The sequence below is a fragment of the Delphinapterus leucas genome, chromosome 2 (genome assembly GCF_059928025.1).
Source record: "Delphinapterus leucas isolate spDelLeu-1000000601 "Yukka" chromosome 2, BTC_Dleu_Yukka2, whole genome shotgun sequence".
NCBI classification, from domain to species: domain Eukaryota; kingdom Metazoa; phylum Chordata; class Mammalia; order Artiodactyla; family Monodontidae; genus Delphinapterus; species Delphinapterus leucas.
In genome coordinates, this window is record NC_143130.1 from 44,834,140 (window position 1) to 44,962,087 (window position 127,948).

At 46.1% G+C, this 127,948-nt stretch overlaps 1 protein-coding gene and 2 non-coding genes across 9 annotated transcripts; 2 read left to right on the forward strand and 1 right to left on the reverse strand.

Moving 5' to 3' along the window:
* The first annotated feature begins 8,436 nt into the window (after positions 1-8,436).
* On the forward strand, positions 8,437-8,543 carry LOC115803945 (U6 spliceosomal RNA). Its single transcript, XR_004024752.1, has one exon. It is a non-coding gene; the product is annotated as a U6 spliceosomal RNA (small nuclear RNA).
* A 17,352-nt stretch (positions 8,544-25,895) lies between these two features.
* LOC115803951 (U6 spliceosomal RNA) lies at positions 25,896-26,000 on the reverse strand. Its single transcript, XR_004024755.1, has one exon. It is a non-coding gene; the product is annotated as a U6 spliceosomal RNA (small nuclear RNA).
* A 26,241-nt stretch (positions 26,001-52,241) lies between these two features.
* KLHL25 (kelch like family member 25) lies at positions 52,242-120,963 on the forward strand. Of its 7 annotated transcripts, none has more exons than XR_016392014.1 (4): positions 52,242-52,403; positions 85,036-86,669; positions 90,849-106,390; positions 106,591-120,963. XR_016392014.1 is itself a non-coding variant. In XM_089906840.1 (4 exons), the coding sequence occupies exon 4, from the start codon at positions 90,860-90,862 to the stop codon at positions 92,627-92,629; it is 1,770 nt and encodes a 589-aa protein (XP_089762966.1). In that variant the 5' UTR covers positions 52,242-52,403; positions 85,036-85,119; positions 85,213-86,669; positions 90,849-90,859; the 3' UTR covers positions 92,630-120,963. The 7 variants fall into 7 exon arrangements, 5 of the variants coding, with proteins under 5 accessions (XP_089762966.1, XP_089762965.1, XP_089762968.1 ...); XR_016392016.1 differs by having other exon boundaries at positions 90,849-97,902; positions 98,885-120,962; XM_089906840.1 differs by having other exon boundaries at positions 85,036-85,119; positions 85,213-86,669; positions 90,849-120,963.
* The last annotated feature ends 6,985 nt before the right edge of the window (positions 120,964-127,948 follow it).

A 127,948-nucleotide genomic window follows, 5' to 3' on the forward strand; every position in this document is an offset into this window, starting at 1 on the left:
TCTCCTCGTTTAAAACATCTGAATGAATTCCACTTCCTGTCTGGACCCTACTGATGCATCCAGGAGGAGGGATACCTCTTTCACTTTGACTAGAGAGAAAGAAGCAAGAATGAGTGGAGATGCAGATGTGTCTTGGGTAGAGATGAAGTGGGCAGGAAGTCGGGGGAAATCACACTGTTGGCTTGCGTTTTCTTTATGCAGAAAGATGGAAGATTAAATGCTAAAATGGAATCAAGGCAGTGAAGCTTTGAAGCAGGTGGCAAAAGAAGTGGAAGGACGACCGTTCATTTTTAGAGGCACAACTCTGCACCTTTGGGTGATTCTCTTGGTCGACTGAGCAGCTGAGTCAGATCACACGCATCTTCAGGGATGTGCACTGTTCTGCTTAAGAAACCCCAACTACAGATAACAATCAAAATGATGTTCAGGACAGCATGAGTTCATAGACTGAATAGGGTTCATTGTATTTGTCACAAAGGGGTTAACAGTGCTGGGCACATCAGTGAAGATCAAATGCACAAATACTGCACAGTAAGGGCCCTACCAACTCATATCTTATCTTGGAACATTTCATGGCTTGAATTGCCAGATGAGAGGGTTCATGACTCATAATTCATCAAGGGCCATGTCCACTGACTTGTGTAATCAAAAAACGTACAAACTCCCACTTTAACCCTTTGAGACAGCATGGTGTGGTGGAAAAAGCAAGGAGTCTGGATAACTTGATAACTTACTAGGTGAATTTTGGCAAATCACTTAAACTCCCTGCCTTTCCATTTGCTCATCCATAAAATGAGGATAATGCCACCTTAACACTCTGAGCTTAAGAAGCTGGCCCTGAACTCAAAAAAAGAGAACTATTTTTTTAAACATAATGAGAGAAGTTTATTTCATTTAATAGTCTAATTTGTACCATTTGCCACATACTTCATTTACATAATGAAAATTTGCCCTGTGTTCATTTGATATATTCTAATAAATAAGAAATTTGCCTAGGTAGACAGTAGGTTTGGGCGATTATTGTGATAACATGTGAGTTTCCTACCTACTACTGGAGCCTCCAAAAGGGAGCTATACTTGAAGTCTGGGTTAACATGGCAATAATGGTAGAGTCTACACAATCCTGAAGAGTGTGTGTGGAAAAGGAATAATTGAGGTAACCTGGTCATTCTTTGGCCACCATGGTATCAATTATGCACATTTGGAAATAGTCCATAGATCATATTATAGCTACTGCAAATGACTTTGAATAAGACTCAGAAAGGTCATGGAAGAGACAAGTACCTCTCAGACACCAGTGCCATGGATGATAAAGAATCAAACACAAGGCATCTGTGGAGTCACTTTACAGGGAAAGCATCTTTAAGAGAAGAGATCCAAGGCTGAACAGCTGAGCTGACATTCTGAGGTTATCCTGCACCCACCACGGGCAAATTCCAAAGCTTTTTGCAAAAAAAAAAATATTAGACACTCAGACTCTCCTTTTGTTTCCCACCTTTTAAAACTCCCCAGTACTAGACAGATTGACCCCCAGGTGGGAGATTATCTTTGAACTTCTACTTTGCCCTGCTATCACTTTCCTACATTATCACAGTGACTGAGGAGTTTGCATCTGGTGGGGGTAGGAAGGGCATAGATGGAGAAAGAGAAACTTGGAGAAAAAGAAGACAGAATATGATGCTCAAGTGTCAGAATAAAATTGTTCTTTACAGTTACTCCAAGGAGCTGGTCCTATGAATTTCCAGTAACCTTAACAATTAGTTTCCATGGCCTCAATCACACTGAGCTGTTTTATTACTAAAACAACCAAAGCACTTTTCGAAGTCACAATGATGATGATATTAAAGGCACAGAAAGATAAGGAAATGGGTGGGATTTGGGGCAGAAAAGTCCCACTCTGGAAGAAAGAGGCAGTTATCAACCATCCCTAACCTTCGCAGGCTTACCATAACTAGAAGTTACAAGACATCAGGTCTGCATATGGAGATATCTGGAATGTCACATTTTATAACCCAATGTGCCCCTTCAGTAGAACATATATTATTTAATATTGTGTGTCAACGTGACTGATTCCTTATGAATAATTAGTATTCTTCGCAGGTGCTGGGGAAAAAAAAAAACCCTGAAAAGTCTAGAGCTGGAAATTTGAGGTTCAGGCCAGTTTAAGCTCCCTTTGTTCCTAAATCAATGATAAGTAAATTATCAAATATTCTCAGGGACTGAAACAGGCAGACTGGACAATATGAGAGATTTATTTCAAATCCAGTTTCTATGTCCACTCATCTCTTAGGCAAAATGCTGCCTGAATCAACTCATGACTTGCAAACTTTCCAATTACACATCTCTCCCACATTTGCTTGGAGGTCATGACCCAGTGAGTTGTTTGAATATCAGCCCAGCAACCTGCACTGCTGAGTTTTTATTTTGTTCTAGTCTTTTGACTTTTATTGAAATTTTCCAGATACATTTGAAAAGAATGTGTATTCTGCTCTTGTTGAATGTGGTGTCTTTACATATCAGTTAGGTCAAGGCAATTAATAGCGTTCAAATCTTCTGTATCATTACTGATATTTTTGTCTAGTTGTTCTATCAGTTACCGAGAAAAGAGTGTTAAAAATCTTCAACTGTCGCTGTGGATTTGCCTAGTTCTCCCTTCAATTTTACTGGTTTGTGTTCCATACATTTGGATGCTTTGTCATTAGGCACATACACATACAGAATGGGTATGTTTTCCTGATGAATTGGTCCTTTAATCATTATGAAATGATCATTGTTATCTTTTGTGATACTCCTTGCCTTGACATCTATTTTGGCTCATGTTATTATAGGCACTCCAGCTTTCTTATACTTACTACTGTTTTCATAAGGTATTGTTTTCCATTCTTCTACTTTCAGCCTGTTTCTTTAAATTAAAAGTGTGAGAAAAGATACATGCACCCTTATGTTCATAGCAGCACTCTTTACAATACCCAAGACATGGAAACAACCTAAATGTTCATCAACAGATGAACAGATAATGAAGATATGGTCTATATATACAATGGAATACTACTCAACCATAAAGAAGAATGAAATAACGCCATTTGCAGCAACATGGATGGACCTAGAGATTATCATACTAAGTGAAGTAAGTCAAAAGGAGAAAGACAAATGTCATATGATATCGCTTATATGTGGAATCTAAAATATGACACAGTTGAACTTATCTATGAAACAGAAACAGACTCACAGATATAGAGAACAGACTTGTGGTAGCCAAGGGGGAGAGGGGTCAGGGAGGGATAGACTGGGAGTTTGGGATTAGCAGATGCAAACTATTATATATAGAATGGATAAACAACAAGGCCTGACTGTATGGCATAGGGAACTATATTTAATATCCTGTAATAAACCATTTAAAAAGTGTCTCTCATAAACAACATAAAGAGGAATTCAGGTTTTCTCTGCTATCCAAAAGTAGGGCATTTCTATGAAACCCTTTGTAAGCTGAAATGGCAAAAAGTAAAGAAGCAATTACCTCAGGACACATCTTGCTAATGGATGCACAAGATAAATTAAGATAAAACACAGATGCTCACAGACACAGTTCAAAGCTGTGGCAGCTTGATGCTGAGGTGCTGAGTGTAGCTTCCAGGGAAGGAGCTTGGCAGTGCCCCTCTCACTGCTCAGGGTGCATGCTGCCTCTATAACTTCTCACTGCAGAACAAATGCTGAACACTATTATCACTTTTTGCCTTTTTTTCATAAAAGCAAAAATCCTCTTCAGCTTTCTTTCAGTTAGCAGAAACATGTACTAATACAGGGCTTTCATAAAAGCAAAGTGGGGTAAAGTGAACTTTCCAAAAGTGGGAATACCTATATTGCTTTTCCATCAATCTGACAATCTCTGCCTTTTAATTGGTCAGCTTTGTCCACTTATATTTAATACAAATATTGATATGTTGGGTTTAAGGCTACCATTTTATTATTTGTTTTCTACTTGTCCCATCTCTTTTTTGATCTTCTATTCCTCCTTTCCTACTGTCTTTTGGGTTAATCAATTATTTTTTAGTATTCCATTTTAATTCCCCTATTGGGTTTTAAAAACCACATTTTTAGTGGTTTCACATAAAATGTGGGAACTTGCAACATTATGGTTCCATTAACCACTTCCAGTTCTTTGTACCACTATTGTCATATATTACATGTATATATATTTTAAACCCCACTGACTAGAGGATTTTTTGTTAAAGAAATTAACATTTCCTGACTAATAGAGTGGCCAAGTTACTCAATCATAGGCCTGGATTTCTGGCAAAATCATTTCACAGATGACAAGAACAACAGTTATATTTAGTTTTCACCTTTCTAATGACCCATTTAAGCATCCACCTGATCGTACTGGAATTCCAACATCCCTTTTTGAGGCTCACCCCCATTCTCCCCTTCCCCCGGCTTAAACTGCCCAAGGACTTAAGGGTTTACTTGATCCAAAGGGATATTCTACTTCTAATACCAGGGAGAGAGAGAGAGGGGAGGAGAAAGAGGTGATTGTGGAGGAGGAATAAGAGGACGTGGAGGAGGAATAAGAGGACAAGGAGAAGAGGAAAGGAAAGGAGAGAATGCAGAGTCTGACTGGTCCACTGGCACAATGTCTTCTGGACTGACACTTGCTGTCCCTGTTGGACACTGACCCAGTGCACATTTGCAAGGCACACTTGCCTGTTTCCAGCTAAGGGTCTTGCTAGTCCAGATCTGTCCAAGCAAGAGTGGGGTTCCATGGTGGGAAAATAAATTGATTCAGCCACTATGGAGAACAGTATGGAGGTTCCTTATAAAACTAAAAATAGAACTACCATATGACCCAGAAATCCCACTACTAGGCATATACCCAGAGAAAACCATAATTCAAAAAGACACATGCACCCTAATGTTCATTGCAGCACTATTTACAATAGCCAGGACATGGAAGCATTGACAGACGAATGGATAAAGAAGATGTGGTACATATATACAATGGAATGTTACTCAGCCATAAAAAGGAACAAAATTGGGTCATTTGTAGTGACGTGGTTGGATCTAGAGACTGTCATACAGAGTGAAGTAAGTCAGAAAGAGAAAAGCAAATATCGTATATTAACACATATATGTGGAACCTAGGAAAATGGTACAGATGAACCAGTTTGCAGGGCAGAAATAGAGACACAGATGTAGAGGACAAACATATGGACACCAAGGGGGGAAAGTGGCGGGGGTGGTGGTGGTGGGATGAATTGGGAGATTGGAGTTGACATATATACACTAATATGTATAAAATGTATAGCTTATAAGAACATGCTGAATGAAAAATAAATAAAATTAAATTTAAAAGAGTGGGGTTCCACACTTGAACTTCAAGGTCATACTGTCCTAGTTCACACTCACAAGCTCTACCACTGCTCCCCCAAAGCACAAGGACACACTGGGGAGGTTGGGTCACAGTCACCATCAGTTCAGGGACAGCCTGAACCTGGTCACAAATGCCGAGGGCCTGGGGCAGGACTAGGCACTGTGTCTCCTCCCCTCATTGTGAGCTCCCACTCTGACACCCTTGGTGTCCTTCCTTTCACAGGCCTTGGTCGGGACCCCCTGTTAGACTCTCCTCCTCAATTTCCCTGTCCTTGAACTCCAGAGAGGGCTGTAATGTCAGTCCTTCTTTTTCGGCAAGGCTTCCAGGCTTCTAAGGCAAGTTGGTGCATTCCCCAACTCCTGCCCCTGCCCCAGCTGCATCCCCCACAGACCTGTGCTTGGAGGGGGAGGCAGCCCGGGGGTGGGGGTCAGACGAGCCTCCTGTCCCTTCTTCCCCCCAGGAAGTGAGTACCACTGTCCCTGCCCTTGCATATCTATAGGAATTATGCCCGTGGCTCTTCCCTGATCAGACGAACCCATCTTGAGGTGACTTTTTCTATCTGCCTAGACATTGAAGATGCTGGCACAGCTTCTAAATCCAAGCTCACCTGGTACCTCAATACACAAACATCTACTTCTCCCTTCCTTGGTGATGAGCACATTGGAGCTGGATTGATATTTGAATCCCCAGTGGCTAGAACAATGCTTGGTGCAGAGGAAATGCTCCACAAATGTGAAAGAAAGAAAGAAAGAGAGAGAGAGAGAGAGAGAGAGAGGGAGAGAGAGAGAGAGAGAGAGAGAGAGAGAGAGAGAGAGAGAGAGAGAGAGAGGAAGGCAGGAAGGAAGGAAGGCAGGAAGGAAGGAATGCTGAGTTAAATCCAGGCTGGGGTGATGAGAGAAACAGTCTGTAGGGAACAGAGGAAATGCCTGCACATCTCTTGCTTCCCTGAATGCTCCTCACAAAGGGGTAAAATCTTATTGAGTCCGATCCCAAGGCATTGACTGAGTCGTGCGTGCTAGTGCACAGGGTGACGTGTGTCCACACGTTGTGCACATCCCTGTGGCCTCCTCTTCTGCCCTTCCTTCCAACAGGCTATAGGTGGAGGGGGTGGGGGCCAGCATTTCCCCAGGGTGGCCAGAATCCCCTGCAGGCTATCCCTAGTGGAAAGAAAAGACCCTGGTACAGGAAGCTCTGCCCACCAGGTCTCCTCTCTCAGAAGATGCTGCTGAAACATCCTTAGGGCTCTAGTGCCTCTCATGGCCAAATCAGATCTGGATATGTCATCCTCTCCTCCAACCATTGTGAGCTGTAGTTATTGTGGTTAATCTGATGAAATAACTGTGACTTTCCTTCAAGTGATCTCAGCCTCTGAGCCCTGAGAACTGGAGCTGAGCTTTGAGAAGCAGGAAGAGAAGGGAAATGGCATTCATCCATCCTGGAGCGGCACTGACCGCCTTGCCTGCCGCAGGGCTAGGGCTGAGTGAGAGGTGCTGACACGCACAGATTGAGAGGAAGAGTCTCAGCCTATAAAATGGACCCAAACCTGAGGCTCAAAAAAGTTAAGTAATTTACCCAAGATCACACAGCCAGAAAGCGTTCTTCCTCAGTGTTACCAAGGCTTGGCGTATCCTACTCCAATTTTCCTTATTTGACCTGGGATCTACTTGAGACTGTATGTGGAAAATCTGATTTTCTAAGATGAGAGACAGTGCTCGCCAATACACTATATCCAGGTGGTTCAGACAGTGAGCTAATTCAGCCAGCCCCGTATTCCCTTACTAAAACCCACTCTGAGACAATAATAAAAAGATGAATAGTCCAGTTAAAAACTGGGCAAGGGCTTCCCTGGTGGCGCAGTGGTTGAGAGTCCGCCTGCCAATGCTAGGCGACACGGGTTCGTGCCCTGATCTGGGAAGATCCCACATGCCGCAGAGCGGCTGGGCCCGTGAGCCATGGCCGCTGAGCCTGTGCGTCCAGAGCCTGTGCTCCGCAACGGGGGAGGCCACAACAGTGAGAAGCCCGCGTACCGCAAAAAAAAAAAAAAAACTGGGCAAAGCACCTGAAAAGATATTTCTCCAATGAAGATATGCAAATGGCCATTAAGCACATGAAAAGATGCTCAACATCATTAGCCATCAGGGAAATGCAAATGAAAGCCACACAAGATACCACTTCACAGCCACTGGGAGGGCTGTCATTAAAAGTCAGATAGCAGGGAATTCCCTGGTGGCCTAGTGGTTAGGATTCTGCACTTTCACTGCCATGGCCTGGATTCAGTCCCTGGTTGAGGAACTGAGATCCTGCCAGCAGCACGGCACAGCCAAAAAAAAACCAACCAAATAAGCAAACAAACAAAGCCCCAAAAAAGTCAGATAGTAACAAATGTTTGTGAGGATGTGGAGAAATTGGAACCCTGAGACACCACTGGTGAGAACATACAATGGTGAAGCCGCTTTGGCAAACCATCTGGACGTTCCTCAGATGATTAAACATAGATTTATCGTATGATCCAACAATTTCACTCCTAGGTATGTACCCAAGAGAAATGAAAACATATGTCCATACAAAAACTTGGGCATGAATGTTCATAGCAACATTATTCATAACAGCCAGAAAAGTGGAAACACACAAAATGCCCACTAACCAATGAATGAATAGATAAGATGGGATATACCCATACAGTAGAATATTATTCAGCCATGAAAAGGAATGAAGTACGGATACAAGCTACACATGAACTTGAAATCCTTATGCTATGTGAAGGATGCCAGTCACAAAGGACCACGTGGTGTGTGACCCCATTTACGTGCAATGTCCAGAGCAGGCAACTCTGTAGAGACAGAAAGCAGGTTAGTGGTTGCCAGGGACCAGGGGGAGGGAAGACTGGGCTAAGGGGTACAAAGTTTATTTTTGGAGTGATGAAATGCTAAAATTCTAAAATCCACTATGATAGTGTTTGTACAACTCTGTGTATATACCAAAAGCCATTGAATTGTACCCTTGGAGTGAGTAAGCTGTATGGTGTGTGACTTATATCTCAATAAGCCTTTTTTAAAAAACCCATACTTGTGTTCGCTTCAGCCACACATATACTAACATTGGAACTATACAAGGAACATCATCACGGCCCCTGCGCAAGAGTGACACGCGCATCTATGACACATTCCATATTTTGTCTATTGTCGAAGCCAAAAAAAAAATAAAATACTGAAAACGTCTCGGTAGGCTTTGCCTGAGGAAAGAATCCACCAACACAGCTCAATTTTAAATGTTTATTTTTTGGTTTTATTTCATTCCATTCAAATGTGTCATTTAAAGTCAAAACTAAACATCGTTTTTAAAAGTTGGTATGAGCTTTTGAAAGACACGGTTTGATTCCCAGCTCTGCCTGTGGCTAAACCGTGTGATGTTGGGCAAGTCAATTCCGCTCTGGGTCTGGGTCTCCTCACTGCAAAACGGGAGCAATGGCACCTATGCTACCTTGTAATGGGGTTCAGGCTGCGTCTTCACCAGGGACATCCTGGGCGGAGGTGAGTGGGACCCACGGCTACATCTGCTCAGAGGGGGGTCTCTGCTACTAATTGTCACAAGGGCACCCTTGGAGCTAATGCCAGCCTCCAATGTTACAAAGCCTAGAAATATTATTTCTAAAATGCTAAGCAAAGTGAGGGTACATGGTAAGTGGTCAGCTAATGGCAAAGGATGACTTCAGCTGCAAATAACTGAAAATACTCTCACAAAACTACAAGTCCTGAAGGACAGTGGGGGCCAGGAGGTCCAGTCAGGCCTCCTGCTCGGGTCTACCCCTCCCTGGGCTAGCTCTTTCTTCAGACCAGAAGCAAGATGGCAGCAGTGCTTGTAGGCCTGACATCCTAATGTCCCAAGATCTCATATCTTAGAGACTTAGCAACTAAGTGAGCTGAGCAGAATTCTACACTCATCCACTTAATGAATATATTCCTTCAGCGCTGACTCATTCTGGGCCCACTTCTAGGTACTGGAGATCCTTACATTCCTCAGAGAATCAGATAATGAGCAAACAAATGTAAAAACAAGGTAATTCCTAATTGTGAAACGTGTTAAGAAAGAAATACAATATGGTGATAATAAAGCATCCCTGGGGGAGGTAACTTCAGACAGGGTGGTCTGGGAATGCATCTCCAAGCAGACTGGACTGCTTTGGTGAGGGAGGGAGGAGACAGACAGTGCAGGGCCCTGGATGGCCGTGTGCATGAGAAGTTCTGCTTTTATTCCAAGTAAAATGTGAAGCCATCAAAGTTAGGGAGGGGAGGACATCTGCTGTGAAAGACACATATTGAATCACAGCTCCATCAAATTACTCACCCATCTTGACCCTCAGTTTCCATGCCTGTAAAATGGGATTAAAATTCCTACCTCATTGTATATTTGAAAGTTGCTACCAGAATAGATCTCAAAAGTTCTCATCACAAGAAAAAAAAAAAGTTGTCACTACGTGTGGTAATGGATGTTAACTAGACTTAGGGTGGTGATTATTCCACAATATATACAAATACACAAATGCCAAAGCATTATGTTGTGCACCTGGAACTAAAATAATGTTATATGTCAATTATATCTCAGTTTAATGAATAAATAACTCATTCACAGGGCTATAAGAACAAAACAACAAAACAAGAAAATAGAAATGTACTGCGCAGGAAAATAAATACTAGCAACCTCTTCCATGTGTTTCTTTAAAAACTGAGGGCTGAGATGTTTAGAGGGAAGTGTCTGCAACCTACTTTGAAATGCATCAGAAAAATAAGCTGTTTTGATGGGTGGAGAGAGAGGGTGGGTGATGGGTAGGTATGTAATGAAACAAGTAGAATAAAATGTTAATGGACGAATCTGGGTGATAGATATATGTCTGTTCACTGTAAAATTCTTTGAACTTTTAGGTATCTTTAAAACTTTTCGTAACAAAATTTTGAGGAATGGGGGAGAGGTACCACTTGTATTTTAAGGAATTTGCAAATGCTTCTCCCCTCCCTCTCCAGCTTCACATGCTCTCCTTTCTTGTCTGATGGCGTTAGCAAGTCACCTTGCAGTCCTGCCGAGTAATTCGGTCCAAAGCGGGACATGTGTCCACTGTGCGGTAACAGTGACCAGGCGTCAGGAACGAAGTTTTGCAGTGAAGCCCCGGCGGGGCGGAGCCTTGGCCGCTTGAGAACATGCGGGGCTGTCGCCGCCAGAGGGCGGGCTCGTGGCGTCCTGAGCTCGAAAGGCGGCGTGGACAGCGCGGCAGGAAGACAGGTTCTGTAATCACCTGCAGAAAACAGCCCTTCAGACAGGACAGTCTGAGAGTCAGCGCTTACATTCTGGCCCCGCAGATTCTGATGAAGAAGAGAAGGAGGGAGGGAAGAAAGTAACGCGCGTTGAGCAAGTGTCAGACAGTGCTCCGTGCCTTCCATCATTTATTTCATGTTTTAGTTATGAATCAGTCTGAAAATAGAGCAGGAGTTGAAGTGCAAAGGATCTACATTTCACTCCTGGTAGAGACTGCCCAGGGAATTCTTGGTTTTCCGAGGGGAGAGCAGCTTTTCGGGGGACAACTTTCCTCCCTACCCCACCCCTCTCCAGCAAAGGGACTCAGAGTAGCTGTGTCCCCTGGGCTGAGATAGCACCTCGTGGTGGCTTCCGGCGACCTCACCCAGCATCTTCAAGGAGACTGCCCACCCCACGCAGAAAGGGGGTGGGGAGTGTTAACCTTGAACCCTTCCTCAGCTCAAACCATCCACAGCTCCCTCTAATGGAAGCACTTTCTGAGACTATCTGGTACCCTAGCCACCGGAGATGTAGGCATAAATTATCAATCCCTCGGTATTTTTCAATCGTAATCATTCAAAGCCACTCTGTACAAACCAGTAGTTTCCTCAGATTTTCTTTTTTGCATAGTCACAGCCTAAACGTCTCAAATATTATCTTCAGAAGCCTCTACCCCACGTCCCCACCCAACAGACTAACCCAGAGCCTCTGGGCGTGTAGCCCAGCAGGGAGCCCCAGCCCTAAATGTTCCTTGGGGCTCCTTAAATGTCAGCCACCTTATCCTCCCCTAGAAGGGAAGCAGAGTTATGCCAGAAAAGTTACCTCCTGACTTTAGACTTGCCAGATTGGGAGAAGGGGAGATCTGAATCCCACGGGAATTCGGTTAGAAAGGCTGGTATGTCCCAGATTTTGATTAATGCTTCTTTGGTGTTTAAATACTTTTATTCACAATAATACGTGTTAGGCCTAAGAAATAAGATGAGCATGAAGACAATTAAATTCGTCCATGAACCCATCCTGAGATAAACACTCCTACATTTTGGTGTGTACTGCACTGAACTTTTTATTTCTGTGCATCAATTAAAACATGCCATTTTTCTTTGAATGATATAAGATACACTATTTGTAACTTGTTTTTATTATTTAATAATGATCACAAGTACCTTTCAATGGTTAAAGGATAATTTTTTAAAGATGAAATTATGACTCTCCTACAGATATAAAATGAACACATGTTAAAATTTTTATTTAATTCATTATTAACGAGGGGACAATTAAGAGGTTATAACAAAGGAGTCAAGATAGCAGAGACATTTATAGATGAGGAATACTGAAATGGATTTACAAATGAACACAAAAGTGGCTTCTTCCACTGGGGAGGAGCTAGACAAATGAACCTCCACCAGACAGAATTTAGTTGCTTGTCTATAAAGAATTATCTGCATTGCTATAAGTTGTGGAGATACAAAATAGCCCAAAGGCCATGAAAGGTGAAGAACCCCATAGAATCAGAATCACCTAACCCAGGTGGCTGTGCTCCACACAAGGCCTAGTTTTCACCTGAGGTACACATAAACAATACACTGCATAAACAAATATACGTCCATGCTCTCTTTTTAATGGTCACATATTTTTATTATGTTGATGTTTCTATAATTTATTTAGCAAACTGTTATTGGACTTCTAATTCTTCATTAGTATAAACAATGCTGGGGTAGTTCCCTCACTACAAACATCTTTGAACATTATCTGATTCATTCCTTCAGATAAATTCCTAGAAATGAAAGTGTGGAAGGATGTGCAGATTTCCAAGGTGTCTGATGCCTGTTGACAAATGGCCTTTATAAGCTTCTTTCTAACCCACTTTGAATCCTCCCTCAAGTCCAAACTCTCTCAAGTCTGATTAAAGATTCAGAGATTTTATGCCCCACTGACGTAAAACAAATAGACTGCCAGTAATTTCTCCAGCAAAAATGGGTTTATTTAGGATCATCAAAGAATTGCAGTTCAGGGTCTGCAACCATGGTGAGCCACATGCAAGTCCCCAGCAAAAACAGAGAGGAGAACTCTTTTATAGAGGGAAAAGGAAGTGGGAGGGCTGTAAACAGAGTCTGTGGCTTTTCATTTACTAAGTTGTGACTGTCTCTCATTGGCTGTGCTCCTGCAGGCAAGAAGAGTGAGTTCTTTCTTCTTCGCAGAGCCTGAGAGCTCCCTGCTCTGCTCTCCTGACTCTATTTTAATTGAGGTTTCTGTTTATTAATTTTTAACAGCTCCTTTGGCAAGAAATGATTTCTTGCACAGAAATTTCATTCCACTTCTTGGTAAAATTATTTGCTAATGAAGGAAAAGACTACAGAGTGTGAAGTCAATGGAGAATTCAAACAAATGTGCAGATAAGTCAACCTAAGCCATTATTTCTGCAAATTCCCTCTTTCATAGTCTGCTCCTAATAACAACCTCCCCTCCCCATCTCCAACACCACACAGAACTTCCCCCCCACAGCACCCTCTCCTCAGAAGCAGAGAGAAAAGAGTCCCTCAGACCACTGGTGTCTTGAGACCTAAGTTTTCCCACCCCTACTTCTTCCCAGTTAGAGTGATTTCCCAGCACTTCTGAGAAGAGATCTAGGGGGTCTTATTCAATCCTACCAAGCCTGTTATAAAATTAGTCTGATAACACCCATCAGGCAAGGTCACTGGGAGAATTCGACAATTTGAAATTTACCCGAGCCTTGTTCTTCCAACAAACAAAGATGGTGAAGAAACCCCCCCAAACCCACGTGTTCCAAAGTCCGCCTATCCTTTTGCATTCTGGGAAACAGCTTACCACAAAGGACCACCTTCCCCATGTGACTTAGATAAGACTTGCGGTCCACTCTCTCCCATGACTCCCATGACTCTCCTTATGACTCCTCATAAGACTCACAGACACCCCCCTAATTACCTGTGATGAGGCCAGACACAGTCCCTCCAACCTCCTGTTCTTTGTCTCAGAAGTGATTGCCCAAACTATTGGTCCCCCTGAAACTAGCTAGACACAGAGGTAAACATTTCCTCTCTGGTTGACTGACACTCCCCCTGATCACAAAACAACACCGACTGTACAATTACCCCATGGATAAATTGTCTGCCCCTTCCTAGACAAGTTTAAGGGACTTTTCTACTCTCTTTGGATCTGGGGTACTCTACCTATTGCAATGGCTTGAACAAAATCAATTTCCTTATTGGTTTGTTTTTTGTTTGGTTTTGGGGAGGAGGGTGGGAGTGATGGGGGACCTTTAACACACTTCTCTTAACTCAGAGTGCAATTCTCCTCTCTCCCTCTCTCCCCCCTCCCCTCTCTCTCTCTCTCCCCCGACTTTCTCCCCACCCCCCCACCCCAAGGCTAGCAGCTGGGAGTAGTTCCTAGTAACTCCCAGTCATAGCTGAGGTGCATCTGTTCCGAGCCAGGATCCCACCCCAAGACGTCTCTGCCTATTTCCTTTCTTTAAGGGGTGGCTCCCACTCCCACAAGCTTCTGCCCACCCTCTGAAGGAACAAGGGACTGTATAGGCTCTATCTAGCTCACCTGCTGTAAACTGCCTACCCTAGGAGGTGGGAAGGGTGGGTGGAGCATTGGTACGGAGTGCTCCTAGAGGAGGGTGGGTCAGCTTGGGGAAAGCGTGCACCTGAGGGTCACGAAGAGGCCAGAGGAGCCCCTGGGCATGGCCATGTTCATTCACCTCAGACGCTGCCTGCCCGCCCACACCTGAGGCCAGCTCTCTGGGAGGGGTCTAATCCTGGAGACTGGTTGGAAGAGCAGATAGGATTGAGGAGACGGGACACGGGAAGAACACGTGCTCCAGAGGGAACATTTCATTCACCCGTTAATTCAACAAACTTGAATTAACACAATTGAGTTTCAAGAATATGTATGGAATGGGTGAGCGAATGAATGACAAAGTATAGTAAGTCCCCTACATACGAACGAGTTCCGTTCCAAGAGCATGTTTGTAAGTCCAATTTGTTCGTAAATCCAACACAGTTAGCCTAGGTACCCAACTAACAAGATTGGCTCTATAGTACTGTACTGTAACAGGTTTATAATACTTTTCGCACAAATAACACATAAAAAATAAACACACAAAAAATAAACACTTTTATTCTTACAGTACAGTACCTTGAAAAGTACAGCAGTACGGTACAACAGCTGTCATAGAGGGGCTGGCATCGAGTGAACAGGCAAGCAGAGTTACTGACTGAAGGAGGGAGAGGTGGTGGGAGATGGTAGAGCTGAAGGGTCATCAACAATAGGAGACAGAGGGCAAGCTGCAATGTCACTCGTGCCTGACGTTGATGGAACGCACGTTCGCATCTTTGAAAGTTCGCAGCTTGAAGGTTCATATGTAGGGGGACTTCCTGGACTAGACACAGGGAAAAGACTTACTGTACTGACACGGATAAGACAAATAGAATCCCTGCATGCTCAGAACTCACCTAGACAGGAAGATGATTCAAGTGCAAAACACCTATGATACAGCTGTGTATAAGAGGTGCCATAAAATTCTATGGAAATGAAAAAAGAGAGAGAAAAATCATTTGTTGCAAGGTTTCAGTGCCCTCCTAGCCCATAGGAGTCTTGGTGCACATTGGAAGAAGTCCACCTTGACAGGCCCAGAACCCTGGGTCTGTGATAGGGAAGAACCTTTGTACTCTATTACAGGGATGTTGCCTACAAGCTTGAATTATACATAATAGCCCATCTCTGGGAACCACTGCCTCCCAGGTAATGCATGTTAAGCTAAAATACCTTTGTTTGACTCCCAGGAAACCTCCTGACCAGGCCCACCTGTGATTGGCTGTAGGTGGGAAGAAATTAACACAAACTCTCCTTCTCATCCGGAGTCTCATTGGAACCAGGACTTTTCCCCTCCTCCCCTTTTAGTATAAAAGAAGCCTGAATTCTAACTTAGGGAAGATGGCTTTTTGGGACACTAGTGTGACATCTTCTCAGTCAGTCAGCTTTCCAAATAAAGTCGCCATTCCTTGCCCCAGAAACTCATCTCTCAATTTATCGGCCTGCCGTGCAGCAAGCCACACAGGAGGATGGACTGCGTAACAGCCCCGGGGTTTGGCAAACAAGGAGCAAGCTGGCTTTTAACACCATCCTTCTCATCCTCTCAGCTGGGCATCCTGGTGCAGGACTCAGCCTGCTTCCCTGTGGGTGGCTTCATGGAGGAGAAGCCCTTGAGTCTGCTGGAAGGACAGATAGGACACTGGTAGGTGGAGACGGGGGAGGTGGGGTGGAAGGGGGCTGTTGAGAACAGAGGGAAGGGAGCACAGGCTCCGGAGGCGCAGCCTCAGAGGCCATGGCTCACGGGCCCAGCCGCTCCGTGGCATGTGGGATCCTCCCGGACCGGGGCGAACTCATGTTCCCTGCATCGGCAGGCGGACTCTCAACCACTGCGCCACCAGGGAAGCCTAAATGTCTGTTCTTTAAGCCACCTGGTCTAAGGTATTTCGTTAGAGCAGCCTGAGCAGGAGTCAACCTCAGGCTCCAGACTTCCTCACTGGGTCCCAAAGGACTCAGCGTCTTGGAGCCTGACTTCTCATGCATAAAACAGAGAGCAGCAGCTCGAGTGACTCGTGCATGTGACATGGGCGTGTAGTAAGCATGCAGATGTGGACCGAGTGTAATCTCTAAAATGAGGTGCATGCACCTGGGGTGCAGAGGGGAACAGATGCGTGGGGGGTGAGGGGGAAGAAAAGATAAGAGCTTCTTTTTCTATTTATTCTACATCTTCTCTTTACATTTCTATTTTTACATATGGTTTTCATGGACATAGCACAGAAATACATAAATGTTTCTAATTTATGAAGAAACATCATCCTTGTACATTTCTACTTTGTGCATGGTTTTAATGCATGTTATATATAAATGCAGTGCTGTGTGTATGTGACACATGAATAAACAGATTTGCATCTTGGAGAGGTACATGATTCTTAGATGTACTGATAGGAATGTGCAATTAAAAAAAACTCTGGAGACCTGTGCAGACCATAACAATGTGTCCCCTAAGATTTCTTTGTATCCACTGATCAGCCATGGGAGGGAGTGTGATTATAGCTAGATGCCATCAGGAGGTTGGAGGTTAATGGGAGAATGGCAGAGCACCTGTGCCCACCTAGCCCTCTGGACAAGACCTTTGAGGTGGGAGCCCCAAGTATCCCCATGAAAGTCATTGTGAGATTCTGCCAATGAACGAGGACCTTCCAGGCAGTGGATGAGCCCCAATGGCACAGACATTGGCACAAACATCACTCTTCAGGTGGTCCACTTTCATGATTAACAATAACGTGGTTATAACCATAACATGATTAATAATTCACAGCAGGAAAGCTGCAAGGAGTGGGCAAGTGGAAACCAGAATAGGAAAGGAAAAAGGGGTGGACACTGGCGGCGCCCCTGACAGCCTGGGCACCAGTGAAGCTCCCTTTGAGTCTCCCCAAAATGACCGGAGGCACTTGGATGGGGCGGGGCGAAGAGAGCAGACAACTTTCTTGTTTGGGGAGATAAGCGGCCTGAGGCCTCTGTCATTTGGGCATCAGCGTAAATGTGGCCCCATTTCACAATCACGGACAGGTGGACAGATGAGTCCCCATGGCCCATGAGTTCTGTATTTCTCCAAATCTCTGCTGTCTGGGGCCGGGGAGCTCAATGCCTGGAATCCACATGATGAGGCAGTCCAGGGAGCCCCAGAGCAGACCATGAGGATGGAGGAAGTGGGTTTGCCTTCACTCTCTAAGTAGTTTTTATCCATGAAGGGAGAGCATGATAAACAGAATACAAACCTGTGGGTCTGAGAGCGGGCAATGCTGTGTTGTGTCCAGAAAAAAAATGCCCAGACTTTGGTTTCATCCAGACTCGGTTGAAATCCCTAGCTGTGTGACCTAGACAAGTCACTTAACGTCTCTGAGCCTGGGTTGTTTCATCTGTAAGACAGAAGTATTCTCTCCCTCAGGGCAAACAAGGGGAGGAGAGGTCTATGTATCCAATCCACCCTGACCTCCAACATCCCCACAACCTTCCTCCGGGGAATGACATTCTTTTTTAAAAAAATCAATTAATTAATTAATTAAATTTTGCTTGCGTTGGGTCTTCGTTGCTGCACACGGGCTTTCTCTAGCTGCGGTGAGCGGGGGCTACTCTTCGTTGCGGTGCACGGGCTTCTCATTGTGGTGGCTTCTCCTGTTGTGGAGCACGGGCTCTAGGTGCGGGCTTCAGTAGTTGCGGCTCGCGGGCTCTAGAGCGCAGGCTTAGTAGTTGTGGCACGCGGGCTTAGTTGCTCTGTGGCATGTGGGATCTTCCAAGACCAGGGCTCAAACCTGTGTCCCCTGCATTGGCAGGTGGATTTCCAACCACTGCGCCACCAGGGAAGTCCCTGGGGAATGACATTCTGAGTGCAGAGTCTTCAAAGCTCCAGGAAAACCCCTGAGTAGCATCACGAGCAGTAACCTCAATGCCATGATTTCTTCTCCCGCAAACTGTGTCCAGTGGGATGAAGCTGGGGAGGTGGGGAGCCACTGCTACAAAGTCCCTTCTTTTAGCATGATCGCATTTTGCACCAGCCAGGGACATCTGCCCGTCCTCCTGAGAGCCAGCTGGAGGTTCTGCTCCCATTTACCGGCTCTGAGCACACTGGCCCCTTCCTCTCTCCTCCTGCCCCACCTGCCACTCCCTCTGGCTTCCTTGCCACAACCAGGGTCTACTTTTCCTGAAAGATTTGGTTTCCTCTCCTCAGCCAGGCAACATGTCCAAGGTGAGAGGGTAGGGGGTAGAGAAGAACCCAGGACAGTGGAGCAATCAAGGGTCTCACGCCCACTTTCCAGAGCATCTGCACAGAGACTCTGAATGTGCATGAGACACTTTCCTGGAGGGTGTCTCTCTTATAGGGGTCACGAGTCCTGGAACCCAGAAGTCCTTTTGCATTTCATAGAAAAGGAAAATGAGGTTGCATCCAATTCGGCGTGGATTAATTGAGCATCTACTTCATGCCAGACATCTTCTAGGCATTGAAGATATACTATGTCTTAATGTGCTAAGGCTGTCACAGAAAAAATACCACAGACTGGGTGGCTGAAGCAACAGACATTCATTTCTCACAGTTCTGGAGGCTACAAATCCAAGATCAAGGCATTGGCAGTTTGATTTCCTCTGAGTTCTCCCTCCTTGGCTTGCAGACGGCCTCCTTCTTGTTGCTTCTTCACATAGTCACCCCTGTGCACAATCGTCCCTGGTGTCTCTTCCAGGACACCAGTCCTATTGGATTGGGGTCCACCCTAATAGCTTCATTTTAACTTAATCACCTCTTTAAAAACCTCATCTTCAAATACGGTCACATTCTGAGATGCTGGGGGTTAAAGCTTCAACATATGAATTTGGGGGGGATACAATTCAGCCCATAACACTGCCTAAGTAAGAAAAATTCCCTACTGTTTCTGGGAGTTCAAAGAGGTTATATGACCCCTATAATCCAAGGTAGTTTTCAAATATCTTGTAGGCAGCCTATCTTGCTGTGTATAAAAGATAAAGGCTCTGGTGTCTCTGGTTGCAGAAGCAAGAGCAGTAACCACACCGCACCCCAGGACCTCCAGGGAGTTTTCAAACCCTGAGCAGGGCTAACTGTAAGATCTTGAAAAGTAATAACAGCTAGTGTTTATTAAGCACTTACCATGGGCCAGATGCTCTTCTAAAAACATGAGCACATTAACTCTGGCAGCAAACCCTTGAGATAGGAACTATCATCCCATTTTACAGATGAGCTGACTCCGGAGCCAGGACTTGTGCTGAGCTGTCCCGTGAGCTCCTTGGAGCCTGTGAAGTACAAGGTTTAGTATTCTTGACTCCAGCACCGTCAAATCTAATGATGGTGATGATAATGCAGAAATTCTTATCCCTCAGCTTCCTGCAGGGAATGGCTGCGTTCTCTTAACCCTTTTCTATTTCATTTTGCCTGTCCTATTGTACGTGCTCTTTGTGTAAGACATCTCTAATGTTTTGGGAAGGAAATGAGGTGTTCATTATGAAGGAATACCGCTTGCCTCTGCAGACCCCCTTTATTCAGCCATTCACAGGAAAGTGAGAAGGGAGAGAGACAGAATAAGAGAATGTTTGCTAAAGACATGACCTAGGCACTCAATAAATATTAGAGCACGCTGTGGGGCTTTTCACACTGTCAGTCCTGCCTGTGCTTCTGTCCCACCACATAGTACATGACATCAGGCAAACTACATAAATTTTCTGAGCTTTGGATTCCTTGTCTGTAAAGCAGCAGATCCCACGGGGGTGGGGGGCGGGGGGTTGCCCACATTAAACGAAACAATAATGCCTTGCCCAGAACCTGGAACGTGGTAGGAACCCAGCAGGCATTGGTCCCCTTCTGTACCCTGAGTATCTGGATGGACCATCAACAGAGGGCGCTGCCTGGTCTAATGTGGTTTGGGCTGCCTCAGCCTAGTGGGTAGGAGCTGAGGACTTTGAAGGGTAGTCAGATTACCGCGCCTGTGGGCGGCGTGCTGGGGGCGGAACACATCCCTCTGAAGGCACAATTAAGCATCATTTGCATTTCTTATAGAGAACAGATGCTCATTTCCATCAAGAAATGTTCCCATACGGCCTTGGCCTCGTTGCAATTTCCATCAAGGGCTGGTCTTGAAATTTGCAATTAAAGGTGTCCCTTGGCCATGCCAGAAAAGGAACTGAGTTTCCATCTGGCCCAGAGGTTCTTTGTTTCGCTTCAAACATAAGGGAAGCCAGCCTTCTTAGGCCCAAAGACCCCACCAGCTCTCCCTAGAGTTCCCACGTGGGGGAAGGGATGGGGTCAGCACAGGCTCACGTCTGTACACATGTGGAATCTCCACGTGGGGGAGCCCCTGGGATCCTGCCCCATTGCCCACACCACCCCCAGAGCTGGCTGTAAAATGGAGAATTGGATCCCTAGATCATGACACCTCTTCAAATTAAACATGCAAAGGGGACTCTCCTCTGTGAGCTGCCCAGGTCCTCACTGATTCATGCAGCTTCCTCAGGCCCAGCTGTTCAGGGCACAGAGGGGATTTCAAGCAGCCTCCACGCCCCCCGTGACCAGCTTTCACCTCTTGGCTGGCTCAACTCTTCCTCAACTGGAACTCCAATTCACTGTTCCTTTTCCCCGTCCGTCCTTGCCTCACTCCTTAAATCTGATGCATGCTTTCATCTTCCTGACCACGCCTGGCTTCCTCCCGGCCATGACTTCCCTCCCCGTCCCAGTACTGCATCCCCCATCCACAGGTAACTGCAACCCAGACTCCGCCCACTTCCCAACATCCCCTAGTGCTTTCCTGCTTCCCGAGAGAACCGTTCCCCGCTTGTCTGCCATCCCAGCCAGCTAACTCTGCTGCTCTGGCGAGAGAGCTCAGCCTTGGTGGTGCCATGTTTTCCCAGAAACAAACATCGGCGGGCGCCGTTTACCTCCTTGCCCCTCTGTCCTCCCAGTGCAATGCCTCCTGCTAACTCTTGTGCCCCCAGGCTATCCTCTCCTTCGGCGACCACTCAGCCTGTCCTCCCAAGTAGCGATCCAGGTCTCCCTTGACCTTCCTCTTCCATCACGTGATTGTCTCTCATGTCCCGTTCCCTCAGGACTCGCGTGGACTCTGAATTCATTCAGTGGCAGTGTGAACTGGGTATACCTCTCATCCTGTCTGAACCTCAGGCTCCTTAAATATAAACTGGTGGGGCGGGGCTGAGGGCAGTACGGCCATATCGTTGGCAGTTAGGATGATTCCATGAGATCAATAGAAAAGTCTCTTTCTCTTTTCCTGAGTGGCAGGAAATCTCTAGGATGGAGTGTGAGGCAGGAAGGGGTCATCTCTCCTTTACATCTTTATAACTGTCCCAGGAGTCCCCAGCAGATGTTCTCTCAAGTCTTTTTGGCCCAAAATATGCCATATGCCCGTATCTACACACATCACCAACAAAGGGTTTGGAAACCCATGATTGACTTGGACCTATCAGGATTTTCCCCTTGGGCTGGGGCTCAGATGAACACCCCTTGAAGCCCAAAGCTGAGTGAAGGAGGACAGATGCGTGTTCTGAATCCAAAGGGGAGGGGGCTGGGCGAGAAATGCATGTCGAGTGGGCAGCCAGCAGTATCAACTACACCTGGCGAGCTTATGGTCCCCAAATACCGTGTGGCCGCAGGGCTCTTTCCACCAGATTTTTTAGATCACACCTAAACACCCATCCATGTGTCATAGGCAAAGTTTGGCAGGAAGTGCCATGATGTAGCATCCCACCAGTGTTCTGATCTGTGCTTCTGGTGTCAGTAGCATAAAGGATGAAAAACAGCTCAGTCAGCTTTCCTGATGGTTGTATAACTTTGGAAGTGGCTTTGTGAAAGACGGTTTTAGGAGACCTATGAAAGAAGAGGCACACTTTCCTGCTGTAAGTCCATGGACCAGGACCCAGACAATGCACCCCCCAACCTCCTGAAGGACTCAACAGCTGCTTTCCTTGGCCAGATCCTCTCAGATGCCCTCCGTGTAGGCCCCTCAGCAGAAAATCCCATTCATTGCCTTTTTAAAAAATTATTTATGTATTTATTTATTTATTTTTGGCTGCGTTGGGTCTTTGTTGCTGCACGCGGGCTTCCTCTAGTTGCGGCAAGCGGGGGATACTCTTTGCTGTGGTGCAAGGGCTTCTCACTGCAGTGGCTTCTCTTGTTGCGGAGCATGGGCTCTAGGGCACACGGGCTCAGTAGCTGTGGCTCACAGGCTCTAGAGCGCAGGCTCAGTAGTTGTGGCACATGGGCTTAGCTGCTCCGCGGCATGTGGGATCCTCCTGGACCAGGGCTACGAACCTATGTCTCCTGTATTGGCAGGCAGATTCTTAACCACTGCGCCACCAGGGGAGCCCCACTCACTGCCTTTTCAGCTGGGCAAAAGGGCCTGAAAGGATGATTCCAATCAGGTCAGTTGGTTTAACGCCATAAAATCAGGTGGTAAGCAGCTGTTACATGCAAAGGTCCACCAAACCTCTCTGTTCTTTGTGGTCAGTCTCCATCTAAATGAGGCTCTAAATGAGTCACCACAATGATACCTCAGGCCTTGTTATGTCAATTTGTGGGAAGCCATTAAGTCCCGGCAACAGGAAGAGAATCTCCTTTGGACCCAGTCCTTACAGGGGGAGCCTCAGCCCAGTTTTCCTGTGATCTGCAGGGCTGGGTCAAGGGCCTCTGGACTGGGGTGGGGGAAGTCACTTGGCGGAGGGGCAAGCCAGGGGTGGGAAACTTGTCCCTGCTGGCGACTCCTGGGACAGTTCTCCATGGCCTTATAAAGAGACCTAAGGGAGAGATGGCCACTTCCTGCCTCAGAACTTTGTACCTGAATATGATGCCTGGACCTGCTTCAGCCACCCTGTGACCACATAGGGACTCCAGCCCAGGAATGGTTCAGACACATGGAGAGGTGCAAAGCCAAGAGACTCACAGAGAAGCAGAACGGGAGCCCGGTGTCACCCTGGGTTTGTCCTGCCTATGACCCTCCTATTATGCTGGTTGAGTTGAGGTTGGGCGTGCAGGCATCTGCGTGATACACTATGTGTGCTTGGTCAAGTTGATTAATATGGCGCCCACTCCCACTAGGGCCCATAGAAAAAGATCTTATTACTTTATTTATAGTGGCAGCTAACAGAATTGTAACAATGGGGGTCTGTATTATTTTATGCATATTAAAAATTATTTTGGTTGCATGTAACAGTCACCCAAATTGAACAAGGTTTAAACACAAATGAGAATTTATTGTCAGAATATGGGCCTGTCTGACAACACCCAAAGTGTGGAGTGTGGTTTTGATCTCGTGATCACATTGGAATCAAGGTTCCAGATGCCCTCAGGCCACCCACTCTGTACTGGGTTGAGTAGTGTCCCCAAAAGCTCATGTCTACCTGGAACCTCAGAATGTGATCTTATTTGGAAATAGGATCTTTGAGATGTGATTAATTAAAATTAAGGTGAGGTCACACTGGGTTAGGGTGAGCCTTAATCCAATAACTGGTGTCCTTATAAGACATGGAGAACAGACACAGAAAGAAGACGTTGTGAAGACGCACAGTGGAGAATCCTATGTGAAGACAGAGATTGAAATACTGGAATGATGTGTCTACAAGCCAAAACACACCAAGGATTGCCAACAGAAGCTAGAAGAGAGGAAGGGAAGGATCCTCTTCTAGAAACTTTGGATGAAGTATGGCCCTGTCAACATCTCAATTTTGGACTTCTAAACTCCAACTGTGAAAAAATAAATTTCAATTGTTTTAAGCTCCACAGTTTGTAGTAATTTGTTACAGCAGCCCTTGGAGACAAATATACCCTCTACTCTTCTTGCTTACGTTGGCTTCTCTTTTCCCTCTGGCCACTACGGATCAACCCCTCTACCCCTTAATCCACCAAGCTGCCAATAGCTTGCAGATTGGACACTTGTCAATCAAGCCTCAAAAAAGAGAGTCAGGGGCTTCCCATGAAAACAACGAGAGAGAGAGAGTGCATCAGTCCTTTCTGTCTCTTCAGTGAAATTCTCTGGGAAAGAACTCAAACTGGCCCAGCTTAACTTGGGAGATAAATCTAGACCAATCCACTGTGGCCACAGGGAAAGTGACATCGCACCAGGATGGCAGCTCCCAAAGTAGCCATGAGAAAGAGGGATAAAGGAGAATTTCTAGAGTATCAAGTGTCCACTGCAGATACCCTTAAATCATTATTCCAGAAATACTGGCTTCTCTGGACCATGTTCATCTGTCCTTTAGTATTTTCATGCATATCTGTCAATGAAAAATGGGGTAAAAATGTAGAAAAAACACTGAATCTTAAAAAGCCAGAAATCTAGGCTGACCAATGGAAAACTTTGGCAATGTGCAATGTCAAAGAGAAGATGGACCCCAGTGTTCCTGGAAGGAATAATGGCACATCTTATAAAGTAAATAATTTGATGGTCCTTACCCCATGCTGTCTGCCTGGAATGATGAATTGATGGCATTCAGCCCCGTGGAAAAGGGATCTCGAGAAGTGGCCAAATAAAACTGTGCTTGCTTCAATCTTTGTCTCTGCAGATTTTTCTCTTCTCTGTTGCAGTGTGGAAACCGGGGCAGTCACAAAAAGACAAATACCGTATGATGCCACTTACAGGAGGTAACCAGAGAGTTAAATTCACAGAGACAGAATGTAGAATGCTGGTTGCCGGGGGCTGGGAGGAAGGGAGAAATGGGCATTTATTGTTTAATGGATATAGAGCTTCAGTTTTGCAAGATAAAAAGAGTCTTGAAGACAGTTTGCACAACAGTGTGAATGCACTAAACACTACTGAACTGTACACTTAAAAGTGATTGAAATGGAAACTTTCATGTCACATGTATTTTACTACAATTTAAAATAATAAATAAGTCTCCACTGAGAGCATCATTCAATTCCTGCCCCAACTAGACTACTGAGGAGTGGTTAAGAGCATATACTTTGAAATGAGATAGACCTGGGTTCACCTCTGAGTTTCCCATAAACCTGAGCATGGATGTGGGCAAGGTAGATGCTCAATCTTCAAAGATGTTTTTTAAACCAAAGTATACATTTTATCTTTCAAGTGACTAAATCATATTGAGTACCAGGTTCCCAACCTTTCTTTGAGCCTCCATCCACAAATTTAGAGAGATCAGGATGTTTTAACAGCCAACTGATTCCCCAGCCTAAGCTGGAGTTGGTAACCTGTCCTGGCCAATGAATATTGGGCAGCGTGCACTTTCTCTGCTCTGCGTGTATGGTCCAGACAGCCTTGCAACTCTGGCTTCAGAAATGAAGAGCAACATAGCCCCACTGCCATTAAACTTGTCAAGTTTATCCTCCAAAAAGGTACTTTGTGTATCTAACACTGACACCTAACGAAGACCCTGGTTGGTCATTTGGATACATCTAGCCCAACTCTGCAATGTGATCAGTGATGTCCTCACCAGGCTATTGGGTTCACATCAGGGAAGAGTTGGAATTCATCCCTCGGGATGTTCAACAAGGAAGGGCCTCAGTCATCATTTAACCTTCCTCCTTGTTTTTAACAGTGGGGAAACTGACAACCAGAGACAGTTAAGGGACTTGTTTAATAGGAACTAAAGGTAGAAATGGGGATCAAACCCATACCTTTGGAGACTAAGTACAGACAAATTTCCACCACAACAGGCTGCTTCACAAAAATATATGTGCCTCATGAGTTTCCAAGTCATCTGTGCTCAGGAACCTAGCCAATTTTCTCTGTACTTCTCCAGTTTTAATGTATGCACTGTCAAAGTGAGCATGTATAAAAATGTACGTTGTTAACTATGATAATGAAATCCTGGACTCCTCTGTACATTCCACTATAATAGCATATATCACAACATTTTATAATTATCTCTTTGTGGCCTGTCTCCCGTTCCTCCCCCACCAGACTGTAAATTCCCTAACAACAAGGACTGTCTTGTTCCCAGTACCTAGCACAGAAGCTGATACAACTATGACCCTGGATAGACAGTAGTTAGATCGTTGATTGTGCAAATGAAGCGTGCATTGTCCATAATGACAAATGTTCATTTCATATCTTAGTCTTAGAAGAAGCAAGTTGTCTGAGAAAATGTATGGCATATGCAGGGGCCCAAGCAAATTGTCAGAAGTGTAAAAGAATTCTGCAGATGCCTTGTGGTTTTTTGTTTGGGGGGTTGTTTTACTGCTTTATAGTAAAATTCAAACCTCCTATGTATGTCAGGTAACAGGATGGCTGAATCAAACATTTCGGCAGGTCCCAAATTTTAAGCACACAATCTGCTTCTATTTTCAGAATTAACTCAGTTGTTCATTAATCCTTTATGTGTTGAGAACCCGGGTGGCCCAGCCAATGATACACCCATCTGGCAACCAAAAGCAATTTCAAAATAAGTCAAATCCTTCACTAGTGTTTCTCAGAAACCATAAAGTACAGCTTAATGTACGGTCCAGAGAAGCCCTTATTAGAAAATCCTCTCTTTTCCTAACCCTATCCCTCATATCCTACAAATGTTTCAGCATCACCCTCTACACATTTTTGGTGCACTTCTGGAACACAGTGGTGAAATAATACCACAACTGCATCTCCTTTCCATCCTCAAGCCAATAAGATGGTCCTAAATTAATTTAGAAGACACAAACACTCAATAGAAAAGAGATTAAGAGGTGGGCCACAAAGAGACAAGAGATTTCAGCAAAGTCCTGCAAGATGGTGAGCGCACTGAGACACCAGAGTAACTACTGGCTGAGCAGAAGTCCCAACCAAGAGCAATCTAGACAGCATTACACTCTGAGAGGATCTCAGCCTGTCTTGCAGACACTTAGAGAGGCTCAGGATTCAGAAATGCTTGGTGCAAGTGAAATGTTAGGCTGAAATAGAATATTATCAAGGATGTACGTAGAGAGCCAGTGGACTCACTGCCACTATTCCCTGACCACCCCGCCTCACACACACCCATGTGGAAACACAGACGCCTGGAAGCAATACGTATTCCCTCCATGCAAACAATCAGACAACTTCTCCTTAAAGAAATGGAATGTTCCAGGGGGAAAAAACTCTGTGTTCTGGTATTTAAGGGCCCAGGATAATGGACAACAGCTCTCTTGATCATCTTCCTCGAGAAGCCTCACCTAGGAAATGCAAAAGGGTATAATCCTTATGAAGGGGAATTTAGCAACACCAAGCAAAATGACACATGCATTTGTTCTCTGACCAGCAAGTCCACTTCCATGAATCTATCCAAACAATATGAAGAAGACACATGCACAAGGATGTTCACTGCAACTGTATTGTAATAGCAAAAGACTGGACCCAAATATCCTCCATAGGAACGGGGTTGAATAAACATTGGTACATCTAAACAATGGGGAGCTTTACAACCATAAAGAGAAACGAGGAAACTGCCTATAAACTGCTATGAGGGACTTCCCTGGTGGAGCAGTGTTTAAGAATCCACCTGCCAATGCGGGGGGACATGGGTTTATGCCCTGGTCCGGAAAGATGCCACATGCCGCAAAGCAACTAAGCACGTGTGCCACAACTACTGAGCCTGTGTGCCACAACTACTGAAGCCAGGTGCCTATAGTCCGTGTTCCACAACAAGAGAAGCCACTGCAATGAGAAGCCCGCACACCACAACGAAGAGCAGCCCCCTGCTCGCTGCAACTAGAGAAAGCCTGCACGCAGCAACGAAGACCCAACACAGCCAAAAATAAATAAATGAATTAATTAGTTAAAAAAAAACTGCTATGAGTTTATCTCCATGATACATTGCCAACAGGAGGAAAAAGCAAAGTACAGAAAAATGTTTAGAGTATGTTACCTTTTGTGTAAGAAGGGAGGAAATATGAATAATTTTCTTTTTATGTGATATCTTTTTCTGGTTTTGGTGTCAGGGTGATGGGTGGCTTTGTAGAATGAATTTGGGAGTGTTTCTCCCTCTACAATTTTTTGGAAGAGCTTGAGAAGGATCGGTGTTAGCTTTTCTCTAAATGTTTGATAGAATTTTCCTGTGAAGCCATCTGGTCCTGGACTTTTGTTTGTTGGAAGATTTAAAATTACAGTTTCAATTTCATTACTTGTGATAGGTCTGTTTATATTTTCTAATTCTTCCTGGTTCAGTCTTGGACAATTGTACCTTTCCAATAATTTGTCCATTCCTTTGTGGTTGTCCATTTTATTGGTATATAGTTGTTTGTAGTAGTCTCTTATAATCGTTAGTATTTCTGCGGTGTCAGTTGTGATTTCTCCTTTTTCATTTCTAATTTTATCGATTTGCATCCTCTCCCTTCTTTTCTTGATAAGTATGACTAAAGGTTTATCAATTTTGTTTATCTTCTCAAAGAACCACCTTTTAGTTTTATTGATCTTTGCTATTGTTTTCTTTGTTTCTACTTCATTTACTTCTGCTCTGATTTATGATTTCTTTCCTTCTATTGACTTTGGGTTTTCTTTGTTCTTCTTTCCCTAGTTGTTTTAAGTGTAGGGTTAGATTGTTTATTTGAGATTTTTCTTGTTTCTTGAGGTGAGATTGAATTGCTATAAACTTCCCTCTTAGAACTGCTTTTGCTGTGTCCCATAGGTTTTGGGTCGTTGTGTTTTCACTGTCATTTGTTTCTATGTATTTTTTATATATCTTGTTTGATTTCTTCAGTGATATCTTGGTTATTTAGTAGCACACAGTTTAGCCTCCATGTATTTGTGTTTTTCACAGTTTTTTTCCTGTAATTGATTTCCAATCACATAGCATTGTGGTCAGAAAAGATGTTTGATATAATGTCACTTTTCTTAAATTTTCCGAGACTTGATTTGTGACCCAAGATGTGATCTATCCTAGAGAATGTTCCACGTGCACTTGAGAAGAAAGTGTATTCTGACACTTTAGGGTGGAATGTTCTATAAATATCAATTAGATGCATCTAGTCTATTGTGCCATTTAAAGCTTGTGTTTCCTTATTTATTTTCTGTTTGGATGATCTGCCCATTGGTGTAAGTGGGTGTTAAAGTCCCCTACTATTATTGTGTTACTGTCGATTTCTCCTTTCATGGTTGTTATCATTTACCTTACGTATTGAGGTGCTCCTATGTTGGGTGCAAAAACATTTATAATTGTTATATCTTCCTCTTGGATTGATCCTTTGATCATTATGTAGTGTCCCTCCTTATCTCTTGTAGCAGTCTTTATTTTAAAGTCTATTTTACCTGATACGTGTATTGCTATTCCAGATTTCTTTTGATTTCCACTTGCATGGAATATCTTTTTCCATCCCCTCACTTTCAGTCTGTATGTGTCCCTAGGTCTGAAGTGGGTCTCTTGTAGACAGCTTATATATGGGTCTTCTTTTTGTATCCATTCAGCCAGTCTGTGTCTTTTGGTTGGGTCATTTAATCCATTTACATTCAAGGTTATTATCAATATGTATGTTCCTATTACCATTTTCTTGTTTTGGGTTTGTTTTATGTCTTTTTCTTCTCTTGTATTTCCTGCTTAGAGAAGTATCTTTAGCATTTGTTGTAAAGCTGGTTTGCTGGTGCTGAATTCTCTTAGCTTTTGCTTGTCTGAAAAGCTTTTGACGTCTCCATCAAATCTGCATGAAATCCTTGCTGGGTAGAGTAATCTTGGTTGTAGGTTTTTCTCTCTCATCACTTTAAGTATATCCTGCCACTCCCTTCTGGCTTGTAGAGTTTCTGCTCAGAAATCAGCTGTTAACCTTATGGGAGTTCCCTTGTATGTTGTCATTTTTCCCTTGCTGCTTTCAGTAATTTTTCTTTGTGTTTAATTTTTGCTAATTTGATTACTATGTGTCTTGGCGTGTTTCTCTTTGGGTTTATCCTGCCTGGGACTCTCTATGCTTCCCTGACTTGGATGGCTATTTCCTTCCCCATGTTAGGGAAGTTTTCAACTATAATCTCTTCAAATATTTTCTCGGGTCCTTTCTCTCTCTCTTCTCCTTCTGGTACACTTAGAATGCGAATGTTGTTGCATTTAATGTTGTCCAAGAGGTATCATAGGCTGTCCTCATTTCTTTTCATTCTTTTTTCTTTATTCTGCTCCACGGCAGTGAATTCCACCAATCTGTCTTCCATGTCACTTATCTGGTCTTCTGCCTCAGTTATTCTGCTATTGATTTCTTCTAGTGTATTTTTCATTTCAGTTATTATATTGTTCATCTCTCTTTGTTCTTTAATTCTTCTAGATCTTTGTCAACCATTTCTTGCATCTTCTCGATCTTTGCCTCCATTCTTTTTCCAAGGTCCTGGATCATCTTCACTATCATTATTCTGAATTCTTTTTCTGGAAGGTTGCCTATCTCCACTTCATTTAGTTGTTTTTCTGGGGTTTTATCTTGTTCCTTCATCTGGTACATAGCCCTCTGCCTTTTCATCTTGTCTATCTTTCTGTGAATGTGATTTTTCACAAGAAATGTTTAACAAAGATCTAGAAGGACTAAAGAACAAAAATATAGAGATGAACAACACAATAACTGAAATGAAATATACAATAGAAGGAATCAATAACAGAATAACTGAGGCAGAAGAACAGACAAGTGACCTGGAGAATAAAATAGTGGAAATAACTACTGCAGAGCAGAATAAAGAAAAAAGAATGAAAAGAATTGAAGACAATCTCAGAGACCTCTGGGACAACTATAAATGCACCATTTGAATTATAGGAGTCCCAGAAGAAGAGAAAAAGAAAGGGTCTGAGAAAATATTTGAAGAGATTATACTTGAAAACTTCTCTAACATGGGAAAGGAAATAGTCCCAATTCCAGGAAGCACAGAGAGTCCTATAGAGGATAAACCCTAGGAAAAACACATCAAGACACATATTAATCAAACTAACAAAAATTAAATTCAAAGAAAAAATATTAAAAACAGCAAGGGAAAAACAAAAAATAATATACAAAGGAATCCCCATAAGGTTATCAGCTGATTTTTCAGCGGAAACTCTGCAAGTGTTTCCAAGACCCATATATATGGTGTTTAAAAGAGACCCACTTCAGACCTAGGGACACATAAAGACTGAAAGTGAGGGGATGGAGAAAGATATTCCATGCAAATGGAAATCAAAAGAAAGCTGGAGTAGCAGTACTCATACCAGATAAATTAGACTTTAAACAATATTACAAGAGACAAGGAAGGACACTACATAATGATCAAGGGATCAATCCAAGAAGAAGATATAACAATTATAAATATGTATGCATCCAACAGAGGAGCACCTCAATACACAAGGCAACTGCTAACAGCTATAAAAGAGGAAATTGACAGTAACACAATAATAGCGGGGGATGTTAACACCTCACTTACACCAATGGACAGATCACCCAGACAGAATATTAATAAGGAAACACAAGCTTTAAATAACACAATAGACCTGATAGATTTAATTGATATTTATAGGACATTCCATCCAAAAACAGCAGATTACACTTTCTTCTCAAATGCACATGGAACATTCTCCAGGATAGATCACATCTTGGGTCACAAATCAAGCCTCAGTAAATTGAGGAAATTGAAATCATATCACGCATCATTGCTGAACACAATGTTATGAGATTAGAAATCAATTACAGGGAAAAAAACACAAAAACATAAACACATGGAGGCTAAATGATACATTACTAAATAACCAAGAGATCACTGAAGAAATCAAAGAGGAAATCAAAAAATACCTAGAGACAAATGATAATGAAAACACGACAGTCCAAAACCTATGGGATGCAGCAAAAGCAGTTCTAAGAGGTAGGTTTATAACAATATAAGCCTACCTTAAGAAACAAGAAAAATCTCAAATAAACAATCTAACCTTACACCTAAAGGAACTAGAGAAAGAAGAACAAACAGAATCCAAGGTTAATAGAAGGAAAGAAATCATAAAGATCAGAGCAGAAATAAATGAAATAGAAACAAAGAAATCAATAGCAAAGATCAATAAAACTAAAAGCTGGTTCTTTGAGAAGATAAACAAAATTGATAAACCATTAGCCAGACTCATCAAAAAAAAAAGGGAGAGGACTCAAATCAATAAAATTAGAAATGAAAAAGGAGAAGTTACAACAGATACTGCAGAAATACAAAGCATCCTAAGAGACTACTACAAGGAACTCTGTGCCAATAAAATGGACAACTGGGAAGAAATCGACAAATTCTTAGAAAGGTATAACCTTCCAAGACTGAATCAGGAAGAAATAGAAAATATAAACAGACCAATCACAAGTAATGAGATTGAAACTGTGATTAAAACTCTTCCAACAAACAAAAGTCCAGGACCAGATGGATTCACAGGTGAATTCTATCAAACATTTAGAGAAGAGCTAACACCCATCCTTCTCAAACTCTTCCAAAAAATTGCAGAGGAAGGAACATTCCCAAACTCATGCTATGAGGCCACCATCACCCTGATACCAAAACCAGACAAAGATACTACAAAAGAAGAAAATTACAGACCAATATCTCTGATGAATATAGATGCAAAAATCCTCAACAAAATACTAGCAAACTGAATCCAACAACACATTAAAAGGATCATACACCAGGATCAAGTGGGATTTATCCCAGGGATGCAAGGATTCTTCAATATATGCTAATCAATCAATGTGACACACTGTATTAACAAATTGAAGAATAAAAAACATATGATCATCTCAATAGATGCAGAAAAAGCTTTTGACAAAATTCAACACCCATTTATGATAACAAACTCTCCAGAAAGTGGGCAAAGAGGGAACGTACTTCAACATAATAAAGGCCATATACGACAAACCCACAGCAAACATCATCCATTAAGGATGATGTTTGCTGTGGGTTAGAAATCTCTTGCATATCTATACATGAATGATGAAAAATCTGAAAGAGAAATTAAGGAAATACTCCCATTTACCATTGCAACAAAAAGAATAAAATACCTAGGAATAAACCTACCTAGAGAGACAAAAGACCTGTATGCAGAAAACTATAAGACACTGATGAAAGAAATTAAAGATGATACAAAGAGCTGGAGAGATATACCATGTTCTTGGATTGGAAGAATCAATATTGTGAGAATGACTATACTACCCAAAGCAATCTACAGATTCAATGCAATCCCTATCAAATTACCAGTGGCATTTTTTACAGAACTAGAACAAAAAATCTTAAAATTTGTATGGAGACACAAATGACCCCAAATAGCCAAAGCTGTCTTGAGAAAGAAAAACAGAGCTGGAGGAATCAGGCTCCCTGACTTCAGACTATACTACAAAGCTACAGTAATCAAGACAGTACAGTACTGGCACAAAAACAGAAATGTAGATCAATGGAATAGGATAGAAAGCCCAGAGATAAACCCACACACATGTGGTCACCTTATCTTTGATAATTAAGGAGTCAAGAATATACCATGGAGAAAAGACAGCCTCTTCAATAAGTGGTGCTGGGCAAACTGGACAGCTACATGTAAAAGAATGAAATTAGAACACTCCCTAACACCACACAAAAAATAAGCTCAAAGTGGATTAAAGACCTAAATGTAAGGCCAGACACCGTAAAACTCTTAGAGGAAAACATAGGAAGAACACTCCATGACATAAATCACAGCAAGATCCTTTTTGACCCACCTCCTAGAGAAATGGAAATAAAAACAAAATAAACAAATGGGACCTAAAACAAACAAACAAAAAAACATTTCTTGTATTTTCTCAATCCGTGCCTCCATTCTATTTCCGAGACTCTGGATCATCTTTACTATCATTACTCTGAATTCTTTTTCAGGTAGATTGCCTATTTCCTTTTCATTTATTTGGTCTTGTAGGTTTTTACCTTGCTCCTTCATCTGCAACATATTTTTTTGCCATCTCTTTTTTTTTTTTTTTTTTTATGAGTGGGATTTTGTTTCTGTCTTACTGGTTGTTTGCCCTGAGACTTCCAACACTGGAGTTTGTAGGTTGTTGGGTCTTTGTGCTGAGATGAGGACCTCCAGGAGACCTCACTCCGATGAATATTCCCTGGGGTCTGAGGTTCTCTGTTAGTCCAGTGGTTTGGACTTGGAGCTCCCACGGCAGGAGCTTTGGCCCGATCCTGGGCTCGTGAACCAAGATCCTGCAAGCGGTATGGGGCAGCGGTTCACTTTGGGGGTCCTACCGTCTCCTTGGGCGTCAGAGTTCTCCACCAGCCGCTGGCAGTCCCCTTGTTTTTGGGGAGATGCTAACTCCGCGTCTTCCCACACCACCATCTTCAATCAACTACACTTTGATTTTTCAAAAATAAATAAAATAAAATGGAAAGTTGCCACCATCAAAAATAAATAAATTAAATAAATAAAAAATAAACACCTACACTAAACAGTACACCTAAATGTGAAGTATCAAATGCTTTTCCCATGAAGTCAGAAAGGAAACAAGGTTGCTATGAGCACCATTTCTACCTACAATGTGCCTGATTCCGAGGCAGTTCAATAAAGCATGAAAAGGAGATAAGAACTATAAGGATTGGACAGGAAGAAATAAAGCTGTTATCATTTACAGAGAATATGGTTGTGTACTTTGAAAATTCAAAAGAATCTATAGATGAATTATTAGCATTAATAAGTGAATTTATAAGGGACCATGGAGGAAAAAAGAGTCTGTTTAAAAATCAATTTTATTTCCACATGGGAGCAACAAACCAATAGAAAATGAAAATTTTAAACAAATGTCATTTACAACAACACCAAAAAACACCAAACGTTGCTTGGCTCTGGAGCCCATGGATGAGCAGCTCAAGGCTGATTACTTAAAAGCAACAAAACAGAACAAAACAAAAATACTCAATGCCCAATGGGCTGTGGAGCTGTTAATTTCCATTTCTGTTTCATTTCATTCATGCTGTAAATTTCCCTCCAGCCTAGCCCAGGTGCTGTCTAAAGTAGTATCCCTCCCTGGGAGGTGTGATTGAAAAGGTGCTAAGACCTGTTCTGTAAACTGAAAGATAAATATGAGTGATAGAATTAATGCCACCAGACCACTCTGAAGGCCTCCTGGGAAAAGCCAAAGATGCTCCCTGGGTGGGATTGGACACTGGAAGTGCACCTGGAGGCTAGAATCTGAAAGAAGAGGTGAGAAGCTTTACAAATTGAGTGGTGGAGCTTCTGACCCTCCTTTCTTTCCACTCAGACTTGGTATTGGGAGAATCTGCTCTACAGCTGTGTCAATCAAAACGGAGAAGGGCTTTTCTCACCCACAGCAAAAGAAAACTATTTTTTTTTTGAGGAATTTGGGTGAAGTTTTCCCTGGGGTTGGTTGCAAGCTATTTGAGTGCCATCACCCACTTTCCCCCCCAAATCCCTTGCCTCTCACCCTCCACTCGTTTTGCCAACAGTCCCATTTTGTTTGTTTGCCTAAGGTAAGTCTTCTAAGTTTGGTGTTGCCACCATTGGTCCCACATTTTTGTCACATTCTGCCAGGACATTCTCTGGGAATTCAGGAGCCTGTGCTGGCACATTAGAGCTCCTGGTCATTTTATCTACAAGGCACGTTGGTTTCCTTAACCAAGGTTGATGACCTTTAAAGGACCTACTGACATGTTAGAAGCCAGGGGAAATGCATGGGCTCTAAAATAGAAAAAGGCAACTCAAACATCAATGTGAATATGTGTTTAAATGTCTATAAGATGGAACCTAGGCATCAATCTCAACTCCCCTCAGCCCTTTCTGGGCTTTATATGAATTACATTTTGTTGGCTCATGGATAGATTTTAATGTGCTTTGCGGGGAGGTGGTGTCTCTAAAATTAGGAGTGCCCAGTGGCCTTCTGAAGTCTTATACTATGGTCTTCCAAGGTGGACTTGCAGGGAACTTCACAAGTTGAAGATTAAATGAGATCACAGAAAATAAACTACTTTGAAAGTAGATTTTTTAGGTTCTTTGAGGATCTCTTCTGTCATTCTTTTATCCTCTCCTTTTCCAATATCAGAGAATGAGTCACGATTCCCCAGAGCCACTTCCATCCCCAACTCCTACTCCTGTTTCCTCCGCTAATCCAATCCCACTCTAAATCTGCCACTGGAGCCTAGACAAAATCCAAGTAAGGGAAATTTTCTCTGTCATTTCTTGTGCCCCATAGAAACTTGATTTTTCTAAGGCTCACAAACGTTATTATGCCACCCTTGCCAAAAGTATTAACAATTGATTTAGGAAGATTTGGGAACCAGGATTAATAGGGGCAAATTTGGGGACAAGTGCGTCTCCTCAGTGCCCTTAGCCCATTGTCATCTGTCCTACTGGAACCCTTCCCTTTACCCCTAAAATGTTCCCGGCATACTTAGCTCCCAATTTTCTCCATGATTGAAGAAAAAGTGTGTTTCTTTCTCTCTTCCTCCCTATCTTTTGACTTTTGCTTTTCAGCAAAAGCAGTATATTCTCTCATTATTGTTAGTTCATGGGCACGGGATGATAATGATAATTATGATACTAGTAATTACTGTCCTAACTTTCTCACTGCTCTGATTGTGCAGCCTCATGTAGTAGAGTTGTTTTTCAGGGATGCAAGACCGCACTTTGTATCTGAGATTTCTCCAGCAGCCACTTGGAATTTAGAATCCATATTTTCAAACTCTAGCATTTATTAGAGGACATGTGATTAATCCAAGTTTTGCTCATGATTAAAAAAATTTCCCTGGGGTATTAGAAGACCTTGAGTCTAAAGCAATGGGTGTTCTTTGAGGAAGTAGTATTTCTCCACACTTCACATCACCTGTGGAGTTGTGGAAGTATGGACAAAAACAGGAATTTTCTTCCCTACCCACCAAACCTGCTCTTCTTCCTCTGCTCCATTTCTGAGTCTGAAATTGCTCATCAATTCACCCTCTGAACCTTGCAGTCACTTTCAATATCTCTTCTACCTTCATGGCTCAAGCCAATGTCAGGTACCGCTCCAGTGAACTACCTCTCCCCGGCAACCACTGCTGTGAATCCTCACCCTGTGATTGGTCCCCCCACCTGAAGCCCTATCCATACAAGTCCTTACCAGACACTCCAAAAGATGATGCTTCCCAAGCCGAAGTTCCTGTCATTAAGAGCCAGAAATAGTTCCTTATCTGATCGACTGTCGGGTTAAGGAAATTTTCTTCTATTAGCAACTTTTAAAAATCAGATAGCACTGGGAACTATGTTCAATATCTTGTAATATCCTATAAAAGAATCTGAAAATGTATACATATATATACATGTATATATGTATAGGTAATATATGTGTATATACATATATAAAAGTATATATACTGAAAGCATATATACTGCATCACTTTGCTGTATACCTGAAACTAACACAATATTGTAAATGAACTATACCTCAATTACATAAATAAAGAAATAATTTTTTTAAAAAATCAACAATAAGCATTAAGTTTACTAAAATTTTTTAGTAGCTCTTAACTTAGCATGTGGAATTCTTATTGGATCTACTGATATGCCATATCATATTAATATATTTTCTATTTTTATGCCATTTTCACCCTCCTGAGATAAACCCTACTTCATTGTCATAGCAGATAATTGTTTTAAATTGAATTCAGTTTGTTAGGAATTTTCACAGCTATGATTCTCAATAATTAGAGCATTACAATAGTAGTGATTTTCAAACAGTGAGTTGTATGGCCCTTAGTTTCCACGGAGGCCCCAAATGTATTTGAGGGTGAGGAATTGGGGTGGGGGGAAGAGGGGAAAGCAAGTAGGTGAGTACAAGCTCTCCTCTCCTCCTCAACCAGAGATGCTTCGTGGTTTTTTGTTTTTTTTTTTTTTTTTGCGGTACGCGGGCCTCTCACTGTTGTGGCCTCTCCCGTTGCGGAGCGCAGGCTCCGGACGCGCAGGCTCAGCGGCCATGGCTCACGGGCCCAGCCGCTCCGCGGCATGTGGGATCTTTCCGGACGGGGGCACGAAGCCGCGTCCCCTGCATCGGCAGGCGGACTCTCAACCACTGCGCCACCAGGGAAGCCCAACGCTTCGTTTTTAAAATCTTTTTTATACACTAGGGTTCCATGTGTGGTTTTAGAGTTGACATTATTTGAGTGAAATGAATTGGGTGGTTTTCAATCTGTTCATATTTGCTGAGACACTTTAAATAGCATGGGAAATTATCTGTTCTGTAAAATCATATGAAATCAGATCTTTTTAACAGGCAGAAGAGTGAAAGGGTCAGTAACTTTTTGAAAACCCTTTAAATTGAAATTTCTGTTGAGGTGATTGTAGATTCATATGCAGTTGTAAGAGATAGTCCAGAGAGGTTCTCTGTGCACTTTGGCCAATTCACCCCAGGTAACATTTTCAAAATGATAGTATAATACCAGAACCAAGATATTGTCATTGATGTAATCCACCGTCTTATTCAGGTTTCCTGAGTTTTACTTGTACTCTGTGTATGTATATGTGTGTGTGTGTGTGTGTCTGTGCGTGCTCTATACAATTTAATCACCTGTGTGTGTTCGTGTATCCAGCAGCACAATCAGGCTACCCAGCAGTCCCAACACCACAAAGATCCCTCACGTTGCCCTTTTTTTTTTTTGCGGTACGCGGGCCTCTCACTGTTTTGGCCCCTCCCGTTGCAGAGCACAGGCTCCGGACGCGCAGGCTCAGCGGCCGTGGCTCACGAGCCCAGCCGCTCCAAGGCATGCGGGATCTTCCCGGACCGGGGCACGAACCCGTGTCCCCTGCATCAGCAGGCGGACTCTCAACCACTGCGCCACCAGAGAAGCCCAACATTGCCCTTTTATAATCAAACCCACGACCCTCCTGATACCCCTTCCCTCTCCCCTTTTCTAATCCCTGGAAATCTCTAATATGTCCTCCATTTCTTTTTTTTTTTTTTCACTTAAAAAATGTTACATGAATGGAACCATACAGTGTGTAACCTTTCGGGATTGGCTTTTCTCACTTAGCATAATTTCCTGGCTATTCATTCAAGTCATTGTGTGTAGCAACAGCTGGTTCCTTTTTCATTTCTGGTAGTATTCTATGGTATGGATGTTCCACAGTTTGTTTAACCATCCATCCGTTGAAGGATATCTGAGTTTTTTTCCAGTTTTTGACTATTATAAATAAAGCTGCTATGAACATTTGCATACAGGTTTTTGTAAGAATGTAAGTTCTCGTTTCTCTGGGATAAATGCTCAATTGATGGGCTGTATGGTAAGTGCGTATTCAATTTTGTAAGAAACTGCCGAACTGTTACCCAGGGTGATGGTACCATTTTATGTTCCCTCCAGCAAATGTAGGAGTGACCCAGTTTCTTTGTTTCCCTGCCAGCATTTGGTGTTGTCACTATTTTTTATTTTGGTCGTTATGATAGATAGGTAATAAGAGGTCATGTGGTTTTTATTTTCCTTTGAGATATAATTGACATACAATAATATATTAGTTTCAGGTGTTCATTGTGGTTTTAATTTGCATTTCCCTGATGACTGATGATGTTGAACACCTTTTCATATGCTTATTTGTCATCTTATACCCTCTTCAATGAAATGTCTATTCATGTCTTTTACCCATTTTCTAATTAGATTGTTTGTTGTTTTTACTGTTGAGTTTTGAGTTCTTTATACATTCTAGAAATTTGTCCTTTGTTGGATATGGTTTGCAAGTGTTTTCTCCCAGTATGTAATGTTTCCTCTTCACATGAACTTTCTCAGAACAAAAGTTTTAATTTCAATTAAGTCCAATTTAGCAATTTTTCCTTTTATGGATCATGCTTTTTGTGTCAAGTCTAAGAATTCTATGTCTAGTTCTAAATCCTAAAGATTTTTGCCTATTTTTTCCTAAAATTTTATAGCTTTATGTTCACATTTAAAGTCTATGATCCGTTTTGAGTTAATTTTTGTATAAAGTGTGAGATTTAGGTCGAAAGAGGTTCTTTTTGGATGTCCAACAGTTTTAGCACCATCTGTTAAAAAGGCTGTCCTTCCTCCATTGAGTGGCTTTTGTACCTTTGTCAAAAAACAGTTGAGCATATTTGTGTGGGTCTATTTCTGGGTTCCCTATGATCTTAAGTGTATCCCCCTGCCATTAACACACAGTCTTGAATACTGTAGCCACATAATGTCTTGAAATCAGGTAAACTGATTTTTCCCACTTTGTTCTTCTTTTAAAAAATCATTTTGGCTATCTTTGGCTTTCCATATAAATTTTAGAAAAGGCTTGTCTTTGTCTACAAAAAACCTTGTGAGATATTGATAAGTGTTGTGTTAAACCTATCAATCAGTTTGGGGAGAGTTGGCATCTTTACTATATAGAGTCTTCCAATCAATAACAGCACAGTATGTCTCCCCATTTATGTAATTCTTCTTTGATGTTTTTCATCAGCATTTTGCAACTGTCAGCATTCAGATCCTGTACATGTTTGGTTAAGTGTATAAGCGAAGTATTTCATTTTCATTAGAGTGACTGTGAATGATATCATGTTCCATTCCATTTTGCATGTTCATTGTTATTATATAGAAATGCAATTGATTATTATGAATGATCTCTTATCCTCGGAAAACATCCTTATTAGTTCTCAGAGGGTTTGTAATGGGGGAGGGGGGGTGGAATTTTCTATGCAGACAATCATGACATCTACAAATAAAGGTAGTTTTATTTCTTCCTTCCTAATCTGTATGACTTTTATCTATTTTTTCTTAGATTTGTGGAGTGGCTACCACAAACTCAGTACCATGCTGAGTAAGAGTGGTGAAAGTGGACATCCATGCTTAGTTTCTGATTTTAGAGGGAAAGCAGCCAGTCTTTCACGATTAAGTTTAAAGTTAGCTGTAGGATTTTCATAGATGCTGTTTATCAAGTTGTAGTACTTCCCCTCTATCCTGAACTTGCTGAAAGTTTTGATCACAGATGGGTGTTGGATTTTGTCAAATGCTTTTTATGTCAATTGCTATAATCACATGATTTTTGTTTTTTAGCTTGTTGATATAGTGGATTTCATTGATTGATTTTGAATGTTGAACCAGCCTTGCATACCTGGAATGAATCCCATTTGGTCCTGGTACATAATTCTTTTTACATTTTGCTAAATTCTACTTGCTAGTGTTTTGTTGAAGAGTTTTGTGTCTGAGTTCATGAGAGATACTGGTCTATAGTTTTCATTTTTGGTACTGTTTTTGGTATCAGCATAATACTAACTTCATAAAACAAATAGGGAAGTGCTTCCTTCTTGTCTGTTTTCTGAAGAAATTATGTAGAATTGGTATTAATTCGTCTTTAAATGTTTGGTCGAATTCTCCAGTGAATCTATCTGAGGCTGGAGATTTCTTTTTCAGGAGTTTTGAAATTTCTAATTCCGCTACTGTAGTGGCTACTCTAGTGGCTACAAGACTAGTCAAATTGTCTATTTCATCTTGGTTGAGTAGTTTGTGGTTTTTTTGAGGAAATGGTCCATTTCTTCTAAGTTGTCAAATTTATCACTGTAAAGTTGTTCATAGTATAACCTTATTATCCTCATAGTAAAAGATCTACAGTGTCCCTTGTTTTTAAAAAAAGAGAAAGAAAGAGTTTGCTACTCTATTGTATGTTACAAAAGAATTATAGATTGTGGAATGCAGTTTAAAGATGACATATGCCAACAAGCACCTTGTATTATATGGCACTGCCATAATTCAAAATTGTTTTTATCTTGGAATTGTTTGGTATTAAAAATTAAAACTTCTGCTCACAGGCACACCAAGGTGTGTACCCTGTAAGCATGGTATCAGTGATTTTTTTTAAAGTTATTATTATTATGGAGCCTCAAACAAGAATTATAACTTCTGTGATTATCATTTCTTTCCTTTAATTATTTCTGTAACACTCCACACTGAGTTTTGGAAACTCATCCCTTATTTTTTTAACAAAAAGGGGGGAAAAAGTTTGATACTCTGTTGAATGTTAAAAGATTGACAGAACCTGTAGTGATGTCCCCTATTTCATTCTTATTATTGGTAATTTATGTCTTCTCTCTTTCTGCTTCATCAGTCTTCCTACAGGCTTATCAATTTTATTGATTTTTTTTCCCCCAAGAACCAGATTTTTGTTTCATTGATTTCCTCTATTGTTTCCTATTTTCCATTTCATTGATTTCTGCTTTTGTCTTTATTCCTTCCTTCCTTCTTCTTGCTTTGGGTTTATTTTGCTTTTCTTTTTCTAATCTCCTGAGGTAGCAACTCAGGTTTTTAACTTGAGACTTTTCCTCATTTCTAATATAAGCATTCAGCACTATCAATGTCCCTCTCAGCACCACTTTTGCGTCATCCCGACATATTTTGATACGTTGTACTTTTTGTTTTCATTCAGTTCTATAACAAGTAATTGTCAGAAGTGTACTTTATTCATTGTCCATGATTCACTCTTATGCAAATGATGCCATGAAGAACTTCAGTTTACAAACAGTTCTCAGCCATGTCCGGTGTAAAAAAGAAAAAACAAACAAACAGAAAGTAGAAATGCTCTCAAAGTCAAGTGTGCATCTGGAAACAATTCGAAGATACTGTGATAACCTTGGAGGAAAGTCAGTAAGAAGTTATGTGGGAAGAAGTGGGTGTAGTAGATGCTGTCAGTCCAGCCATGTGTGCATTTCCTGAAGATCTGCTCTGCTCCTGTGAGGGAGAAAATATGGGGCATTTACTAACTGGTGCACATCAAATCAATCCTCTTTTCATTATGCCAAAAAGCTTCTTACCAAGACCTTGGATTCTCTGCTTACAACACTTTTACAGGGAATTGGACTTCTGTGGCGTTTAACATTGAAAAGATGTCTTAAAAGATGTCTTATGGAAATCGATTGTGTGTGGGTGTGTGTGTGGGGGTGTGTGTGTGTATTCTATTTTCTTTGAGACTTCTTTTTTGACCCATTGTTTTTTGGAACTGAGTTGTTTAATTCCTACATGTTTAGAAATTTTCTAATTGTCTTTCTGTTATTGATTCCTCGTTTGATTCCATTATGGTCAGAGAACATTGTATGATTTCATTTTATTTATCTATTTTTTAATTGATTTCATTTTTTAAAAAATTTGTTGAGGTTTATTTTATGGCCTAAGAGATAATCTATCTTGGTGAATGTTTCATGGGCACTTGAAAAATAATTTATATTTTGTTGTTGGGTGTGATGTTTTATAAATATGAATTAGAGCTTGATGATTGATTATCCTGTTCAGTTCTCCTATATCTCTGATTTTAGAGGCTGACCAGAACTCTAGTAGTTCTATAAGTTGCTGAGAGGGGAGTGCTGAAGTCCCCAACTATAACTGTGCATTTGTCTGTTTCTCCTTTCAGCTCTATCAGTTTTTACTTCACCTATCTTGAGGGTCTGTTGTTTGGTCTATACACATTTAAAGTCATTCTATCTTTCTGGTGGATTGATCCTTTTTAATAACTTTTTAAACTCCTTTTATTGTCATTGAGCCCTTCATGGTTCCTACACCTCTTCGAGGTAGTTTTAATAACCTATATTTTCCCAGAAAATCTTCAATGGCATTGAAGTTCTCAAAATATTTTGTTATCCCAAAGCATATTGTGTGTGTCTATGCATACAAGGTATTTTTATATTTACATAATATAAACAACTATGTGCAAACACTATATATACTTTATAGCATTGCTTTGGAAGATTTTATAATATACATAAACGTGATTGTACCCTATGTATCCATTTGCAAATTGCTTTCCTCACTCAACATCATCTTCTCCAGATGTATACATGTTGACACATAAAGAGACCTCATTGCTTTTAACTGCTGTGCAGTAGACTTTTGTGTGAATACACATTAACAGTTTATCCACTCCCATGCCTGGTTTTTCCTGTCTTGAGTTTTCATTATTCTGTGGGCCTGGGTAGGCTCTGTAGGCGAACAGTTGGCAGGACAGCTAAGCGAGAGTTAGTCACTCTCTTCCCTACCTTCTGGTCTTTTCTCCTCTCCCCACACCACCCATCTCCCTTCTCCCTGTCCTCCCCACTAAACGCCATACTCCTCCCGGGGCTCCTCTTCTTTTCTGAAATCTGTCTCTGCAGTTTTTCCATGCCAGCTCTTTATTTATACCTTGGGAAGCTTTCTCTACCCATGTTGAATTTTCCTCACCCCAGGGACTATGATTTATTCACCTCTGTGCCCCATCTCCCTCCAGATCTACTCAGCTCCCAGCATTGTTCTAGAATGTGCTGGGCATTCAATCAACATTTTTTAAAATCAGCATGTCAATGAACAAAGCCTGTAGCCTTTAAACAACTTATAGAGACCACTCCCACTTGGCTAGGCATGGACTCATCTGAGCATGGAATAAAATCCCACAGGGCACACTGTCTATTTTCCTGGAGAAGCTGTTCAGGAGCCAGGCTCAGGAATCCTCCAGTCCTGCCCTGGTCATGGCCCCCACTGCTTTCAGGGATACTCGGGTGAGGGCCTGAGGGATGAAGGCCCCTGCCCACAAAACCCGAAGGGATCAGACCCCTAATTGGGACAGATTTTCAGGGGTGGCAAGCGAGAAGTACAGGGCTCCTGCCCCTCTAACTGGGGAGTCACCAGAGACGACCTGTAAAGTTATGGAATTCCCAAATAATAATTACAATTAATTGAACACTTAGGGTAAGTAACCCAGGGACATCCCTTGGCACTTGACATACACCTGGTCGTACTTGCAGCTGCTAATATTTTAGGGTTTATTAGGTCCAAGGCTCTGGGCTAAGTGCTCCTCACAGATTTTTTTTCTTAATTTCACCTTTTCAAGAACCCTATGTAGTAGGAACTAGTAGTAGCAGCAGTAGTAGTAGTAGCAGTAGTAGTAGCAGCAGTAGCAGTACCAGTAGTAGCAGCAGCAGTAGTAGCAGTAGTAGTAGCAGTACCAGTAGTAGCGGTAGCAGTAGCAGTATCCCCACTTTACTGATAAAGAAACTGGGGCTCAGATGAGGCAAAATATCCCGCTCATGATTACACAGTAAGTGGCAGAGCCAGGATACAAACCCAGGTGGTTGTGCTGTCTCCAAATGCCCTTTTTTCTTCCCTCTGTCCCTCCCTCCCTTCTTTTCTTCCTCCCTTTCTGTTAAACATGATTTTTTATTATACAAAGAAAACCTGAATATATTTTTCTAAAATTCCAGACTATATACCTAGAGTACAAATCTTTATTATCCTCCATCTTCTCCCATCCTAATCTGTGCATAGAAATACAGGGCTTTTATTTCACTTTGAAGCTTCTGACTGGTTTTGTTTTTGTTTTTTGGCTGTGTTGGGTCTTCGTTGCTGCACTCTGGCTTTCTCTAGTTGCGGCATTAGGGGCTACTCTTTGTTGTGGTGCACGGGGTTCTCACTGTGGTGGCTTCTCCTGTGGCGGAGTACGGGCTCTAGGTGCACGGGCTTCAGTAGTTGCAGCACATGGGCTCAGTAGTTGCGGCATGCAGGTCCTAGTGCGCACAGGCTTTAGTAGTTGTGGTGCACGGGCTTCGTTGCTCCGCGGCTTGTGGGGTCTTCCTGGACCAGGGATGGAACCCGTGTCCCCTGCATTGGCAGGTGGATTCTTAACCACTGCACCACCAGGGAAGTCCCCTCTGACTGTTTTTTTTTTTTTTTTTGAGCTATATAAGTAACTGCCTTTATTATGCTTGTCATCATCATCATTAGGTCCTGAAAATTCAGAAGTAAATAACACACAGTCCTTGCTTTCAGGGAGCTGATAGACAAGTAGTATGGAAACACACGATAAACCATTAAGCCAATCAACATGCAGAACAATAATTAAAAGTTTTAATAAATGTAGTGGAAGAAACAACCAGAGGACTGGGGGAGATGATGTAGGAATAAGGATGATACAGGGACCTTAACCAGGGATTAGATGGTGGAGAAGAGCTTTTTGAGGAGATGCTAAAACCTTGTGGTGGATTTGAACTGTGTCTACTTAGGTTTCTATTTTCCAGAATTTTCTTCCTTGCTTAGTTCTTGTTAGGGTGAGCCATAGAGACATTTTGCATAAGATTTGGAAAACAGAAGTAAAGCAGCTGCCTTTTTTTTTTCTTTTTTTTTTTTAACTCTAGGAAGTTTGGTGCAGGGCTCTGGGACTGTCGCAACTCAAATGTGAAGTCACCGATCTGCCGGCTCTCATGCTGATGCGGGGCAGCAGCCCAGCCTGCAGCTCCTGCAGCATCTGCTCCAGCGTGAAGCAGCTCTTCCTTCAGCTGCTCCAGGTGCTGGGCTGGTGACTACAGCCTAGTGATGAAGGGTGCTAGCTTTTCCTATACCACTTGCCTTGTGGAAGTTGGTCCGGAGACAGTGAGAGACAGGTGTGGATTCCTTTTCACCCCATGGGGTCTGACTGGTTTTTAAATGATTTTTTTTTCTTTTTGGGGGGTAAGCGATAGATTCCCACAGCTCAGAAATCAAACTCTAACTATCCAGCACTCTCTCCATCTCTGCCCTGCATCATCCCTATCTCCGTCCTCACCCACAGGGGACCACTGGGCTCATTTTCCCCATGTCCTCCCAGGGCATCTTCATTTACATCCACGCATGGACAAGTGTCCTTTCTGATTTCTCCCAATTCGGGCCCCAAAGATTCTGAACACTCTCCACACTGTTTTGCATCTTCAACAGTTGTTTATGAACCATTGTTCCATACTGTGTTTTGTCTCTGGTTTGTGGGAAGCAAGGGAGTAGGGCAGGCCCTGGCAACATTTCTCAAAGGAGGCATTTGTTCTGTGATGTTCTCTTAGCTTCCTTCCTGTAGCTCATTCCCACCCCTCTTGGTCCAGCTCCGCCACTGCTGGGCCCTGGATGTCTGAACGTCCTCCCTGACAGCTCTGCACATGCCCGACCAAAGCCATTACCCTCTTTGTCCTTCCCACACCGCCAGGATGCACTGCTTGGTATGGAAGCATGAGTGTCCCCCTGTATTGAGTAAAGAGCTAATGGTGGCGTTTCTGGCAGTGTGGGGAGAGTGCCTTTGGGGAAGGGGCTTCGTGGGTGCTGCCCAATGGAGCTCGGCAAGTGGCTGCAGCATCTTGGGGTAGAAGGAACAGCAAATCCGGAAAGCTTCTTCCTCATGCAGCGCCCAGCCCACACTGCCACCAGGTGAGGGCAGGACACCGTCCGCCTCCCACAGCTTCTGTCGCTGCCCGCCACAGCCCTGCCCTTCTCCTTTGTGCACCCATAGCTGAAGTGATGACTCACCAGTGACCTTGATCCCAGCTGCTCCCTCAGAAGGACAGTCATCGCCTCCCAGCCTCTCCCTTGGGAACCAAAGCTGACAAAGCCATCTCCTGCCACAGCCTTGCCCTGGGCGGGCCCCACCTGACCCGCCATTTCGGGGGAGCTTGACCAAAAATGGAAGATTTGATTGAATTTATCCAACACTGAGATCAGAAACTACTGACTTCATGGTGGCTAATACTGCCCCTAAAACTACCTGCAATTCATTCTGAATTGATTGAATACATATGTATGGAGAGTCTCCTATGAGCCAGGCACTGTTCTACGTCTGGAAATGGAGCAGTGAATACAAACCCTTGTTCTCGTGGAACTTACATCCTGGGAGAGCAGGCAGCCAATCAGATCCTCCCACACCAAATAAAGTGTGTGTGTGTGTGTGTGTGTGTGTGTTTGTACTGCCAATATTTGTGTATTTGTACTGTCAACCAGGAATACCTATAGATGAACAAGTTGGGTTTATTACTTGTTGCAACAAAGGAGCCCACACACCATAGGGGAACCGAGGGCACCTCAGCACAAGGGTGTTAGGAAGAAGGTAGAACAGGATTTGGACTTTGGCTGGGTGGTGTGGGACAGGGCCTAAGAAAGTGGGGCTTTGACCTGGATTGGGTGCTGCCAGAAAGCAATGATGAGTCTATGATAGGGTATCTTAGTAAATCTCACGTAAAAGGAGGGAGACCAGATGGAGGTCAAAGCTGTATTTAATGAAGAAACAGCAGTCACTCCTATTACCCAGGAGACACAGATTTGGGTATTTTGTGGCTTGGACAATTCTCATGTTTTGCTGTGTTCAGACGTGATAACGGAATGATCTTGTTTTTGTCTTGACACGTCGTGGTCACAGAGGGACCTTGTCTGATGGTGACATCCTACTAAATTGTTTCCATTCAACGGGCGAAGAGCAAAGCCTAGCTGTGCGGGCAGGGCCAGCTCCCAGATGTCAAGGCTGCTTCTCTGTCAAGCTCTCTCTCACTCTGTATATAATATATACGTAACTTCAGGTGGAAGTAAGTGCTTTGGAGATAGAGAGGGCTAGGAGTTGCCAGCGTGGGGAACGTGGTTACTTTGAAGCAGGTGGTCAGCGAGGCCTTAGGGAAGGTAGCATCTGAGCAGAAACTTGAGGAAGCCAGGAGAGAACCACGTGGACATCCGGGGAAGAGCTTCCTGGCTAGAGTCAGCAAAGGCCTCCGCAGTGGGAGTGGGTTTGGCTTGTTTGAAGGGGGCTTCTCTTGTTGCGGAGCACGGGCTCTAGGTGCGCAGGCTCAGTAGTTGTGGCACACGGGCTTAGTTGCTCTATGGTATGTGGGAACTTCCTGGGCCAGGGCTCGAACCTGTGTCTCCTGCATTGGCAGGCAGATTTTTAACCACTGTGCCACCAGGGAAGCCCGCATGCAGCAACAAAGACCCAACACAGACAAAAGTAAATAAAGAAAATAAATAAATTTATAAAGAAAAATAGGGGGTCAGTGGGCCTGGAGCAGAGTGAGTGAGGGGCAGGGCAGTGGAAGATAAAGTGTGAGGGGTGGTCCAGGCCAGATGGGGTCAAGCCTGTTGGCCAATGTGAAGAATTTGGCCTTCATTCTGAGTGAGATGGGAGCCATTGGAGGATTTTGCAGGGACAATGGACACAGTCAGGTTATATTATAAAAAGTCCCCTCTGGCTGCTTTTGAGACTGGACTCTAGGCAGCAGAGATGGGAAATGCTTCAGGAGGCTGCTGAGATGGCCCAGGGGAGGAGAGATGATGGTGGTTTGGACCAGCTTGGTGGTGGCAGATACAGTGGTATGAAGTGCTCGGACTGGACATGGATTGGAGGTAGGGTAAAACAGAATGGTGCCAAGATTTTTTATTTTAGCAAAAGATTGAGTTGTCCTTTCCTGAGATAGGGAAGCCCACTGAAGGAGCAGGATGTCTTTTGCAAAGTAGTGCAGCGGGAGCTCAATGGAGGCGTGCTAAGGTGAGGAGGTGTCCCTAGACATCCAAGCCGAGGTGTCGAGTAAGCAGATGCACCTGTGGGCCTGAAGTTCCTGGAGAATTTTGGTGGGAGTACAGATATGGGAGCTGTCTTATGTTTATCTGAGCATAAGGCATGGGCCTGGATGAAATCACCTAGATCTGAGTGTACAGAGGGAAGAGGTTTTTTTTATCTGCACTCACTTCCCAGGCACTCCAATATTTGGAAATCTGGGAAGTGAGCAGAAATCAACAGAGGAGACTGGAAAGGAACATCCAGAGAGGTAGAAGAACCAAGAATTCAATCATCTATTAACAAATATGTATTGAATTCTGAACATCACCTCAGAATTTCTAAGACCTTAGATTCTGAACTACTGAAATACGGGACAGATGGCAATGCCAGGAGGGGAAAAAAAGGTGTGGGCCAAGACTGTTCGTTGACACCAGGAATTTCTTCCCTCTTTCTTGATAAAAGAAACCTGACTCTGTTTGGAGAGGCAATGTACTCATATAAACATCTACATAAGATATAAATGGAAGTATCATGTGGGACTTTTGCAGCTTGCTTCAATGGAGCTAACACGGTTGGGAGGCACACATCTGCTCTTCTACTCTTATTCCTTCCTGCTGTATGAAAGATAGATGTTATAGTTGGAGCTCCAGCAGCCATCTTGAATCATGAGGCATCAGCAAAAGGAAACCAAGCATTAAGGATGGCAGAATGGAAGTACAGGAGTCCATGCTCTTTAAAACTGTGGAGCTGCCAACTAGTCATAGATTACTTAACTTTAGATTTATTTTTCATGAGCAAGAAACAAACTTCTGTCTTTTTAAAATTCACAGTTATTTTAGGTCCTCTGTCATAATGTTGCAAAATCTGATTCTAACTGATCTGAGATTTATTCATAGGTTTTCAAAACTGTGTGCACAACTTGTGTGAGGAACCAAGTTGCCTACACAGCTTGTCATGGTCTGTGCCCTCCCAGGACTCCCTGTGTGGTGGGGAGGGCTAACAGGTACATGGGTCATTACAGCATTGGCTGGTAGGGGCTATGATGGTGGCTGTGCTCCAGGGTCTACAGCGAGAACTGAGACAGATGGCAACGCAAGCTCCGTCCTCTCCATTCCTTTCAAATCATATCTAAATTCAATGACTCAACAAGTGTTCTTGGTCTGATTTTGTTCCCTTGCCTACATTTAATTTTAATTTATTCCAGTACCTAATTTAAGCTTGGAGTTGAGGAGGGGAAAAAATGATAATGTGGACCAGATTTTAGATGGTTGGCACTTATAATTTCACAGAGAGTCTCAATGGAATAATAAGCAATGGTTATGAACTTGCTAAGAATCAATTTGGTATGTGGAGCTTCATCCAACTAACAATTATATAAATACTCAAGCTCTAGAAAATTGGCAGGAGGCTAAAATTACAAATGTGATCTATGTCATTTCTTTAATGGACCAATTATTTTGATGCCTCCTTTTCCCCTTGGAAGGCACCTTAGCAGCACACTTGGCTAGCTTCTTACCTCTGGCCAAGACTGCTCTTGACTAACAGAAACATTGTGTCTTACCCATCTCCAGATCTAGGCCAAATGGAGACACAAATCTATATTGAGCACTTATTAGGTACCAGGCCCATTACATGCGTGCTCTTATCTAATCTTTACAATAACCCTGCAAAATAGGTTCTAGCATCTTCCTTTCACCAGTAAGAATCCAACACCCAGAGAGCCTGAGCACTCTGCCTCCAGTCCTAAACAGCTCTTGAGGGTAGAGCTGGGATTCAAACCCTTTCCTCTGTACCATGCTGTTTCTCCCCAAAATGCCTAGTGTCTTCCCTGTCATCTTACAGACTTTTAAGCCTGGAATCTCTTCTGTCCAATCTAAACAGCTTCCTACCCATGGGCTCTCCTTTCCAGTTTCCACCAGTCAAAATCCTACACCTCATCCAAATCTTTTGGGCAGTCGAATCACCTCCCCAATAAACTTCCTTGCACCTCCCATCAGTGTGAACTGTGCTTCCTGGGAATTCTCCCCACCCCATGCTTGGCTCTTACAACACTTATCATTTTCTGTACTTTACCAGGGCTTTTTGCATCCTTTTTGTATCCTACCTGAATTATCCATTTTCAGCGGGAGGGAGGAAAGAAAGGACATTTGTTGCACACTTACTTTGTCATAGGAGTTTGTCTCCTTTAATCCCTCAGATAATTCGATGAGGACTTTTTACCTGCCACGTTACAGATGAAGTTAGATATACAGCAACCTGAAGTGGTGGAATGAGATGCAAACTCAGAAAGCAAGAAGGAGAAATTATAGATAATTTTCCCCACTCTGAGACTAGCCCATCGCTCAGGCATCCAGCAAATATTTGTGGAGTGAATTAATGAATGGATGAATGAATGAATGAATATTTGAAGGTCGGCTTACAAAGGAACTTAGTGAGAAATGACACTGGTAGGAGAGCTAAATACATATTCCAAGCACAGATGGGGTTCAGTGGCTGAAGAAAATCCCAAACACTGAAACGAGCTCAAAATAAAAAGAAACGGTTTCCTTAACACTTTCACAACTAGGTGAAAGGTGTGTCTCCGCAGACCAGGTACAGAAGACGCATTTGCAATCTACAGAGCTCCCTCCTTCGGAAAGCTCTGGAACACAGTCGGGTTTTGTTCGCAAACTTCGGCCGCGGGGGCGGGCAGGGGCCTGCCCCTTTAAGAATCTGGTCGAAGTCCTTTTTCTCTCCCTGCCCCCCCCCCAGTCGCGGTGCTGGGGAAGCCCAGCGCCCACCCCTTTCTCCTCTTGCTGGCTTAACTACGGGTTCGGATGCCCATCCGTCACAGAGGCGCCGCCTCTGATTGGCTTCAGGCCGGGAGGCGGGGCGGGAAGGCCGGAGAAACTAGTTTGTTGGCGGCGCCCCGGCTGTACCTCAGTAGCAACGCGCTCAGCGGCTTTTGCGAGCTGGGGGAGGGGAGCAGCGGCGGCGAGGGCTGCGGAGCCTCGCGCGGGCGGCTAGGGGCCTCTGAGCGCGGCGGGTGGCGACGCCCCGAGTGGTGAGTACCCGGGCTGGGCTGGGGGCGCCGTCCTCGGGCCGGTTTAGCCGCGCGCCCGGCCGCCGGCTTTGGCACTTGTCACCACCCCTCACCCCGCGCCGGGATCGGGAGCGCCGGGTCCTGCGCGCCCCGCCGTGGGAGCCCCCGGCAGAGTGAGCCTCGCGGGACCGCGTGCCCCGCGAGCAGCACAGCGGGGTCGAGTGTCTGGAACCGCCTCGGCCACCTCGGGGTCTCGGAGGGCTGGAGTCGGGGACAATGGTGGGGAGTGGAGGTCTGTAGAGAGCCGTCTCCTCCCCAACCCCGTTCCTCCCTCCTCGCGAGTGCCGGGGGACCCGGCGAGGATATTTGCTGAAAGCTCTTGAGCGAGAGAATGAATTGTTTTGCAAATGGATGTTGCGCGCGGGAGCTGCAACTCTTTCCCCTGGGAGTGCTTGATTCATTGAGTCCGCAGACTCTCTTTTTAAAAAATTACTATCGATCCTGGAAAGTGGAGGCTGCCTGTCTTTGAGGATGTGAGCAGTCCGGCTTTGCGCCGCGGGCCGGGCGAAGTCCCCGCGCACTTGACGCCGAGGGCCAGATGGCTGCCTGCCTCGTGCAGAGCGAGGGCCGAGGGTTTTAACCAAGGGAAAGGTCGTCCACGCGAGCCCGGCCCGGAGTCTCCTGTGGCCCGGCCGTTTACGTCCCACCTGACAGGGCCCCTCGTCTCTGTTTAGAGAGCTGTGGAGCAGCAGAGGAATGGTCACCCGTCCTAAGCCCTGCCCACCTGCCCCCCAGGGTGGCCGCCACCCTAGCAGGTCCAGAGCAAGCCTTCTCTGGCCCTGGCTGTCCTGTTCACCCCATCTTGCCCTGGCTCCGGGACCCCGCAGCACTTGGGCACGCCCCCTACTCCTTTTTTCCCTCGTGGTTGCTTGAGAAGCTTTCTGGTTGGGACTCTGTGCCCCCAGGGGCACCAGACATTTTTGTGCTGGTGCTTCAAAGAGCCCAAAGTTCATTTCCACTGTCTTTGAGCAGAGAAATCTTTATAGAGATCTTAACAAAGGGGGTGGGGTGGGGGCCGACCCAGGTCCCCCGCAGGTTTAACGCAGCCACTCTTGGTCCTGCTGGGTTGCTTTGGGCAGGGGGAAGGCTCCCTGAGCTTTGGCCCTCCCTGGTGAGTCAGGGCAGAGAAGGCTAGGTGTCTGGGCCTTTTGGTTTCACTCTGGTTCTGGCGGCGTGACTGAGGGAGGGAAGTTGCCAGGGGGAGAGGAGGCAGGAACCCCACAGTCTGATCACAGGCCAGACTCTGGTGACTCTGACTTGGTTCAGGCCCTTTGGGACCCTGGGCCTCAGTCTGCCCATTCACAGGTGGGACCGATGCTCTTTGAGCCCAGGTGTGCTGTTAGTATTGCTAAGGGGGTGTTGGTGAAGGCTTGCATTTGGGGACTGGGGAGGAGTAGGACCCAAGGTCCACCCCACCGGGGGCAGGTTTGGTGTCCTTCTAACACGGGGTCCTTGAGTCCCCAAGCCGTGCCTTTGGAGGATGACGGAATCAGTCTTCTGTGCCCGGCAGCTATCTCCGTCTTGAGCCATTCCCTTTGTCAGGAAGTGACTCCATGCAGGTTACTCAAAGGAAGGTAGAGAGAAATGGTAGAGATCTTCCTCCCGGGGCTTAGGCTGCAGCCGGATTTGTGTATGTGGTGCAGAGAGAGGAGCCGCGGGCGACTGGCACACTCCACCTCAGAGGCGGCTTCTGCAGCCTGATGCCCCTTAATAACATCTTAAACCTGTGGGCGCTCAGTGTGGGAGAGGAGAGCAGGAAGAAAGAGGACGATTACCCGGGCCTTGGACTTCCTGGTCTGCAGCGAAAGCAGGCTTGGTTCTTCCCATCTATTACCGTGATGCACGGTTGGGGGGGGGGGTGGTCAAAGGGAGTGGTGGTTTGTTCATTCATTCATTAACCGATTAATTGATTCATGGTTTGAGGGGGCTTGATTGGGACCCTGCCTTCGGGGAGCTCCTGGACCAGGTGTGCTGGCATGCGTGTGGCTTAGAGGCCCTGACACATCGAGGTGTGCACAGTACCCCAGTAACAAAGGCAGCAAGGGGAGCTGAGGGGACACAGGAGGTGCGCGGGTGGTGAAGGCTTCCTGGAGAGATGATGCCTTGATTAAGTAAAGATGAGAAAGGCATGTGGTGGGCTACCACCTCCCCCCACCCACTCACACTTCTCCCAGAGGCCACTTCATTGCCAGCCTCCAGGCAGGTGCAGGTTGAGGGCAGAGAGCATGCAGGTGGGAGTTGATGGAAAGGTTCACCTGGGACTGTGGTGGTCTGGCCCAGGAGTCCCCCAGGAGGATGGGTGGCTTCTGGATACAGCCGATCTGCTCAGGGGATCATGGGAGACCCCACCCCACCAGCCCCAAACACCAGCCCATTGCCTGAGCCCTTAGTGCCACGGTACCAGCCCTCAGTGTGGGTGTGGCCTGAAAACGGAGGGCACAAGAAGACAGAGTGGCCAGACACAAATGAATTGGCTGATTGAGATGCTCCTTTTCATCTGATGTGGTAAATTTCATAATTGAATTGCCTTAGGCAACCAGGGCTATTGAAGCATTTTCCCAGCCAGAAAACACTTAGTTGGGACAGCTAGGGGCGGGGGTGGGGAGAGTGTATGCATCCACAGCTTTTACTCACAGCATCCCAGCAGGCCTTTTCCCTTAGGAATCTGGGTCTGTCCCCAGGTGATGGAAGTCAGCCCAGCGTCCCCTGTAGGTTCCACCCCCTTTCCTAGACCATCTGGCCCCTGAGCAGCACTGCTCCCACCCCAATCTAATATGTAGCTAAAGCTGATACCTGTCACCTTCAGGCACTCACCTTGCCAGACTTACTCCAGTTCCCTTAGCTGTTAGGAGCATGGAGGGGGGATTGTGGGATGGAGGGCAGAGAGAGGGCTCAGGGATGGGAGGGTTCCCTGTTATTAAGTCTCTTCAGCACCAGGTTGGGGGATGGGGGGAGGAGCATGGGCTCTTTGTACTGGACTCGGGTTCAGATGTTGCTTATGTGTCTGTGGTCAGCCCTCTCCTGGGGTCCCAGCCACCTGCACCCACCCTGCCCCCTCCCTCTGGTGCCAGTAGACGCTGTTCTTTCTTACTGCTAAACCTTTCCTTCCCAGCCCTGTCAGTGACCTTTTGGATGAAAAATGGTAGGCGTGTGTGGCTCACTAACCTGTTTTTAAAAGTGCCAGCTCTGTGGACTCAGAAATCCAGCTTAGTTGAGAAATTTCACTGTATTTTCTGCAAATACATAAAAATCTCCCAAGCCATTCCCTCCCCCAACGATGGTCTCCTGCACCTCTGGGACAGAGTTTAGATGAGGCTCTCTGGGCCCCACCTTGTTTCAGCGTCACTGAGGCCCAAGGCCAGCTGCACCTCTTCACCAGCTATCCCACAGATGGAACCTTCACACCTGGACCGTGTCAGCAGAAAGAGCACTTAAGTGGGGGTCTGGGAGTCCTGCTCTGCCCCTACCTGGCTGTACGACTTCCTGTAGGTCCCCTTACCTCCATGGGCCTCGATTTGCTCTTCTGTAAAATGGGTGGATGTTCTTCGGTACAATGCTTCTACTAAATGTCTTGCTGTAAAATCTCAAAAGGTCTTGTGTCCTCTGGTATTAAGTAGTTTTATAAGGCTTGAGTTACTTGCATAGCTCTCTTGGGCAGGAAGAGGGAGAGGTGGCCGGTAGAGTGCAGAGGGGCTGAATTAGAAGGCAGGAATCTGGCGTCCTAGGTCCAGCTCCGCCTCTGATGGGTGCTGTTGGCCTTTGGGCAGGTCACCTTCCGTCTCTGGGCCCTCATTTTTCCACCTGTAGAATGAAAGTGGTGTAGTAGGCAGGCGCCCCATTTCCTTTCCTTTCTTGGTGAGTGGAAACTGAGTCAGACTTTCCCAGTAACTCCCCAGTAACTCCCAGTAACTCCCCTGCCTCTGTCCACTGCCTTGGAGTTTAGGGCCCAGGTGTGAAGGGCAGCAGGTGTGGGAGCACTTAAATTGACACCCCCCCACCCAGCCCGGAACAGATGGGGTGAGACCTCGCCTGCGGAGTGTCCCCTGGGCATAGAGCCTAGGGCCACCTCTGAAAGGAGAGATGGACAGAGACTTCCTAGGGGGCAAGAGGGATCTTGAGGGAGCCCAGGGGGACAGAGGAGGACGCCAGGCTCCCTGCCTTCTGCACGCAGCATTTTGCCAAGGAGGCGCCTGCAAGACCAGTCTGATGGCTCCTCCTGCGAGGAGGCGGTAGGCGGGGGCTGAGCAGGGCCGTGGGAGAACTGTGTCGGCGGCTGCCGAAGGGAGGACCCCTTTGTCGCTCCCCACCCACCTCTGTCTGCCAGGAAGTCACCTTGGACTGTCAGCGGCCCTCCCGTCAGAGTAGGTAGTGGGGATAGGATGGAAACTCAGACTCAGACTTGCTTATTTTCTGCCTGCTCCTGTTGGGCCCCCAGGGAGAGGCTGAGCACAGATCAATCTAGGCTGAAAGGAATTAATTTCCTAATTAAGATAAGAAAGGCTTGGCTCATTCAAACCCCAGGATGAGCTGCCTGCCAGATTTGCAGTTGGCCAGGTCAGATCTGTCTGGTCAGGAGTGAGGGCCAAGAGACGGAGGAGCTCTTTTTCTAGAAAGCCATGGCGATTGCATCCTGCATCCAGAGTTCAAGTTCTGCTGCATCCCAGCTGGGCTTGCGAGACCCTGGGCAGCAAGTCCCTTAACCCGTGAGCACCTGTATTATTTGCGGCTTTGGAAATCCGAGGGAGCGAGACGTACAGCTCCATTCAGGCAACAGACATTTATTCAGCATCTTCTGAATGGCTCACCCTGGACAAGAAACTGGGAAGGGAAAGTCAGGTTCAAAGAGGGTCTGTACTTGCAAGCTCGGCCTCTGGCCTGGGAGACAGACAAGTAGTCAGGTGGTTATGGGTCAGCGCTAGGCTGTGAGTGGCGTGGCCAGAGCCATTGGACACGTGAGGAAATGGACTGTCGTTTGTGTCTCAATTCCTAATGTGGCCAACGAATGTTTTTTGCCATCTGTTTTTCTGCCAGGATCTGCGATGCAGCAGAGAACAAGGCAAGGTCCCCACCATCCTGGGGCCCCCTTTCAACTGGGGGAGGCAGACCACAGATGGATAAAATAAATAGAGCTGCGGTTGGGCTGCAGAAAGCGGACGGGGAGGTGTGAGGAAAAGGATCAAGGTGGGGCATCTGCTTAGACGAGGGGGCTCTGGGCTGGTGACATTTGAGCCGAGACCTCCAAGACGGCAAGAGGCAGCTGTGGGAAGTTCTGAGGAAGGGGGTGCCCAGCAAGTGCACAGGCTGGGAGCATTGTGGGCTGGGGAGGGGGTTGAGATGAGACCCAGAGATAGGCTGCAGCCATTCCATCCTGGAATCTTCTGATGCGTAGGGAGCCTAAGGAAAACGTGTTCCTTTTAAGTTGTTTTATTGTCTTTAATTTCAATCATACATCAGTAGGTTCCCTTTATAAACAAACAATATAAGAAGAAATGGAGCATGGTATGAAAGTGGCCCCATCCTTGGTATCTGTCAGCAGTTTGGGGCATACTGTTCTCATCCCCCTTTTCATATACAGATTTTGTGCTTATGTAATTTGGATCACACTCAGTACTCTACAGTGTCTATCACTTACTGTGTGGTGAATCTCTTTCTCTTTTCACAGCAGTGTAGTATTCCATGGTGTGGCCAGACCACCACCTTTCAGCTCACAGTCTCCTAACAGAAGACGTTTTAGTTGTGTCTGATTTTTCTTCCCCCCTATACAATCCATGAAGTCATGCACATCCTTGATCATACGTCTTTCTGGTCTTTAAATTTTCAATGTCAAAACCAAGTGCCGTTTGCAAAGACTAATAAGCCAGTTTTCTCTCCCATTGACGGTGTCTGGGAGCCCACTTCCCCACGTCCTCACCACGCTTCTTATTATCCACATTTTCCCTTTTAGCTACTGTGATGGGGGAAAAGGATCTCATTATTCCTTAAAAAAAAAAAAAAAGTGATCCAGTTTATTCAGGCTTTCTCTTTTTATTGTAATCCATCGTTGTTTTTCCCAGAGGATCAAGGTTTAGCGAGTGCTGCCTCTCGCTGGTCTGACCGCGGCTGGGGACTCAGCGAAGCCTTTGCCCTGTGTGTTCATCTGTGAAATGAGGTCCTTTTAATCCCCGCCCTGCCCCCTGCCAGGCTGCTGCGTTTTGGGCATGGGAAAACATTCCTGAAAGTTCATTTTATGCTGAAAAGCTCTGCAGACATCATGGGTTTTACTAGTGAAAGGCAGATGTCTGGAGCCTGGAACATTTGAATGGATGTGAGTGTTTCTAAACAGCCAGTGTGTCCAGGGGAGGGACTGGGCTCGCTTTAGGTGGGACGTCTGCCTTGCATCCCTGAGATGGGGAGGGCCTCACCCAGCCGAGTCAAATAAATGAGCCAGGAGGGCAGAGAAAGTTCTCTAGCTGGTTCTCTAGCTGGTCTAGGGACAGGCTCAGAAAGGGGCATTGGTCACCACAGACTTGATCCCCCATTTATCTGTTGGTAGAGACCAAAGGCTGGGGCTCCTAGAACTTTGTGCATTTCCGTGTTTGTTACTTTGGGGGTCCTTGTCTGTTTTCTTGTAACAGGAGGCTTTAAAATAAGCAAAAGATTGACAAAAGGGCCCTTGTACTTGATTTGGAGACAGAAGGAGGGGAAGCTGTGGGGATTGATAAAGGAAAGGTGGGATCAGGGCCAAGGAAAACCAGGCCCATGTGGTCCCTGGGCGGCCTCAGGCCCCATGATGCAGGAGCCAGGGAGCGGGCTGGGCCCCTGGAGGAATTCATCACTGCTGGGATTCAGGTGCCTGGGGTATATATAGCTAGGCTCTCCTGTCCTTCCCCAAGTGGGCTCTAACACAGCGGGTCCACACCTTGGGGAGCAGCATCCAGACTTGGCTGCGATTGCCCTGCTGCCGCCTGGGACCTAAGCCCTGGTGGAGGCTTCTGTTATCCCCACCAGCCTGACCTGGTTGGGACAGCTGTGGGGAGCTGGGGGGGACTAGGCCACAGACAGGAAGGTGGACAGACATGGGGGGGGCGGTGATAGCAGCGAACGAACAAGCAGGTGGACAGAGGGCTTTGGTCGGGAGGCATCCTGCCTTTGTACCTCTGCAGCCAGTGGGGAGGAGGAGAGAAGGCTGAGACCTTGGATGCAGGCACATCTTTGCATTTGTTAGGCATCCCATGGTTCTGAGGGCTGGGTTTTTCATGAAGGGAGTGAGGGGAGCATCTCACTCAGGAGCTGGCTCGAGGGCAGTCCGTGAGGGCAGGGGCAGACTGGGTCCCACCCCACTGCCACCCCCAGCCCAGCCTGCAGGGGTTTGTGGAGTCAGAGTGAGGTCGAGTCGCCAGGTTTTGTTTCAGGCACCAGGATCGACTGGTCTGTCCGTGTTGCAGGAAGTTGCAGCTGCTATTTTTACTGCTCCAACTAGGACTTTTTACAGGAAGGTACAATTACAAGCAAAATGTCAGGGTTTGGCTGGCCAGCTGATCCCTGGGAGGCTGCCACAGGCCAAGGCAGGGACGATGGTGGTGTCGGTGGGTGTGTAAAGCAAGACTCATTTGCACGTGGACACATCCCTACCCTGGGTGCTGGTTGGCTTCCTGTGAACTGCTTGCAGTGTCTATATAGTTTTCCTCTAGGCAGAAAAGAGGACTTTGCTGGGATTTGTCCAGGTTAGTGCACCTGAACACGTTATGATTGGCTGGTCATGAGATTATGAAGCCAATCTGGGGAGCTGTAAGCCATTCTGTTCCGGACTGCTCAGGAAGCTGAAATTTTGTTAAATGAAATTATTGAGACCCTACGGTGTGATAGCCACACTGCTAAGTGCTAGAGGTAGAGATGGATCAGACAGACCCCGCCCTAGAGCATCACCCATGCAGCATTAAGGATGCAGAAAGTGCCATCCCTGAACCCTTTGGACAAACACCTGGTATGTTTTTAATTTATATGCCTTATGGCCAGAGGCCAAGCAGGGCTTACGTTAGCTTCTGTTGTGGCCTAACGGATCACCACTAACTTAGTGGCTTAAACAATACCTATTTATTAGCTCACAGTTCTGTAGGTCAGAAACCTGGGCTGGCTCAACTGGGTTCTCTGCCTAGGCTGTCACAAGTCCAAGGTCAAGTACCAGCTGGACTGGACTCTTATCCTGAGGCTCTGGGGGAGAATCTGCTTCCAGACTCATTCAGGTTGTTGGGAGAATCAAGTTCTTGGTGGTTGTAGGACTGAGGTCCCTCTCTCCTCCCTGGCTGTCAGCTAGGTGCTGATCTTGGCCCCTACAGGCTGCTGCATTCCATGCCAGATACCCCATCTCTAAGCAGCAGTGGAGTGTCAGATCCTTTCCTGCTTCAGATCTCTGACATCAACTTCTGCAATCAGCTGAAGAAAACTCTGCTTTAAAGAGCTCATGTGATTAAGTCAGGCCCACTCAGAGCATCTCCCTATTTTAAGGCCACCTGATTAGTTAGTAACATCATTAATTATATCTGCAAATCCCTTTGCTATGTAGGTAACATGGTCACAGGAGTAAGACCAGGGGTGGAGATCAGGGTGCCATCCTTGAATTTTCCTGCCAAGAGCTTGTGCCAACAGGGGCTACAACAGCAACAGTACTGATAACAGCAGGTCTCATGAATAGAGTGAATTTTGTGTGTCCCACTGTACTGGGCTCTTTACATGGACCTTCTCATTTAATTCTCAGGATAGCACATTGACACTTATTCCACCCGCCCCATTTTCCAGATGAGTAAAACTGAGGCTCAGAGAATATAAGTACCTTGGGCCAGTCATACAGGTAGAAACAGCAGGGCTGGGATTTGAGACCAGGACCTTAGCGCCTAACCACCCCCTCAGGGTGCTCGAGGCCAGCATCTCCAGTTTGATTACTGTGATATGCAGAACACCGTGTAGGACAGGGATGAGGGTTGCTCTTTCCCATCCAGCATTTAAAATACTTAAATATGAAACATACCAGTCATATTGCAGGTTAACACAGCAGACACTGAGGACCTCTCACGTGGATCTTTTTGATTCTTATTCCAGTGGGTATTTGTGGTTAATCTACTTCCCATTCAGCAATATTATCGATCTAATGTATTCCAGGCAGCAAAGATGACACAGAATAGTGTCCTCGATGAGTTGAAAATAAAAATAAAGGCAGAGTACCCAGTGCCCTGAAGGAATAAATAATGCTGGACTAGAGAAGAACCCTCACAGCACCGCAGCAAAGGGCCAACGGGTATTAGAATGTTAATTGTAGGAGACAAGACAAAAATGTTCTCTTTACCCTCTGCCATGTTCCTGGTGCATAGCACAGGACCCAGCACATGGTAGGTGCTCAGAAATTCCTTGTCAGGTTAATTTTTTCAGTATCTACTATGTACGAGGCCCTGTACACGCCAGACAGATGTCAAGTCCAGGGGAGGGTGTGTGCGTGAAAAGAGAGGGCTTATGGAGAGAGGGAGTGGGGATGGGAGAGCTGGAAAGTCCAGCATGTGCCCCAGCGAGTGGTGGGGGAGAGGGGCTGGGGACCAGATTGCACAAGGCTTGGATGTCCAAGCCTCCTTGAAGCTTTTGAGCAGGAGAGAATGGTGGTCAAAAGTGAAGACCGGATTGCCTGGAGTGGGAGAGACTGGGGACAGGGCCTGTTCATAGCCCATTCCGCAACTGTGAAGTCCTCACCTTGTTTCCGACGCAGGACTAGCCACACAAGGGACCCAGGAAGGAGGATTTAATGGAACTTGGTGGCCGAATGATATGCTAAAAATGTATGTATGAATGAGTTGCAGTTTCTGGGCACCCATGTATTTGGCTATAAATACACGTTACATATGTAATTTCAAGAGACCAAGAATCATCAACTGCAAAGCCCAAGGGCAGCAGCCCATGCGTGGCCCCTGTAGTTTGCCGTCTCAGGCGCTGCCCTCTGCAAACCACCGAGGTCTGTTACTTGGGGGAAAATGAGGGGTCCTGTGGCGAGAAGAAAGCATCTGGTGATGGAGGGAGGCGCAGAGCAGGTTGGGTTCTTCGAGGGGAGGCCGGCCAGCGGGGATCAGAGGGCGCCAGCTCCTGTGCCCACATGTCCATGCAAGCTGGGGAGGGGCCGAGACCCTCCGGGCAGGTGATTCCACTCTCACTGCCCTTCACTTTCCATGGCAGTTTCTTTTTCGAGTACTTTAAAAAAAACATGGTTAATGTGTGGAGGATGAGGAAGTTTTGCTCGCCCACTGTTCTCACAGTGTGGTCCCGGACGGTCCCTGGGATTTTTTCGTGGTCCACGGGGGTCAAAACTGTTTTCATAGTAACACCCAGATATTATTTGCCTTTTTCACCCATTCCCTCCCAGTGCATAACCCCGTGACCCAATGTTTTCCAGATGACCATTGCATGAAGCTACTAAATCATGCATGTGTAAGTGAGCCAGAGTGCAAGACAGACCAGGAGACGGGAAGGTCATGGAGTACACAAGGGCACCACACGGGCTCAGGTCCCACACTGCAGCTAATCTTTAAGAAACTAGTGCTTGACAAGTCTTAGTGTTTTGTCAAAGAGGAATATCCAAAATGATCTGTAAAGGCTCTTAAAATCTGTTCCCTTTTCCAACTCCCTGTCTGTATGAGGCTGGATTTTCTTCTAGTCTTCACAATGAAAACATTTTACAATGTTTAGGAGTATGGGATTAACACTTACACACGACTATATATAAAATAGGTAAGCATTAAGGATTTACTGTATAGCACTGGGAACTGTATTCAGGATCTTGTAATAACCTATGATGGAAAGTAATCTAAATATATATATATATAACAATCACTTTGCTGTACACCTGAAACTAACACAATATTGTAAATCAGCTATACTTCAATTAAAAAAAAACACATTTTACAACAAATTGAATGCAGAAGCAGTTAGAGAGTCTGGCCACTATTGTCAATAAAATAAATTTTTTTTTGGAAACTAGATTTATGAAAAACAACTGTTATTTATGCTAACATATAATGAGTTTATTATTGTTCTTCAGGTAACTAGTGTACATTTCAATTTTGTCTCAGTTTTAATTTTGTCTGTGATAAATATCAATAGGTTAAACCACGTGACAGAAGCCCCTTAGGGTCCTCAATCATTTTCAAATTGTAAAAAATCCTAAGACCAAACCATTTGAGAACAGGTGTGCTAGGCAAAGCCCTTGCAAGCTGGGGCCTGGGTGTGGGCCCTGCACCCAGCTCTGTTCATCTGTTTTCCCCTTTGAGTCCCTTGGCAATCCTGCGAGGTTGGTGTGATTATTTTCACATCCATTTTACAAATGTGGAAACCGAGGCACTGAGCATTTGAATACCCAGCACAGGCCTCGCAGTATAGAGGTGGCAGTGCCAGCAAGCAGGGAGGTGCCAGACCGACGTCCCTGTTCCCCAGGCAGGGAGGAAGCCAGGCGCCTGAGAGAGAGCTTGTAATGCAGGCCTGGTCTGTGTCCTCAAGTTACGAGCTGTTGGACGTAGTGCGAGCCCTTCAGGGTGGCATGGGGCCTGGCAGGTGGGGAGGCACACTTCCACACCCTTCCTCCTTTCTTGAGGCCCAGGAAGGCAGACTCAGGTTTGCTAAGTGGCAGCGAGGCACTTGGGAAATCAAGTGTTTTTCATTAAAAACAGCATCTCCTGTTCAGGCACACACGGTGTTTGCAGCCAGGAAGGTGGTTCTTTCTAAACAGCCCATGTTATGCCTTTCGAGCGAGCAAAACAGCTTTGAATACTGAGGATGTGTGCACGTTTCTTACCTTCTCTGAGCCTCAGTTTGCCCACCTGTACAATAGGGACCGTGACGCCTCAAAGAGGTGCCGTAAGGATGAAATGAAAGAAGGCATGTACAGGGCCTGATGCAAAAGCTCGTTCACAGCCAGGTTCGAAAAAAAGTGACTCCGGGACTTCCCTGGCGGTCCAGTGGTTAGGACCCAGCACTGCACGGGGCACAGGTTCGACCCCTGGCTAGGGAACTAAGATCCCACACGCTGTGTGGCACGACCCCCCCCCCCAAAAAAAAACCCAAAAAAGTGACCCTGCATCTGGCACAGTGTCCGGCAGGTTCAGGGGTGTGTGCGGTGGGGACAGCCTCCCCACCCTCCTCTCCAGTGGTAGCTATCAACCCATTTCTCACCCAACCTACCAGAGACAGTCTGCAACCCCAGCAGGTGCGTGTGTGTGTGTATTACGTGTCTATGTGTATGACTAGGTAGTCGGTTTTTAACAGATGTAAGAGATGGCATCCTATTCATAGCACTTCTCGTTTTAGCAGAGAAAGCCAGTTGCTTATTTTTTTATATATATAGTTCTGTAGTACTCCATTGTATGAATGAACCACCATTTCTTTAACTGGGCCTCTTGCCTGTGAACATTGAGCCTGTTTCCAGCCTTTTGCTTGCAGCCAAGAGTGTGCAAGTGTGATGGAGGGCAGGATTCCTGGGCTGGAGAGGCTGGGGCAGAGGGCTTTTGTCATTTTGAAAGATCTTACCAAAGTGCTCTCCAGCTACACTCCCCTGCCCTCCTCCCTCTCCATGGGAGAAGAGAAACAGAGCTGTGTCTTGGGCTTTAGCAATTGAGGCACATTCCCATTCTGGTTCCACAGCAGCCCTGGCAGCCTGGAGTAGAACGAAGCTTCTAGAGCACAGGGAGAAAGAAATCCACGAACAAGTAGCTGGTGCTTGACTTTTTTTTTTTTTCCTTCTGTCCTGTTCTGCGTGTGCATTTTCCTCCCAGGCTGTCACTCCAGGTGGCTCACTGAAAGTGATATCTAGGCCACAGTGCTTTTAATGACTCCATCTGTGGGGCTCTGTGACTCTTTCAGGGGACCAGACAGGAAGAGAGACAGCCTCCCTCCAGGCCCCCAGCCTCCCTCTGTTTGCCAAGGGCCTGGCCAGTCCTGCTGAAGAGGGAGGAACCCAGGACCAGGAGGCGGTGTTTGCTTTGTATGGGGGCTGTTCTCTGCCCCTGCTTGTTTCTCTCTGTCTCGCTCTGGATAAATGAAAGGAAACAAGTGATTTCAACAGATGGGCGAACCTGAGCACCAAGTGCTTTGTCCCCTCTGTGGTTAGACCAGGGATGTCCATTTCATTGGCCCCGCTCCCCTCTGCAGCAGTAGCTGGGCTTGCAGACCCCCCAGCCTCGGGGGCCAGAGACAGTCCAGGCAGCCCCACTGAGCTGAGGGGCAGCAGGATGCGGCAGTGGAAGCCAGGTGGCAGCTTCTCTCGGCCGTTCCCTGCCGAATTTGGAGGCATCTGAGCCACTCCTCCCTTAGCTGAAAGAAGCCTCTTTGTTGCAGCGGTGGTTTCGTTAAGCATGGTAACCAGAGCTTCTATGACAGTATGACGTCACACATCTGTAATTCTTCTCCAAAGATTTTTATCTCAAGAGAATACGGTGATTCATAATACACCACAGCAAAGACGTTATTTGTTCGTTGGATACAAATGCAAAACTGTGGATGAATGAATTAGTAAGTCATGGTGCTTATATACTTCACAGACATTAAAAATTACAGCTGACAACCCCAGAGACGCTGGGATAAACCAACCGGTTCATCCCAGTGTCTGCATGCAGGAGACCCCTGATCAATCTGTGTTCAGTGGTGAATGAAGGATAGGAGCATGCAAACTCTGTGAATGGTAAAAACAATGTGAAAGTGTGTTCTGTAGTTGCAACAATGTAAAATGTTTGTTTTGGGATAAAAGCAGAAAATAATAAGCCAAAGTGAAAATAGTCATTGTGTTTGCAGTGCCTCTCAACCTTATCACTTCCCCCCACAAACCTTTTTGGACCTTTTATTCCTAATTGCACTCAACCCCCTTCCCCGCCATAAATTTTAATACCAGATACGCTATAAGTCTGTCTGTATGTATGTCTGTGCTTTGTACCTAAAACAAGTAAGATTTTTTTCTGTCTTCCAAGAACCAGTTTTTGCCTCCTTAGGACAGTGTTTCTGCCCACCACCTCCTGACCCCCTCAGCCCCCGTGAGGACGTCTGTGTCGGGGCTGTGATTCCTGGGGATTTGTCGTCTTTTGTGTCTTGCCCTCACCTTTGTGTTCTCTTCTCAGTAAAAATGACTGAGCTCCTGGGTGTGCCTGTTGGCCTATCTCACTTGGTTCATGGAGCTCACACTCAGAAGAGGTGGTCCTGGGCAGAAAAGGGGGCGCCAACCATCCGTGGCTGTATCTGCTGGGCTGGGCCTATGGCTGGGCAGTCATTACAGGGAGTCATTCCCACATATCCCTGCCCGGTGTCCCAGCCTGAAAAAAGCACTCAGACCAGTGCCTAGTACATAGTAAGTGCTCAGTCACTATGACTTATTGGTAGTAGTACTGTTGTCATTACCATTCATCTCTGAGCTGCTGTTTTCTTATGTGTAAATTACAAAACTAATAGGGCATATGGCAGGATTGCACCTCTGGTGCTGTCCCGGTGAACGAAGCTACGTGACTCGTTTTAGCTAATGAGATGGGGACAGAAGTGATGTGCGTCTTTCTAAGGCCAAGCACCGAATTGGCAGTGCCGCTTTCCAGAGCGTTCTCTATTTTCCCATTGGCATGGTGACTGGTGACATGGCGACTACTCTGTCATCTGGGTCCCTGGGAGTGACAGTGATGAGAAGAGTACTCTCTCCTCCCCTGCCCCCTCAACCACCAACTAACCCACAGCGCATGTAGCATAAGAGCGAAATGTCTCTGTCCCCAAAGCCACCGAGATTCAGGGGTGTTTGTTGCTGCAGCACAACCTAGCCCATCTTGATTAAAACATTAGAGTCATAACCTTGTCAGGCTTGGTTGTGAGGATGAAATCTTCCATGTAAGATGCCCAGCACAGTATGGATACATGGTAGTCATGTGCTCCATGTGGCTCCCTTCCCAACCAGAATTCCCTGTTGATTCTTTGCAGCAGGTGTTGCTTCTTCCTACAGCGGAGTTTCACAGGCCTTGAGCGCTTACCCCTGTCCTCTGCCTTTTCTGGGAAGGCAGAGCCTGTTGCCTGGGAAAGGCCAGGGCAGTGCACCACCCAGACCCTTCCTCCAGAAGTGGCCCGCCCACTCCGGCAGAGCTGGCATCCATCCCCATAGCATCTATCAACTCGGAATAACAGCTCTGGCTCCCCGTTGACCAGAGGCTGCTGGCAGCCTGAGACCTGGCTATCACTCACAGGAGCTAAAGTGGCTGCCCTTCCTCAAGTGTGCCTAACATTCGTGTGCGTTGAGTAAAAAGGCTGGAGCACATGGAGAAGGCACCGAGGCATTTGCCTGCCCCTCGGGGTCTGCTGGGACCACGTTCCCCTTCCTGGCTTTGGGTGCAGGAAGTTGGGCCATGTGTAGGATTCAGTGCCCACCTGGGACTGTGTGTGTGAGCGCGCGTGACCCTTTTGAGAGGGTACAGTTGCACTGTTGCTCACGCCCTCAGGACAGCAGGTGGCAACCGGGCTGTCTCACACTGTGCCTTGTCAGAGGGTGTGGAAGGCTTGGGCTTCTGTCCAGAGGGGGCGAGCTCAGGGGCGGGCTCCACCCTTCGTGGGACATTCTGGCGCTGCCTGAAGAGAACCCCATTTATTACCAGGCAGGGTATGAAGCAGACACCGTCACCCCTTCCCTGAACCTCACTCCATTCTAGAACCGCCACCCTCATGGCCAGCGCATTCGCCTGCAGGAGGTCCCGGGCTTGCAGTGAGGCAGGGATGGGGTGAGGCTGGGGGCTGGGATAGGGTGGAGTAGCATCCAGCAGGCTAACCACGGGAGAGCAGGAGGCGTGCGTTACACAATTCCCGTGACTTCACTGCGGATTTGAAGTCTTTCAAAATCAAAAGCTGAAAAACAAGATCAAAATAAATAAATACATAGCAAAAAATATAAACAGTTTTAACCTGTTGGATTTTCAATAAAAATTCAGGTAATACGACTTCTGAATAAATATATATGAAGTTGTTTTTTGTTTTCTTTTTAAAAGAAAGGGCCATTGGAAGGTAGAAGCATCTAGGAAAAGGACCCATTGTCTGATAATTCACTTGTATCTAGAATGATCTGTGGCTCTGGTTCAGTTACAGTGGTCATACTGATTTTACTTTCACTTAACAGTTAGATTTGTCTGCTTCATACGGTGCTTAGTTTGTTTTCCACTTGAAAATTGGACGGATGGCTGCCCCTGCACCCCGTGGGCTCCCCGAGGTGTGTGTGTCCCCCAGACTTGGGCAGGGTGGGGATTTGAGCTGCAGTATCACGGGGCGTCCTCTTGGAACCCCGCTCCTGGGAACCTTGTTGCAGCACGCCGCCCTGCATAGCCCTGATATCTGATAGTGTTGGAATCCTTCATTATCACAGTTCTGGAGTAACCCAGATCCAGCAGGCTTGAAGAAAACCTTTAGTGTTTCTCCTGACCATAAAAATATTACATACTCATTAAAAAAAAATCAAATAACTTAAAAATGATTAGAGTAGACAGTGAAAATCCCCTTATTCAAAGTGGAGGTTGGGGTAATGTCTGCTGTGTCCTTTATTCAGTGACGGTGGTAATGACAACAGCAACAATAATAAAACAGCTGACCAAGTAAGCAGGAGAGGGCCAGGCCGTCCCAAATGCTTGTCATCGACGGTCTCATTTAAGTCTCAAACAAACCTATAAAATAGCGGCTGTTTTCGTCATCACTTTACGATTGAGAAAAATAGCCCAGAGAGGTGAATTAACTTTCTCGGGGTCACCAGTAAGGGCTGAGCTGTCTTCAGGGGCCCTGTTCCTCTGCACTGGCGTTGAGGAGCTGTGAGTTTCCCTGGGGCTGCCTTGTCACAGGTGTGTCAGTGCAGTTGGGTTAGAAGCCCCCTGGGAGATACAGATTTAAAATACTTGCTGCCCCTCCCCTCTGCGGGCTGGGGTCCACCTGCTGCAGCTGGAATGTCCAAGGCGAATTCTTCACTTACACGATTGGCCCCAGGGTTCACATGCCAGTGGCCCTGTGTGATAGCGCCCCTGCCTGTCGCTGACCTTTCTCTTCCCTGAAGGGCCGATGGTTTCCACCCAGCCTTTGCACCTGCTGCTTCTCTGCCTGAACCCTCCTTTCCCCGCCATCACATCTGGGCTGCGCTCATCACTTAAGTTTCATCCCACGTGTCCCCTCTTCACAGGGGCCTAAATGAGCCCACCGTCGCCTTGTCCCTCTGTGGCCCATTGCCATTTTATTTTCTTCATAGAACTCCCAGGAAGGGAAAGTGTCCTGTTCACTGGTTTGGTTGCTTATCGCTGGTCTGTCTGCCCCCTTCCATACCGCCAACCACAGAGTGCAGGTCCATGGGGGCAGGACCTCTGTCTCTGTGCATCACTGTCTCCCTGCCTGGCACGTGGGAATTGTTTGGGAAGCTTCTGGTGGATGAGCGAGTCAGAACCACATTACCTGCAACCCCTCAGCTGGGCCCTGGGATTTTCTGGCTCCCTCTGGCCACCAGCGAAGAGTGATGGAGTTGACACACTCATTTAGAAAGTTGCTAACTCCTGGCTGGGGGTGGAAGTGGGGGAGGGCGTTAGCACTGCAGGACAGAGCTGGGCCTCCCAGAGAGTGACCCCCAAAATGCAGCTTTGATTGCCTCTGGTGCCTTTTTCTCTGAGAGTGGAGGTCTTTAGATCTTAGTCACTGGAATCTTCAGAGAGCTTGGCAAGTTTTCTTCTGATGGTCTTGCCTCTTGGCTAGTTTGTTTACTTATGTATTTGGCTGACTTTCCAAGGAGGATGAAGGGTGAGCTGGGCACCTTGCTATTTGGTGCTTTTTTTTTGCAATTTTATTTTATTATTACGTTTTTAAATAAATTATTTTTGGCTGTGTTGGGTCTTCGTTGCAGTGCGCAGGCTTCTCATTGCGGTGGCTTCTCTTGTGGAACGCGGGCTCTAGGAGCGTGGGCTTCAGTACTTGTGGCGCATGGGCTTGGTTGCTCTGCAGCATGTGGGATCTTCCCGGACCAGGGCTCGAACCCATGTCCCCTTCATTGGCAGGCAGATTCTTAACCACTGTGCCACCAGGGAAGTCCCTTTTTGCAATTTTAAAACTATATATATATTATATTGGAGTATAGTTGATTTACAATGTTGTGTTAGTTTCAGGTATATAGCAAAGTGATTCAATTAGACGTATACATATATTCATTCTTCTTCAGATTCTTTTCTCATATAGGTTATCACAGAATATTGAGTAGACGTCCCTGTGCTGTACAGTAGGTCTTCGTTGGTTATTTGTCTTATATGTAGTGTGTATATGTTCGTCCCAAGCTCCTAATTTACCATTACCCCCCCACCACGTTTCCCTTTTGATAACCATGAGTTTGTTTTCGATATCTGTAAGTCTGTTTCTGTTTTGTAAATAAGTTCATTTGTATCATTTTTTTTAGATTCTACATATAAGTGATATCATATATTTGTCTTTGTCTGACTTCACTTAGTATGATAATCACTAGGTCCATCCATGTTGCTGCAAATGGCATTATTTCCTTCTTTTTTATGGCTGAGTAATATTCCATTGTAGGTATGTACCACATCTTCTTTATCTATTCCTCTGTTGATGGACAGTTAGTTTGCTTCTGTATCTTGGCTGTTGTAAATAGTGCTGCAGTGAACATTGGGGTGCATGTATCTTTTCGAATTATGGTTTTCTCCTTATATATGCCCAGTAGTGGGATTGCAGGATCATTTGGTAGTTCTATTTTTAGTTTTTTAAGGAACCTCCATACTGTTCTCCATAGTGGCTGTATCAATTTACATTCCCACTAACATGTAGGAGGGTTCCCTTTTCTCCACACCCTCTCCAGCATTTATTGTTTGTAGACTTTTTGAGGTTGGCCATCCTGACTGGTGTGATGTAATACATCACTGCAGTTTTGATTTGCATTTCTCTAATAATTAGCGATGTTGGGCATCTTTCCATGTGCTTTTTGGCCATCCATATGTCTTCTTTGGAGAAACGTCTATTTAGATCTTCTGCCCATCTTTTTTATTGGGCTGTTTGTTTTTTGGATACAGAACAGCATATGCTGTTTGTATATTTTGGAGATTAATCCCTGTCAGTTGCATCATTTGTAAGTATTTTCTCCCATTCTGTGGGTTGTCTTTTCGTGTTTGTTTTCGTTTTTATTTTATTTTATTTTTTGCTTGTAATTTTATTTTATTTTATTCATTATTATTTCTTTTTGCATCTTTATTGGAGTACAGTTGCTTTACAGTGGTGTGTTAGTTTCTGCTTTATAACAAAGTGAATCAGTTATACATATACATATCTTCCCATATCTCTTCCCTCTTGCGTCTCCCTCCCTCCCACCCTCCCTATCCCACCCCTCCAGGTGGTCATAAAGCACTGAGCTGATCTCCCTGTGCTATGCGGCTGCTTCCCACTAGCTATCTACCTTACGTTTGGTAGTGTATATATGTCCATGCCTCTCTTTCACTTTGTCACAGCTTACCCTTCCCCCTCCCCATATCCTCAAGTCCATTCTCTAGTAGCTCTGTGTCTTTATTCCTGTCTTACCCCTAAGTTCTTCATGACATTTTTTTTCTTAAATTCCATATATATGTGTTAGCATACGGTATTTGTCTTTCTCTTTCTGACTTACTTCACTCTGTATGACAGTCTCTAGGTCTATCCACCTCATTACAAATAGCTCAATTTCATTTCTTTTTATGGCTGAGTAATATTCCATTGTATATATGTGCCACATCTTCTTCATCCATTCATCCGATGATGGACACTTAGGTTGTTTCCATCTCCGGGCTATTGTAAATAGAGCTGCAGTGAACATTTTGGTACATGACTCTTTTTGAATTTTGGTTTTCTCAGGGTATATGCCCAGTAGTGGGATTGCTGGGTCATATGGTAGATCTATTTGTAGTTTTTTAAGAAACCTCCATACTGTTCTCCATAGTGGCTGTACCAATTCACATTCCCACCAGCAGTGCAAGAGTGTTCCCTTTTCTCCACACCCTCTCTAGATTTTTTGATGATGGCCATTCTGACTGGTGTGAGATGATATCTCATTGTAGTTTTGATTTGCATTTCTCTAATGAAATGATGTTGAGCATTCTTTCATGTGTTTGTTGGCAGCCTGTATATTTTCTTTGGAGAAATGTCTATTTAGGTCTTCTGCCCATTTTTGGATTGGGTTGTTTGTTTTTTTGTTATTGAGCTGCATGAGCTGCTTATAAATTTTGAAGATTAATCCTTTGTCAGTTGCTTCATTTGCAAATATTTTCTCCCATTCTGAGGGTTGTCTTTTGGTCTTGTTTATGGTTTCCTTTGCTGTGCAAAAGACTTGAAGTTTCATTAGGTCCCATTTGTTTATTTTTGTTTTTATTTCCATTTCTCTAGGAGGTGGGTCAAAAAGGATCTTGCTGTGATTTATATCATAGAGTGTTCTGCCTATGTTTTCCACTAAGAGTTTGATAGTTTCTGGCCTTACATTTAGGTGTTTAATCCATTTTGAGCTTATTTTTGTGTATGGTGTTAGGGAGTGATCTAATCTCATACTTTTACATGTAGCTGTCCAGTTTTCCCAGCACCACTTATTGAAGAGGCTGTCCTTTCTCCACTGTACATTCCTGCCTCCTTTATCAAAGATAAGGTGACCATATGTGCATGGGTTTATCTCTGGGCTTTCTATCCTGTTCCATTGATCTATTTTTCTGTTTTTGTGCCAGTACCATACTGTCTTGATTACTGTAGCTTTGTAGTATAGTATGAAGTCAGGGAGCCTGATTCATCCAGCTCCATTTTTTTGTTCTAAAGATTGCTTCGGCTATTCGGGGTCTTTTGTGTTTCCATACAAATTGTGAAATTTTTTGTTCTAGTTCTGTGAAAAATGCCAGTGGCAGTTTGATAGGGATTGCATTGAATCTGTAGATTGCTTTGGGGAGTAGAGTCATTTTCACAATGTTGATTCCAAGAACATGGTATATCTCTCCATCTATTTGTATCATCTTTAATTTCTTCCATCAGTGTCTTATAATTTTCTGCATACAGGTCTTTTGTCTCCTTAGGTAGGTTTATTCCTAGGTATTTCATTCTTTTTGTTGCAGTGGTAAATGAGAGTATTTTCTTGATTTCACTTTCAGATTTTTCATCATTAGTGTATAAGAATGCCAGAGATTTCTGTGCATTAATTTTGTATCCTGCTACTTTACCAAATTCATTGATTAGCTCTAGTAGTTTTCTGGTAGCATCTTTAGGATTCTCTATGTATAGTATCATGTCATCTGCAAACAGTGACAGCTTTACTTCTTCTTTTCCGATTTGGATTCCTTTTATTTACTTTTCTTCTCTGATTGCTGTGGCTAAAACTTCCAAAACTATGTTGAATAAGAGTAGTGAGAGTGGGCAACCTTGTCTTGTTCCTGATCTTAGTGGAAATGCTTTCAGCTTTTCACCATTGAGGACGATGTTGGCTGTGGGTTTGTCATATATGGCCTTTATTATGTTGAGGAAAGTTCCCTCTGTGCCTACTTTCTGCAGGGTTTTTATCATAAATGGGTGTTGAATTTTGTCAAAAGCTTTCTCTGCATCTATTGAGATGATCCTATGGTTTTGCTCCTTCAGTTTGTTAATATGGTGTATCACGTTGATTGATTTGCGTATATTGAAGAATCCTTGCATTCCTGGAATAAACCCCACTTTATCATGGTGTATGATCCTTTTAATGTGCTGTTGGATTCTGTTTGCTAGTATTTTGTTGAGGATTTTTGCATCTGTGTTCATCAGTGATATTGGCCTGTAGTTTTCTTTCTTTGTGACATCCTTGTCTGGTTTTGGTATCAAGGTGATGGTGGCCTCGTAGAATGAGTTTGGGAGTGTTCCTCCCTCTGCTATATTTTGGAAGAGCTTGAGAAGGATAGGTGTTAGCTCTTCTCCAAATGTTTGATAGAATTGGCCTGTGAAGCCACCTGGTCCTGGGCTTTTGTTTGTTGGAAGATTTTTAATCACAGTTTCAATTTCAGTGCTTGTGTTTGGTCTGTTCATATTTTCTATTTCTTCCTGATTCAAATTCTTGCATTTCTAAGAATTTGTCCATTTCGTCCAGGTTGTCCATTTTATTGGCATAGAGTTGCTTGTAGTAATCTCTCATGATCTTTTGTATTTCTACAGTGTCAGTTGTTACTTCTCCTTTTTCATTTCTAATTCTATTGAGTTGAGTCCTCTTCCTCTTTTTCTTGATGAGTCTGGCTAATGGTTTATCAACTTTGTTTATCTTCTCAAAGAACCAGCTTTTAGTTTTATTGATCTTTGCTATCATTTCCTTCATTTCTTTTTCATTTATTTCTGATCTGACCTTTATGATTTCTTTCCTTCTGCTAACTTTGTGGTTTTTTTTGTTTTTCTTTCTCTAATTGCTTTAGGTGCAAGGTTAGGTTGTTTATTCGAGATGTTTCCTGTTTCTTAAGGTAGGATTGTATTGCTATAAACTTCCATCTTAGAAATGCTTTTGCTGCATCCCATAGGTTTTGGGTTGTTGTGTCTCCATTGTCATTTGTTTCTAGGTATTTTTTGAGTTCTTCTTTGATCTCTTCAGTGATCACTTTGTTATTAAGTAGTGTATTGTTTAGCCTCCATGTTTTTGTATTTCTTACAGATCTTTTCCTGTAATTGATTCTAGTCTCATAGTGTTGTGTTCGGAAAAGATACTTGATATAATTTCAATTTTCTTAAATTTACCAAGGCTTGATTTGTGACCCAAGATATGATCTATCCTGGAGAATGTTCCATGAGCACTTGAGAAAAATGTGTATTCTGTTGTTTTTGGATGGAATGTCCTATAAATATCAATTAAGTCCATCTTGTTTAATGTATCATTTAAAGCTTGTGTTTCCTTACTTATTTTCATTTTGGATGATCTGTCCATTGGTGAAAGTGGGGTGTTAAAAGTCCCCAACTATGAATGTGTTACTGTCGATTTCCCCTTTTATGGCTGTTAGTATTTGCCTTATGTATTGAGGTGCTCCTATGTTGGGTGCATAAATATTTACAATTGTTATATCTTTTTCTTGGATCGATCCCTTGATCATTATGTAGTGTCCTTCTTTGTCTCTTCTAATAGTCTTTATTTTAAAGTCTATTTTGTCTTATATGAGAATTGCTACTCCAGCTTTCTTTTGGTTTCCATTTGCATGGAATATCTTTTTCCATCCTCTTATTTTCAGTCTGTATGTGTCTCTAGGTTTGAAGTGGGTCTGTTGTAGACAGCATATATATGGGTCTTGTTTTTGTATCCATTCAGCCAATCTGTGTCTTTTGGTGGGAGCATTTGGGCCATTTACATTTAAGGTTATTATCGATATGTATGTTCCTATTCCCATTTTCTTAATTGTTTTGGGTTCATTATTGTAGGTCTTTTCCTTCTCTTGTGTTTCTTGCCTAGAGAAGTTCCTTTAGCATTTGTTGTAAAGGTGGCTTGGTGGTGCTGAAGTCTCTCAGCTTTTGCTTGTCTGTAAAGGTTTTAATTTCTCCATCAAATCTGAATGAGATCCTTGCTGGGTAGAGTAATCTTGGTTGCAGGTTTTTCTCCTTCATCACTTTAAATATGTTTGCCACTCCCTTCTGGCTTGTAGGGTTTCTGCTGAGAGATCAGCTGTTAACCTTATGGGGATTCCCTTGTATGTTATTTGTTGTTTTTCCCTTGCTGCTTTTAATATATTTTCTTTGTATTTAATTTTTGACAGTTTGATTAGTATGTTTCTTGGCGTATTTCTCCTTGGATTTATCCTGTGTGGGACTCTCTGTGCTTCCTGGACTTGATTAACTATTTCCTTTCCCATATTAGGGAAGTTTTCAACTATAATCTCTTCAAATATTTTCTCAATCCCTTTCTTTTTCTCTTCTTCTTCTGGAACCCCTATAATTCGAATGTTGGTGTGTTTAATGTTGTCCCAGAGGTCTCTGAGACTGTCCTCAGTTCTTTTCATTCTTTTTTTTTATTCTGCTCTCTAGTAGTTATTTCCACTATTTTATCTTCCAGGTCACTTATCCGTTCTTCTGCCTCAGTTATTCTGCTATTGATCCCATCTAGAGTATTTTTAATTTCATTTATTGTGTTGTTCATCATTGTTTGTTTCATCTTTAGTTCTTCTACGTCCTTGTTAAATGTTTCTTGCATTTTCTCTATTCTGTTTCCAAGATTTTGGATCATCTTTGCTATCATTATTCTGAATTCTTTTTCAGGTAGACTTCCTCTTTCCTCTTCATTTGTTAGGTCTGGTGGGTTTTTATCTTACTCCTTCATCTGCTGTGTGTTTTTCTGTCTTCTCATTTTGCTTATCTTCCTGTGTTTGGGGTCTCCTTTTTGCAGGCTGCAGGTTCGTAGTTCCCGTTGTTTTTGGTGTCTGTCCCCAGTGGCTAAGGTTGGTTCAGTGGGTTGTGTAGTCTTCTTGGTGGAGGGGACTAGTGCCTGTGTTCTGGTGGATGAGGCTGGATCTTGTTTTTCTGGTGGGCAGGTCCACATCTGGTGGTGTGTTTTACAGTGTCTGTGGACTTATTATTATTTTAGGCAGCCTCTCTGCTAATGGGTGGGGTTGTGTTCCTGTCTTGCTAGTTGTTTGGCATAGGGTGTCCAGCACTATAGCTTGCTAGTCGTTGAGTGAAGCTGGGTGCTGGTGTTGAGATGGAGATCTCTGGGAGATTTTCGCCGTCTGATATTACGTGGAGCTGGGAGGTCTCTTGTGGACCAGTGTCCTGAAGTTGGCTCTCCCACCTCAGAGGCACAGCACTGACTCCTGGCTGCAGCACCAAGAGCCTTTCATCCACACGGCTCAGAATAAAAGGGAGAAAAAGTAGAAAGAAAGAATTAGTAGAAGAAAGAAAGAAAGGGAGGGAAGGAGGGAGGGAGGGAGGGAGGAAGGAAAAAAAGAAAGAAGATAACGTAAAATAAAATAAAATATAATAAAGTTATTAAAATAAAAAATAATTATTAAGAAATACAAAACGGACGGATAGAACCCTAGGACAAATGGTGGAAGCAAAGCTATACAGACAAAATCTCACACATAAGCATACACATACACACTCACAAAAAGAGGAAAATGGGAAAAATCATAAATCTTGTTCTCAAAGTCCACCTCCTCAATTTGGGATGATTCATTGTCTATTCATGTATTCCATAGATGCAGGGTACATCAAGTTGATGTGGAGCTTTAATCCGCTGCTTCTGAGGCTACTGGGAGAGATTTCCCTTTCTCTTCTTTGTTCGCACAGCTCCCGGGGTTCAGCTTTGGATTTGGCCCCACTTCTGCGTGTAGGTTGCCGGAGGGCGTCTGTTCTTCGGTCAGATAGGACGAGGTTAAAGGAGCAGCTGCTTCGGGGAGTCTGGTTCACTCAGGCCGGGGGAGGGAGGGGCACGGGGTGTGGGCGAGCCTGCGGCGGCAGAGGCCGGCATGACGCTGCACCAGCCTGAGGCACGCCGTGCGTTCTCCCGGGGAAGTTGTCCCTGGATCCCGGGACCCTGGCAGTGGCGGGCTGCACAGGCTTCCCGGAAGGGGGGTGTGGATAGTGATCTGTGCTCGCACACAGGCTTCTTGGTGGCGGCAGCAGCCGACTTAGCGTCTCATGCCCGCCTCTGGGGTCCGCACTTTTAGCCGGAGCTCCTTTAAGCAGAGCTCTTAACCCCTCTCCTCACGCACCAGGAACCAAAGAGGGAAGAAAAAGTCTCTTGCCTCTTCGGCAGGTCCAGACTTTTCCCCGGACTCCCTCCCGGCTAAACGTGGTGCACTAACCCCCTGCAGGGTGTGTTCACGCTGCCAGTCCTCTCCCAGCGCTCCGACCTAAGCCCGAGCCTCAACTCCCAGCCCCGCCCGCGCCGGCGGGTGAGCAGACAAGCCTCTCGGGCTGGTTAGTGCTGGTCGGCACCGATCCTCTGTGCGGAATCTCTCTGCTTTGCCCTCCGCACCCCTGTTGCTGTGCTCTCCCCCGCAGCTCCAAAGCTTCCCGCTCCGCCACCTGCAGTCTCTGCCCGCGAAGGGGCTTCCTAGTGTGTGGAAACGTTTCCTCCTTCACAGCTCCCTCCCACTGGTGCAGGTCCTGTCCCTATCCTTTTGTCTCTGTTTATTCTTTTTTCTTTTGCCCTACCCAGGTACGTGGGAAGTTTCTTGCCTTTTGGGAGGTCTGAGGTCTTCTGCCAGCGTTTAGTAGGTGTTCTGTAGGAGTTGTTCCACGTGTAGGTGTATTTCTGGTGTATCTGTGGGGAGGAAGGTGATCTCTGCGTCTCGCTCCTCCGCCATCTTCCCCTCGTCCCCTGTCTTTTCATTTTGTTTATGGTTTCCTTTGCTGTGCAGAAGCTTTTACGTTTAATTAGATCCCATTTATTTATTTATTTATTTTCATTAGGAGGTGGATCCAAAAAGTATTGCTGTGATTTATGTCAAAGAGTGTTCTGCCTTTGTTTTCCTCTAAGAGTTTTATAGTGTCCAGCCTTACCTTTAGGTCTTTGATCCATTTTGAGTTTATTTTTGTGTATGGTATTAGAGAATGTTCTAATTTCATTCTTTTACACGTAGCTGTCCGGTGTTCCCAGCATCGCTTATTGAAGAGACTGTCTTCTCTCCATTGTATATTCTTGCCTCCTTGGTCATAGATTAGTTGACCATAGGTACATGGGTTTATTTCTGGGCTTTGTATCCTGTTCCATTGAGCTATATTTCTGTTTTTGTGCCAGTATCATACTGTTTTGATGACTGTAGCTTTGTAGTATAGTCTGAAGTCAGGGAGCCTGATTCCTCCAGTTCCATTTTTCTTTCTCAGGATTGCTTTGGCTATTGGGGGTCTTTTGTGTCTCCATACAAATTAAAAAAAATTTTGTTCTAGTTCTGTGAAAAATGCCATTGGTAATTTGATAGGGATTGCATTGAATCTGTAGATTGCCTTGGGTAGTATAGTCATTTTGACAATATTGATTCTTCCAATGCAAGAACATGGTGTATCTTTCCATGTGTTTGTGTCATCTTCGATTTCTTTCATTAGTGTCTTATTGTTTTCAGAGTACAGGCACGTCTTGCCTCCTTAGGTAGGTTTATTCCTAGGTGTTTTATTCTTTTTGATGTGATGGTAAATGGGATTGTTTCCTTAATTTCTCTTTTTGGATCTTTTGTCGTTAGCATATAGAAATGCAACAGATTTCTGTGTATTAATTTTCTTTCTTTTTTAAAATAAATTTATTTAATTTATTTATTATTGGGTCTTTGTTGCTGCACGTGGGCTTTCTCTAGTTGCGGCGAGTGAGGGCTACTCTTCGTTGCAGTGCACGTGCTTCTCATTGTGATGGCTTCTCTTGTTGTGGAGCATGGGCTGTAGGCGCGTGGGCTTCAGTAATTGTGGCATGAGGGCTCAGTAGTTGTGGCTCGCAGGCTGTAGAGTGCAGGCTCAGTAGTTGTGGCCCACGGGCTTAGTTCCTCCACGGCATGTGGGATTTTCCTGGACCAGGGATCGAACTCGTGTTCCCTGCATTGGCAGGTGGATTCTCACCCACTGCGCCACCAGGGAAGTCCTGTATTAATTTTCTATCCTGCAACTTTACCGAATTCATTGATAAGCTCTAGTAGTTTTCTCATAGCATCTTTAGGATTTTCTATGTATAGTATCATGTCATCTGCAAACAGTGACAGTTTTATTTCTTCTTTTCCACTTTGGATTCCTTTTCTTTTTCTTCTCTGATTGCTGTGGTTAGGACTTCCAAAACTACATTGAATAAAAGTGGCGAGAGTGGACATCTTGTCTAGTTCCTGATCTTAGAGGGAATGCTTTCATCTTTTCACTATTGAGAATGATGTTAGCTGTGGGTTTGCCATATATGGCCTTTATTATGTTGAGGTAAGTTCCCTCTGTGCCCACTTTCTGGAGACTTTTTATCATAAATGGGTGTTAAATTTTGTCAAAAGCTTTTTCTGCATCTATTGAGATGATCATATGGTTTTTATTCTTCAGTTTGTTAATGTGGTATATCGTACTGATTGATTTGTGGATATCGAAGAATCCTTGCATCCCAGGGATAAATCCCATTTGATCATGGTGTATGATCCTTTTAATGTGTTGTTGGATTCTGTTTGCTAGTATTTTGTTGAGGATTTTTGCATCTATATCCATCAGTGATTTTTGTCTGTAACTTTCTTTTTTTGTAGTATCTCTGTCTGGTTTTGATACCAGAGTGATGGGTGTCCTTGTAGAATGAGTTTGGGAGTGTTCCTTCCTCTGCAATTTTTTGGAAGAGTTTGGGAAGTATGGGTGTTAGCTCTTCTCTAAATGTTTGATAGAATTCACCTGTGAAGCCGTCTGGTCCTGGACTTTTGTTTGTTGGTAGTTTTAAAATCACTGTTTCAATTTCATTACTTGTGGTCTGTTCATATTTTCAATTTCTTCCTGGTTCAGTTTTTGAAGATTGTACCTTTCTAAGAATTTGTCCATTTCTTCTAGGTTGTCCATTTTAGTAGCATGTGGTTGTTTGTAGTAATCTCATGATCTTTTTGTATTTCTGTGGTGTCCATTGTAAGTTCTCCTTTTTCATTTCTAATTTTATTGATTTGAGCCCTCTCCCTTTTTTTCTCAAAGAGTCTGGCTAAAGGTTTATCAATTTTGTTTATCTTTTAAAGGAATCAGCTTTTTGTTTCATTGATCTTTTCTATTGTTTTCTTCTCTATCTCATTTATTTCTGGTCTCTATTGCTTCTTGGCCTTTTGGCTAAGATCAAGTGTATTTTTGCTCTGATCTTTATCATTTCTTTTTTTTCCAACTTTGGGTTTTGTTTCATCTTTCTCTAGTTGCTTTGGCTGTAAGTTTAGGTTGTGTATTTGAGATTTTTTTTGTTTCCTGAGTTAAGATTGTATTGCTATAAACTTCCCTCTTAGAACTGTTAGCCGCATCCCATAGGTTTTGGATCATCATGCTTTCATTTTCGTTTGTCTCTAGGTATTTTTTGATTTCCTCTTTGATTTCTTCAGTGATCCATTGATTGATTAGTAAGATATTGTTTAACCTCCACGTGTTTGTGTTTTTTACAGTTTTCTTTTTTCCTGTAATTGACTTCTAATCTCATAGTGTTGTGGTCAGAAAAGATGCTTGATATGATTTCGATTTTCTTAAATTTACCAAGGCTTGATTTGTGACCCAAGATGTGATCTCTCCTGGAGAATGTACCATGTGCACTTGAGAAGAAAGTGTATTCTGTTGCTTTTGGATGCAATGTTCTATAAATATCAGTTAAGTCCATCTGGTCTAATGTGTCATTTAAGGCCTGTGTTTCCATATTGATTTTCTGTCTGGATGATCTGTCCAATGATGAAAGTGGGGTGTTAAAGTCTCCCACTATTATTGTGTTACTGTCAGTTTCTCTTTTTATGGCTGTTAGTATTTGTCTTATATATTGAGGTGCTCCTGTGTTGTGTGCATATATATTTACAATTGTTATATCTTCTTCTTGGATTGATCCCTTGATCATTATGTAGTGACCTTCCTTGTCTCTTGTAACAGTCTTTATTTTAAACTCTATTTTGTCTGATATGAGTATTGCTACTCCAGCTTTCTTTTGATTTCTACTTGCATGGAATACCTTTTTCCATCCCCTCACTTTGTTTGTACATGTCCCTAGATCTGAAGTGTGTCTCTTGTAGACAGCAGAAATATGGATATTGTTTTTGTATCCATTCAGCCAGTCTATGTCTTTTGGTTGGAGCATTTAATCCATTTACATTTAAGGTAATTATCAATATGTATGTTCTTATTGCCATTTTGTTAATTGTTTTGGGTTTGTTTTTGAAGGTCTTTTTTCTTCCCTTCCTCTTTTGTTCTCTTATGATTTGATGTCTATCTTTAGTGTTGTATTTGGATTGCTTTTTCTTTTTTGTGTGTGTTTCTATTGTAGATTTTGGTTTGTGGTTCCCATGAGGTTTTGTTATAGCAGTCTATATGTATACCAGATTGTTTTAAATTGCTGGTCTCTTAATTTCCAATGCATTTCCAGTATCCTGCATTTTTATTCTTATCTTCTCACGATTGCTGGCTTTGATGTTATATTTGTGTGTAGATGTTTACTTTATGTTTGCCTTTACTGGTGAGCTTTCCCATTCACAATTTTCTTGATTCTATTGTAGTTGTGGCCATTTATTTTCCACTTAGAGAAGTTTCTTTAGGATTTGTTTTAAAGCTGGTTTGGTGGTGCTGAGCTCTCTTAGCTTTTGGTTGTCTGTAAAGCTTTTGATTTCTCCATCAAATATGAATGAGAGCCTTGCTGGATAGAGTATTCTTGGTTGTAGATTTTTCCCTTTCATCAGTTTAAATATATAGTGCCACTCCCTTCAGTCTTGCAGAATTTCTGCTGAAAGATCAGCTGAAAACCTTATGGGGATTACCTTGTATGTTACTTGTTTCTTTTCCCTTGTGGCTTTTAATATTCTTCCTTTGTCTTTCATTTTTGTCGGTTTGATTAATATGTGTCTCATCATGTTCCTCATTGGGTTTATCTTGTATGGGACTCTGTGCTTCCTGGATTTGAGTGTTTCCTTTCTCATGTTAGGGAAGTTTTCAGCTATTATCTCTTCAAATATTTTCTCACGTCCTTTCTCTCTTTTCCTTCTGGGACTCCTTAATACAAATGTTTGTGTGTTTAATAGTGTTCCAGAGGTCTCTGAGACTGACCTTATTCCTTTTCATTTTTTTTCTTTATTCTGTTCCACAGCTGTGATTTCCACTGCTCTTTCAGTCAGCTATTCACTCTTCTGCCTCAGTTATTCTGCTAGTGATTCCTCTAGTGTATTTTTCATTCCAGTTATTGTATTGTTCATCTCTGTTTGTTTGTTCTTTAAGTCTCCTAGCTTTTTGTTAATCATCTCTTGTATCGTCTCAATCCGTGCCTCCATTCTTTTTCCAAGATCTTGGATCATCCTTACTATCATTACTCTAAATTCTCTTTCGGGTAGGTTACCTATCTCCACTTCATTTAGTGGGTTTTTGTCTTGTTCCTTCGTCTGGAACGTATTTATCTACCATCTCATTTTGTCTGACTTTCTGTGTTTGTGGTTTCCTTTCTGCTGGCTGCAGGATCATAGCTCCTCTTGCTTTTGGTGTCTGCCCCTTGGTGGGTGAAGTTGGTCCTGGTGTTTGTGCAGGCTTCCTGGTGGGAGGGACTGGTGCCTGCCCGCTGGTGGGTTCAGCTGGGTCTTGTCCCTGTAGTCGGCAGGGCCGTGTCAAGTGGTGTGGTTAGAGGTGGCTGTGAGCTCCGTACGGCTTTAGGCAGCCTGTCTGCTGATGGGTGGGGCTGTTCCTATCCTGCTGTTTGTTTGGCCTGAGGCATTCCAGCACTGGAGCCTGCAGGCTGTTTGGTAGGGCCAGGTCTTGATGTCAAAATAGTGACCTCCAGGAGAGGTAATGCTGATCAATATTCTCTGGGGCCTCTGCCACCAGTGTCCTTGCTCCCTCGTCAGTCAGCCACAGCCTCCCCCTGCCTCCCCAGGACACCCTCCAAGACTCATAGGTAGGTCGAGCCTTGGCTTCTATGGAGTTACTGCTTTGGGCTGGGTCCCAGTGTACGTGAAATCTTGTGTGCGCCCTCTAAGAGTGGAGTCCCTGTTTGCCCCAGTCCTGTGGAGTTCCTGCACTCAAGCCCCACTGGCTTGCAAAGCCAAATGCTCTGGGGGTTCCTCCTCCTGATGTCAGACCCTCAGGCTGGGGAACCTGACATGGGGCTCAGGACTCTCACTCCTGTGGGAGAGCCTCTGTGATATAATTATTTTCCAATTTGTGGGTCACCCACGTGGTTGGGTATGCGATTTGATTATGTTGTGGAAGCCTCCCTCCTACCATCTTGTTGTGGCTCCTTCTTTGTCTTTGAATCTAAAATATCTTTTTTTTGGTAGGTCCCTGTCTTTTTTGTTGATGGCTGTTCAGCCGTTAGTTGTGATTTTGGTGTTTTCGTGAGAGGAGGTAGGCTCAAGTCCTTCTACTCCACCATGTTTTCCAGAAGAGAGGGGCTTCCTTTAGTTTGGATGTTTGTTGTCTCTTTCTTCAGCGTGTGCTGGCTGTTATCCCCTTGATATGGGGTGTGCAGGTGCAGTGGCCCTTGTGCACTCCCGGGATGGCGGGGGCAGTGCTTGATGCCTGTTCGCAGGTCCCGTAGTAGTAGCTGCTCTCCGTGTATTCCTGGGAGACTGGGGGCAGCGCTTGGCACCCACTTGTGTGTCTCATAGCAGCGACTCACGCCCACCCCTGGAACTCTGGTAGGTGGTGTCCTGTTGCCTGGGAGCGCTCACAGGGAAAGAAGCTCTTTTGGTGGTCCAACTCCTCTCCTCATGCCCCCTCCCCATAATGGCACCTTGCCTCTCTGGCAGGCCCAGGCTTCTTCCAAGTACCCCCTCAGTGTCCACACCCCAGCCTCTTCAGGCTGTCTCCATGCAGCCATCCCCGGTCCTCTCCCTGGGTCTGACCTCTAAAGCCTGAGCTTTAGCACCCAGTCCCCACCTGCACCGAAAGATGAGAGTCTCAGGCTGGGGAGCACAGGGTGGCGGTGCCGACCTTCTCTGCAGGTTACTGTCCGTTTTGCCTTCCGCAGACCAGTTGCTGCACTCTCCTCCGAGGCTCTGAAGCTCCGCCTCCGTCCAGGCTCATCTCCCTGCCAGTGAGGAGACTTCTCAAGGTGCGGAAATCTTTCCTCCTTCACAGCTCCCTCCTTGGGGCGCAAGCCCCATCCCGATTTCTTTCTTCTTCTTTTGCCTTTCGTCCTATGCAGCTACATGGAGGTTTTCTTGCCCTTTCGGAAGTCTGAGGCCTTCTGCCGGCGTTCAGTAGGTGCTCTGTATGCATCGTTCCACTTGTAGGTGTATTTTTAATGTTTTTGTGGGAGCAGGTGAGCTCCCCAGCCTGTTCCTCTGCCATCTTGATCCCATCCCTTCTATCTGGTGCGTTTTACTCTCTCCTGTAGGTAAGGATCGCAGTCGGGGAAGCGGAGCTATTGTCGGAGGTGGATCAGTACCTCTTAGCAGGATAATAAATTGCTTGTCAGGAGCATGGCAGTGTCACGCAGTTAATTTATGTGCCTTAAATCCATCAAAACCCGGGATGACGCTTAGGTCATCAAAATAGTCCTGAGATACGTACAGCTTGAGAGTGTCTGATTTTTGGGGGCCCCCAAAGGCAGGGGGCCATGGAGACAGGCTTCCAAGAGTCTGGACAGACCTGACTGCACACACACTTTTGGTGCTCACCCTTCCTGCCACTGGGAACCTTTTGTCTTATATACTCCCTTTGGATCCCCCAGCCCCGGCATAGGGCTGGGTGTGTAACTGGTACTGAACACTGGAAATCACCTCATGAAACCCGTTCTTGGTGTCTAGGGTGGCCTCCCCTGGAGGTGGAAAGGGTGGCAGGACTCGCATAGCTAAGACCCCTTACTAAGGCCAGCAGTCCTGATCCCTGATTCAGGAACTGACGTCCCAGTGATCCTTTTACTAGTTGGGACTCTTGGTGGCAAGAGACAGAAAGGAAGGGGGCGGACTGGTTCGGGTCAGCAGGCATGAGGGCCCTGCTCTCCTCCTCTGTGCAGCCCCCACCTCAGGCAGCACTTCCGCTCCCAGCCTCGGTTCAGTCTGTCAGCAGCCCCAGGAACGGAGCTGGCCTCACCCCCTGCAGCTGAGTAAACATCGTTGACTAGAGTCTCCTGGGCCCATCCTGGGTGTGGGGCCCATCAGAGGCTCCTGGGCCCATCCTGGGTGTGGGGCCCGTCAGAGTCTCCTGGGCCCATCCTGGGTGTGGGGCCCGTCAGAGTCTCCTGGGCCCATCCTGGGTGTGGGGCCCGTCAGAGTCTCCTGGGCCCATCCTGGGTGTGGGGCCCGTCAGAGTCTCCTGGGCCCATCCTGAGTGTGGGGCCCGTCAGAGTCTCCTGGCCCCATCCTGGGTGTGGGCCTGTCACAATGGCTGGGAGGATGCTAGAGCCCACGGATGCACCACTTTGGCCAGCCCGGTGCCCTGCCTTGGATCCTGTGTCTAAACAGTCTGGAGTGGAGGAGGGTGGTTCCTGAGAACAGCTGGATGTTGGGGCAAGCAGGAGGGGGCTGTGCTGGCTTGCATGTCCACCACGCCCGCCCATCGTCACACCTACCTCGGCAGCATCCACAGCCGTCTCAGCCTGCATCTTCTCTGGGCCTGGAGGAGGGCAGCTGGGCGAGCACCGCAGTGGATGTTAGTGAGGTGAGCTTTATGCACCATATGCATCTTAGCTTCGTCATTTAGTCCAGTCAAGTGGTCACTCTGTGCCGGGTCCCATCAGCACCACACACGGTCCCTGCCTTCAGGGGCCAGAGATGCAGGAGGCAGATAAGCGCATGATGCTAAGTTGTGACGGGTGCTGCGAAGGCAGAAGTAGGGGAGGTGTGGGAGGGGGTGACCTCAACAAGGTGGCCGCTCTCAGGAGGCACGAGAGTGAGCCACTCAGGAAAAATGGGGTGGGCAGGGGCGCATTCCAGGCAGAAGAACAGCACGTGAAAAGGTCCTGAGGCCAGTGACAAGTCCAGCGCAGCCTGAGGGGCAGCTCTTTGGGACGTGGCAGGATGTGAGGACACAGGGGTAGCCAGTGGAGACCTGGAGGCCACAGTAGGGACCTGGGATTTTACTGAGGGTGCTGGGACGGCCCTGGAGAGTTTTGAGCTGGGCGTGGTGTGATCCAGGTGATACTGTTTAAAAGGTTCTGGTCTCTGGATGAATTCAGACCCTGGGGGGCACGAGCAGAAGCAGAGGCTGGTGAGGGGCATTTCTGTTAGTCCAGGGGAGAGACAGGGGTTGGGGGGAGGGTCAGGCCCAGGGCTCGTGTAGGAGGCGCGGCCACAGGACATGTGGTGGCCTGGTTGTTGGGATGATGGGATGTGAGCACCAAGGAGCGTGTTGGTGGCATTTCCCAGATCGGGGAGGAGCAGGTTTGGGGGAAATGCTGGACATGTTACAGCTGAGGTAACGCTTCGGCTTCCGGGTATATTTCTGGTGGAGGTGAGTAGCCTGAGGTGGGGCACACAGCATCCAGGGCCCCTGGCTTTCAGGCCTGTCCTCCCACACTGCTGGCCTGGAGCTGAAGGGCAGCCCTGGGCACCCGTGGGCCTGGGTGGAGACTCGATTCACAGTCTCTGCAGCCCCCTCCCTGTGTCTGGGCCTCAGCCTCCTTGTCTGTAAACTGGGGCCAGTGAGACTCTCCAACCCCTGCAGAATCCTGGTGCTTCGGGGCTGTCCCTGGAAGACTGGCTCAGGTCTGGGCACCTCCTGGGAAGAGGCGGGACAGACGGGGAGGCGGCCCTCCTGGCAGGTGCTGCTGCTCTCGGCTCTGCTCAGAGGAGCCTGGGCCAGCAACCGTCTGGGGGTGGGAACCCGCTTGGGTGTGTCCGTGCGTCGCGGGCTCTCGGCCGGGGCGGGAGTTGGCGTCAGCGGGCAGGCATCCTGGTGCTGAGCGAGACAGAGTCAGCTCAGGGGCCCCGGGCTGCCCACTTAGCGTTGCCCTTGGAGAGGTCACCACTTGACCTCATTCTCAGGGCAAACGTGGCTGCTCTGTTGGGGTTTGCCCTGCTTTTTGGCACCTTCTCAGTCTTTGAGTCCTGCTTCGTCCTGCCCTTAACGCCCTCCAAAGGGAATCTCCACCTGAATCCCTCCTAGGGCGGCCCTGTTAGCAGCCCCCCAGAGTGGGGGGGGGCCAGCCCATTCCCACAGCCTCAGTGCCAGCTGCTTCAGCGTGGACCTGGGCCTGGAAGGGAGGGAAGCGTGCCACGTGGGGCCAGAAAACCCAAGAGGGCCTTCGCCTGACAGGCTGAGAGTGTGTGTCCACATGTGACTGTGGGAGGAAAGCAGGGCCGTCCACTCTCTGGCTAGTAGCCCCAGGGCCAGGCCCTGTGGGCAGCCTCTGAGCCTGCTGCCCCCCAGGAGCAGCTACTAGTGACGTCCTGTTTGCACGGCAGAGAGCTGGCATTCCAACCCGGGGCTGTCTGTAAAGTGAGTCCAGGAGGAGCTGGGCACCATGCATGGGTGTGCAAGCCCCAGCATTCAAGGCTACGTCCACGTGGAGCTCAGAAGCAGCCTAGTTTCCTGGCTGGGGTGGGGCACAGGGCGAGGGCAGTGAGGTGCTCAGGGGCCCAGAGCAGGTGGGGCCTGTGGAACAGCAGGAACCGAGGTCAAGCCTCAGCATCAGGGCCCTGAACTGAAGACCTCGGAGCCAGTCCCTCAGGTGGCACAGAGATCAAAGGCCATGTCCCTCCAACAGCCCAGACACACGGGAGCCGGATGGACAGTCACCAGGTGGATGGCCACATTTGGGAAAGTGCCCGGTGATCAAGGAGGCAGAAGCCGGAATGAGGATTTAGCAGTCACATGAGATTTGGGGAGCTGTGCTGCAAGGCTGGGATTCAGGTTGGGCAATTCAGACCTGGGGGGGGGGGTGGGGCGCTTCCCAGGAAGCCTCTGCGGCCAGGTCAGCGCAGTCTCTCATCTCTGCAGTGTCTGGCTCCAAGGCCAGGCTCGGGGGTCAAGCTCTGTAAACAATTGCCAACAAGTGAGGGACTCTCAGAGGCCTGAGCAGAGCAGGGACTTCGTCTCACAATAGAGAAAACTAAGTTGCAGAGGAGGGGAGAGGTGCCCTTGGGCAGGTGGTAGAGTGGGGACCACTGTGTACAGCCTGGATGTCGGGTCCAGCACTCTCCCGCCCCTGTGGGCTGCACACGGACCCCCTCAGGCAAACCTCTAACCTGGAGCTCAGTGCTCCGCGGTGGCAGGTTTGCACTGAGGGACACTGATGGGTCATCGGCCCGCAGTCCGCCTGGAGCTCGGGGGCCAGAGCAGCAAGGCCAGGCCCAGCCCCTGTGTCTTCCCTGCCCCAGCCTGGGAGCAGGGGCCTTGCCCGGGCAGCTCTGATCACGTCACTCGGTGGCTTCCCTGGCTCTTTGCCAGGAGAGGAGTGAGCAAGGGAGAGAGCAGTGCACTTGGACAATAATTTACAATCCAGTGAAGCATGAGATCGCAGCCTTCCTTTACCAGATTATTACTTAAGTACAAAATTGACTTGGAGTGGGGAGTGGGGGGAGTTTACACTTCTGAAAATAAAAATGAAAAAGAAGGGGGTTTTTCTGGCCTCCTTACCAGCGGGAAGGAGGAAGCCCAGGCTTCTGGGGTCAGGACGCTGAATGCATTTTACTTTTTGGCCACTTTCTCTTGAGGCCTAGGATCTTTGCCTGCCGTCTGGCTGAGCCTCTTTCCCATAGTACCACAGTGGGGTCTTGGGTCATGCTATCGGCCAGACTTTAATTCAAGTGCTTTGGAATCCCCATGTTCCAGCTGGCGACGAGCCTGTGTCTGTCTGCTCTGGGGACCCACACTCTGAGCCCCAAGTCCCGGGCCCGGCAGAGGACGCCAGACGAGGGGGCAGGTGGAGCGTTCACTGCGGCCTGGGAGCCTGGAGTCGCCTGTCGGGACCAGGGAGGCTCCGATGGCTACAGGTTTTCCTGCTGCTTTGGTTGAGGCAAATCTGGATTGCTTTAGCGTCCCGCTGTCACCCAGGACTTTGTCTTGGCTTCCCCTTGGGACCTCGGAATCGAGCAGGTGTCTAGAGGGTGAGCCACAGGCTAGCTGGCCTCACCTCCACACCTTATCGCAGCTGGGTCCGGAGGCTTCTGGAGAGCCCTGGATTTGCAGAATGTGTCTATGCTGAGTGCTTGGGCTGTGACAGCAGTTCTTGGGGAACTTTCCAAGGGCAAGGGGTGTGAGGGGCGTGGCCAGGGCTGCTTGGAGCCCAGCTCAGGACAGGGCGCGCTGGGAGCAGAGGGGGGCGTAAGGCTCTGCTTGGGGTCTGTGGCTCCTTGGGAACGGCTTTCAAAAGTCCCCCTGCAGGAATCCCAGTCTCCTTGGGCCAATGGGGGGTAGAGATTGGGCTGGAACCAGACAGCCCACGAGGGAATTCTGGCTGCAGCACGTGAGGCAGCCACTTTGCATCTCTGAGCCTTGGCTTCCCCGGCTGAAGAATGGGGCCACACAGTAGCAGCCCCGGACGGTGGAATGCGTCCAGAGCACATGCTCCTTAGCACTGCCCTGCTGGCTTCTTAACCAGGCTGGGGACACTATTGCACGTTCTAGCAACCACGGGAGGCAACTGCAGCTCGAGGTCACCCAAGGAGGCTCGTATCCAGAGCTGGTGCAAAAGCGGTTGGTCTGAACCCCAGCCTCTACCATCTGAGTCGTCCTTGGCTGGCAGATTGAGGGGTGGGGCTTGGGCCGGGTTTGGCAGAGCTGAGCAGAGAGCAGGGGTGGAGGGGGTGGGCCGGCCATGCTTGGGGGCTGAGTGGGGAGCTGCGGGGGTGCCAGGCCCTGGCCCCTCTCACCTGTGGCCTTGTCCCCCCCCGGCAGGTTGGCTCAGCATGTCGGTCAGCGTCCATGAGACCCGCAAGTCGCGGAGCAGCACGGGCTCCATGAACATCACGCTGTTCCACAAGGCCTCGCACCCCGACTGTGTGCTGGCGCACCTCAACACGCTGCGCAAGCACCGCATGTTCACGGACGTCACGCTCTGGGCCGGCGACCGCGCCTTCCCCTGCCACCGCGCCGTGCTGGCCGCCTCCAGCCGCTACTTCGAGGCCATGTTCAGCCACGGCCTGCGGGAGAGCCGCGACGACACGGTCAACTTCCAGGACAACCTGCACCCCGAGGTGCTGGAGCTGCTGCTGGACTTTGCCTACTCGTCCCGCATCGTCATCAACGAGGAGAACGCAGAGTCGCTGCTCGAGGCGGGTGACATGCTGCAGTTCCATGACGTGCGTGATGCAGCCGCTGAGTTCCTGGAGAAGAACCTGTTCCCGTCCAACTGCCTGGGCATGATGCTGCTGTCGGACGCCCACCAGTGCCGCCGGCTCTACGAGTTCTCGTGGCGCATGTGCCTGGTGCACTTCGAGACCGTGCGGCAGAGCGAGGACTTCAACAGCCTGTCCAAGGACACCCTGCTGGACCTCATCTCGAGTGACGAGCTGGAGGCGGAGGACGAGCGTGTGGTCTTTGAGGCCATCCTGCAGTGGGTCAGGCACGACCTGGAGCGGCGCAAGGCCCACCTGCCCGAGCTGCTGCGCGGCGTGCGGCTGGCCCTGCTGCCGTCTGACTGCCTGAAGGAGGCCGTGTCGGGTGAGGCCCTGCTCATGGCCGACGAGCGCACCCGGCTCATCGTGGACGAGGCGCTGCGCTGCAAGGCCCGCATCCTACAGAACGACGGCGTGGTCACCAGCCCCTGTGCCCGGCCGCGCAGGGCCGGACACACGCTGCTCATCCTCGGGGGCCAGACCTTCATGTGTGACAAGATCTACCAGGTGGACCACAAGGCCAAGGAGATCATCCCCAAGGCGGACCTGCCCAGCCCCCGCAAGGAGTTCAGCGCCTCGGCCATCGGCTGCAAGGTCTATGTGACCGGGGGCCGGGGCTCCGAGAACGGGGTCTCTAAGGACGTGTGGGTGTACAACACCGTCCACGAGGAGTGGTCCAAGGCGGCGCCCATGCTCATCGCCCGCTTCGGCCATGGCTCGGCCGAGCTGGAGAACTGCCTCTACGTGGTTGGAGGGCACACTTCCCTGGCTGGCGTCTTCCCGGCCTCGCCGTCTGTCTCCCTGAAGCAGGTGGAGAAGTACGACCCCGGGGCTAACAAGTGGACGATGGTGGCCCCGCTGAGGGATGGCGTCAGCAATGCCGCGGTCGTGAGCGCCAAGCTGAAGCTCTTTGTCTTCGGGGGGACCAGCATCCACCGGGACATGGTGTCCAAAGTCCAGTGCTACGACCCTGCAGAGAACCGGTGGACGATCAAGGCCGAGTGTCCCCAGCCTTGGCGGTACACCGCTGCTGCCGTCCTGGGCAGCCAGATATTCATCATGGGAGGCGACACGGAGTTCACAGCTGCCTCGGCCTACCGCTTCGACTGCGAGACCAACCAGTGGACGCGGATCGGGGACATGACTGCCAAGCGCATGTCCTGCCACGCCCTGGCCTCAGGCAACAAGCTCTACGTGGTGGGGGGCTACTTCGGGACCCAGCGGTGTAAGACCCTGGACTGCTATGACCCCACCTCGGACACGTGGAACTGCATCACCACCGTGCCCTACTCGCTCATCCCCACGGCCTTCGTCAGCACCTGGAAACACCTGCCCGCATGAGGCGCACCTGTAGAGCCCAACCAGGTGAGCCCCCGCACCCCAGGCCTGATCCCACCCCAGGTAGGCTGCATCTTCCGCAGAAGGCCGGGCGAGGCAGGACAGCAGGTGACTGGGGGGCTCTGGGACCCTTTTTCAACTCTGGAGCCGGAGCCTGGCTCTGCCCCTTACTTGCAGTTGATCTTGAGCAAAACACATAATCCCTCTGCCAAGTGGGGGTGACAATCTTAGACTGGGGCGGTGGTTCCCAGGCATGGCCGCAGGTCAGAGTCCCCGGGGGGGCCTTTTGACAATCCTATGTGGAGTCTAGGCCAACCTGTGAAGTCTAAGGGCACAGTCTCCACACAAGGGCACCCTCCCTGTGACACCAGCTGCGAGGTCAGTGTTCCCCAGAACCGTCTCAGATCCAGCGCTCACTGGAAGGACTCATGAATGTGCTGAAGGCATATGTGCACGGTTACGGTTTATTATGGGCAAAGGATACAGATTAAGATCAGAAGGCAGAGATGCATGGGTCAGAGTCCTGGACGGGGGTCCAAATGCAAAAGCATCCCTTGTCCACTCCCCATGGAGTTGGGACACTGTTACTCTTGTAGCATCAGTGAGTGACAGCGCGCACGGAATGCTGCCCGCCAGGGGAGCTCACAGAAGCTGCGGTGTCCAGAATTTTTAGCGGGGCCCCATCACGTGGGCATGACCGATTGCTCATGTCCCCGTGGTTACTCTCAAGTCAGCTGGTCCGGCGTGACCCAAAGCCCCCACCCTAAACAGACACTCCTATCAGGTGTGACCCAGATCACCTCCCAGAAGCCAAGGGCAAAGGCCAGATCTCTGTTGGGGCAAAGGCCACAAATTCTGTCCTACTCAAATGCTAAGCCCAGGCCTCTCCCTAGGCCATTCGGGGCCTCTGGGGCCCAGACCTCTGTAGTCGTTACAGCTCCAGGTGAGTCCAGTGTGCAGCCAAGGTGAGAGCCCCACCATGGGGGGCCCTTGAGAGGCAACAGGAGAGGAGTGGATGGAGGGCTCAAAGGGAGGCGGGAGCTGGCGCCTTGGGGTCGGGTGCCACTGTGGACATCTGGTTGTTCCAGGGCTCTGGGACCAGACGGCCCTGGGATTGGGTCCTGCCTCTCCTGGGGGCAGTTGTGTGCTCACTGGTGTGCGAAGGAACCTCTTGTCTCCCATCCCTCCGCAAGATGGAGAGAAGGCCTTCCTCAGAGCGGGCGTCACGATTACGTGAGGGAATAGCCCCCAGCAGGGCTTGCTGCAGTGCTGCCCCAGTTACCCCAAGTTATCTTGCTCTGTTCTTAGCGCCATCATTATACGAAATCATTGCCTGAAAAGGGAAGGTGACAGTGGATGCCAGGGGCAAAGGGACTCATTCAGACACTCTTTGTGGGTGACAGAGGAACAGGGAGACAGGAAGAGGGACTTGCCCAGGTCCCAGGACGGGTGCAGAGTCAGGGGAAGGGAGAGGGTGGAAGGAAGGACCAGCATGTCCTGGAGGACCTCTTCTGCAGGGTGGGCGGGACCTTTCCTGCAGCTCCGCTGGGGCAGGAGCCACAGCAGGCACCGAGGTTGGATTAGGGTGTCCTGAGCCAGCCTGGCAGGGGCGCAGGGGCAGGGGCTGGAATGGAGTGGTGGACTCGTGGGCACTGGAGAAGGTCGTCCATGGTCAGGTCCCAACTCTTAGCCCTTCTCGGGTCCTTGGCCCTTGGGGTGGTGAGGTCTGGGGACCCCCGGTGGATGGGAGTCAGGAAGCATAGGTCCTGGGTGCTCTAAGAAGCGGGGTCGGTGGGAGATCCCAGGGTCACGCAGGGGGAGCCTTCCCACCTGGCCCTGGGCTGTCCTGTCCACCGAGGTGCTTCTCTGCCTGGCTGGCCCAGCCCCTCCCTGCCCACACCTGCCTTGTGCTCCTGCAGCTCTGAGGAGCCAGCCCCGTGCCGTTCAGGTCACAGGAACCCCGTCAGGAGCTGGCCAGCGCGGAGAAATTAATTTCCTCAATGACCTGGCGGCTGCTGAAAAGAACGCTGAAAGCTCTGCATGGCAAAAGCGATCATACTTAGCTGGGATTGCTTCTGAATGGAATCTGATGTTTCAGCTATTAAATCAAATCCAGCCGTGCCTTCGAGGCCCTTAAAGAGGTATGTCCTCTGGCAGGCAAGGCAGGCAGGGCAGGACCCAGCGAAGGCATCAGATGTGCCATACAGGGTGTTTGGCCTCATAAAGGCCAGTCTGGATGAGAACAGGCTTTGTTCTCTTTTAAGGTTTCTCTGCTTTGTTTTGTTTTAATGTGCTCTCTTCCTCTTTGGGAGAAAAATCTGACCAGCAAAATATCTTGGTCCTGGGGAATAGACTTCAAAGAGAACACTGGCGTTTCCTTGTTGAGCCCCTGTTCCCGCACTCTGGGAACTTAGGCTGGTCACCTGTGGGGCCCAAAGGCTCCTCCCATCTCGGGCCACCCAGCCCAGACCAGGTGGCTCTGATCCTGTCTGGTGTTTGCCCATCCCTGGGACCCTGGAGGGCAGTTCTTCCCCAAGCGGGAGAGGGTGGGGGGGTAGGTCAGCCGGACCCAGGGAGCCCTTTACTCTTCCAGGACTTCCCCCCGTTTCAGGGACCGTGGAAGGGTCGGCTCTGACTCTTGCTGGCTGCTTGACCCTGGTTGCTTAACTTCTCTGAGCTTCAGCTTTCTCATCTGGAAAACGGGAATGAAAACTATTACAGTAGTTGAGGAGGAGAGACCGAGTGAGGGGCTGGGTTCAGAGTCCGCTTTTATATGAGGTTGCGAGGAGGGGACGGTGGTGATAATGGTTTCGGGATGCTTTGGGCACAGGGACCTCTGGATGTCCCTGGGCCAGCCCCTCCTTCTGGAAGGGTCCATCCCTCACGGTTGGGATCACACTTGCCATTGCCTGGCTGAGTGCCACACGGGCCTTGTTCCTTCCGTGCTCCCCAGCCCACGGCGTGGGTGCTGTGGTCTCAGGAATGAGGATGTGGCGGGCACTGGGGTAGGAAGCTGATGCCTGGGCCCGTCCGGGCCTCCCTCAGCTCCTGGGAAGCGGGGCTTTGTGGCAGGAAGGCTCCCTCGCTCTGCTGCTGCTGGGGCAGTCGCCACAGTGCTGCCAGGACCCGCTGGAGGAGCAGCTCTACTCGGAAGGCCGCAGACCAGGTGGTCCTGAGCTGGGGGGCTACGGCAGGTGGGGGGGATGGGAGGGGCCTGTGACAGCAGTGGTGGCTAAGGGGCTGGGCCCACGCACCCTCGACAAGGCTGCAGGTCGTGACGAGCAGAGATTAGCACGCCTGCTGCCCCTCCGGCATGGGCCCCCCACTCTCCACCCAGTGCCGGGGCCAGAGAATGGGGTCTGTACCCAGTGCGTCCCCCGAGTGCCCCTCCCTGCTCTACTGTCCCAGTCCCTCCTGTAGGCATAGGACCGGCCTGGGGTCCTATCTGCAGTGCCTCTCTGGTCCCCGAACCCCACGTCCATCTCTTAAGACTCCACTGAGCTTCAGGAACCACCAGCCAGAGCCCTGCGCTCTGCAACCCCTCCCCATCACCGAGTGACTTCCCCCATTCGTCCCCAAGTGCTTTGTTCCCCCATCTAGGACACCACTCGTGAGCTCTGGGTGGTGCCTGCATCCACGCCAGGTGCCCCAGTCGTGAGCTCATTTAACCCTCTCAGAAGCATTTGTCATCGGGGCTGCTGTTATGGACCTGGCACCTGAGACTCAGCGTAGGTGGCTGGCATCACACTAACAGCTGGTGAGGGTTGGAGTGGCATCTGAGCCCTGGAGCTGCCTCAGGCCTGCAGGCGTCTCTGGAGACCTGGGCACTGGGCACCCCACATCTGCACCCTGGTGCCGAGGGCGGGCCACACGGGTGCTGCCCGGCAGTAGGGGTGGAGTGCTGTGCTGGAAGCTGAACGCCGGCAGGACCTCCATGGCCAGCCCTTAGCTCCCATGTCACATCCGATCCTTGTCCCTATGTGACAGTGGCCAGCGGTGGCAGGAGGCCCCTGGAGCTGGGGTGGGCGCCCATCTCCCCGGGTTACCCGCCAAGTGTAGACTAGCTGTGAACATTCTTTTCTCTTGTTCTCTCCCGCTGAGCTCCCACCTCCCCCAGCCTGCCTCTGGCCTGAGGGCTTCAGAACATCGGGGCAGGGGTCCAGGTTGCCGGGAGCCATCTTCTCCTCATGGGCATTGTTGGAACCCAGACACTTGGGGTGCCGGGGCACGGGCTCCAGCCCCTCTCTGGGAAGGGCTGAGCCCGTCAGTCCCCTGGGGGCCCTGCAGGGGACTCAGTTGCCACCAGAGGAGGGCTGATTCAGCACATCCTGTCCTGCCTTAAGAGAGATTGCGCCCGAGAGGCAATCCCGGAGCACAGGATTCAGGGCTGGGCTGGTGTGGCCGGGGCGGGGGGCGGTGCCCGGGGCAGGAGGGCAGGCCTTTTGCAACACCCCGCGTCCACCCATCCACCTGCACACCCACGGCCTCCCGTTCTGTCCGTGTTAACCAGGGCCGCCCCGTGCCAGGCCCGCAATGGGGACGGCGTTAGTGGCTGTGGTCCGCACAGCAGGCCCCCACCAGCACGCCACGGGACAGCGAGGGCAGTCACGGGGCTGGCCGGGGCCACTGTGCACGGGCGGTGGGCTAGACAAGTGTCCTGTTGACTGAAAAAAAAAACACACACACAACCTAAAGGTTGAGAATTATGTTTTATTTGGCGGACAAAACTGAGGACTTAAGCCTGGGACGCAGCTTCTCAGATAGCTCTGAGGGACTGCTCCCAAGAGGTCATGGGGGGAACCAGCACATATAGGAGTTCTTGCAACGAAGACCAGGTAGTCAGAACATCAAAAGAATATTGTTAAAGAAACCAGACATCGCAAGTTAAGGCATGTAGCGCTTTTCTGTGTATGGGAAGGTGCAAGAGTCTGGGCTCACTGAAGTCATTCCTTTACGATGCACTTCAGCTGTCAGAGGTCCAGTATCCTGTGCTTTCTCATCCTGAGTCTCCTCAGGGTGCACCGTCGGGGGCGGCTGCAACATCCTTTGTTTACTGACGCGGCGGGCACCATTTTTGCATTGATGCATGGTCCCATTTCACAGATGAGGAAACCAGGCCTCAGAGAAGGAACTGCCAGAAATCAGGGTGGCGCAGACCAGGACGGCCATGGGACGCGCCTGAGTGATCCAGGCAGTGCGGCTTCCCAGCTCCTCTGCCTTCAGGGTGCCACCTCTTCCTCAGCAACTCGGGACAGCCCAGAAGGGCCACCCCCCAGGTCAGGATCCCACAGTCCCTCACCCCCAGCACAGGGGGCTCTGAGGCTTGGCTTGGGGCCTGCCCCGAGGGGAACCCCATGTCTGCTTGGTGTTCTGGTGGGGGGCGGGTAGGGCGGGCAGGCCCCCAAGCTTTGGGTTCACCGCCTTAGAGCTTCTCAGGACGTTTAGGGGCCTGTGAGGAGCTTGGAGGGATTTGGGGGCCCTTCACCAGCCCCACTGAGAGCACAGTGGTCGCCTTGCGCAGCCCATGCATCTGGGAGCTTGCTGACCCCCTGGGCTCGACCAGCTTCCAGCAGAACTTGAGTCCGCCTTCCAGAAGCCTTGGGAATGAGGGGCGCATCCTACTTGAAGGAAACAGGTCCACAGGTCCCAGTGCTTGCTTGAATTTTTTTCATTATAATGTTACTTAAGTACGTACAGACTTACAACTAGATGTAAGCTCCCTGTGTTTGTAGCTCTTTCACAGCTGCAACGCTAACAATTGTACAGGTGAAATACACCCAAAGACGCAAGACCGAGAATGCGGTCTCCGCTAACTGATGCTTTGTGGAAGTTGTGTTGCCTCCCTCTGCCTCTTGGATGGCTGGATATGGAGGTTTATGGAGAGCTCAGCCTGCCTGTGCAGGGGGCTCCTTCTCTTTTCTTTTTTGGAGCCGCCGTGAGACCCCTTTGGGCAGCTCGGTGTGGGTGGAGGCGGGGGCACATCATCTGTGTCCCCTGGCACAAACCTGCCTCCTTGGTCTAGGGCTGCCTCTGAGCCCATGGCACTCAGAGAGCTGGCCAGAGTAAGTGTGCTGTCTGGCATTGTGGATGGGTGGGGAGTGGGGAACACCCTTGGCAAGAACCCCCAGCTCCCTCCCCTGGTACTCCAGAGAACCTGTTTTTAAAATAGAATCCCACAGGGGTGTGTCTGCCTGTGGAGGCTGAGTGGGCAGTCCGCCCATCGCTGTCCTGAGTGTTCCCCGCTCCCCACCCCTCTAGGTCCTTCCTGGGCCTGCTGTATCCTTTCTCCACTAGGTGATCAACTCAGGAGCTGCTACCCCAGCCAAGGGCACCACCTCCTGGACACACGTCCACGGCCACGTCTCTGCTTGGAGTTGGGCTAGGTTATGCCAAGCTGTCGCTGTGGGTTGGGCTTTAGAAATGATCACACTGGCCAGCTGCGTTTTCTTCGTTGCTTCCAGGACATTCTACGCTAAGCCTTTTGTGTGCATTAGATGGCTCCATCCTTCTCTGGGAGAAGGCAGGTATCTGTCCTTATTTTCCACAGGAAAATGCGAAGCTCAGAGCAGATGCCAGCCACACTGATTGAGAACCCAGCGCTGGAGTGTGAGCTTCATGACCATGGGGACCGTCTGACCTCATTCACCACTGCATCTGTCCTGCAGGGTCTGGGTTGATAGGCTGTGCAGTAAATATTTGTCAAGTGCAGGAATGAATGTGTTGGCTGCTGCCCACAGCTGTACTGTTCTTCCTGGTGACCTGACTGGCCGTGACCATGTCTGCCCTCCCTCTCTCACCATTTCCAACCTCACTGGCCTACATTCAGGTTCTCAAAAATATCAATACCAGATTCCTACCCCCAGGCCTTTGCACATGCCATTCCTTCTGCCTGGAGTGCTTTTTGCCTTTCTAGAAAACTCCTGTCTGTCCTGCAGGTCTTAGGTTAAATATTACCTCCTTCCCATACCCTCCACCAAAGTAAAAGAAAGTCCTCCTTCTAATCTCTATTTTATTTTCTTTTTAAATTATATTATTTTATTATTTTAAAAAATTTTATTTTATATTGGAGTATAGTTGATTAACAATGTTGTATTAGTTTCAGGTGTACAGCAAAGTGATTCAGTTATACATACACTTGTATCTATTCTTTTTCAAATGCATTTCCCATTTAGATTATTACAGAATATTGAGCAGAGTTCCCTGTGCTGTACAGTAGGTCCTTGTTGGTTATCTATTTCAAATATAGTCGTGAGTACATGTCAACCCGAAACTCCCAATCTATCCCTCCCCCAGCCCTTTCCCTGCTCCCGGTAACCATAAGTTTGTTCTCTAAGTCTGCGGCTCTGTTTTGTAAATAAGTTTTATTTGTATCATTTTTTTAGATTCTGCATATTAGCGATATCATATGTTTGTCTTTCTCTATCTGACTTACTTCACTTAGTATGATAATCTGCAGGTCCATCCATGTTGCTTAAATGGCATTATTTTATTCTTTTTAATGGCTGAGTAATATTCCATTATATATACGTACCACATCTTAACTCATTCATTTGTCCATGGATATTTAGGTTGCTTCCATGTTCTGGCTATTGTAAACAGCGTTGCAATGAACATTGGGGTGCATGTATCCTTTTGAACCGTGTTTTTCTCCAACTGTATGCCCAAGAGTGGGATTACTGGATCATACGGTAGTTCTATTTTTAGTTTCTTAAGGAACCTTCATATTGTTCTTCATAGCGGCTGTACCAATTTACATTCCCACCAACAGTGTAGGAGGGTTCCCTTTTCTCCACACCCTCTCCAGCATTTATTGTTTGTAGACTTTGATGATGGCCATTTTGACTGGTGTGAGGTGATATTGTAGTTTTGATTTGCATTTATATAATAATTAGTGATGTTGACCATCTTTCCATGTGCTTTTTGACCATCTGTATGTCTTCTTTGGAGAAATGTCTGTTTAGGTCTTCCGCCCTTTTTTGTTTTGCGGTACACAGGCCTCTCACTGTTGTGGCCTCTCCCATTGCGGAGCACAGGCTCCGGACACGCAGGCTCAGCGGCCATGGCTCACAGGCCTAGCTGTTCCGCGGCATGTGGGATCTTCCCGGACCAGGACACGAACCTGTGTCCCCTGCATTGGCAGGCAGACTCTCAACCACTGTGCCACCAGGGAAGCCCCGCCCATTTTTTGATTGGCTTGTTTTTTTGATATTGAGCTGCATGAGCTGTTTGTACATTTTGGAGATTAAGTCCTTCTTGGTTGCATCCTTTGCAAGTATTTTCTCCCATTCTGTGGGTTGTCTTTACGTTTATGGTTTCCTTTGCTGTGCGAAAGCTTTTAAATTTGATTAGGTCCCACTTGTTTATTTTTGTTTTTATTTCCATTACTCTGAGAGATGGATTGAAAAAGATACTGCTGTGATTTATGTCAAAGAGTGCTCTGCCTATGTTTTCCTCTTAAGAGTTTTATAGTATCCGGACTTACATTTAGGTCTTTAATCCATTTTGAGTTTCTTTTTGTGTATGGTGTTAGGGAGTGTTCTAACTTCATTCGTTTACATGTAGCTGTCCAGTTTTCTCAGAACCACTTATTGAAGAGGCTGTCTTTTCTCCATTGTATATTCTTGCCTCCTTAATCATAGATTAATTGACCATAGGTGCATGGGTTTATTTCTGGGCTTTCTATCCCATTCCATTGAGCTATATTTCTGTTTTTGTGTCAGTACCATACTGTTTTGATGACTGTAGCTTTGTAGTATAGTCTGAAGTCAGGGAGCCTGATTCCTCCAGCTCTATTTTTCTTTCTCAGGATTGCTTTGGCTATTTGGGGTCTTTTGTGCCTCCATACAAATTAAAAAAAAATTTTGTGCTAGTTCTGTGAAAAATGCCATTGGTAATTTGATAGGGATTGCATTGAATCTATAGATTGCCTTGGGTAGTATACTCATTTTGATGGTATTGATTCTTCCAATGCAAGAACATGGTGTATCTCTCCATGTGTTTGTGTCAGCTTTGATTTCTTTCATCAGCATCTTATAGTTTTCAGAGTACAGGTCTTTTGTCTCCTTAGGTAGGTTTATTCCTAGGTGTTTTATTCTTTTTGATGTGATGGTAAATGGGATTGATTCCTTAATTTGTCTTTCTGGATCTTTTGTTGTTAGTGTATAGAAGTGCAACAGTTTTCTGCGTATCGATTTTCTATCCTGCAACTATACCAGATTCATTGATGAGCTCTAGTAGTATTCTGGTAGCATCTTTAGGAATTTCTCTGTATAGTATCATGTCATCTGCAAACAGTGACAGTTCTTTTCCAACTTGGATTCCTTTTATTTCTTTTTCTTCTCTGATTGCCGTGGCTAGGACTTCCAAAACTGTGTTGAATCATAGTGGCGAGGGGTGGACATCCTTGTCTTGTTCCTGATCTTAGAGGAAATGTGTTCAGTTCACCGTTGAGAATGTTAGCTGTGGGTTTGTTGTATATGGTCTTTATTATGTTGAGGTATATTCCCTCTATGCCCACTTTCTGGAGAGTTTTTTTTTTTAATCATAAATGGGTGTTGAACTTTGTCAGAGCTTTCTCTGAATCTATTGGGATGATCATATGGTTTTTATTCTTCAGTTTTTTAATGTGGTGTATCACACTGATTGATTAGCAGATATTGAAGAATCTGGGCATCCCTGGGGTAAATCCCACTTGATCATGGTGTATGATCCTTTTCATGTATTGTTGGATTTGGTTTGTTTGTATTTTGTTGAGTATTTCTGCATCTATGTTCATCAGTAATATTGGCCTGTAATTTTCTTTTTTGTGGTATCTTTGGTTTTGGTATCAGGGTGATGGTGGCCTCATAGAATGAGTTTGGGAGTGTTCCTTTTTCTGCAGTTTTTTGGATTAGTTTCAGAAGGATAGGTGTTAACTCTTCTCTAAATGTTTGATAGAATTTGCTTATGAAGCCATCTGGTCCTGGACTTTTGTTTGTTTGGAGTTTTTAAATCACAGTTTCAATTTCAGTACTTGTGATTGGTCTGTTCATATTTTCTATTTCTTCCTGGTTCAGTCTGGGAGATTGTACCTTTCTAAGAATTTGTCCATTTCTTCTAGGTCGCCCATTTTATTGGCATATAGTTGCTTGTAGTAGTCTCTTATGATCCTTTGTATTTCTGTGGTGTTGGTTGTAACTTCTCCTTTTGCATTTCTAATTTTATTGATTTGAGCCCTATTCCTTTTTTTCTTGATGAGTCTGGCTAAAGGTTTATCAATTTTGTTTATCTTTTCGAAGAACCAGCTTTTAGTTTCATTGATCTTTTCTATTGTTTTCTTCATCTCTACTTCATTTATTTCTGCTCTGATCTTTAAGATTTCTTTCCTTATACTAACTTCAGGTTTTGTTTGTTCTTCTTTCTCTAGTTGCTTTAGGTGTAAGGTTAGGTTGTTTGAGATTTTTCTTGTTTCCTGAGGTAAGATTGTATTGCTATAAACTTCCCTCTTAGAACTGCTTTTACTGCATCCCATTGGTTTTGGATCGTCGTATTTTTGGTGTCATTTGTCTCTAGGTATGTTTTGATTTCCCCTTGGATTTCTTCTGTGATCCATTGGTTGTTTAGTGGCATATTGTTTCAGCCTCCACATGTTTGTGTTTTTTACAGTTTTTTTTCCTGTAATTTCTAATCTCATAGCATTGTGGTTGGAAAAGATGCTTGATATGATTTCAATTATCTTAAATTTACCAAGGCTCACTTTGTGGCCTAGCATGTGATCAATCCTGGAGAATGTTCCATGTGCACTTGAGAAGACTGTGTATTCTGTTGCTTTTGAACAGAATACTCTATAAATTAAGTCCATCTTGTCTAATGTGTCATTTAAGGCCTGTGTTTCCGTATTGATTTTCTGTCTGGATGATCTCTCCAATGATGAAAGTCGGGTGTTAAAGTCCCACACTATTATTGTTACTGTTGATTTCTTCTTTTATGGCTGTTAATATTTGCCTTTTCTCCTCCCCTCACTTTCAGTTTGTATGTGTCCCTAGATCTGAAGTGGGTCTTTGGTAACATATATATGGGTATTGTTTTTGTATCCAGCCAGTCTTTGTCTTTTGGTTGGAGCATTTAATCCATTTACGTTTAAGGTAATTATCAATATGTGTGTTCTTATTGCCATTTTGTTGATTGTTTTGGATTTGTTTTCCTAGTTCTTTTATCTTCCTCTATTGTTCTCTTGTGATTTGATGACTAACGTTAGTGTTGTGTTGGATTCCTTTTTCTTGTTTGTGTATTGTAGATTTTGGTTTGCAGTTATCGTGAGGTTTTGAAATAGCAGTCTATATATAAACAAGATTGTTTTAAGTTCCTGTTCTTTTAATTTCAAATGCATTTCCAATATTCTGCATTTGTGCTCTCCCCTTCTCACAGTTGCTGGCTTTGATATCATATTTGTGTGTAGATGACTTCCTGCCTTTACTGTATGTTTGCCTTTATCGGTGAGCTTTTCCATTTGTAATTTTCTTATTTCTAGTTGTGGCCTTTTCTTTTCCACCTAGAGAAGTCCCTTTAGCATTTGTTGCAAAGCTGGTCTGGTGGTGCTGAATTCTCTTAGCTTCTGCTTGTCTGTAAAGCTTTTGATTTCTCTGTTGAATCTGACTGAGAGCCTTGCTGGGTAGAGTATTCTTGGTTGTAGGCTCTTCCCTTTCATCACTTTAAATATACGGTGCTACTCCCTTCTGGCCTGCAGAGTTTCTGACGAACAATCAGCTGGTAACCTTATGGGAGGTACCTTGTATGTTATGTGTCATTTTTCCCTTGTTGTTTTTAATATTTTTTCTTTGTCTTTAATTTTTGTCAGTTTGATTACTATCTTTCTCGGTGTGTTCCTCCTTGGATTTATCCTGCCTGGGACTCTGTGCTTCCTGGACTTGGGTGACTGTTTCCTTTCCCATGTTAGGCAAATTTTCAGCTATTATCTCTTTAAATATTTTCTCAGGTCCTTTCTCTCCCTCTTCTCCCTCTGCGACCGCTAAAATGCAAATGTTGGTGCGTTTCATGTTGTTCCAGAGGTCTCTTAGACTGTCCTCATTTCTTTTCATTCTTTTTTCTTTATTCTCATCTGTGGCATTGATTTCCACCATTCTGTCTTCCAGCTTACTTACCTGTTCCTCTGTCTCAGTTATTCTATTGATTCCTTCCGATGTATTTTTCATTTCAGTTATTATATTGTTCATCTCTGTTTGTTCTTTAGTTCTTTTAGGTTTTTGTTAAACATTTCTTGTATCTTCTCGATCTGTACCTCCTTTTTCTGAGATCTTGGATCATCTTAACTATCATTACTCTGAATTTTTGGAGGGGTAGACTGCCTGTCTCCACTTCACTTACTTTTTCTTCTGGGGTTTAATCTTATTCTTTCATCTGGGACATATTCCTCTGCCATCTCATTTTGTCTAGCTTTCTGTGACTGCAGTTTCTGTTTCATAGGTTGTAGTTCTTCTTCTCCTCTCTGCCCCCTGGTAGATGATGCTGTCTAAGAGGCCTGTGAAGGCTTCCTGGTGAGAGGGACTGGATCCTGCCCACTGGTGGGTGGAGCTGGGTCTTGTCCCTCTGGTGGGCAGGGCCAAGTCAAGGGGTGTGTTTAGCGGACAACTATGTGCTCAGGAAGACTCTAAGCAGCCCACCTACTTACGGGTGAGGCTGTGTTCCCACCTCGTTGGCCGTTTGGCGTGAGGCGTCCCAGCACTAGATCCCACAGGCTGTTGGGTGGGGCCAGGTCCTAGTGAGGAAATGGTGGCCTCTGGGAGGGCTCATGCCAATGAGCACTCCTCAGAACTATCGCTGCCAGTGTCTTTGTCCCCACAGTGAGCCACAGCCCCCCGCCTCCACAGGAGACCCTCTGGTGTCAGCAGGTAGGTTTGGCCCAGGCTCTTATGAGGTTACTGCTTTTTTTTCTGTATCCTGCTTTGCATGAGACCTTGTCTACAGTCTCCAAGAGTTTAGTTTCTGTTTCTCCCGTTCCTGTGGAATTCCTGTGAACAAACCCTGCTAACCTTCAGAGCCAGATTCTCTGGGGGCTTTTCCCGTTGCCAGACCCCAAGGCTGGGGATCCCAACGTGGGACTCAGAACTTTCACTCCTGTGGGAGAACTTCTGTGGTATAATTACTTTCCAGTTTGTGGGTTGCCCACTGGTGGGCGTGGTATTTGATTTTATCGCAGTTGCGCCTCTCCTACCATCTCTTTGTGGCTTCTTTGTCTTTGGATGTAGGATATGTTTTTTGGTAGGTTCCAGCATTTTTTTGTCAGTGGTTGTTAAGCAGTTGTGATTTTGGTGATTTTGTAAGAAGAGGTGAGTTCACATCCTTCTGCTCTGCCATCTTGTATCCATCTCCTCTAATCACTGTTTTATACACTACTTTCTTCCATGTTTTATTGGCTCCTTTTTTTCCTTTGCGCATAGTTCAGTTTCACTTGTTCATAGGTTGCCGGTACAGAGGCCTCTCACCCAGGACTTCAGACAAGCATTCCTAGTGTGAAATGGCTCTCTCATCTCTAACTTCTTATTTTTAACATATAGCTCTTTTGTTAGTGTGTGATGGCTGTATACATTTATTCGTACAAGCCTGAAGTTTCTCCCACTGAAGGATGATCCATGGAGACAGCAGTAGCTGTGTCTGCCCTTCCTGTTTCCCCAGGCCTGGAACCGTCGGTGCCTGCCGGTTTCAGGGTGCTCAGGTGCACATGGCTGGAGGGGCTGAATGGACCCATGAGTAGTTCCCATATTCTAGGTGAGGAAAGCATGCCTCAGGTTACGGAACCACTCGGGGCTGCACTGCTGGTAAATGAGAGAGCTCCGTTCTCACACTCAGGCCTTCCACTCGGGGCCTGAGCTCCAGCCCTTCCCTGTGGCCACTTGATCATCATCTGGTTCCAGGTTAGGACAGAACATTGGCATGATTCACATTCTCTCTCTCTCGTTCCTCCGCAGACGCTGTGTGTTTCTCCCCACCCCATGGCTGCAGCCCTCACTGTTGCACGGTGGCCCTGACCCTGTCTGCCACGGCGGGAAGCTCAGCCCGGCCCCAGGCCAGTACTCTGAGCAGCTGGAAGTCGGCCCCACCAGCTCTGGGTGGCTTCGGGGGCTGCTCTGAGTGGCTTCGGGGGCTGTTCTGAGCTTCAGAGAAGAAAATCCATCTCCAGCGCCCTGTGTGTCTGGCTGAGGCCTTTCCTGCTTTGCAGTGGTTTGCAGGGGAGAGGGCCTTTCAAGGGGGGCGGCGTGGACGGATGCCAGGACTCCCTCAGCCTCAGGGAGAAGGACATGTTTGCAGAGCTTTGAGGTCGCCTATTTCAGCAAGTTCTGGGCTGGGATGGGGGGGGTTGGGTGGGTGGGGGGTTGGGTGGGTGGGAGGGTGTCCCTGAAGGGGTGGGGTTGGCAGCACTGACAGCATGGTCTTTGGCTCAGGGCTTCCCTATTGGTGTTGTAATGTCTCCCCACAGATAATGTCCCAGGCCTTTGGGAAACAGGTGCATCAGGGCTGAGAGCAGAATGTGCTGTGGAGAAAGTCAGCACGTTAAGGGAGGGAACCCTTCAGCGATGCCCACCAGTCTCCATTAGCAAATGACACCCAGACCCCCAGGGTTAATAGGCCCCTCCCCAGAGTCAGGCCTTGCCCCCAGTGACCTCACCACCTCCTGGTCAGGCCAGCTATGCCACAGGATACTGTGCCTAGGTGCAGATGCATGTGGAGACCAGGGGATGCCCCATCACCTCCCCTCAGAGCCCAGCCCAAGAGGCAGCAGTGACCCCATCTCCTGACAGGAGCACGGTCACCCTAGAATATGGCACTAATCTCCAAGACCAGCAGCAGATATGAGCTGGGGACCACAGAGGGACTCCAGGGTGCCCACTATAGATCCCACCAGGGCTGGACACATCTCAACTTGGAGGATGACAAGGCCCATGACGCCGGCCCCCCATCCAGTGTCCGCTGTCCTCTGACATCTTGCCATTCCAGCGTAATGGGATCTGGCCCCTTTGCCCCCTGAGCTCAAAAACAATGGTCCCAAGAAAACTGCCAACCATTTGTTCATTTTTTCCACCTCCCAAGTCATTGGGTACCTCATAGGTACAACCTCAGCATCTGGGGTTCTGGAGAGGTTGGCTCCTGCCAGCGGCCCTCCTCACTCCTAGTGTTAGAGTTTCTGGGCTGGTCCTTCGCTTGCCCCATTGCAAGGCCATCAGCTGCCACTTGGGAAAAAGCCAAAAGCGGAAGGCACATCTCCAGGTTCTTTAGACCCCACCTGTATGAGAGGCCAACCTCTTGCTCTTGGTGCTTCATCTCAGCCACCTAGAAGCCAGGTGGCTTGTCCCAGGAGATGGCTCTGCCTGAGATTTGGGGAGGCCCTGGGGCTGGTGGGGAAGCAGCAGCCCCAGGTCCAGAGCCCACACTGCCTGGAGGGGCCCCTGTGGCCTGTTGCATTGCTGAGCCGAGTTAAGCACAGATCTCACAGCACAGAGGACCTCGCAGTGGTGCTTTTCCCAAAAGTTGTGTTGCTTTTATCCGTTTCTAACTTAATAAAAGAGTTAAGAAAAATCTTGAGCTCTTTGGGTGCTGGGGCCAGTCTTGCAGGACATTAAGGCACAAGCAGACTGATTTCCACCCCACCAGCCAGGGCTCACAGTCTGCCCCTCTGGGGGGTTGAGGGAGATTCACCTTCCTCAAGCACCTGCAAGCACGCAGAGGAGAGGGCTTCCTGTCCTCAAATTGATTGTTTCAGCAGCAGAAGCCTTTACACTGATTCTCATACTTTTTTCCTGAAAAATTCGTGCGTGGGTGGACTCTAACTTGAAGATGTAATTCCATTGATTTCCATGTGTTCTTCTGTGTGCTGTGAACCCCCAGTTGACACTCAATTGTGTGAAAATAACACAAGCAGCGTTAAGACAGGCATCAATACTCCAGTGGCTAGCATCAGTTATCACGACACAAATGCTAATGTTCATGTTCACCTGCTCTCCTTTCACACATTTTCACAGCTATTATGAACCATAAACTCAAGAATGTGGACACAGGGCTGTGACAGCCACAGATTAAAGAGGAGGCCCTTCCCAACATCCCACTACAGGCCCTGAACACCACAACATCAAACACACCACCTATCAAGGGGACAACAGCCAACACACCTTGGAGAAAGACGAGGCTGGCATCCATTCCAAAAACAGCCCTTGCACCAAAAATATTGGATTCACACAGCCTACACAGGGATGCTCCACATAAAAACACCACTTCAAGACCACAGTAGGTAATTGTTTCTTCTAAATTTGTAGAGACAAACATAAAATAAAAAAGTAGAGGAACTAATCACAATTAAAGGAACAAAAGAAATCCTGTGAAAGAACAAATAATGAAGCAGACCTCACCAGTCTACTAGACCCAGAGTGAGTTCAAAGAGGAGGTAATAAAAAAAAGTAATTAAGAAAGGTTATCGATAGAAATGCAGATCACTGTAACAAAAATTAGACACTATAAAGAGGAACCAATCAAAATTAAACAATGGCTGAGATAAAAACCAATCTAGAAGCAGTGAATAGCAGACTAAAAATGCAAAACAGTGAATAAGTGATCTGGAAGATAGAATAATGGAAATCACCCAATCAAAACAACAGACAGAGACAAATGAAAAAAAAAAGAGAAGAAAACATGTATGGGAGAATATAAAACTGCCAACTTACACATAATAGGGGTTTCAGAAGAAGAATAAGAGAAGGGGATCGAAAATGTATTTGAAGAAATTATGGCTGAAAAACTTCCCAACCCGAAAAAATGAAACATATCCAGGTACAGGAAGCACAGCGAGTCCCAAACAGACCCACACCAGGATATATCATAGCTAAAATGGCAAAAGTTAAAGAGGACTCTAAAGGCAGCAAAAGAAAAACAGAGTCAGTTACAAGGGAGCCCATGTAAGACTATTAGCTGATTCCTCTGCAGAGAATTTGCAGGCCGGGAGCGGGTGGCAGGATATATTCAAAATCCTGAAAGAAAAACAGCCTGCAGCCTAGGATACTCTACCCAGAAAGATTATCATTTAGCTAGAAGGAGAGAGAAAGAATTAATCAGACAAGCAAACACTAAAAGAATACAGCAATACTAAACCTAACCAAAAAGGAATATTGAAAGGTCTTCTCTAAATAGAAAAGAAGCAAGAATCTATAGGAAAGGGGAAATCACAATGGGAAAGGCAAATTACATAAGAAGATTAAAATCATTTATATGAACCAATACATACATTAAAATACAATCAAAAAATTTTTGTAGAAGTGATTATAACTTTTAGAATGTGTTTGAACTTATACGACTGTAAGTCTAAAGCAAGTAGATATAGCTATGAGTTAACATACTTGAAAACCATGGTAACTGCAAAGGAAAAGCATACAATAGACTCACAAAAGCCAAAAAAGAAAGGAACTCAAGCATAACAAAAAAGAAAACCATCAAACCACAAAAGGAAAAATAAGAAATGAACAAAGAACTACAAAGTCAGCTAGAAAACAAGGTTTAAAATGGCAATAAGTGCATATCTATCAGTAATTACTGATAGTAATTGACCTGTCAATAGACTAAATGTTCCAATCAGAAGACATCAAGTGGCAGATTGGATAAGAAGAACCTACAATATGCTGCCTACAAGAGATTCACTTTAGAGTGAAAGACACACAGATGGAAAGTGAGGGGATGGAAAAAGCTTTCATGCAAATGGCAATGACGAGAAAGTGGGGGTCGCAGTACTCGTATCAGACAACATAGACTTTAAAACAAAGTCTGTTAAAAAAAAACACACAAAGAAGGACATTATATAACGATCAAGGGATATATAAAGGGATAAACACAAGAAGAGGATATTGCACTTGTTAACATATATGCACCCAGTACAGGAGCACCTAAATATATAAAACAAATACTGTCATAAAGCAAGAAATTGATGGGAATACAATAGTAGGAGACTTTAACACCCCACTGGCATCAATGAACAGATCTTCCAGACAGAAGATCAACAAGGCGATAGAGAACCTAAATGATACAATGGAACAGTTAGACTTGATATCTACAGGACACTACATCCAAAAAAAAACAGAATACACATTCTTTTCACGTGCACATGGAACATTCTCTAGGATAGACCACATACTAGGTCACAAAATAAGTCAATAGATTTAAGAGGATAGAAATTATTTCAAGCATCTTTTCTGAACACAACGGTATGAAACTAGAGATCAATCACAGGAAAAAACCGAATACATGGAGAGTAAACAACACGCTAGTAATGATCAAATCAAAGAGGAAATCAGAAAATACCTTGAGACACATGGCAATGAGAACACAACCTTATAAAATCTATGGGATGCAGCAGAACAGTTCTAAGAGGGAAGTTCATAGCGATATGGGCCTTCCTCAAGAAATAAGAAAAATCTCAACCTAACCTACCACCTAAAAGAATTAGAAAAAAAAGCAAACAAAGCCCAAAGTCAGCAGAAGGAAGGAAATAAAAAGATCAGAGAGAAAATAGAGACTAAAAAAACAACAAAACAACAATGAAACTAAGATGGTTTTTAAAGAAGATAAATCAACAAACCTCTAGTCAGCCTCGCCAAGAAGAAAAAAGAGAGGACCCAAATAAACAAAATAAGAAATGAAAGAGGAGAAATAACTACTGATACCACAGAAATACCAAAAAAAAAAAAAATACTAGAATACTATGAACAGTTACATGACAACAAATTGGATAACCTAGCGGAAATGGACAAGTTTCTAGAAATATACAGCCTGCCAAAATTGAGTCAAGAAGAAACATAATTTGAACAGAGCAGTCACTAGAAGTGAAATAGAACCTGTAAAAAAAAAAAAAAAAAAACCAAAAAACTCCCTGCAAACAAAAATCCAGTACTGGATGGCTTCACTGGGGAATTCTACCAGACATACAAAGAACTTATGCCAATCTTTCTCAAACTCTTCCAAAAGATGGAAGAGGAGGGAACAGACCCAAAGTCATTCTGTGAAGCCATTATCACCCTGATACCAAAAACAGACAAAGACACTACAAAAACAAATCACAGGCCAATATCTTTGATGAATATTGATGTGAAAATCCTCAACAAAATATTACCTTGGCAACCGGCAGTCTAGTGAGCAGGACGCATCAGGATCACCGGGCAGCAGGGACTCGTGGTATCCCCAGGCACATGGCGTGGTCCCAATCCTTCTGGTAAACATTTCTTGGCCTGGGATTGGGGCTGGGGATCAGGAACAGGGGACTTGGCAACTTGTTTTCAAACGTTCCTGAGCCAGGTACAACTGCCGGGTGGGGGCAGGGAGGCCTGATTCCTCTCCAGTATGCCTCCTGGTCCATGTTGGGCTGGTCCCAGGCACCAGAATTCACTTCAAAGTTTCACCGCAGCATCCTGCTGGGGCTGCCTTCAGCCAGCACAAGCACACTGAGGAATTTTCAGCAACAGAAAGACGTCCTTCGTATATAAACTTCTGTCAATTGGACACCCTTTGTGTGTGGAGAAAGTTTACTTTTTTTCCCCACTGCTGCTGCAATGAAAAAAAATAAGACTAATAAAAATATAGGAATATTTAAAATAAAAAAAATTAGCTAACTGAATTCAGCAATACATAAGAAGGATCATACACCCTGGTCAAGTTGAATTCATGCCAGGTTTCAAGGATGGTTCAACATGTGCAAATCAATCAGTGTGATATACCACATTAACAAAAGAAAAGACAAAACCCACATGATCATCTTGATAGAGAAAAAGCATTTGATAAAATTCAACATGCATTCATGATAAAAAAAGCTCTCACCAAGTGGGTATAGAGGGAACAAAGCAATTTATGATAACCCCACAGCTAATATGACATTCAATGGTGAAAAGCTAAAAGTCTTCCTGCTAACTAAATTCAGGAACAAGACAAGGATGCCCACTGCCATCTCTTCTATTCAACATAGTGTAAGTCGTAGCCACAGCAATCAGACAATAAAAAGAAATAATACGTATCCAAACTGACAGAGGTAAAACTCACTATTTGCAGATGACATGATACTCCATATAGAGAACCCCCAAAACTCCACACAAAAACTATTAGAGGGGAAGCGTAAGCTGGATGAAGTGAGAGAGTAGCACTGACATATATGCACTACCAAACGTAAAATAGCTAGTGGGAAGCAGCTGCGTAGCACAGGGAGAGCAGCTTGGTGCTTTGTAACCACCTAGAGGGGTGGGATAGGGAGGGTGGGAGGGAGATGCAAGAGGGAGGAGATACGGGGATATATGTACACATATAGTTGATTCACTTTGTTATACAGCAGAAACTAACACACCATTGTAAAGCAATTATACTCCGATAAAGATGTTAAAAAAAAACCTATTAATGAATTCAGGAGGGTAGCAGGATACAAGATTAATCTGTATACAAGTTTATCTGGATAAGAAATCTGTTGCATTTCTTTACACTAACAATGAAATCAGAAAGTAAAAAAACAGTCCTGTTTAAAGTCACATTAAAAAAAATACCTAGGAATAAACAATCAAGGAAGTGAAAACTATATGCTGAAAACTATAAAACATTGATAAAGGAAATTGAAGATGATTCAAAGAAATGGAAAGATAGCCCATGCTCTTGCATTGGGAAGAATTAATATAGTTAAAATGGCCATACTACCCAAAGCAATCTACAGATTTAATGCAATCCCTATCAAATTATCCATGATATTTTTCACAGAACCAGAAAAAATAATTGTAAAATTTACATGGACCCACTAAAGACCCAGAATTGCCAAAGCAATCCTGAGGAAAAAGAACAAAGCTGGAGGCATAACCCTTCCAGATTTCAAACAAAGATACAGTAATCAAAACAGTGGAGTATTGGCACAAAAACAGACATAAAGTTCAATGAAACAGAATAGAGAGCCCAGAAATAAACCCACACACCTACAGTCAATTAATCTGCAACAAAGGAGGCAAGAATATACAGTGGAGAAAAGACAGTCTCTTCAAAAATGGTGTTGGGAAAGCTGGACAGCTACATATAAATCAAATTAGAACACTTCATATACAAAATTGAACAAAATGGTTTAAAGACCTAAATATGACATGATACCATAAGACTCCTAGAAGAGAACATAGGCAAAATATTCTCCATCATACATTGTAGCAATATTTTCTTAGATCAGTCTCCCAAGGCAAAAGAAATAAAAGAAAAAGTAAACAAATGGGACCTAGTCAAACTTAAAAGCTTTTGCACAGCAAAGGAAACCACCAACAAAACAAAAAGACAACCTACGGAATGGGAGAAAATATTTGTAAACAGTGCAAATGACAAGGGGTTAATATCCAAAATATACAAACAACTCATACAACTTGATATGAAAAGAACAACCCAATCAAAAAAGGGCAGAAGACCTAAATAGACATTTCTCCAAAGAAGACATACAAATGGCCAACAGGTACATAAAAAGATGCTCAAAATCACTAATTATTAGAGAAATGCAAATCAAAACCACAATGAGGTATCACTTCACACAGGTCAGAATGGCCATCATCAAAAAGTGTACAAATAATAAATGCTGGAGAGGGTGTGGAGAAAAGGGAACCCTCCTACACTGTTGGTGTGAATATAAATTGGTGCCGCCACTATGGAGAACAGTATGGAGATTCCTCAAAAAACTAAAAATAGAGCTACCATATGATCCCGCAATCCCACTCCTGGCATATACCCAGAAAAGATGAAAACTCTAATTCAAAAAGATACATGCACCCCAGTGTTCATTAGCAGCACTATTTACAATAGTCAAGACACGGAAACAACCCAAGTGCCCGTCAATGGATGATTGGTTTAAGAAGATGTGGTATATATACACAATGAAATATTATTCAGCCATAAAAAATAATGACATATTGCCATTTTCAGCAACATGGATGGACCTAGAAATTATCATACTAAGTGAAGTAAGACAAAGACGAATATGACATGATACTATTTTTGCATGGAATCCAAAAAATAATACAAATGAATCTATATACAAAACAGAAACAGACTCACAGATGTAGAAAACTTATGGTCACCAAAGGGGAAAGGGAGAGGTGGGGGAGGAATAAATTAGAAGTATGGGATTAACATATACAAACTACTATGCATAAAATAGATGAGCAACAGTGATTTACTGTATAGCACTGGGAACTATATTCAATATCTTGTAGTAACCTATAATGGAAAATAATCTGAAAAAATATATATATACATAGCTGAATCACTTTGCTGTATACCTGAAACAACACCACATTGTATATCAACTATACGTCAATTAAAAAAAAAAAGAGTGTAGGCACAGGCAAGACATGCCGCTGGGCAGTGTCTGTGATCTGATCTCAAGGGGCCCCTCGGTGGGCAGCCCAGTGGTTGGGTGAGGGCACCTCTGCTCTATACCTCAGCAGTGTGCAGGCCCCCAAAACCGAAACTGGGCTTTAACACTGAATTAATGCTTCAGGTGCTGAAGTAGGGGTATTACAGCACATTTCTCATAAAATTGATCATCACCTGAATGAGTGAGTGGATCTCAAAAGTATGGTGCTGGTAGAAGAGCCAAGAGCAGAGATGCCCTTCACGGCCCCCAGGCCCAGCCCCGGGAAGGACACCCTGGCTACATCACACTGTCCACTCCTGCTGCAGTGGTAACAGCCAAGGCAAGCACCACTTCCTCCCAGGCCTGATATCTGGTCACTTGAGTTCAGCCTCTGGTTGGGCTGCTATAGAAACAGCCCAGACAGAAAGTAAGGGTGTATTTCTCGTTTATGCAGCCGTGACGTGAGTGTAAACAAGCCAAGGCTGGAGTGGCTGCATAGGGTTGGCTGGAGCCTCCTTCTATCTTGTGGCTCTGCCAGCTTCCATGCAGGCTTCCACCTCCTAGCCCAACATAGCCACTTAGCCCCTGCCATCTCATCTACATTCCAGCCAGAGGGAAGGGAAGAAGATGACATGACTAGCAAGCCTCTTTAAGGACACATAACTTCTGCACACTCCCAAGGGAGGCTGGGAAGTGTCAGTAAACCTCTATTGCTGCGCAAAGGGGAGGGAGGCTATCGAGAGACAATAGCAGCCTCTCCATCTTTCCACCTGGTGTGGAGTGGAACCTGCCTACACCGACCTGCTCCCCCCTTCTCTGAGCTGGGGAAGCGGGACATGCGTGCCCAGCTATCAGGCCACTTCAAGAGCCTGGCCCTTGCGTGCGTACTAGCATTTGTCATCTGCAACTCCGCTGCCCCCTGACCAGTGCTTTGCATAACTGCCTCCTTTAATCTTCACAGTGACCCCCTGGGAGGTGGGCATCTTTGTCCTCTTCCTGCTGGTGAGGAAACAGGCCAAGAGGTTAAAGCTGCTCACCACAGGCTCACACTGGTAGGAGGCACCAGGCTGCAATGGGCAGGCAGAACGTGGTCTCGGGCTAGGCCCGCTGGGTTTGGGTCCCAGCTCTCTGATCTGTGTGCAGGCTTGGATAAACCATTTGATTCTCTGATAGAGGTTTAACAATGGTCAAGTTCTGTAAAGCACTAAACACCTGGAGAGCCCTGGGTACAGTGGGAATGGCCACCACCATTGCAGTGAGTGGGATTCACACCCAGTCACTGACCCACTGGCTCCTTGGCTTCCCAGGGGCCAGACCGACTCTAGGGTGAGAGAGGGAGCTTTCCCATCAGTGATGGGGCAAGGGATCCTGGGGACCTCGGTCCCAAGAGGACCAGCAGAGCTTTCATGGGTTGTGGCTCCCGACGCAGGAAACAGGACAGGCCACCTGGAGGGTCAGCGTCCCTGGAGACGCTGCGTCTCCCAGGGCGAGGAGGGGCACTGACTTCCTCCCCTAACTGCTCTTCAGCAAGCCCTCCCTGGTCCAAAGGGCCTTCCCGGCGGTTCTGGGCACTTTCTCCGTAAGAATCTTTGCCATCGACATCTTTGTCCCAAGCATTTTCACTGCCTAACTAATTGGCCATAAGGCAATTTTGCTGTAAAAGATAAAGTAACTGGTTGACAGTTTGGTTTCACTTCTCCATTAACACAATACTCCCATTTACATATTACATAAATCTTAGGAATTTTCAGGAACCTCTGGCATTTAGCATTTTCATAATAGCCTTATACAGTGACGGGTAGATGCAGGGGTCTTAAAATAGTGGATGATAACCATTATGTATGTGGACGTGATAGGAAATATGGTGATGAAACTTACTGGAAGTGTGAAATAACAAAGTGTAAAGCCACACTGCCTGCTATACTAGGAAATGATAACATATCAGTTCGTAAATCCTTCGGTGATTTGAAGGCCCAGAGTTGAACCCACGTTTCCCGTCGAACTTTGGAACGTCTATCAGCAGACATATGACAAAATGCCAAAAAACAGAAAAGCAGTGAAAGAGGCTTTCACAACACAACACAGAGCTCAGCTATGAATATGCTCTTAGTACTTGGAAAACATACTTTCTTAATGAAGGAAGAAATTTTAATGAAAAAGTGTGATGTCAACAAAACAGATGAACCAGCAAATAAAAATATGTATAAAACACTATGACTTGGAGGACAAGGGCTTAGATACAACTCACAAAATAAAATCAGTTTTTTGTGCAGTATTGCCATGAATCTACACACATTTTAAATGTATTTAAATGTTTTATATTTCACAACGCTTTTAATTTTGTTATTCATTTCTCATATTTTATTACGTTCTTTTAAACATTCCTCTCTTATTTTTCATTATTTTATCTTTTACAGCAAAATTGCCTTATGGCCAATTAGTTATGTGGTGAAAATTCTTACAGCAAAGATGTGTAGGGTGAAAGTACTGGATATGCTTCCTGGTACACCCGAGCCTGTAAATCATAGTGGGGAAAGAAGGAGCTTTTTTTTAAAAAATTGAAGTATAGTTAACTTCTAATATTGTGTTAGTTTCAGGTGTACCTCAAGGTGATTCAGTTACACATATATATATGTATATATCTATATATTTTTTCGATTCTTTTCCATTATAGAAGGAGCCTTTTGGGACTTCCCTGGCGGTCCAGTGGTTGAGACTTTGCCTTCCAATGCAGGGAGTGTGGGTTCCATCCCTAGTTGGGGAGATAGGATCCCACATGCCTCGGGGCCAAAGAAACCAAAAACAGAAGCAATATTGTAACAAATTCAATAAAGACTTTAAAGAAAAAAAAGGAGCCTTTTAAGCAGCGATTGTCTTTAATAAGTGCAGCTTGGAAAGAGCTTTGGTTCCTCTCGGTGGGTATTTAGCACAGCAAGAAACTTGTAAACTCCATCCTGTCCCAGCCCCCCAGCCCCTATGGCTCCACCCACTAGCCTCTCTCCTTCAGGAGGGGGAACATTCTTTTTTTTTTGGCTGCGTCAGGTCTTAGTTGCAGCACGCGGGCTCTCTAGTTGTGGCACATGGGCTTAGTTGCCCCGCGGCATGTGGGATCTTAGTTCCCTGACCAGGGATCGAACCCACGTCCCCTGCATTGGAAGGCAGATTCTTAACCACTGCACCACCAGGGAAGTCCCTGGAGGGGGAACATTCTTGAAACACACAGGTGGACTTCTTGATGGGGGCCAGTCTCCTGCTGCCTTCCTGCCCCTCCAGCAGCCGGGCCAGAGCCAGCCACCTGACCTCTAGTCCCGGGCCCACGGCACCTGCTGGAGTGGCCCTGCCCAAGCCAGGCAGGTTGGGGAGACTCTCCAGCACGGATGCTCACTTGCCTTGTTGGTGCCTAGGGCTTGGGTTCTGCCTTATTAGCCATCAAGATGAAGCCTGGAGAGACCCCAGGCCTTCTTAAACTGGGGTTCGGGATCAAATTCAGGGGCCCATGCACTTGGATGGGAAAGAATTACACCCTTATTTTCAGGAAACTCTGACATTTAGCATTTTCTTCAACTAGGAAATAGGCAACCACTCCACCGGTATCAGCAGTCCCCAGGTTGGTGTCTCTGGGTATTTTCCTATGACACTACAGTCATAGATATCTTGAAATACTACATACACTCATTACCAATTCAAATTACAGTGATTCTTAGACCAGCCACTAGATCGCCTTACTTAATGTGTTAATAAAGGAGCATGGATGCTACTATTAATATAACATTTTTTTTTAGTATTTTTTAGGTGTTATGGGTTGAATTGTGTTCCCCAATTCATACGTTGATGACTTAACGCCCAGTTCCTCAGAACGTGACCTTCTTTGGAGACAGGGTCCTTGCCGATGTAATTAGTTAAGACGAGCTCACACTGGCCCCTAATCTGTTATAACTGGCGTCCTTAGGTGGAGGGGAAATTTGGACACGGACATGCACACGGCAACACATGTGAAGACTAGAGTTATGCCACCACAAGCCAAGGAACTGTAAGCAGACAGGAGAGGCCTGGACAGACCCTGCCCTGGTGTGAAGATAACGGGTCCTGCTGACACCTTGATCTTGGGCCTGCAGCCTCCAGAGCTGTGAGATGCTAGGTTCCTGCTGTTTAAGCTACCCCATCTGGGGTACTTTGTTATGGCAGCCCCAGCAAACTCATACTACAAGCTTCCTTTGCTGGCCTGGGTGTTATATTTTACGTATTTAAAAACATTCCCCCCGAGCAGTCCACAGAGGGGTCAGAGCACAGAAAATGTTAGAAAGCCCTGATCCAGGGTGAGCCGAGGGGCACAGAGTCCCACACAGAGCTAGAGGGTCCCATCTGGACAAGAGCCCGCGATCCCGGCTCACTGCGGGATGTCCAGCAGCTACGGCCTCTGCAGGGCCCTCAGCCCAGGCCCCAGCAACCCTCCTGCCCCCCTGGCATCCTGGTCCAGGAGGGCCAGGGTCTGCCCAGCCTCAGGTCCATTCCAGGACCCTAATGGGCAGGACTGGGCAGGCACTGGGGTGGGCCACCCTCACGGGCAGCAGGGTCACTCTCTTCCCCGCCGGCTCGTGTGGCACTGCCCCAGGGGCCCCAGCCAGACTTCAGGTTATGTGCCCGAGCGCCAGCCACTCCATCCAGGGGTCCCAGAGCTGTGCTCACACACTGAGCCTTCCCCTCCTGACCCTCTGCGCTCCCAGGCCATGGCTGCAAGAGCCGCTCCTGGGTTCCCTTCCAGCCTTATCCTCCCTGACCACAGGAGGCCAGTCCTGGACCCTGGGTCAGAGAAGTGCCAGCTGTGACTGCTGGGAGCCCTGAATACCGTGTATGGATCTGTAATGGGTGCACGGAGGCCAGGATCCCATTTCCCAGATCGAGGACGTGAGGACCAGCCGGAGCCACAAGCTCCTCCCCAGACGGCCAGGGCAGAGCCTGCAGGTGGGATCGTGCTGCATCCCTGTGGCCCATCATCCTTCTGTATCCACTCACCTGGCCTCCAGTTGCTCACCCGAGCCAGGGATCTCCCGCCACCTTTGTAAGAAATGATTGTAAAAGATCTAAACGGAGGAGGGGAACTAGTTCACACCACGTGCTCTTCACCTCCTCTAGATACATGTCCATCTGATGCCAGGCCCTGGGATAACCTTCTGCAGGACCAGCTTTCGTACCGTTTGGCTTTTGTGTGTCTCCACGGCCCGCTGCTCCATATAGACAGGACCCCGTGGCTCTCACACACTCTGGCCTTGGACCAGACACTTAAGGTCCCTGTGCTTCAACTGCCACGTGTGTAAAAACAGAAAACGTCATGAGTGGCCATGTCACCGGGTCCTTAGGAGAACTGAACACAAATGAGTCTTAGACACTCAAAGTCCTAAGACAGTGCCCGGCACTCAGGAAACACTCAGCAAAGGTGGGCCATCATTATCCTTTCCTTGTGGTTCCTGTTGGCCGAGCGCGATGGCCTTCCCTTGTGCCGAGATTCCACCACAGCTCAATCTGTCCCCCTGCACGTGCCCATGGGGCCGATTCTTATCTGTGGTTTCTAGGTTAGTGGTTATCAGATGAATCACCATGAACATTTTTGCACACATCACTTTTTCCTTCTCCTGTCAATGTTTTGGGCCATATTATACCCCAGAGTGGTTTTGGAGGTCAGAGTGCCATGTAGTTTTAATGGAGAAGACACAGGCTTTGAGGTGAAAGGGCAGGGTCTGCACCAGAAGAAACTCCAGCTTCAAAGCCAAGCGGATCCAGACTGAAATCTGGCATCGCTCCCCTCAACAGCCTCGCCTTGGGCAAGATATTGTCTGAGACTTTACATCATCTGTAAAATACAGAATCCTTTCACCTACCTGGAATGATAATTAAAGGGCTTTAAATAAGAACATGTGTGTTTCCATTCCTTAAAAAACAGTTGCTTGGGAGAGATCTGGGGGTGAGGAGGGCCCTCTCAGCCTCAGGCTCTGAGGGGAACTTAGGATGCCCTTGGGACACAGACCTCGGGCCCTCCAGCTATCCAAGGGAGACTGCTTGTCACCTGGAGCCCCAGGTGTCTCTGCCTTGTCTAGTTTAGGGCATTGTTTTTCAGGTAGGCTACAGAGGCCAGGGGTTGCCTTCAGAAGAAAGCTGAGCAGAGCAAAGCAACAGTACCTGCGTGGGAATGGGGAGCCTCGGCACCGAGTGTGTGGGCCTGGATGGAATTTCCTCAGGGAGAATTTGGGATTTGATTAAGAGAGCCTGGGGAGTTTGTGCCCATGTCCAGGGCGACCAGCTGTCCTGGTTTGCCTGGAACTGAGGGTTCCCAGGATGTGGGAAAGTCCCATAGAGACCAGGACAGTTGGTCACTCTTCCCGTGGCCCCTCTGGTGTCCCCTGGCCTTCCCGGCCCCCTGGGCTGCGGGAGACTTGCTCTGGGCCTGGGGCTGAACTGGGCGCTGCAGCTGGACGTCAGGGCCCTGGGTTCACAGCAGAGAAGGGGAGCAGCGGCTCTTTCAGACTCCACACATCAGCAGTGCGCCATCGGGCAACCTCACTGCCTTTCAGATCCTGCATCTGTAAAGAGGGCTGGTCAGCCCTTCACAGGGTTAATTACACACATTCTAGTCTGAACGTGCCCAGGGGGCAGTCCCCGCAGGCAGGCGCTCAGTAACTGGTTTGTTGAGTTGAATTGGGTAAGACTGGACCATTTTCCTGGCCCTTCTGCAGCTAATGGAGAGGAGGAGCCTTGCTGTGGGATCCCAGAAGAAGCTTCCAGACACCCCTGCACTGTACAACCAGCTAATTCATCTGATGTATGGGGCACCAACCCCAAGCCAGGCACTGGCTCCAGTGGGTTCCCATCCCGCCAGGGTCCAGCCCTCCCTGTGGGTGACAGGCCCCGCCCACGTGCTCACATCACGTCTCCGCCCCCAGCCAGGCCCCCGTGGCTTTAAAGTAGTTTGCAGGTAGACTTGTCACTGCTTCACCTGTAACACCCAGGGTGGTCCCGCCCAAGCAGCCCCGCCGTGGTGAGGAACCAGGAGAGGAGGGACAGCTCGCGTCCCCACCCCCAAGACTCATCCAGACACCAGCACTGAGGGGGAGGCAGGCTCTGAGACTGGACAGCTTCTTTGCCACACAGTAGCTCATTTCAGCTTTGTAATAACTTTGAGACAGTCCTACCTGTGTCCGCTTCACAGAGGGGACGCTGGTGCTCTGGGTCACATCTCCACACTCCTATGAGGGTCTTGTCTCTTCCTCTCTCCAGCTCCCTGCTTCCCAGGGAAAGACACGAGATTTTAACACAAGAGAAGAAACGATACCCCAAACCCCAGGCCGCTGAGTTCGGCTGGGAAGTCATGACTCTAAGACGGGCCGGCTGAGGCTCCAGCTGCCCCTCTGCTCTCCAGGCTGTGCACTGATGCTCTGGGTGATGCTCCGGGTGGGTCACGCCGTCCTGGCTGCCTCTGGCCTCTCAGACTCAGCACAAGTCTGAGCTGTGCTCCGGGGTACCGGTCAGGCCTCCCAGACGGTGTGCATTGTCCCCACTGGCTGAGCCCTCAGGGTGCACAGCACAGGGTAGGAGGGACACACTGGGAGTGAGGCCAGCTGGGGCCCAGGTCACAGCCCGCCTTGAATGTGGTGACCCTCCTCCAGAAGGTCCCTTTACTCCTCAGGAGAATAAAGAGGTTACAGATTTCCTTCAACAATGTCCACGTCCTCTGCCCCACGTAAGGTTCCAACTGAGTAATTTTTGTGTATGTATTAGGAAAACCATTATTAGGAAGGAAAAAACATTCCAGAATTTTGGGGGTGGTGGGTCAAAGGAAACTCCATTAGAAATACATGTTTCCCTTTGAGCCCTGGCTGCCAGGAAGCCCCGAGCCAACTGGGAGGCTGAGCACAGAGGCCATGATCTCCCTCTTCTTGGCACACCTGCTTCCCCCTCCTGACACGGCCCGGATTTTCATTTCACGAGCCAATAGTTACTGCAATCACAGGACCTCAGCTCCTGCTTGGAAAGTGTGCAGAGTCTTAAGAAACTTGCTCTGGCTCCTGATTCTGAAACTTTTCTCCGAGGGAGACTGACTGCCTCCAAGAAGAGGGATGTCCTGTGTTGCCGGCAGCCCCGTCCCCTTCAGGCCCAGGCCTCCGTCTGGCGCTGAGAGAAGAGTGTTTGGGTCCATACTGTGCACAGCGCACACCCAGCATCGAGGGGCCGGGCCGCCGCTTGGGGGTCTTCTCCCAGGAGACCTCGCGGGTCACGCAGTGTGAGCAGGTGTCAGGGCGAGCAATTCGGGGGGCCTCTCTCTCCAGGTAAAAGCTGGGGCTCCCAACTCTGGTGGTGATGGGAAAACAGCCGGAAGTCCCGTCAGGAGAAGTAGCTGGTCCCCAACCCCAGGGAAGCTTTGGGGCAGACGCTTTTCCCCTGCTCCTCTTTTCACACCTCCCTGCCTCCATCTCCTTTCATTCCACAAAAGAAAGACACAACTCTCCCCCCTCCTGAAACTCATTATGCTGCATGGTCCAGAGTACAAAATCTGCAGAGCCTCCAAGAGGTGCGTTAAAAAACAGCCAGCACTGAGGACGAGGTTGACAGCAAAGCACAAGTTTATGAAAGAAGCCCGTGCCTTTGGAATTCAACTGACAAAAGCATGGCTGGGTTCCCCATCTTTGTGTGTCTGTCTGTCCACACATCGATCCATCCATCCATCTGTCCTAGTTACCTCCCTATCTATCTACCTCTCTATACAATTCTTGGCTTGAATCATAATTCAAAAATGAGAGTGTTGTCACTGGGATGTAGGTTAACAATTTTTATTTAACTTTAAAAAACAAAATCAAACATTTTCTGGTGGAAACAAATTCCGAATTGACCAGTTTGCCAGTAAGGATTGGCTTTGCTAATTAGGTTACATGGTGGACATTTTCTATGAAGCAAACAGCTTAAATCTGCAGCCCTAAATCTATTTAAAGCACGTAAATACTGTGTCCCAAATTATATATTTTGTAACTATTAAACTTGTGATACAATTTTAGAAATCAACTTCAAAATGCAAGATTGTTTTGCAATTATTTTCGGGAGGACACGTGACCCCAAAAGCCTGCTGATCACTGTCTGGGCCTGCCCTGTGCTGGGACAGGGCTCAGGTGAATTGCTCTCTGCCTCTGGGCCCACGTGGAGCTGAGGCCTGGATGCGGAGGAAGAGGCACTGGCATTGAGGCCATTCCCAAAGCTGGCCCGAGACCTTCTCAGCACCTGGGGCCACCAGGGCAGTGAGAGGCAGGAATGTGAGGAATGAAGGGCTTCCCACAGGTTCCCCACCCAGGCAGAGTGCTGGTTCTGAAGGTCCCTTCCAGAGAGGCCAGGCCAGGACCAGCGGAGGATGGGGGTTTGGAAGCCTGTCCCAGCTGGGGCAGAAGAGGCGCCCCTGCAGCCAGAAAGGCTCAGAAGGATCATCTGGGATTCCACTGTTTGGAATAAATTTACTGCATCATTGAACATAAAAGGCTATGTGGCCATTAAATATTTAATAAGTATTTAATGACTTGGAAAGATGCTCAGGATATATTACCAAGTGGAAAAAAAAGCAGGGTTACCCCATTTTGTGAACTAAAGTGTGTGTTCATAGAAAAGAGATTGGAAGGATATATCATAATGTGAATTCTGCTTGTTTCTAGATGCTCACTGTAGGTGATTTTTAGAAACAGCTTTATCGGGTATAATAGATATACAATCAATTTCATGTATTTAAATTGTACAATTTTATAAATTTTGAGATACGGATACATCTGTGAAATCATCACAATCACTGTCGTGATATATCCATCACCGACGAAACTTTCCTCCTGCCTCCTTGTTAATATATATATTTTATTGAGATAGAATTCACATACTGTACAGTTCACTCACACCAAGGGTACAATTCAATGGCTGTTAGTATATTCACAGAGTTATGCAACCATCATCAGAATCTATTTTAGAACAATTTCATTCCCCCCAAAAGAAACCCCATCCCCATGAGTAGTCACCCCCCTTCCCTGCCAACAGTCCTGGGCAATCATTGATCTACTCTGTCTCCATGCATTTGCCTATTCTGGACATTTTGTATAAATGGAATAACACAAAATAATAAATGGAGTCCTTTGTGACTGGCTTCTCTGACTTTGCATGATGTTTTCAAGGTTCATCCTTGTAGCAAGTATCAGTATACAATGATTAACCACTTGAGAAATTGTCAGAAGATTTTCCAAAGCAGCTGCACCATTTTACATTCCCAGGAGCAGTGTATGAGGGTTCTAATTTCTCTACATCCTCCTCAACACTTCTCTGTTTTTTTTTTTTATTATAGCCTTCCTAGTGAGTGTGAATTGATATCTCATTTTTTGTGTGTATGGTTTTGATGTGCATTTCTCTGATAATTAACGATGTTGAGCATCTTTTCATATGCTTATTGGCTGTTTATATATCTTCTTCGGAGAAATGCCTATTCAGATGCTTAGACCATTTTAAAATTTGGTTGTCTTTTTATTATTGAGTTGTAACTGTCCTTTATATATTCTAGATAAAATTCCCGTGTCAGATTAATGATTTGCAAATATTGTCACCCATTCTGTGTGTTGTCTTTTCACTTTCTTGATGGTATCTTATGAGGCACAAAAGTTTTAAAATCTGATGAAGCCCAGTTTATGTATTTTTTCTTTTGTCATTGGTGCTTTTGGTTTCACATCTAAGAAGGCTTTGCCTAACCCAAAGTCACGAAGATTTGATCCCATGTTTTCTTCTTAGCTCTTATAGTAGGTCTAGCATTAATTCTGAGTTAGTTGTTATGTGTGGTGTGAGGAAGGGGGGGGGTCTAAATTCACTCTCTTCATGTACATAACCCGTTGTCCCAGTATGATTTATTGAAAAGACTGTTCTTTCCACATTGAAGAGTCTTGGCACCCTTGTCAAACATCAGTTGACCATAAATGTGAGAGTCTATTTTTGGACTCTCAATTCTATTCTACTGGCATAAGGATAGATCTCCATATCTACCCTTAAGCCAGTAATACACTGTCTTGATTACCATAGCTTTGTAGTGAGTTTTGAAATTGGGAAGTGTGAGTCTTCCAACTTTGCTCTTCTTTTTCAAGATTGTTTTAGCTATTCTGGGTCTTTTGAATTCCCATATGAAGGTTAGAATCAGCTTGTCAATTTCTGCAAGGAACCATCTGGGCTTTTGATACGGATTGTGTGAATCTGTAGATTAATTTGGGGAATATTGGCATCTTTATTTATTTATTTATTTATTATACAGCAGGTTCTTATTACTTAACCATTTTATACATATTAGTGTATATATGTCAATCCCAATCTCCCAATTCATCCCACTGCCACCACCCGCCCCTGCCACTTTCCCCCCTTGGTGTCCATACGTTTGTTCTCTACATCTGTGTCTCTATTTCTGCCTTGCAAACCAGTTCATCTGTACCATTTTTCTAGACTCTACGTATATGCATTAATATATGATATTTGTTTTTCTCTGACGTACTTCATTCTGTATGACAGTCTCTAGATCCATCCACGTCTCTACAAATGACCCATTTTCATTCCTTCTTAAGGTTGAGTAATATTCCATTGTATATATGTACCACATCTTCCTTATCCATTCATCTGTCGATGGGCATTTAGGTTGCTTCCACGACCTGGTTATTGTAAATAGTGCTGCAATGAACATTGATGTGCATGTCTTTTTGAATTATGGTTTTCTCTGGGTATATGCCCAGTAGTGGGATTGCTGGGTTGTAAGGTAGTTCTATTTTTAGTTTTTTAAGGAGCTTCCATACTGTTCTCCATAGTGGCTGTATCAATTTACATTCCCACCAATAGTGCAAGAGGGCTCCCTTTCTCCACACCCTCTCCAGCATTTGTTGTTGGTAAATTTTCTGACGGTGCCCATTCTAACTGGTGTGAGGTGAAACCTCATTGTAGTTTTGATTTGTATTTCTCTAATAATTAGTGATGTTGAGCAGCTTTTCATGTGCTTCTTGGCCATCTGTATGTCTTCTTTGGAGAAATGTCTATTTAGGTCTTCTGCCCATTTTTGATTGTTTGTTTGTTTTTTTTAACCTTGAGCTGCATGAGCTGTTTATGTATTTTGGAGATTAATCCTTTGTTGATTCATTTGCAAATATTTTCTCCCATTCTGAGGGCTGTCTTTTCGTCTTGTTTATAGTTTCCTCTGCTGTGCAAAAGCTTTGAAGTTTCATTAGGTCCCATTTGTTTATTTTTGTTTTTATTTCCATTTCTCTAGGAGGTGGATCAAAAAAGATCTTGCTGTAATTTATGTCAAAGAGTGTTCTTCCTATGTTTTCCTCTAAGAGTTTTATAGTATCCAGTCTTACATTTGGGTCTCGAATCCATTTTGAGTTTATTTTTGTGTATGGTGTTAGGGAGTGTTCTAATTTCATTCTTTTACATGTAGCTGTTCAGTTTTCCCAGCACCACTTATGGAAGAGACTGTCTTTTCTCCATTGTATATCCTTGCCTCCTTTGTCATAGATTAGTTGATCATAGGTGTGTGGATTTACCTCTGTGATTTCTATCCTGTTCCATTGATCTATATTTCTGTTGGTGTGCCAGTACCATATTATCTTGATTACTGTAGCTTGGTAGTATAGTCTGAAGTCAGGGAGTCTGATTCCTCCAGCTCCGTTTTCTTCCCTCAAGACGGCTTTGGCTATTTGGGGCCTTTTATGTCTCCATATAAATTTTGAGATTTTTTGTTCTAGTTCCATAAAAAATGCCACTGGTAATTTGATATGGATTGCACTGAATCTGTAGATTTCTTTGAGTAGTATAGTCATTTTCACAATATTGATTTTTCCAATCCAAGAACATGATATATCTCTCCATCTGTTTGTGTCATCTTTGATTTCTTTCATCAGTGTCTTATA

Coding starts and splice junctions, on each gene's coding strand:
- KLHL25 (XM_089906840.1), top strand. CDS start 90,860: ATGTCGGTCAGCGTCCATGAGACCCGCAAGTCGCGGAGCAGCACGGGC.